This window comes from Acomys minous (genome assembly GCF_964271855.1).
Source record: "Acomys minous genome assembly, chromosome: 10".
Taxonomy (NCBI): Eukaryota; Metazoa; Chordata; class Mammalia; order Rodentia; family Muridae; genus Acomys; species Acomys minous.
Window position 1 is genome coordinate 25,093,360 of NC_140491.1, and position 106,165 is coordinate 25,199,524.

At 43.8% G+C, this 106,165-nt stretch overlaps 2 protein-coding genes and 2 long non-coding RNA genes across 5 annotated transcripts; 2 read left to right on the top strand and 2 right to left on the bottom strand.

The window, feature by feature from the left end:
• Nucleotides 1–13,531: 13,531 nt before the first annotated feature.
• LOC311606897 lies at nt 13,532–17,567 on the top strand. The gene is made up of 3 exons (XR_014782456.1): nt 13,532–13,666; nt 15,176–15,400; nt 16,123–17,567. It is a non-coding gene; the product is annotated as an uncharacterized lncRNA (long non-coding RNA).
• A 5,342-nt stretch (nt 17,568–22,909) lies between these two features.
• On the bottom strand, nt 22,910–46,699 carry LOC311606913 (DNA-(apurinic or apyrimidinic site) endonuclease 2-like). Its single transcript, XM_084798302.1, has 2 exons — nt 44,206–46,699; nt 22,910–23,097 (listed from the first exon to the last, which is right to left on the bottom strand). Exon 1 carries the CDS (start codon nt 46,310–46,312, stop codon nt 44,762–44,764), a length of 1,551 nt encoding a protein of 516 aa, XP_084654428.1. The 5' UTR covers nt 46,313–46,699; the 3' UTR covers nt 22,910–23,097; nt 44,206–44,761.
• Nucleotides 46,700–49,791: 3,092 nt separating this feature from the next.
• CD38 (CD38 molecule) lies at nt 49,792–88,801 on the bottom strand. The gene is made up of 8 exons (XM_084798511.1): nt 88,271–88,801; nt 61,341–61,470; nt 60,229–60,364; nt 58,205–58,290; nt 54,041–54,114; nt 53,440–53,532; nt 53,018–53,104; nt 49,792–51,283 (listed from the first exon to the last, which is right to left on the bottom strand). The coding sequence occupies exons 1-8, from the start codon at nt 88,513–88,515 to the stop codon at nt 51,220–51,222; spliced, it is 915 nt and encodes a 304-aa protein (XP_084654637.1). The 5' UTR covers nt 88,516–88,801; the 3' UTR covers nt 49,792–51,219.
• On the top strand, nt 88,360–94,366 carry LOC311607011. 2 transcript variants are annotated; one of them, XR_014782499.1, is made up of 4 exons: nt 88,382–88,475; nt 90,359–90,436; nt 93,257–93,373; nt 93,821–94,366. It is a non-coding gene; the product is annotated as an uncharacterized lncRNA (long non-coding RNA). The 2 variants fall into 2 exon arrangements; XR_014782498.1 differs by lacking the exon at nt 90,359–90,436 and having other exon boundaries at nt 88,360–88,475.
• The last annotated feature ends 11,799 nt before the right edge of the window (nt 94,367–106,165 follow it).

The window sequence follows — 106,165 nt, forward strand, 5'->3', positions numbered from 1 at the left end:
GACCTGGACAGTTGGATCTAGGCCACCCAGGGCAAGTTTTCATACTGTTCTTGGAAATGTGTGTGATAACACAGACTTCAAGCCTGTCTTCTGGCCCACCGGCATAGTGTGCTCCAGGCAGGGCCCGCCACAAGGTGTGTCTTCCACAAATATTGGCTGAGTGAATGAGAGAAGAGAGCACAGCAAGGACAAAGATAGACTTCAACGTGAAAGAAACCTGGACTTGAGTTTCTGACGGTGCCAGCCAAGCCAGGTCACCCCGTCCCACGTCCCCATCCATAAAATGAGTACAAGGGATGCATCTGATAATGATAAATGATGAATATTAAGCGCCCTAGTGATGCTCACACGGATTCTCATTAAGAAAGAGCTTGCTGTGGGTGAGCACGTAGCTGAGAGAAGGGCCGTTCTAGGAAAACGGAGCTCAGGGACCGCTTGCCTCTGAGTGCAGTCTGGCTGGCCTGAGTCACTGATGAGTATTCTGGACCTCACGCTCCTCAGCAGTCCCCCAACACCTGCCAGGGACAGAATCACTGTCCCTGTCTAGGAGCAAGTGGTGACGAATCTGGCTTATGAAGGCAACCTTTGAGACGTCTATCTGTGCCTTCCTGTCCACAGTCTATCAGTCCTTCCTCCTCCTCCTAAGCCAGAGTGGACAGTCTGAGCTGACGGCACCCCAAGCTCATCTCTTCAGGGATCCATTGCTTTCTCTGTTGTCTGCACTCAGGCAACGTTCGCACTTCTAACTCCAGCCGGACCCTGCCCTTGTCCTGCTCATGGTGACATGACCTTCCAAAGTCTGGTCGGAACTCTTCAAGGTCATATTTGATCCTTCTTAAACTTCATATTCAATTCACCTTCATGTTCTGTCCTCTCTACCGTCACGCTATGCCTCACGATCTGAGCCGCGCCCTGTGCCAGCACAGCCTTGTCAAACCCCAGCCTCTTTCATGTGGATTACTGCAATAGTGTCCTGATGGGTCTCCATGCTTTCAGTGTTATCTCTTGCAGTTCACTTTAGCATCATGGGGGAAATGAATCCTTCCCATTTTGTCATATAACTTTTTTTTTTTTTTTTTTTGGCTAAAATCCTTTTAATGGCTCCTTGTCTCATTCAGAATAAACACCAAAAATATACTCCTGTTACTTTCCAAAGCTATGTGACCTGGCTTCCCTCACTGGTCACTGGTTGCCAGCATCACTCCCTGTGAACTCCGCAGTTACCCTGCTCCGTGCTGCTCCTGACACTCATCCAGCATGTGGGCATCTTCTAGCCACTGCACCAGGATAGATCTTTCACCTTTTTCAGATCTCAGCTCAAAAGCCACCTTAGTTCCCAACCCTCCTCTGATTTTTCTCATCCCAGTCACCACTATAGGGCTTGAATTAAAGTAACGGGTTGGCAAAGGGCAATGGTGGTCCTAGCTGGCAGAAGCATCAGCGGAGAGTCAGGGGCTGTATGGCAGAGAGATGCTTGCCTTAAATCAAAGGGAACGGGACTATTTTCTCAGAAGGAAGGAGACAGAAGATTCTGGTCCTCATTCAAAGGTTGTGCCAGATCTTCCTAGCAGGCTAGGGGCTCCATCAAGTACTTGGCACTTATCCCTCAGGTCAGTCACAAAGACTGAGTAGGGCAAGAACGGCCATGGAGTAGGAGGAGTGGCAGGCAGTGGTTTGGCCTCCAACAACAAAGGTATGAATTCAGATGCTGGCTCAGCTGCGTACCAGCCTCACGAACCCTGGACACATTCCTTAACATCCTCAAGACTCGGCTTTATTCCCTCAGCTAGCACGACTGAGTGTTTGAACACATGTAGGTAGGTTTACTGGTGAAGACAAACATAGTGAAAACATCCAGAGTACTCGGGAGGCAGAGGCAGGCGGATCGCTGTGAGTTCGAGGCCAGCCTGGACTACAAAGCGAGTCTAGGACAGCCAAGACTACACAGAGAAACCCTGTCTCGAAAAACCAAAAAAAAAAAAAAAAAACATCCAGAGTTCATGGGCCTAGCTCCCTAGAGACACTGGGAAAGGAGCCTGCTACAGCTACTCTGTGTTGCGTAGAGCAGTAGCTTCGCTCTATAAAGCAACAGCCTTGGAATGAGTGGCACCATTTTGAGTGCAAGTACCAAGAAAGCATGACTCTGCACATTATTTTACACACCTAAGCACCCATCGTTGGCCAGCACACTCAGAAACCCATGTGGAGAAATGATTTGTATCATGCCAGTAAAGCTGATGCTTGTGAATAATAAACCGATCACATCAGAGACATGGGAGAAGAAAAGGAAGGGGCATATGAGTCACATTGGATGGAATCTCCTCCCTTGGGGCTATAAAAGAAAAAGCACCCGTGACTGAGATGCGTGAGTTGTACTGACCCATTACCCCGTTACTTGTCACGAGCTTCATCCAGAAACATATGCCCAGCGCAGGACCTCTGTCTCTGTCCTCAGATTCCACCTTGAGGGCAATTCCTCCTGCCATGACACTTGCCCCACTTCAAACTGACACTGTCAATGGCCAGCCACTGAGACATACATGGGCCACTCTGGATCTTGAGCAGCTTTGTACCTAGGCTTGGGAAGGCTTTTTTTTTTTTATCTGTATCAGCTCTCTGTAGTCAATTAATCGTTTCTTAGCCATTCTGCAACCTGAAGTGTGTAAGCTTATATAAAGTAAAATGTAGCTGACAATTAAGAATAGTAATTCAGGTTGAAATGAAAGAACCTGTGATTGCCAATGTCTCTCAAGCAAAACCAAAATGCTTGACAAATGGCTGCCAATGAAACCTGGCATACCTTGTCAATTTCTAGTTAATAGATTTTGACATCATAGGAAAACACGGGGCCATCCATCTATGTTTCTGACACAGCACACACAAGACAATTACCCTGGCCCCATAATAAAGCCAAAGCTGAGAAAAACAGGAAACTCCCCACTGTCACAGTTTATTAAGTACCAGAGCGGAAGGGAAATCCAGGCTTTGCAGTCTTAAAGGCCTTGCTTGTTGCTGACCACCATGGCACCGGCAGAAAGCTTAGGGCTGGGAGCATAGCTGCTGTGCAAGCATGCATAGTCATTGGCTTTGACCTCAAGTACCACTGAAGAAGAAAAAGTAGAAGATGGCTATGAAGAAAGAGAAGGAAGAGGGAGAAAAATGGCCAGAAATGAGGGGGCAAAGAAGGAGGGAAGGATGGTGAAGAAAAAGGAGGAGGCAGGGGAGGAGGAAAACTCCAACATAGCTTGGTAATTGGGGTGCAAACAAAGTTAAGGTAACAGGATCCAATCAGAAAGGAACATTAGGTGTCTGAGCATAGGTGAGCAGCAAGCAAAGTCAGAGAAGGCTTCTTTGGAGAGGGAATTGTTGATCCAAGACTTTTAGAATAAGGCTGGGGGAAACCAAGCCAGGCAGGGTTTTAGAGAGAACTTAGCTGTGGGAAAATAAAAAACGAGCTCGAGTTTCATTTCCAATACTGATGTTTATGCCTCACCCCCTCCAGCCTCATCTATATAAGAGGTGGCGCATTAAGGTCTAATGGTCCTAAATGGAGAGGTGACTATGATACAGACACCCCCATTTGTCCTGCTTTCAGGCTGGGCATTTGTGAAGCAGCTGAAAGGACTCAGGATGCCTCTGCTGTGAACCGTGGGTGAGCAGGGACTGAGCCTGTCCAGATTCCCACTCTCTTCTTTGGGACTTAGCACCCACCTGGCTCCTGGCAGCTGTTTGTTAAATGTCAGAGATTACAGCAGGGTTTCTCAACCTGGGTGCTGCTCACTGTTGGAGTTGATAACACTTTGTGCTGAGCGACTGTGCAGTTGGGAACCATGTTCCTAAGCCCTGGACTCCAGGGCCCTAGAGCCACCTTTTCCTCTGTTGCCACAGCCAAAATTACCTCCAGAAGTTGCTAAACATCCCTAAAGGGCAGGTTCATCCCCCGCCACCCACGCTGAGAACAATTGGACCATGGGTTAACGACAGCACTTCTCAGGTCTCTTAGGCTACCCGTGTTCTCCTGGGAGGGAAGAAAGCAGACATGATTCTGCAAACCAGTCATGGACTATGGGATGCTGTGAAAGTGCACTGGGGAGAATGAGATGGGAAGCAGCCGTCAGCCATTTGCAAAGGCATGTTTAGCCCATCATCTGTTGGCAATAACACTTATCAAACCTTAGTGAGTTGAAGTGATGGAGCGTATACTGGCTCACGGGTCTAGTCTAAGGTTCAGGGGTCATGGGGTTTTGGTAGAGTCTTCAGGTAATGCAGAAGGGTGGAAAATTCAACTAAATGGGCTTTTATAGCAAGCCCCGCTATAAATTAACCTATCAACCACTGATAAATTAATCACGGAAAGTAGACTATCTAGACAAGAGACTAGAGTCCTAATCACCTCTAACAGGTCCTAACTGATCTGATGGCCTACTATCTCAAAGTAGGATTCAATTTCAACATGAGCTTGGGAGAAGACAACCCGTTTTCAAACTACGGTGTGCTCTAAATACAGGCTGATGGTGTCAACCAAAGTCAAGGAAGATGATTTCAACTAAAATCTGACAGATTCAGACAGGTACTACCTCTAAAGCTGACTGCCATGTACTCTGTGACACCATAGCAGCTCTTCAGGTATAACCTACCATCAGAACCGGTTACAAAATCAAGCACAATGTCCCCTTCCTTCACTGGGACCAGCAAGGCAGGGTATGCTCTACTCACTGAAGGGTGCCCGGATCACATTGGTATCCCCCAAGCCAGAAGATGCCACCTCCTTCTGCACCTACTTTCTATATTGTGAGAGGTCTGAGATGGCTCATTCTAGAAATGGGCATGGTGGTTGTTCTTTGACAAGTACTAGCTTGCTGGGAGGCTGGGGGTAAGTGGCCAGAGCTAGCACAGGCACCAGTGAGAAGAGCCCAGGAGGCTGAGGATTAGCCTGGGCAAAGGCTTGAAGAAGAGCCACAGGGCTCCTACACAGACCCCCTAAGACAGATTCTCAAGCTTTCTATTGCTGAGACCCTTTAGTAGAGTTCCTCACGTTGTGGTGAACCCCAACAATAATTTTCTGTTGCTACTTCATAACTGTAATTTTACTATTGTTATGCATAATAATGAAATATACTTGTTTGCTGATGGCTTAGGTGACCCCTGGGAAAGGCTCATTTGGTGCACAGGGGGGTCATGACCCACAGGTTGAGAAACACTTCTCTAAGCCGACACAGTAGAGTGCTGCTGAATATATTGCCTGAAGATTGAATGGGAGGCATGAGGCAGTGGCTAGGCCAAAGAAAACACCATTTGTCATCAAATGGGTGAGTCCTGACTAGAAACATGTGTACCACATGGAGAACTGGGGTGTAGTTAGAGTCAATGCTGTTAACAAAGATGTGGGCAGAACAAATGAAAAGCCAACAGCAGTTAAGGACACACTTGAACCAACAGCGATTGTCCCAAGAGCCATCAATTCCTCTATGCCAAAAGAGGCAGAAGAATTCACCAGGGAATCAGTCATCACAGCCTGTATGGTCAGGGTGAAGTAAGGAAACAGAGGGTTACTGGTTGGAAACAGTAAAGAGTGAAGACAAAAGGAGATAGAGTCTGCTCACCTCTGAGATGAGCTGATGGGAGTCATAGACCAAAAAGAAAGAAACAAGAGTATCCTTTGACTTTATGTTTAGAGAAGGTGACTGATGAGTTTTGTTTGGGAAACACTGAGTTTAGGCTGTTTATGGAATATCAAGCTGCAGATGCCCAGCAGACACTCAGGCTTGCGTACAACTAATTGGGTTGAGTAAATGGATGGGTGGAGTGCTCTGAAATCAGACAGAAGAGATGCAGTTTTTGGCAAAGATTCTGCAACTTCCATGACATAGCCAAGGTTGCACACAGGAATCCACCCAACCAGAGATGTTAGAGAGATAATGGGCCGCACTGAGGAAAGCAACATCTCAATTGTTATCCCATCCCTTGTATCCTCTTATTTCTCCCTCCCTCCCATTTTCCCCTTACCCCCCCCCCACATGACTGTGACTGAGGGAGATTTCCTCCCCCTGTATATGCTCTTGGATATCAAGTCTCTTCTTGGTAACCTGCTATCCTTCCTCTGAGTGCCGCCAGGCCTCCCCATGCAGGAGACATGGTCAAATAAGGGGCACCAGAGTTTGTGTGAGAGTCAGACCCCACTCTCCACTCAGCTGTGGAGAATAGCGGAGGAGGTCCTTGTTCTGTTGGATCAAGAGCTTGGAGGACTCTTGTCTCCAGTGCTCACCTGGCAGTGGGGATATCTGGGAATTGTAGTGGGCTGGCTTAATAAAGAAGTCAATTTGTGGCAGTTGATAAGAAGCTTCTAGCACACAAGGAGAAATATGGTAGTTTACGGAAGGAAGTAAAGATGACTGGAAAGGACAAAGAGCTGGTGTCTCTTCAGAGAATAACACAGAGGAGCAATGTGCAGTCACTCTTTGGGTCCCAGCTCCCCATTCCTCACGGGCAGGGGAAAACCTGCACAGCCTAATCTGAAAGACGAAGAGTGCATTAAATTACTCTCTGTCATGTGCTACACATTGCTTGAGGCCCTTGACGAGTATCCATGAGCAGTGACCGTTCTCTTAAGAATGTGTTGTGTGTGGAGTAAATAAAGCAGGATGTGTTGGCTCCTCGGTGATCTGCATAGCATCTTGAATTTACGGTAACTGTGAGGAGGACAATGGTGGTCCTTGCATGTGGGAAGCAAAAAGTGCTCATGGAGAAGAAGTGTAGTGAGCATTGAATGGCTTGTTCACCGAGCTCTGAGCTTCCTGAAGCAAGCCGAGAACCATGCCTTCCTAACTCGCCTCTCTGACCTCCTAGCATAGTGTATGACACATACATATTGGTCATCAGTAACACATCACTTTTATTAACTATTTCCAATTAATTTATGCATCACCAATGTTTGCATTTTCGGCTATGCATGTCATGGACTCGGGATCACAATGACAACCATAGAGAATGCTAGGCCCCAGGTAGAAGGCAAAGATTATGGGAGAGAGCAAGAAAGCCAGGCAGGGTCTGTGTAAGACACAGCGTGGCTTACTTTACTAAATGAGGCTTGGTTCCTCACATGTAGGGGGAAGGAATTAGATAGAGTAATATGAAGGGCCAGTCCCTAGGGCCACTTCCAGGCACTGGGCCAAGCTGAAGGAGAGGGGTGCTGGAAGCCGAGCGTGGGCTGGAGAGCACTTTTAGTTGTTTGTTTAGTGGAATTAGAGAGAAGCCAGGCACTCTCCTGGGCGTCTTGCTGATGCAGTGCCCTGTGCCAGCAGAGGCTGGGGACAGGGGAGAAGACCACAAATACGGAATGAGGCTGTGTGGGGGAAAATGGGATTTTTGGCTGGGGTTTGATGAGGAAGAACAACAGTACAGAGGGATTTGTTGTTGGAAAGAGTAGCAAGAGCTCAGAGGGGTGTGTGTGTGTGTGTGTGTGTGTGTGTGTGTGTGTGTGTTTAACCTTTACTCAGAGGACAAAGAGGAGAGGAGAGCTAAACTCTGGGGGATAAATGAGGTCGCCTAGCTGAATGCCCCCCCAACCCCTTGCCCCCCACCCCTCTACCCCACCCCCCACCCCCCACTCCCTATGCAATTGTCCAGCCTTCCTATCCTAGCTCATTTTATTCTTCCCAGGGGCTTGAAAGAGCTTTTGAAGTTGTCCTTTGGGTCTTGTGGTGGTTCGGATAAAAATGACTTCCACAGACCCACAGAGAGTGACACTAACCAGAGGTGTGGCCTTGATGGAGGAAGTGTGTCACTGGGCGTAGGCTTTGGGCCTTCTAAAGCTTAAACCAGGCCCAGTGGCGCACGCCCTCTTCCTGCTGCCTTCTTCAGCATTATCCCTGCCTGCACGCCCCCATCTTCCTGCCAAGATGACAGTGGACTAAACCTCTGAACTGTAAAGTAGCCCCAGCGAAATGTTTTCCTTTGTACGAGTTGCCATGGTCATCGTGTCTCTTCGCAGCAGTAGAAACCCCGACAAAGAAAGCTCTTGGACCTTCCTGGAGAGGCCCAGAGGGACTTTCTCGGTGATAGGATCGTTTTCAGGAGCTCAGGAGATCGAAAGCCCATGCTACGGTCTCTGAGCAGCGTGGGCAAGAATTAGCCCTCTCTGCCTTCTTCCTTTGTCTGCGTTATGGGGCCATCACGGTATCTATTTTGTAATGGGAACAGTAGCTCCTACTACCTGGCTGTCTCAGATCAGTGCAGGTGGGAGGGGGAGTCCTCCGTGAGGGTCTCTCGACACAGGACCCCATGTGGTGGAGAGTTTTACCCATGAAAAGAAAAGACGTCTTATTCATGGCAACCCAGGTATTATTTTTGATGTTTTCACCCAGTGGCGTGCCCATTTCCAGTTCATTGGCCAGCGGCTACATCCAAGCATCTGGATGCTCTGAAACGGAAGTTTAAAGGACCATCATGAGTTCCTGAAATTGTGCCACGCAGAGCGCTTTGCCAGAGCTTTTCATATATCTTAGCGTTCGCGTTCCCTGCCATCTCTTTTTCTTTTTCTTTCTTTCTTTTTTTTTTTTTTTAACCTTCAGTGCCCCCAGTAAGGTTTCGAACCTCTCAGTGCTAAGTTAGATTTGATTCTAAGATACAGGGAGCCCTGCGAGATTAGAAAATAGAAGGCCGTGGTCAGGTCAGGCAGTGAATGCTATAATCAAAGTGACCCTGGAGATCGGCAACTATTATGACAGGTGGGGTGCATCTGTGATGGAGGAATGTACAAAGATGGGAGCCCGGTGCAGCCTAGCGTTCATACTAGATGGATGGGAAGCAAAGGTAAATTTACACGCACACGTTATGCACACGGGAGTCAGTACCTGAGCTTCCACTTTGTGTTCTGCGGGGTTCTAGGAATTAGCGGGTCTGAGACAGACAGAAGGAAGCTTACTGCTGAGTCACCTCATCCTGTTGTGGAGACAGATGCAAACCAAGGGGATCCGGCCTCCTGCCATCTGTCCTCACTGGGCGGCCAGCAAACACAGCAGTCAGCCCAGAGTTTCCAGGTGCGGTTCCGCCAGAAGTCTTTCCCATTCTGTAATGGCCAGAGGCTGCAGATACCAGAAAGAGCATCTGCGTTTCTCTTATCTATTATACCCTAAAGGAGTACCCGCTTTGCAGGGACCACACTAAGGATGCGGGTGAAACGTCATGGCTCCTGGCCACCTGGAGTGAGAGCTACACTGACCCTCCCCCCTTGCCCTTCCTCCAGCCACTATAGCTTTGGTAATTCCAATACAGTGAAGCCCAAAGGTAGCCCTCTCCAGGGGCTCCCCATACTGTACAGGAGCTCGCCCCCTCCCCCTTAAGCTTCCTATGATTAAAATATTTCTACGGCTCAGCCTTAGCGATCCATGAGTTCCATTTCTTGAGTTCACGAGGCAAGAATGGCAAAGCCTGTGGCTTGCTGCAGCTTTGGTCTCCATGAAGTTCCTAGGATCCTATCTCCCACCTGCTTTCTAGAGCGTTCATAGGGCTCCTGATCTGTTGTTGACCTCACCAAACCGAAGTAATTACTATATATACATTTTGTGTGTGTGTGTGTGTGTGTGTGTGTGTGTGTGTGTGTGTGTGTGTGTTTGCACACGGAAGGCAGAGGCTGGCCAATGGATGTCTTCTTCTATTGCCTGCCACATTCTTTTCTGAGACTCTCCCTGAACCTGCCACTAGCTAACCAGATGGGCCGGATTGGCTGGCCAGCAAGCCCTAGGAATCCTGCTACAGCCACACGGAGCTATTGTGTGGGTGTCAGGGATCAGAACTCAGGTTCTCAGCCATGTATGGCAAGCACGTATGGCTGATGGAGGCATCTTCTCAGGCCCCTACGCCACCATTGTAAACACCCACCTTGGGCAGCATCTCCACGCGGGTGGCTTAGCTGTCGCAGATGGGGGTGGGGGGAGGTCTCTGAGTCCCCTCAGTCTTTAGGTGTTTGAAACTACTGCTTCTGTGGGATTAACTGCATCAAAGTAAAGAGGTGAGTCAGAGCTAGCTTTAGGAGAATTTCCCATGCGCCCGAACTTGTGGTGCTTAGTCAGATTCCAACACTCGAGTAAGCTCCTTCCATAAAACCCATAGCTCTCTCTTCTTTCCTTCTTTTCTTTTCCTTCCTCTATGTTCCCTCTCTCCTTTCTTTCATTCTTCCTTTTTCTTTCTTTCTTTTCTTGTACTGAGGTTTGTATCTAGAGCTTGGCCCATGCTAGACAAATACCCAACAAATGAGCTATATTTTTCCCCTCCAGCTTCCTGAAAGAAATATGTCTATGACACAGGGCCAGGGACACACACAAAAAAAATCTAACCTATGAAAACTGGACCATTTTGAAAAGATATTTGCATATAGGTTACACATATATATGAAGTTAATGCCACAGTGCAACTGCCCCTCCTCAGGGCCACCTGAACAGAAAAAATGCAATAGCCCACAAGATTCTGATTTGCTTCAAAGATTAGATCATTTCGTTTTATTGTTTCTTTTTTTTAAGAGCTAATTAAGCTGGGCCTGTAAATCACCTGGTCAGGAGACTGCCTCTCAGAAAGCCTGATTCACCTAAAGCTATGCTAAAGAGGTGGGAAAAGTAATTATCCCCGTAATGAAATAACATACTCGCCCTTCCCAGAAGCCCTTCCTTCAGTGTAGCTAATTACAGCCCTTCTCTCTCCCAGCAGCGCTGTTAAGCCTGTGCATTTTTTTTTTTTTGAGTCCTTGCTTGGAAAGCATAACTTTTCTTTTTTCTTCTATCTTTTTTCCTTCAAACACTGGCGCAAAGCCTGAGCATGCTTTTTTGGACACTCTAGGATTTCCCACTTGTTCTCTGAAGCCGTCTCGCCTTCCGCCACCCCCGTGGGGATGTTTGCCAGTCTCCACTGCTGGGTCTGACTCTCTTCTGGGACCCTAGGTCCAAAGGCACAGCCTTCTTTCTCCTGTATCTCCCTGCTCCAGAGAGCTGCTGTGAGTCGCAGCTGCCTGCTCTGTTCTTATTTCAACTCTAATAAAATAGCCCTCAAACTTCCTTCTAAGTCCATTTCTAAATGAAACTAACAGCCCCGAAAGTGAACCCCAGATTCTCCAGTAATAGAGGGAGCTGCTTCCTATGTAGCCTTCTTTGTCTCTGTAGCAGATCTGTGTAGCAGCCTTCAGCCTGTCTTTCCTCTTGTAGACCGCCAGTCCCAACACTGGGGGCTCTCCTGCACACTTACCCAAGTCCTGTCCAAACCCATTCACTGTGTACTCGTGGCTACTTTAAAAAAAAAAATCTTTTTCAAAAGATTTATTTATGTATTTATTTATACAGTGCTCTGCTTTCATGTATGCCTGCATACCAGAAGAGGGCATTAGATCACAGTATAGATGGTTGTGAGCCACCATGTGGTTGCTGGGAATTGAACTCAGGATCTCTGGAAGAGTAGTCAGTGCTCTTAACCTCAAAGCCATGTCTCCAGCCCACTCCTGGCTGCTTTTAAGATTAGGAATATCAACATTAATAGCAGACCCATCCTTGAGAGGTTAGACCTGGGGGTGGGGGGCTGGGGGAGGGTCACACAAATTGAACAAAGTAGTGACATGTTACAAACTGTGCGGTTTGAGGTACTCCCAAAAGGTATCTGGGGCAAAAATGAGCAGCAACCTTTGTGGGTACAACCTGTAGGCCTCACAAGCATACCCTGGTGGACAGAGGCTGTCTCAGGTGGCTTAGGGCAAGGCTCTGGGCTTGTATTGCCTCTGAAACAAATAACCACAAACCTAGTGGCTACAAAGAGTTCATCTGCAGTATCGCACGGGTCAGAGGCCACACATGTCCCAATAGGCTAAATTCAAAGCATCTCTAAGGCAGGATTCCTTTTAGGAGGCTCCCAGAGAGTCTTTGATCTAGCCTGTTCTTCCTTTTGAAACCTGGTGGTACTCGCCTTTTATCCCAGCATAGGCAGGCAGATGTCTGTGAGTTTGAGGCAGATCAAGTTCCAGGATAGCCAAGGCCTTACAGAGAAACCCTGTCTTGAAATACAAACAAACAGAAAGAAAGGGGGTTTAAAAAAAAGAGAGAGAGAGAGAGAGGAAAGAGAGAAGAAAGCTGGCTGTCCTTGCTGCTGGCTCTGGTCCTTTTCCCATCATCACAGCCAGCACCATCACTTCCCTTTGCCCATTTCTCCTTTGTCATATTGTCATCTGATCACAACTAGGAAATAGTCAATGGCTTCTCATGGATAAACGTGACTGGGCTGCACTCACTTTATAGTGCAAGACACTCTTTTCCATGTCAAGACATTTGAACTTAATTTTATCTACATCTCTTTGCCATTTAAATAAGCATATTCACAGGCTCCAAGGATAAAGATGTGGACCTCTTGGGGTTGGTATTATTCTGTTACCACAGGTCCAGGACACTCCTGCTCTGTGGTCCCTTGTGGACCACAATTACTATCTCTACTAACAATTATTAACAATTCCTAACTTTGGATATATCAGTTTGTGGGTAGTAACAACTTTCTGATTATATTGTAGGGAAGCGTGTCAGTTAGTTTTTGTCAACTAGACACAAAGTGGAGTTACCTGGCATGAGACAACCTCAACCGAGGAATTTTCTCATCAGATAGCCTGGAGACATGTATGAGTGACTGACTGTCTCGAAGGCTAACTGATACAGGAGGCACCAGCCCATGTTAGGCAGTGCCATGCCTAGACAGATGGGCCTGAGCTGTATGAGAAAATTAGTTAACTAGCCAGAGGATACAAGCCAGAAAGCAGTGTTCCTCCATGGTCTCTACTTCAATTCCTGCCTCCAGGTTCCTGTCTTAAGTTCCTGCTGTGATTTTCTCCCATGAAGGATTATGTCCTGGGAATTGTAAGGTTAAAAAAAAAACCCTCTCCTTCCCTCAGTTGTTTTTGGTCAGTGCTGTATCATACTAAGCAAGAAACAAACTTGGAAAGGAAGCAAATTGGTATAAGAAAAACAAAAATATTTTAAGTGGTTTTATTTTGTTTGTTTTAGGGCAGTGAATCTCAACCTGTGGGTCATGACTCCTTTGATATCCTACATATCAGATATTTACCAAATTACAGCTATGAAGTAGCAATGAAATAATTTTATGGCTGGAGGTCACCACACCACGAGAAACTGTATTAAAGGGTCACAGCGTTATGAAGGTTGAAAACCACTGTTTGAGAGGGTAGCCTATGCTCTACTCTTTGGCATCTAGAACCTATACCACTTTTACCATAAGCCATGGACAGAGAGTAGAAATATCTGGCAGAAAAAGAAGTGGAAATGAAAAGACTAAGACAAAGAGAGCGAAACTCTCTAGAAGGCCACTGTCTTCTCTAACATCTGGGAACTGCTGAGACCTCTTTAGGGTTCTTGAGGTTAATAGGTGTTAGCATAATTGCCTCCAGGTTGCTTAGCAACCTCTGACATCGTCACAGCTGGCTACTAGGTGTGCCATGGGCCCAGGATATAAATGAGGCTGAGCTGCCACCTTGTCTCTAACTCTTGCACTTGTCTCCTGCACTTTCTCTAATGACCCCTCCCTCCTCTCTGTCTCTCTACCCTCATGGCTCACTCAGGTCTTAACTCCTCTCCCCTACCTTTCTACGCAAATACATCCGACGCGTGCCATCTCATTTTTAATGATAACAGTAAGTTATCTCCGCTGATGAAATAAGCCATTCTAAGCCAGATTATAAGTATAAAAAGGGCACTGAGGCTCTTGGGAGAGTTCAGCGGCCTCATGGGGCTAGACCAGAGGAAGTTGCAGCCAGACTGTGATGGGGAGTGGTATTTAAGGATTGCAGGAAAATGACATATCTGTCACCTGCTGGACTTGGGGAGCTGGTGGCTCCAGGTGAGGGGGTTGGGGCAGTCTTCCGGAATGCTGAGAATGTGGAGGTTTTCTTCTGAAAGGGCAGGGTTGGGAAGTGAGATTTACTGATCATATTAGTGGTGGGTGCCTGGAGATGCCAGCTGAACAGAGATTCTAACAACTGTCTTATGTGAGAATAGTACTGTTAGGATTCTGCCCTTGTCTATCTAAGATGTCATTGCCTGCCTGCCGCTGGGCATGGCCCTGCCCAGGAGGATTATAAAAGGACAAACCCACCTCTCTCTCTCTCTCTCTCTCTCTCTCTCTCTCTCTCTCTCTCTCTCTTCCTACTTCTCCCTTTTCCTCTCTTGCCTCTTGCTTGCTCTCTGTTTTTCTCTGGGCTACCCCTCTCACTTCCTTTCCCCATGCTCATATAATAAACCTCTTGATATCATATCTGTTGCATGGTACATATTTCATATCTCATTGGTATTTCAATTATACCCCTCATTCATTCCCTCTGCTGGTTCAGACAGTGGCTATGATGAGGTTGGGCTTAACCCGAGAGTTTTATGTTTAATATAAGAAAATGATAAGAAGATACCAGGCAGCAAGATATTATATTATATGAGGTTGATTATAAGAGCATAGGGAGAGAAGGCAAGGGGAGGAGGGGTACCCCAGAGAGAGAGAGAGAGACAGAGACAGAAGAAGAGAGAAGAGATAGTAAGAGTAAGAGAGAGAGAGAGAGAGAGAGAAAGAGAGAGAGAGAGAGAGAGAGAGAGAGAGAGAGAGAGAGAGAGAGAGAGAGAGAGAGAAAGTAGGTAAGAGAGGCAGGGGCGAGGTAGGCCTGTCCTTTTATATACTGGGCAGGACCACACTCCATGGCAGGTAGGCAATGACATTACAGGTAGGCACACCGAAGCAGAATTCCAACAGAGAGCCTCTGAGTCTCCCAACCCTGGCTGTCTCTGTATTCCAGGGGATTACAGATGAGCAACAAGCTGAGTTTATATTACTTAAGGGGGTGGGGAACAGAGTTGAGGGTAGTGGTGATTCTGTTCCTGTCCAGGTAAATGGAGGCAGCATGAGGGGAAGGCTGATACACTAGGAATTAACACTAAACCTTACTTCGTAGGGGTGTGGAATCCGGCTGCTGCAACTTTTATGGGCCTGCTGTATACACAGTGCCTGGCGAGCACTGACGAGTACATAGCATAGTCGAGTGCATAGCATAGTCGTACAGAGTGGAGTCCGGGAACACTCTTTGAAGGTTGCCTTGCACTCTTTCACAGGAAACCTTTGTCACTCTTTCTAACTTCACTTTCTCCACCCCTCCCCGCAGGCTACTCAGTCACTCACTTGGCAGCAGCTGGATCTGAGTTATTCACCGGCTTGCCTAATCACACCTGGGAGAAAGGAGCCTGTTGCACGATCCTGCTGCACAGTGGCGCCCGCAGGCTAACCTGCCCTGCCCTGCCCTGCCCTTTGCCTCCGCCCCAACGGCCGACGACCGCCTGATATCGCCCCATGTGCACAGGGCCAATCAGCTCCGAAGCGGCCTCAGCAGGTGCCTGGCGGTTGCCTCTGAAGGGAGATGGGCGGGACCGATCATTCCTCCCCCGCCCCCCCCCCCGCCGACCCGCCCCCCCCACCTCCCCCCCGCAGCCCTAACTCTGGGAACTTGCACCCCAGCTCTGCCAAGATTTCTCCTAGTTGATTCAGGGGCCCCTGTGCCCTGGAAAGGCTGCTGCCTAAATTCCTAAGAGAAGTAGGGGAGAGAGACTTTCTGTTTTTTGTTTGTTTGGTTGGTTTTTTTTTTTTCATTGTTTTTAAGGGGGGAAGGGGATTGGCCTTATTATACAATTAATAAAATTAATTGTATTAGTTTGCCTCTTAAGGAGTTACAAAGACTAAACGTGGGAGGTATTTGGAGGGGCTAGGAGACAGGCCTGAAGGAGAGTTTAGAAGTACAGTGGGAGGAGTGGGGGACAGCACCCTCTTCCTCATTACACTGTGAACTTCCTCAGAGGCCGGCTGCTTGTGCGACGCTGACACACTCTAGGAGCACCTGTGAGGGCCTCTGTTATACTATGTTAATTCGTTAAGGTCCAAGGAGCCTTTGAAAAATGGCAGGCCCCCTGTCAGACCCCGCTGAGATACAAACTCTTTGGAAGTCTCTGCTTTGCTCCCAAGCTGCAAATGAGGAGGGTGGCTTACTTAAAACAATCGGTAACTTGACAACCAGGAAAGTGAAGCTGCAGCCTTTTCTTCTCTCTTAATCCCTAACAGATCAAGTGACAACTGAGAGTCAGAAATGGACATACCAGTTTCCTGAGCCCAGGGTGTTGGAACAGGATGAGAGAAAATTCCCTTCTCAGTGGTGACTGCCTAGCCCAGTAGCATCTTTAAACATTGACTAATTGGTTATTAGTATTGTTGTGTGTATATGAGAGTTTTGTGTGGCTGCATGTGCCACAGTGGGCATAGATGGGGGTGGGTTCCTGGAATTGAACTCAGGTACCAGGCTTAAATGGCAAGCACCTTTATCCACCGAGCCATCTTATTACCCCCCAAGTAGCATCTTCTTATTAATTTCTCAACAGAATTCAGTGTCCAGTGCTATATAGCCTTACAGTCCATATAATGAAATAGGACTCTTGATTGTATGCGATCCCCTGTAGCTGGCTAATTGCTTTAGAATTGCTACCTCCACCTTCGAAAAATTGACACTCCCACTTTATCTTTTGTACCTCACAAGGCTCCTAAAATTTGGAGTTCAGCTCATGGTAGAACTTATCCCATGTCCACTGATGGAGACTGGGCATGTCCATCTGATGGGAACTGCAGATCCAGAGTCACAGGACCAACACATCTTTAGGTCAAAAGGTCTTTTAACTGATGAGACACTGGAGTCCCAGGAAGGGAAGGAACTTGTCCAAAGTCTTTTAGGGGTTAGAGAGACTGAGCCAGAATTCAGGAGCTTTGAGTTTTTAGATTAGTGCTCTTTCACCTGCACTTATAAAGCTTGAGTCCCTGGAAACGGCACCTCCCAAACCAGAGTCCAAATCTAGACTCTAATCTCCTAAGAGTGGCCTCAGGGTATTTGAGCATAGACTGTCTAGTCTGTTGGTGGTAGAGCATTTGCCACAACCTTTTAGCAGAAAAACTTAGAAACATCCTATCAAACCTTTAATTTTTTTTAAAATGTGTATAGGTGCTTTGCTTACATGTACATCTGTGTGCCATGCATACCTGGTTTCCCCAGAGGTCAGAAAATGACATCGGATCGCCCAGGAGTTACAGATAATTGTGAGCTGACATGTAGGTGCTGGGAATCCAACCCAGACCCTTAAGAAAAGCAGCCACTGTTCTTAACCAGTGGACCAGCTCTCCAGCACTCCCCTATTAAATTTTTTCTTTTATTGAAAGTATATTTTTTCCCATACAGTATATTGTGACTGTGGTTCCCCTCCCTTTATTCCTCCAATTTCTGCCACATCTCCTGTCCCACCTGGAACCTCATCCTTTCTGTCCCTCCTTAGTAAACAAACAGGCATCTAAGAAAAAATGATAAAATAAAGTACCCAAGTACATTGGAACAGGACAAAATGACTAAACAAGAAAAAGAGCCAAAGAAAAGGCTTAAGAAATGCATATAGACATGGAGACACCCACATTTGCACATACAAGAAGCTCACAAGAACCCAAAACTGGAAGCCATAATACATCCGCAAAGGACCTGTAAGGTGGGGGGGGGGGGGGAATCCTGATTTAACATTAGCAAAGACAAAGAACCTCCAAAGAATGCAATTGAGTCTATTTTTCTTTTGACCATCTACTGCTGGGCATGAGGCCTACTGTTAGGAGTGGTCTGTTTCCCAAGTGAGATTCCATTGGAGAAAATTAGTATTTCATTTGCAAGTGTTTATCAATTATAAATAGCTACTAGGTTAGAAACGGGGACACGTGACCACTTCTTTCAGCTCTAGAACTGCAGGTCAGTCAAACTTTTAAACCCTAGAAAATCTTTTTCTAGATATCTGCCTTGAAATAGATTCAGCCATAAGAGAAACATCTATACATAACTGGTGATGATACAATGTTTGTGACAGAAAAATCTGGAAACAACTTCAAATAGCATCTATTAGTGAAGCAATGAGTTAGTCTCATCCATCTGCCCAGGCCTTGTAAGTGTGAAAAGCAATACCTTATGTGCAATACAGGCGGCCTTATGTGCAAGCAAGAAATCAGGTCCAAGGGATGAAGTGAAAACACAACAGTGTGTACAACAAAACATTCTCATTTGCCTAAAACTTAGTGAATATCTTTTCTTCTTCTTCTTCTTCTTCTTCTTCTTCTTCTTCTTCTTCTTCTTCTTCTTCTTCTTCTTCTTCTTCTTCTTCTTCTTCTGGAGGAAGGTGTAGTTCAAGACAGGTTTTTTTTGTGTAGCCCTGACCATTCTGGAACTTGCTCTGTAGACCAGGCTGGCCTTGAACTCAGAAATCCAGCTGCCTTTGCCTCCTAAGTGTTGGAATTAAAGGGGTGCCCCAGCACTACCCAGTGAGTTTGTTTTCATAAATACGTTTGTATACTCCTAGCAGGGAACATAGGAGACTGATAACAGCCACTGTTGACAAAGAGATAAACTGGGAAAGGTAGCTTATCTTTCTTTATGCTATACACATTGGTGTTTCAATCTTTTGTTCATGTATTATCTTTTTTATTAAACATTAATAAGATATATTCATATCATTCAAATGCCAAATATTGGCAGGAGCTCAGCTGTTCCTTAATACTTGGAAAAGAATAGTAGCTTGACCTCACCAATGGAGGAAATCTGTCAGCAGCCTGCTCTTAGGGAACTCATCCATGTAACCGCCATCAGCATGTTCATGCTTGTCGGTGACCGATGACAAATTAAAAAGTGACTCTACCACTTTGATGTCCCCGAGACGCCAGACCACAAAGAGAATCAAGATAAGAGCTGTTGTCTTTGCTCTGGTTCCTTCAGGGCCAGGCCCTGAGCTTGTACAAGAGTGAATCACCAACTTTTGAATAAAACAAGAAGATTGTATTGGTAACATTTTTTTTCCCAACACATTATTTGGTAAAAAAAAAAAAAAAAAAAAAACAGCTTAAGGAAGAAGAAATGATTTATTTGGGATACACAGTTTCATGGGGTTCAATACAAGGTATTGTAGTGGAGGCTCTTCACTCTGTAGTAGAAGGGAGGAGAGGAGAGAGAGAGAGAGAGAGAGAGAGAGAGAGAGAGAGAGAGAGAGAGAGGACAACACACATCCAAGGACCCAGAGGGTCCAACAGAATTTCATTGCCTTTGCTAGGATTCTGCTTCAGTCTGCCTACCTGTTATGTCATTGCCTACCTGCCATGGGGCGTGGCCCTGCCGAGTGTATAAAAGGACCTCAGCCCTCTCTCTCTTACCCTCTCTTATACCTCATCTTTCTCTCTGTGGTACCCCTCCACACTTTCCTTTTCTCCCCATGTTCATTTGATAAACCTCATATATCTTATTATCTTATAAAAGATATATAAAAGCCTTAAATTCTTTGCCTGTGATAAAACACTCTGACAAAAATCACCTTCATGGAGACATGGTTTCTTTTGGCTCCCAGTTCAAGGTGTGGTCCAGCCAGGTGGAGAAGTCAAGGCAACGGGATCCTGAAAGAACTGGTCACACCGCATCTATCATGAAGCAGAGAGGGATGGATGCTTGCTTGCTAGTGCAAGCATCTGTGCTATGTGTCAGCAGCTGCTTCAGAGCTGCTTCACAGCTTCTTCATGGAGATGCCAGGGTCTTCCTCATTCCCAAGTGTGTGTCATGTTCATAGAGTCACAGGACTCTGACATAGAAAGATGAGTCAGATGTCCCACTGGAGGTCTGTTGTTCTATAAGTGATGCTTGGATTATGGGAATGTCCCTGTTTAAGAAACAGAGACGGAAATACCAAGCAATCAAACTTCGTATTGAATGTGTTTGAACATGACACACATAGCTGACAGGTTATCAAACCTCTGCCCACCAGGAAATTTCATACTGACTCATCTGCTCGTATAAATTTCCCCATATTCCACAGAATAACTTTGATGATTAGAGGAAGTTGGGTTGGACTGGGCTTGATTGTACATACCTGCAATCCCAACACTTGGGAAATGGAGACAGGAGGCTCAGAAGTACAAAATCATCCTTGCCTGCAGGGTGTGTTTGAGACCAGCCTAAACTATAAAGGACCATGCCTCAAACAACAACAGAAAGTTGCTTTTACTTATGCTCAAGTCAGCTGTAACAACTTTTCAATGTTGACAAGTAATTGAATGAAGAACTTGTCATTTTACTCTTCAAAGCCAATCTTGTACTTGAGCCAGATGAGCCAAAGATGACAGTGGATGTTGTCAACATCTCAACATCATTATCTCCATCCTAATCCTCAATAAAAAACAAAAACAAAAACAAAACAAAACAAAAAAACCCTTTCAGTCAATCTCTGTTGATGTTTTGGGTTTGTTGGTTTGTTTGTTTTTTCAAATTTCCTAAACATCCTGTGTCAATGCATTGATTTTTTTTCATTTATCCTTCATTCATTTAGCATTTACTGTTCATCTGTGATGTCAACTGCACACATCCCTTCTAACCTCAGAGAACTGGTGGATACTGATAAGCAGGTGGACCATCTCAGCACACAACAGAGCACTACATCATGACAGAGGAAGAATCAGCAGGAGGAGGAGGGCTGGACAGGAATAGCAGGTGCTCATTGTCACCCAGAAAAGAACCTGAAGAGTGGAGGGTGATGGGAGAAAAGTGAACACTTGTAGCCCTTTCTGACAGCAGTACCAACGATAAGAACCATCTCACTCAAAGTCAGAGGGAAGTCACAGTTTAGCACCTCTGTTCTCACTACCGCAGTGACGCATAGATGGGAAAGGTAAGCATTCACCATTCTGTCTGCACTAGAACATTAGGGCGCATTCCTTCTGTTGTATCCACACCCACGCTATCTCCATTCCTCCATATCCTCCTCTGCCCCAGGGAAGCAGCATTCTTCCGTCTACTTCTACAATGTGTGTGTGTGTGTGTGTGTGTGTGTGTGTGTGTGTGTGTGACTGCACAGAGCCAAAGAGGACATCAGGTGTCCTTCTATATCACCCAAACCCTTGAGACAAGGTCTCTCGCTGAACCTAGAACTAGACCCAGGGATCCTTCTGCCTCTGTCCCCCACAGTGCTGGGGTTATAGGTGTATACACAGCCGTGCCAGGCTTCTTATTGGATTCTAATATCCCAACGGAGCTAACTCCCAACCCTGAAACTTTACCTTTTAAATAAGAATTTAACAGGGAATGTGCAGGTTTAACAGATTTTCTTCTCGTATCTCTTTTGGATGGGCGTTCATGGGCCAATGAAGTGACCTTCCATTCACAGGGATAATTATGAAGTGATGACAAATCCCTTCAGAAAGCCTGAGGAACATTTCCAAGAGTTTCCAGGATGCCTTTGCTCAGCCATGTTGACATTTTCCTCAGCTGCATTTGGTTGTGTGTCCTATTGGACCTTTACTTTGCCCCAGCCCATCACTTAGAGTGCCCTACCCCCCACTTCTATGATGACTTTAGAAGTCTCTGGACCTTGGTAATGTATATAAAAAAAATGAGGGCCGGGTCTTCATTCTGAAGGTTTGTGCAATGCAAAGTTGAAAAGCCATGGCTAGTGAGAGCCTCGGGCTATATCAATTTATGCCAGAAAAAAAGGAGGAAGTGGGCCCATGAGGAAGAAGCTTGAGTTGGAGTTCCCTCCCAACCCACCCATTCTGTTGGGGAGTCTACAGGCTGATGGACCAATCAGAGCTTTGGTGTTGTGGAGAGTTTGGTTGCGATACCAACATCTTGAGGTATCTTTAGTATCCCTAGTGGTCATACATCATCAACTTCTATGTCTGGCCTGGCATCCTTTTGACTCTCAGGTGAAACCTTTAAATGGCATCCTTAGCATGGATGGTGTAAGCCTGATCTGGAGGGACCCAGTCTTACCAATAGCCTGGCAATCAGAGGCATTCTCTTGAAAAAAGGCATGCATGTGTTTGAGAGGACTCAGAATCCATAACCCACACACATACCCTTACATAACACTGCCTCAATAAGGACCCACACCCCTTCCAAACACTGCTCCATTCATGACTTAGCTTTGACACAAGGTCAGAGGGAAGAAGGTATATTCAAATCATAACAGGAGAAAAGGGAAAGGATTGGGTGGAGGAGGCAGGGGATTGCTTGTCTATCTCTTATAAAGAGTTTCCCTTCTCATAAAAAATAGAGTCCATCCATCACTCCTAAACTTAGAGTAGAACACATTGGGACCCTGAACAAAAGCATAAGGTCTATGGATAGAAGAGTGACAGACAGGGTGTAGACAGCCAAGAGTATCTGCCAAGGAGAAGCCCACCCTCACACTCCATCTGCAGCCCCAGTGGACTCCGATGCCTGGAGCTCTTCACATCTCTGGTGTACTTTCTCTGCCAGCCTTCCATGTGTGCCATTTAGGATGCACCTTGAGAACTAAAGGCACCATTTCCATGTATTTTTGTGCATTCAGGACCTTTAGCATAGTCCCCTAATGGCAGAAGATTGCAGCAGCAACTGAGTACTTTAAACAGCAACAAGTCTGACATAGCAGAACTTTTTGTGTATGTCACAGACCAATTTTTCTTTTTGTCTTTTTTTAAATGGTTGAAGGATCTAAACCGGTTCTTGAACTCTGATCAAATTAAAAAAAAAAAAAAGCAGGGTTTAAATAATTCTCACGTAGAATCCACCAGAAATGATGTGAGTTCAAGTCAGGCTGGAGGGGGTGGGGCTGAAGAAATGGCTCAGAGGTTAACAACCTTTCTGTTGGCTACTCTTCCAGAGGTCCTGAGTTCAATTCCCAGCAACTACATGGTGGTTTATAGCTATCTATAGTGAGATCTGGTGCCCTCCTCTGTCATGCATAACAAATAAATGAATGAATAAATCTTTTTTTTTTTTTAAGTCAGACTGGGCCTGGGGGTGGTAGTGCATGCCTTTAATTACAGCATTTGGGAGGCAGAGGCAGGCAGTCTCAGTGAGTTCAATGCCAGTCTGGTCCACAAAAATAGTTCCAGGACAGCCAGATGATAGCCAGGCAGATAGATGACAAAGCCAGACTGGGTACTTATTCCTTAAACCTGGGACTTTCCAGTGATTGTTTTTCTGCATTGAGAACCATCTTCATCCTAGGAAAGGAAAGTATAATTGATATGTGGTTAGTTTTATCACATTGAAAGAGTGTGGCAGACACACCAGCATGAACAGCAAGGCTGACATCACAAGAAGAAATAGTCATTAGCTCTTCTACTCATTGGCTGATAGGATGCTAGGTGAATCCTTGAAGCAAATTTGCATGTCGGTAAAAGACATACTAGTAAGACTGTCTTTGCCTACTTTTCAGGAATGTCCAGGGTCAAAGTACTGTGGAGGATCAGAATCAAGTCCTATACTTCTGTTTCTGAGACCAAAAGCAAGATACTCAAACTCATGATGCCTTTAGTTGTCTCCAGGTGAGAAATACTGAACACATTTTCCTTATAAATTCTCTGTGGAGGTTAATTGAGTTTATACAATGATAGTTTTGAAGCAGTGTGGATAGGAAGTTTGCCCTGCAGTATTTGCAGTTATTAGCACAAGCACATGCCACTGTGTGTTTGACAAGTACTGCTACGCAGTGGCTCGTTGTTGCTGTTAGTGAAGTTAACCCACAATAAACAGTGTCTTTTCTTTTCATGTACCACGGTGTCCCTCAGTGTGCCTGTAGTGCCCTGGTGTTCCAGGCAGTTAAGAGCAGTGATTGAATGAGCATTGAGATCTGATGTAGGAAAGATTTTGAGATCTGAACTGCAGTGTGGGTGAACAGTCCTCATCGAACAAGAGGATAATTAGTAATACAAGAACAGATAATTATACCAGGAGGCTTATTTAGATTATACAACTGACCTGCTTGCATTGTTCTGTGAACAAGTAGTTTCCCTTATCACCTGCATGGTCTTGCTAAAGTCCAAATTCTTCCTGGCTATTATATACTTTAAAAATTTTTATAGAGAGAATCTTCTTCTTTTTTTTTTTTTTTTTTTTTTTGAGAGAATCTTCATTTTTAAAACTACAAATAAGTTTACTTGGGGGGGAGAGGAGGAGCTGCTGAGGAGAACCCTCAGTCACTAATGTTATTGCTGCAAACGCATGAGGTCTTGACTTTAGCACCTGTTTAAAAATTAGCTGGTTGTAGTGGTGTGTATCAGTAATCTCAGCATAGGAGAGGCAGGGAGGATCCCTGGGGCTTGTGGCTGTTTAGTCTAGCTGGCTCCCGGGAGCTTTGGGCTCATTGAAGACCTTGTTCTAAACAGACAAGTCAACAAATAAGATAGAGAGTAATTGATTTTTGGCCTACACACACACACACACACACACACACGGATGTGCACCTGCACATATGTGCACACATCTATCAGTGCACAACTCAAAAATAAGTTTACTTTAAAAGAAAATCCTTCTTTATTCACTTGTCCCTGGTGATAATGAGAAAATGATACCATTGGTATGAGAAAAGTTTCATAATATCTTCCAAAGTTATAGTGACATCTAGCCTTTAATCCAGAAATCCCACTCCTTAAAAATCACATATAGGGTATGTGCACTATAGATAAGAATGCCTTGTGCATAAAAAAATTTGTTATGGACTTGTCAGAAAATAAATGAAACCATCCTGAATGACTGGCAACGAGAACTGTTTGTGCATGGCATGCAGAAGCAAAAAGGTCTAGTGTTACACTCATCAAAAATTAATGAGGCTTGTCTCTGTCTTGATATGCTCACCTCTACGTAGTAAGTTACTTCCCCACACCCCAATCAGCCTTTCATGTCTGAGAGTCCCCAACCTACTGACAAATCAAAAATGTATAGACATTTTTCTAATTAGTCCCTTGATACTCAATATGACAACAATTGGTATTTTATTAGGTTATTACAAGTAATGTAGGGTAGAACCATAGTATATAGAAAGGTGAATGTGCATCCTATATAAACACTGGAGTTTTAAATAAGGGAGTTGAGTTGAACATGTATGTATGTTGGTGTCCATGCATTGACTGGAACCAAGGAGGGATGACTACATGTGTGTATCTGTGTGTGTCTGTGCGCATATCTATGTATCCCTTGCATACATCTGTAAAAGGTGTGTATATGTACATACATAGGCTTTGTGGCATACTCTGGATTCTTCATATATGATATATATTTACCTATAGGTATAGGAGGGAAGAAGATGAAACAGGGCAGATTAGAAACAAGTCTTTTTTATATTTGTCTTCCTAAATAGTTTGGCTTTGGAGTTCTAAAGCGAAGAAAAAAAGAAAAGAAAAATTCTAAGTCTTAAAACAAAGTGAACTTAAAAATTGAAAGGACACTCTATACCACTATTATGAATGGAAATATCAGTCTCCATAATTAGAAGGCAACTGTCTTAGTTTGTCTTCCATTGCCATGATAAAATGCCCTGACAAAAGCAGCTCAAAGGAGAAAGGGTTTATTCTGACTCATAGCTCAAAGATGCAGTCCATTGTGGCAGGGGAGTCAAGGCAGCACAAGCTTGAAGCAGCTGCTCACATCACCTTTACAGTCAGGAAGAGAGAGCAATGAATATACGCTGCGACTCAGCTCCAGGATGCAATTCTATAAACTCATTTGAAGGATTTCCCCATGAGGAGAGAGAGCAAACAGAAAACCCTGCCCACAGATGAATATCTAGAAAGGTATTGTCCTAGGTTTAGCTTCCCAAGCTTTCAAATGATGCTTCCGTGTTGATTCAAGGGACCAATTGGTGGATGGACTTTAGCATCATTCATGTGATGCTGGGTTTATGGGTATGTGGAATGCATGAGTTAAACCATCATGGAGACCGCCATTAAGATTCAAAGCCAATAGGCCAGGCAATACAAAGCAGGGTCAGAATCTCTGCAGACAGCTCCCGAGTCTATAATGGCAAGAGATCTGTCAGGATGAAGACGACATTGTAATGGAGGTTCCGGGGTAGTGGAAAATATTAGGAATGTGGAACATCTGCTAACGGACCCCATGAGAATTGAATACATATAGCCCGATAGACAGGCCATGCGAGCTAGAAATAGCAAGAACTTAGAGGCCAGAGTGCCAAGGCCCATTGGGGCTCATAACATATGTCACAGCAGACCCCAGATGGTGAGCATGGTGCTACAGAATTTGGTGTTCACCATTCTAGGCTTTTTTTTTTTAACTTAGTCTAATCTTTCTTGGCTATTTTCCTCTCTCTCCCTTTTGGGATAGAAATATTTACTTTTTAGTATTGTGTATTGGATAAGGATGAGAATTTAAAAAAAAATTTTACAGGGTCTTACAACTAAGAATCCTTTAATCTCAGAGGAGATTTTGAAGTTGAGCTTTTAAACAATGCTAGAACAGGTGAGCATGGAAAGCAATGGGTCTAAGCTGGAGGAGTAGGAAATTAGACTCGAGAGATGCTGTGGTATTGACACCCACTGTAAGACTCTCAGCTTTTAGTTTCCAACTTACAAAAAATTATCAATGGCTGAAGAAGTGAGAGTACTTCTTTTTTTTTCTTTTTAAAAATTAATTTATTCTTGTTACATCTTAATGGTTATCCCATCCCTTGTATCCTCCCATTCTTCCCTCCCTCCCATTTAGCCTGATGTGCTTACTAAATATTATATGCATGGGTTGAATTTCCATAGGGTACTCTGCAAAATAAGCAAATTAAAAACAAGGAAAAATACTTAGAATGTGCTTAAAAGACACGAAATCCTCAAAGAATTAATAAAAACATTACAAGGAAAAAAAAGAACATTGGCATGTGTGTATATATATATATTTATAATTTTTTTTGTACCTGTGAGGCTATGTCATGCTCTTTCATTTCTCTGGATGTTTGTTTCCTTCTCCATGAAATCCCATTATTCAATCACAGTTTATTTCACTCTTATTGGTCGAATAGTGCCTGAATGGCACTGGTCCCATTATCCCCAAGGGAGATGGGGGCAGAGCACAGGAAGTCACACCCTAACATTAGAAGCCTGTGCCAGTCTACAGAAAACTATACTGTTCAGCCTTTCATTCTTAAAGGCAGGTAAATCCAGATGCTATAAAATGAATGAGAGCAATAAATGTGTCCTTGGTAACAAGTGTTGCAAGGTAAACTGGTTTCTTGCCAAAAAAAAAAAAAAAAAAAAGTGTTCCAAGAGCAAAAACAAACCGTCAACAGAAGCAGCAGCCCTGACGATGGGGCGCACCCTGCCTTCACTCAGTTCTTTCTTGATTTGGGGGACAGGGGGAAGGGGAGGAATGGGTGGCCCTTTGTCTTCTGCCTCAATGAGTAAAGTGAAAGCTCAATTCTGTTGGTTGAAAAAGACCTTGAGGTTCTCGAAGCGGGGAGGTCAGGTTCCTCCCACCTTCTGTGTTCTCCGCTCTCTGGAACTTCAGTGCTGTACTTTGCCCAATGTTCATTTCCTCTCCATCTGGGGCCTCTTTAGACTTCAAGTCTTTCTGTTCAGAAAAATGTTTTTCCTCCTTTATCTGTGTTTTCTTCCTCCTCATTTTCTGGAAGTGTTACTGTTTTCTTGAAGCCTTGCTGCTTTGATCCTGTCATTTCCTTCTCTGCCTCGCTTCCCATGCCTTCTCTTCCTAACTTACCTAAGGATCCTTTACTCCTTCCACTGAACTTTTATACTTTTATAATATTGTCTTTACTTCCAACTCCATATTTTGTCTAACTGTGTTTTCTTTCTACAGTCAGCTGTGGTCGTGCTTTTCCCATTATTGTGGCCAAACACACAACAAAAGCACCTCAAAAAAGAAAAAGTTTACTTTGACTAACAACTGGATGCACCATCCATCTTGGTGTCAGCAGTGAGAGGTGGTTGGCCGTATTCTGTCCACAGGCAGAGAATGGAATGCTGGGGGCTCAGCGCTCCTTCTAATTCAATCTTACACCCCAGTCCGAAGAATGGTGCTGTACCCTTTTCCAATAGGTCTTCTTGCCTCAAGTCAATCTCAAAACCTTCTCACAGACATGTTTTGTCTCTGACAAGTTGACAGTATTAGCCATCACCACCGTATATTGTTATTGTTTTGTTTTTCTATATTTAAATATATCAGCTTTTTGCTTAAGTTTTCATCTTTTGTTGATTGTCCTCCAGATATTTTTCTTCCGGTCTGGGTGTCTACATTTTACTCTATGGAGTTTCCTCACATGTTTACTGTCATCTCTGTTTATCTTGTTTACCCATCAGGATGGCTAGCTCCGAATATAGTCCTAAGCAAACTTTATGCCTTCAACAGCTTTAAATTTACTATTCATATTTACTCATGGGACACACCCACAAGCTGGTAAAGGGTTTTTGTTTGTTGTTTGTTTTGTTTTGTTTCATTTTGGTTTGATTTGGTTTGGTTTGGTTTTGCAGTATCTTCACTCGAGGGCACAAGATGCTTCGTGTTCCATGCCATCTTATGCTTTTATGCTCTAAAAGACAGGAGAAAGAGTTCACACTGGTCTTCGGTGCCTCTTTCTTTGAGTGACAAAACTTGCATCCGGTTAGCTATGGTCAGGCCATTTTGGGAAATTCTCCTGGTCTGGTTGAACCGTGACAATTTTGAAAACTAAACTAAATTGAATTCCAAGACTATAGTAATTCGTTTGGAGATTCTTGCCTTCCTAGCTCTAGCAGCTGAGGAGAGATTTCTACTGGTCCCCTAACATTCTGTTAGTGAACACTCACTGGTTACAGCTAGCAAATCCAACTGCCAAAGAAAACTTTCCAATCTCCTACCCATCTCACTTCCTATAGAAAATTGCAAGGGGGGAAAAAAAAAGACTACTCCGTCCCATAGGGCTGAGTTCTCCCCCAGAGTGCGTGACAGGCTGTTATCTGTCATTGGCATTCATGTCTATCCTTAAAAAGGACACCCCAGGGATGGCAATGGCAGCCATCTCAGGAAGTGCACAAAAAGCAGAGAGAGTGAACTGGAAGTGAGGTGAGGTTATAAGTTCTCAAAGCCTACACCCAGTGTTGTACTTCCTCCATCAAGGCTCTACATCCTATGTTCCGTAGCTTTCCAGAACAGTGCTGTCAATGGAAGATCAAATTTTCAATACAGGAGCCTATGGAAGCTGGTCCTCATTCAAACACCAGGGAGGGAGGGGTAACTTCAAGGAGCCACTATGAGGATTTCAGCTGATTCTTGTGAAGACTTAAGAAGCTGTTCTTCTTCCTCTTTGAGCAACGGGCAGTGCACCATGCTGCTAGAACACTGTAACAAAGTACCACAGAGTGGGTGCTTAAAACAACAATAATTGTCTTCTTTTTTTTTTTTTTTAAGATTTATTTATTTATTATGTATACAGTGTTCTGCCTGCATGTACACCTTCAGGCCAGAAGAGGGCATCATATCACATTACATTATACATGGCTGTGAGCCACCATGTGGTCGCTGGGGATTGAACTCAGGACCTTTGGAAGAGCATGCAGTGCTCTTACCCACTGAGCCATCTCTCCAGCCCTAATTGTCTTCTTATAATACTGAAATATAAAAACCCACATTTGTGGTGAGTAGGGTCGACATTCAGTTTTTGTTCTGTTTGGTGTTGTGTTGCTTTGTTTGAGGTCTCCCTCCTGGGGCTTATAGCTGGAAGTCGTCTCCCTGGGTTTTTACCTCATCTTCACACACATCTATGGCCTGATTGCTTCCTTCTTCTGAGGAAACCAGGCACATTGCATGAGTGGCATCCATGTGGCACCACTTTAATCGAAGCACCTCTTTAAAGATGGAGATGTTAGAGTCTCCCTTCCTTAAGGGTTCACATACTTCAGGCTGCTCTTGTCCTTTGTGATCTTCTAGCCGCTAGCCGCTGTGGGCTCAGATGACAGGCCATGCCCAGTTATTCAGCGCTGGGCATCAAACCTGGGACTTTGCACATGTAATACATTTGACATACGTCCCCAGCCCCAGGATTATTGACTGTAGGCGGCTCTCTTGATCTGCAGCTCCACTGTAAACACCAAGGCACTCTCTGTTATGAGACATGACGGAAGGGCTGAAGACATCAACCTCTGTCCATGTGAAAAGGACTGGGAGGTGTGTAAGATGATGTGTCCCAAGGTCTTGAAACCGAGTTTTACTCATGCACATCTATGAACTTGGATGAGAGCACTGACTGGCATTTAAAAAAAAAATCAAGCAGAAGATTGTGTGTAGTGTGACCCTAGTTTTGTAAGAATGATTTTTTTTTTAATCCCATAGAAAAATAGTAATAAATACCAACAATGGGGTACCTTTACAGTTTTATTTTCATTATACATTTCTGGATTTTTCATGATTGGAAGCTAGTTTATAAAGAGGAAAAACATTTTATTTTTTTCTTATTCTAAAATAAAACATATAAACTATGGTCATTGAGTAGAGACACTATGAATGCCTTTTGTACACTGGGTCTCTCCCGGATTTCCAGGGTTTTCCCCTGTGAGTTTCATTTGTTTCTTTCTTTGTTTTTAATAAGAGGCTCCGTTATTCCAAGAAATAGCTCCCAGGTTGGAAATAGCCAAGGAAGATAGGCAGGTGAAGAATAAACTGTCATCCTACAGTTAGTACTACAGGTTGGAAATCTACCAAAGGTGCACTCAGCTTTGTGCTGTGAGGACCACAGTCCTGAAGCACAAACAGCCTTTGGGATTCTAAACATGCAGAGAACCAGCAAGGGAATGCCTGTCATCCTCACTGTGCTGCGAGGGCAGCTGTATCCTGTTGTTAAGTGACCACTCACAGTGTTTAGCTTCGAGGCAATAAGCAAGGGAAAGTGGAAACTCTCGCTAAAGAGACTGACTAGTACGTTCTCATACATGATTGTTTAAGTACTAAACTGGAAGTGAAATTAAGGAATAGAGATCTAAATGTGCGTAATAGATGTAAGGGTAACTAGGAGCAACCAGAATTTTCTGCAGATTTTCCAGCTTTGGGTACTGTTGTCTTGGAGGTTTCCTAATTGGTGGTGGGTACTGTCTCAAGATGAATATTTAAGCTCCTAATGAAGAGAGAGGGAAGGAGGGAGGTCCTGGTGCAATTGGGGCCAAAGGAGAGACCTCTCAACACAAACCCAGAGAAGCTCCCTGCCTTCTCAATCATGTATTCCAATGTTAGCAAACCAAAAAGCTGTTCTTACATCTCCTCACTCAACTGGACACCATTTAAACTGAACAGATGTCACTGGATACACCAAGACAAAATCCATATATAAAGACAACAATTTTTGTTTTTGAGACAAGGTTTCTCTGTGTAGCCCTGGCTGTCCTGGAGCTCACTCTGTAGACCAGGCTGGTGCTGGGATTAAATGTGTGTGCCATCCTTTCCTGGCTAAAGACAACAATGGTAAATGAACACTCAGTGTTCCTTAGGACCAAGGAAGCCTGCATCAGTAGGACTTAAAAGTGCTCATCCTTCCCAATACTGATCATATGAAGGAAGGCTCTCACTTTGGCCTGTTTAAAGTATAAACAACTCTCTGTTTTACTACAAAGTGATTGTAGGGCCCTGAAGTTGACCTTTACTTTGTGTCAATAATGCTGTGAGACCCCAAGAAGATTTTTAGTTCTGAGAATCTTATCAGGACCCAGAGTTTTAGCCATTGAAGGCAGCGTGCTTCTTCCTTCAGCATCATGCCTTGTTCTTATGTTTGTCAGGGACCACGTGAATCATACATCTGGGGATTGGAGTCGGGACTCCATGCTTTTTCAACTGTCCCCACCCCCAACTCTTAGTTTTTGGATATCCTTTGTGAATATATTTTTCTAAGTTGTTTCGTGCCTGCCTTGCAGAAGGAAAGAAAAATGATCCCTATTGGACTCAGATCTCCTAAAAGTCTATTCCCTGGGGAATCTCACCTAAAAACTCAATTGTTTAAAGTCATGAAAAACTTGTGTGGGTTCTGCTTTAAGACAAGAACCCCAGTTTGGCTTGTAATTTTGAGGTGCATGTTATAAAGCAGGTTACAAAACAGTTTGCATGCTCTGAATTGTAGCTAAGGGGATATTTATAAAAAATAGAAACTCAGGGCCCTGGAGAGGTGGCTCAGGGCTAAAGAGCACATGATGCTATTCAAAGGACCTGAGCTTGTTCTGCACTCATTGGGAAGCTCACAACTGCCTGGAACTCCAGCTCCCCGGGGTTCAAAACCTCTGGGTTCCATGAGCACCAGCACTCATAAACACATATGCACATATAGACACACATACCAACACATATTAAAAGCAAGTACATATATATATATACATATATATTCATAACTGCCTAAGGACAAAATAAATAAACTGGTTTTTTTGGAGGGGTTCCTACGTTTTCCCAGGCGTTGGATTAGTCATCACACCCAAACCCCAAAAGTGATGAGGAGAGATGTCTCACTCTGCCCATGCCTCTTTTTAGAAACCTTGCCAAATTCTATTTTGTATTTTAGGGGTAAAGTTATGAGAATGGCCCTAGAGATCAATCTCACATAAGTAGATCCAGCCACCACGTCTCACTAGACATATTTTGCTGTTATTGTAGGACATGTGCCCTGAATGATCTCTAAGTTCCAAAAAGGGCGAGGACCCATAAAAACAAGACATCATCGCAGCACAGGTGGAAGAGCAAGCTTGGGGTGTTCCTGGGTTTGGAATATACAGGCTTGTCAGTAACTCTCTGGGAAACAGCCTGTTATTTGTAACGCATCATTTGCATGCGGAGGCTGGGAAAACCAGATGTGGCTGCTTCCCATCAACCTCAGGCTAACGGCAGAGGGAACAGGTGTTGCTCAGCCTAGGTCTTTTACAAGGATGCCGTAGACAGCAAAAAGGTGTAGCCTGGGCTTGGCAGCTTGTGACCAGTCTTCGAATATTCTGACATATTTTCTTAGACCAATCTGAAAACCGACATGCAAAAATTATAACCGCCTATTCTACTTTGCTCCTTGTCCATTCAAATATACATTTGCTCTGGTCTTTAGAGAGAGAAAAATGATGGAAATTGTCAACCTAAGGCTAAACAGACAGGGTGCTATTGCATTTTCCAATGTGTACTTGTTTTGTCCTTTTTTGTTGTTGTTGTTGTTGTTGTTGTTGTTGTTGTTGTTGTTGTTGCTGTTGGCATGAGAAAGTAGATTTTACTGTATCTGTCTTGCAAACCTAATGAACAGTCTTGACAGAAGTTCATTAGCTTTTCTAGAAGCTTTTTAGTTGATAATGAGTTTCTGTCCAGCCAAGGGAAGGCCAAGATAGTGTGGATGCCTTCCACATGATGAGACAAGACTAGTTATTCTGAGTCCATGCCATGCCATGCCATGCCATGTCCTGGATGGCACTATCTGCTCTAATGGAACCTGGTATAACTATGGAGGGAAATCAGAACTGAGAAGCCCAGAGGGCTGACTGACTCTCTGTTACACAGTTTTTCTGACCTTTCTCAATCTTGAGATTAAAAACCCTAGCAAGGGTTCTGGAAATTAATAGTGCTCATTATGCTCAAGGCTGCTGCAGTTTCCCATAAGGAGCTGCACATGGTGATTGTCCTGTGAGGGAGCGTGGCTATTGTGCCCGGGGTTGCATCATTAGATAGAGGTGGGAACAAGACCGGGGGCTAAGTGTGTCAGTCCTTTGATAGTGCACATGGGGGGGGGGCTCTTTTTGGGGTCTAGTGTGGCTTCTTCTTTTGTGGAGTTTGCATTTATTGATTCTTCTTCTATCCTATAAGCCCTTGCAGAAAAAACAAAAAAACCTTTCCATATTTGCTGGTCAACAATCCATTGAATTCATGGGTTGACAATGATCAAAATCTTCACACAGGAAGGACCCAAGAACTCATCCTGCCTCTCTCCTTCATTAGATTAAAATTTAAGCCCTAGAGAAGTGAAGTGACTTGCCCAAAGCCACACAGCAGGCTTTCCCACCAATCTCAAAGCCAGTTGACCTCAATGACAACTCAGAGTCCCCCGTGTTCTTATTGTGAAGTGAAGATGGGTTGTTTCCCATTGTGACAGTATGGCTGACTGGGAACTGGCCTCACTGTTGTTTTATCCTGAGACCACCATAACTCTTATCAACAGCCCAGGAAAACATGAAAATTCCAAAGTGGAAGCACAGTTTCTCCTGAGTGCACATCACTTTTACACCATTGTGAAGCCAAAGGACCCATAAATTGAACCATCTTAAGCTGGGATTACCTGCAGAGCATTGACCTGTCCCACAAAGGGCTACATCAACCCCAACTCCCCCAATGGCTGTCTTTGGAGTAGGTGTTGAATGCAGAGTGACTGCCTGTATAGGAGATGGAGAGGTTGCCCTTTTTCTCTTCAAGCTTGGAGGAATTTCCTACATTCTCATAGGCCCCCAGAATCATGTGGGAGATATGAGCAACCTAGTCAGTAGCTGAAAACAAACAAGGAAAGGATTATGGGATGACTGTACCCTCACTGCCTGTGGTGGTTTGAATGAGAAATGCCCTCTATAAGCTCATGTATTTGGATACTTTGTCCCCAGTTGGTGGAGCTCTGGGGGAAGGTTATGAAAGGTTATGGAGTCTTTAATAAGTGGAACTTGGCCAGAGGATATATGCCACTAGGAATGGGCTTTGAGGTTGTATAGCTTGGCCTGACTTTCTAGAGTCTCTGCTTCCTGTGTGCACTTCAGATGTGATCTCTGTGCCACCTAACTCCCAGACCAGCTTCATGTCTCTGCTTCGGTCCCTTCTCCATGATGGACTTTATCTCTATGGAGTTGTAAGCCAAATAAATCCTGTGCTCCCCAGTGTTCCTTTTGGCAAGAGAGTTTTTGTCACTGCAACAGAATGAAACGTGAACACTGTCACATTCTAATGTCCTGCCCCCCAGGGTTTAACTAGGTTGGCCTTGAGGGGAACTTAATAGTGAGATGAGGCGAAGTAATAAAGAGATTATCAAAAAGCCTTATCATGACCTGCTTTGTCAGTAACCCCATATAAGTGTGCTCATTCACCTGTTTGTATATCCACGATTACTTATTGGGGGGGGGGGTATGTTGTGTGCCAGAAAGGCAGAAACCAGTGCTGACTTTAACAATGCAGTAGTTACTGCCCACCGAGAGTTTGTATGCGGCCAGCACTCCGCTGATTATTTTCATTTCATCATCTCACTGGTCCTTGCAATGGCTGTGTGGCTGGACTCTCTGATTAGTACCATTTCACAGCAAAAGATCCTGAGCTGTGCAGAGGTCATTGCCCACATCTACTTAAGAGGAGTAGCTAGTATTTCAAACCAGATGGTCGAGGTCAAGACTTTGCCTGCCCATAAGGAGATCACAGTCTAATGGAAGGTACAGATGTGAAGGAAGACACACTGTTTTCATGTAGCCAGTCCTAACAAAGACATTCAGCACGTGTTGAATACCGGTTATGAAAGGGGTCGACAGTGTTCTAGATTTTAAGAATTCAGAATCCAGGGGACCAGAGGCCATACCCCCACCCCACCCTACCCATGGGGCTCCATGACCAGTTCTTTACTTGTTTCTGCATCTGAGTCATTACCAACTAGACTCAGTGCTGCTTGATGCCACGCACTACTAAATCCATAGCCCTACGACTTATGTTTGCATGTGTGATGTACCCAGAATATAAAAAGATGAAATGTAAGCAGAGTTTAAAATACTCCAGATGTAGACATACAATTCCCTATACCAAGACTCTGATGTTCTGGAGGGAGCAAGTCTGATGCTGCAGTCTGGGGAAACAGAATTAGCTCGTGGAGTGCTTGATGTTAGTCCACATGAGAGCCTTGGCTTCTGTATCCTAGAATCTAACACAAATGTCATCCATACTCTTTTTGTTTGTTCACTACCATGTACATGCGCACGTGTGCATGCATGCGCACACATGTATGTGTGCGCATGCATACAAAGGCCAGAGGTCAATATCAGGTGTCTTTTTTCTATTGATTTCCACCTTATTTTTTGAGGTACAGTCTTGTACTTGGCTAGATTGGCTGGCAGCAAGCCCTAGGAATCTTTGTCTCTGCCTCCCTGGTTCTGGGATTGTAGGCATTTGCTACCATTCCTGGATTTTTACCTGGCTGAAGACCAAACGTCTTCGTGTTTGTCTAGCAAACACTTTATCGACCGACCCATCTCCTCCCCAGAACCTCATCAACAGCAAAATTGATTTATAAAATGATACATTTTCAAAGATATGTTTTTGAACTGTGCTAATTCCATCTCTGGTCCTTGCTGGTCTTACCATGAATCACTCAAGTCCACACACCTTCAGTTTTCTCATGTAATCTACACCCTTGAGCCTTGACAAGAATGAGATGGTTGTGTTTGATGGTGGGTTATAGTTTGGTGTCCATCTGGTTGGGTCATAATGCCCATGTAAATGGTCAAACATTATCTTGGATGCTCTGAGAACGTGTTTTTGTAGCTGACATCTTCTACATAAATCGGTGTACATTGAGTAAAGCAGATCCCTACCGAGTCTCTCTCATCGTCTACATGTCGTTTGGGTCCTCCTGTGGCTTTTGTTCCTTTCAACCCACAATGCAGTTGATTTAGCCACTGGATGCTCTCACTGGCATACTCCCTTGACTGTGGTTTAATTCATTGTCACTCACTAGAACCGAAGGGCTAGACAGCAGGCTAGTGTTTGGCAGATCACCAACGACTCTTTCCAAGATGTCTGTGAAGGAATAAAGGCGAAGTGAAAGAATGCATGAATGAAGGGCAGAGGGGTCTCAGAAGCCATATGATCCATTCACTGATTAGAGAGATAGAGAGATACATAGATGGTAGATGATAGATAGAAGAGACAGACAGAAGGTCTGACAGAAGATATATATATATATATCTTATCCACCAATTCATGAACACTTGCTGAGAGACCAATTTAGACCACTTGTCTAGACCTTAACAGTTTCATCACAAATGGACAGCCCCTCCTGAATGAAAAAAAGAAATAAAAAGAAAAGGACATGACTGCTCCTAGGTATAGCAGAGGAGAAAGTTTATGACAGATATGTGGGAAAACATGGGCAGAGGCAGACGCATCTGGGAGAGCCCAGAGTGCTCCTGACCCTGAAACGTGTAGGAGAGGGAAAGGGAGACAGGGAAGCCAAGTACAGCAGGCAGGTCAAAGGGTCAAAGGGAGCAAAAAGAACAAAAGAGAGTAGGCAACCAAGATGTCTGAATTATATTGGGAAGAGCCTCCGGGAGGAAGTTCAGGGTAGAGGCCAGGGTATGCCAGCCATGCCCTGTAACAGGTAGGGATTGAAGAATGAACAATCTGGACTCCAGGTCTATTTTGATCATGTAATAGGCACCTCAGCCGCTTGTCCCAGCTTTGAAACTTAACACCTCCCTCATGGGCCTTATCTGCTATTCAGAATGTAGTTTAATGAGTTGCTTTACTGATTCATCCCATAAATGTTTACTGAGCACCTAGTACACGCTAGAGCTTATGTACGAATTAGAAGTAGAGAACAGAACAAAACAAACAGAAGCCCCTGTCTTCTTAGAACTTACATTCTAATTAGAGGAGACAGAAAATGACCACGGACTTACATAAATAACATACCACATGGCCAGCCCTAAGTGCAACAGGAAGCATCGTGCAGATTAAGAAGTCTTAGACTTCAAACCCAAAGCCACTGGGTTCCGCCCTATGCTAGCTCTAATGTTCCCATCACGCAACAGTTTTTTTCTGTACCATAGTGGCCTCCCCTGTGACACGCTGATGTTAGTCACAAGGCCTACCCCACAGCAATTTTTTGTGAGAACTATGTAAAGTATTTGAGAAGTGCTCAGAATGGTACCCAGTTATTCATTATTAGGCGTGGTCAATAAATAACAGCCCCTGCCCCCCCCCCACACACACACAAAACCAAATTCAAAGTCAGAGTTTGCCTTTCCACTCTGTTCTCACGCCCAAGCCCACATGGCTAATTCAACTGCTCAGAACCACTCAGGTCTTTTCAGGTTTTCACCTTAGTTGCTTTTGTTGAAGAGTCATTATGAGTTTTCAGTGAATAAATGTAGTAAAATGCAGAGCACGTGGGAAACAGGCTAACTGGCCTTCCATGTTGATCTCAATAATTTCAGCACACCAGGAGACTTCCTCAGCAGACTGAGCTCCCAAGTCTTGGCTCTCCCATGAGCCGGGTCAGCACCTTTTATGACTCAGAAAATGGAAAGTCAGTTTCCTCCATCACATTGGGACTTGGCTTGGCTTCTCTTGGCTTTCTTGAAAATCAAGTGACACCTGTGTTGTAATTCGAAGCAGGAGTTTTCTGAAAATGACTGGGCATCAGTATCCCATCTCGCGAGTCTCTCTGATGTGACACTGCATACGTTAAGAACTAGACCATAGACAACTGTCCCGCACCCAGCACAAGGTTCATTCATATGCACAACTAGATGCCAGGCCTCAGGTTGGGCAACATCTTAAACTAGCAAGGCTCTGAATTTTCTTTGATTAAATTTTTAAAAAAAGGGAGACTTTGGATTATACATACCTGAGGGGCAGTGACTCCGACCTCACTGAGTGATGGACCCGAACAGTTCCTGGGAGTATGGCCTTTCTGGGTACCAGAAGGTCTATAATAGATGTGAATTTCAGCACAAGCTCTTCACCAACCCCAGGCACAGTTGGCACATGTGATCCTCACAACAGAGATGGCAGCTTCGGAGAATCCAGGTGACACACCCAGATTCCCATCAGTTAATGGGAAATTGACACCAACCTCTGCCTTCAAGTTAGATAACTCGCTGTTCCACTTGACTGAACGTGCTCCCTAAATATGGGACCATCAGTGCTAAGATACAACAGTCATGAGAAATTGGCACAAGTTGGTGACCCTGTCTGTGTTCAGTCCAATGCTTTCTATCAGATAGCTCAAGTTGTGGCATATGTGGGCTGCTGCTCTAAGATAGTCTGGTCATTGAAACAGCCCCTCCTACTGTTTGAAATGTGAGAAAGTCAAATAGTTAAAATGGCCTTTGTGTGCCCTTTCTCAGCCTTTTCCTTCACAACAACCTGAAGCCCCATGTCACAATGACATCCAACAGGTGAAGGACCTGCACTTATTTTGCACTTCTAGTCACTACCCTGAGGAAAGGTACTTATTCCTCTTGAAGCCGCTGAGGAGGAGGACAAATGGATTGTCACTGAGATTCCTTGAGTGGGTGCAAACAATCACATGATGGCCCTCTGCTTACCACAGGGCACATGACTTCTATTCTGATTAGCTGGTTATGGTAAAGTGAGAGCACTCTTTTCATGCCTGAGAATTTTCATCGACTAAAGACATCCATAATGGTTACTCAACTGGAGACATCCATGTACGTTATGGATTTGATTTTGTGATCTGAGTGAGAAACAATCTTTCAGTTGCACATGACACTATTACAGTGGCAAGATGACAACCCAGCTTTCTTTTGGGGGAGACGGTTAATAGCTCTGGCTGCCATATGGACCAGCTCTGAGACTTGCCATCTTGACCAGGCTGGTCTCAAAGTCACAGAGATCTTCCTGCCTCTGCCTTCCAAGTGCTGGGACCAAAGGTGTGTACCATCCACACATGGCTTAACCTGACTTTCTTTTGGCCGGTTTGTATACTGCAGTGGTGGTCACTATTGCAAGCTGGGTATAAACCTGAACTACTGGGTGGATAAAACCCGTAGCGTATTGGATGAGAAATCACAGAGCAATTTGATGTAGTCTATGCCCCGGCTGATTTGATACTTAAAGGGCCTAAATTATGGTCAGATTGTTCATAACACTGGGAAGGCAGAACACAAAACTTGAAACCACAGTGCAGTTGAGTGGAAGAACTGGACACCTATATTGACACCAACATCTTGTGTCCTGCTGAACACCGTGGGAACATTGCCAAATATTCCACATCTGTGGTCATTGGGAGTAGAGAGGCTTGCAGGAGACTGCTGTGTGGGGCATCTGTTTTAGTTTAGAAATCATCACTGCTGCCATCTGGAGCATGAGCCCATCAAAAAACAGTTTCTTTTGGATTTATTCCTTGGTTTGGGAAGGGATCTCATGTAACACAGGCTAGCCTTAAATGTATAGCCAAAGATAACCTAGAGCTAGCTCCTGCTTACACTTTCTGACTTTGACTTTTTTTTCCCCTTTCTTTGAGAGGATTGCTGTTTTGTGTGTTTATTTGTTTTGTTTTTTAAGACAGGGTTTCTCTGTGCAGCTTTGACTTTCTTGGACTCACTTTGGAGACCAGGCTGGCCTCAAACTCATAGATCTGCCTGCAAGATTGCTGTTTACTTGAGAGCAAAAATGTTTTAAAAAAATAAAAAAATAAAAAAGCAGTCCGACTCTCTTAAGAAATGTTAAGACAGAAGATACATTAGCTTATTAATCGGTGTATCAGTTTGTGTACAATCACAAACGCCTAGATAGAAGTCACTGGACACTGTTATTATACTCATAGTATTCAGTTTTCTTATGGCAGCATCTAAGGGCTTTACCACATCCTATAGACTGTGCTTTCTGGAATCACTGTACTAGCATTTCTCCAACAGAAGTAACTGTTAGATTTTTTTTTAGTTTTTAGTTTTCTGCAGATACCAAGGCTTCTTCTGAGCATCCTTTACCATTCCTTTATCTACAAATATACACATTCCAAAAACCTCTACACACATTCCATTATTCAATGCAAGATCCTTAAAGATGACATCAAAATAATAAAGATAACAACTGTGGTTTTTGAATAAACACACACACACAAAAGCTACATGTTGGCAGGGCGGTGACAGTCACTTAGAAGACTTGTTCAGCCCCCAGAGAGATGCCCCCTTAAATTGCCCTCCCTGGTGCATATCACATCTATGCTGTCCTGGTGGCTCTGCTGACCAGAAGGGACTTGGTAACAGTTTTTGCCTAGCTGTAAAGTTTGTGATTTAGAATGCACACTTTCTCACATAGCTGGTGGTTAGTGCCTTTGGAGTCTTCCTTTGGAGTCTTTCTTGTGTAACAATCTTAGGAAGCAGCTCCCACATTAATATCTGCATTTACAAATACATTCTCATGTGTGCATTCTCTGATTTAGTCCCACCTCTATTTTCCTTCCACATAATTTGTTCTGAGAATGTATTTCTAAATCATTTTTTTGTTGTTGTTGTACATGGAATTTTATATTCAATTAAAAAGATAGACTATTTTAAACCATAAAGATCTCAGGTGTCATTCCAGAGAGTATATGTCCCATTTTAAAAGAACACAATTAACACAATTGTATTGATCCTTCAGGTAATTTAAAAATGCCTGGGTGACTCCTTTGTGAGGATGGCTTGTAGGGTATACCTTGCCTCATAAGCACAGGGACTGAGAGCAAGAATCCTGAGGTCAGAGTCCTCCAGCGGAAGTCATTCATGATGATACCTCTATTTATCATCTATGTATCTGCTTGTCTATCTATCTATCTATCTATCTATCTATCTGTCTGTCTGTCTATCCATCTATCTATCTATTTTTGTGCTAAGAATCAAACTGGGGCCTTGAATATGCTAGGGAAACATTTATTAATTCTTCTGGGGCTTTTATTGTTGTTATTTGGGGCTTTGTCTTTGTTTCTGTTTTGAAACCCATTCTTCTACATTGTCCAGGATGGTCTCTAATTCATGTATTTAATCGTATATTGACTACTGTTCCCTCTGCTAGTCCCTGTATGAACCAAGTGCATATACCTGGATAGTAATAATAATGGTGCTAAAGGGCATTTGTGTGTATTTACTGAGTAGTCAACGAGCCTGTCAACCTAGCTGTTATGTCACCCATTCCTGTCCCTGTCACCCATTCTCACTGCTGTCTCAGACAATGACATGTTTATCTAATTGAAAACAAAGCCATTCTTTAGCCTCCTCTGTGGCTGGGTGGAATCACATGAGCTTTAGTGAGTGGTATCAGTAGAAGTGTTCCATGAAACTTTCTAGAAGCTCCCTTAAGAGACAAGGCAGAGTTACCCTTTGGTTCTCTGTCCCCCTTCCCCTTCCTTCCTGCTACTTGGATCACAGATGTCATTCTTGGAAAGCCATTCTGGTCCATGAAAACAGAGGACAACCTTGTAGTAGTGCAATAATAGGCAGCTGGGTTTCGGAGGATCCTACCTGCCCAAATCACTGGCCTCAGGGCTTTTTAATAACATAAGAGAGACATCAATGTTTTTCAGTATTAGTCAATGATTATAAGTTTTACATTAGTTACCCTGTCTTTATCATCTCTTATTCTGACCCCAGAATCCATTCAAGGTCGGTGTCGTACAATTTTATAGAGGATGAAGAAAGCTTTCATGCTGTGGTGTAGAAGCATTGGACTCCTCAAACTAACACCGATGCACCCTGCACAAAGCTCTCTGCTGCCCCCTGGTGCCTCTCTTCTCACTCTTACTCTTACTTTCCACACTGCAAGACAACAAAGAACAAGCTCTTGGAAATACTTATCAAAGCAGCCATTTTACAATTCTTATGGCCCAAAATGTGCAACATGCACTGCTTAATGAAGCCAGAGACCAGAGAAACTAAGCACATTGGCCAAGGTCACATAATATAGGTGGGATGGAACCCAAACTTGATCTTACTTGACCAATGAGTTTTACAGACAAGAGGGTCAGGCTGAGAACATTGCATGCTGGGAACGATAGCAGGAGTGAGCATTGAGGAAGTGAGACAATAGGTCAGGAAGCATTAAATTTGGTGTGAAAGTGAGCTGCAAAGAAATGGCGGATCACAGGCTTCTCTCAGTTGCCATCATTGGTCTTAGTCACCCTTCTTGATGGTCAAGAAAAGGGTAGGAAGATTTCTGTCAAGGTGAGCTAACAACCTGACCTCTGCTATTGTCAGAGTGGTCAGCTGTGGTCAGGAGAGTAGGGACAGGATTGACAATATGAAGGCAGTCTGTGGAACTCCTCATTGTCTTGAGGAAAGGAAACAACATCTCAAATTCTTAGACATGGAGCCAAAGGGGGTTCCATCTTTGTCTTTGTCAAAGGATTTGGAAGGGAATCTCACTTGAGATGGAGCCAACTCTAAAGAAAATGTTCTCAGACTGTCACTGGATCTTTCTGCCTTGGGTGGAAAAGTATTAACCAATTAACCAATTAGGATGACTCAAAGCTAGTGAAACATTGTAATTAGTTCTTGTGTTAGGCAAGAGAGCCAGTTCTTCATTTTACTGTTACCATGCCCTGGGGTCCCAGGGTGTCAAGGTCTCAGCTTCTAACCCAAGCTTGCTTGTCAAGGGATTTTTCTCCAGAGCAAATACAATGCCAACATCCTTCTAAAAACCAGCATTAATAAAGTTTCACATGTGTCCAGAAGCTTTATAAGAATTTACATATTTCTTTTCTTCCTGCAGCATGCCCCCAAACAATGCAACAGGTAAATTTTTTAGTTTCCATTCCTTTGCTGTGATAAAATACTCTAACCTAAAACAACTTAGTGGAAAGAAAGGTTTACTTCGCAACTCCAGGTTATAATCCATTAATGAGGGAAGTCAAGGCAGAAGCTCAAGGCAGTAACCTGAAGGCTGGCTCGCTTGTTATTCCATACAGCATTACCTTCAACTAAGAAACTCATAGGCAAAAAAAAAAAAAAAAAAAAAAAAGCGTGAAAGAGCCACAGAAGGCACTGCTTGCTAGTTCATAGATAGGGTTATGCTAGTTGGCGTTTTATGCAGTTCATGACCACCTACCAAGGGAATGGTGCTGCCCACAGTGGGGTAGGCCCTCCCACGTCAATTATTGATCAAGATAGTCCCCACAAATATACCCACACACAGGCCAATCTGATCTAGGTAGCTCAAGTAAGGCTCTCCATTCTCTTATATAATGATAGGCAGTGTCAAGTTGACAGAGCTGACCATGACAGTGGCTATCAATGTGACTCCCATTTTAAAAAGAGGGAGTCAGAGCCTACACTAAACAGTTATCTATATCAGGTCTTCACATCAGAGAGTCTATGTAAAGACTTTGAGATTGAAACAGCAAGCAAGCAAGCATCAGGGCCCACATCACCTTCCCTCCACTTCTATTAATTCTGTTCCCAGAAATAGTCTTTGACTCTTTTAGAATTGAAGAATAGGCCAGTGTCTAGAGAGCAAGCAAAGACTCTTTTACTTCACCTATCAGTGGAGTAACTAGAGATGTTACTTTTTGCCTGGGTGCCTCCCAACTCTGTTTCTTGCTCTTCTGGAGAACCCATAAAAATCTAAATAGCATTTAGAAAATGTATAGTTACCCAAAGTCGAGTTCTGCTGTTGCAGTGAGGTGACTGATGGCTACACTGTGTGGAGAGCCAGGTGCACTAATTGGTAGTCTTCTCTCCTCTGTAGGTCTGCTCTTTGAGTCAAACTTTTAAGTGCTAGCTTACATTGTGTCACTTAGCAAGAACTACACATTTTGTTCTATCATTGTATCATCTGTAGAGGAGTATAGGTGAATTTTCTTCACAGAGAACAGATACATCATTGCAGGATTCTCAAACTGAAGACTTTTTTTTTTTTTAACACTGAAACAAAGACACAGACTTTGCTTATGAACAAATAACACTGCCCATTATGGGCATTCAGGAATTTAAAATTACAACTTCCTGGGCAGCTTGTTCCTGTGTGGACAAAGAGGAAGAAAGGGGGGTGTGTGAGAGGAGGAAAGTCTCAGAGGGAAGCTGGGAAAGGAGAAGAGAGAGCAGATGAAGAAAGGGGGCCTCAGGAGAAAAGGCAACTTCAAAAGCAGGGACCCTGCCTCAGACCCTGTGCGGGAGTGACCAGGCCAGACAGCCCTAGGCCTCAGTTGGTTCAGCTGGGCCTACTCCAGAGAAAGAAATTGCAGCTTGAGGAGGGGTCATTGGGAGGACCTCGCGGCCTGGCACACGTGTAGAAATGGCGACCTAGGTTGGGTCCTGGTTTCTTCACAATCCGCATCACACACGGCTCCTTGTGGCCTCTGCAGAGGGGCATGGGTGAGGGTCCGCTCAGCACAGACTTCCAGAATACGGTCTGTACCTCCTTCTTGTCTTTGACCTCAGAAACCTTGGCCTGCTCATCTACCGTTGTGGTTGTCACATCCTCCCCCAGAGTCTTCGGGGTTGGAAGTGTGGCTGGTGGAGGCGGTCTAGGTAGTCCCACATCAGGAGAAGTTTGGGACAGGCTAGCAGAAGGCTGAAAGTAACTCAGCAGGGTTTTCTGGTGTCTTCTGAAAACATTCTTTTGAGGCCTAGATGAGGGCCTAAGGCCTTGGGCTTTTTGTTGTTTCTGGGCCTGGACTTGATTGCTGAGTTGCGGCACTGGCTGCCCCGACATGGGTTCTTGTTCGTGAGGCACTAGGAAGCCAAGAATCTTGAGCTGGGTACCTGCAAACTCAGGGAAGAAACGGGTGCACAGAGCTGGGCACTGTTTTGCTGGAACACAGGACACATTCAAGACAGCTCCCACAGGACAGTGGTCAGAGCCCATCACCTCAGGGAGCAGGAAGGCAGCTTGGAAGCTGTCTATAATTAGAGTCCTATTTCCTAGTATGTAGTCAAGTCGGGTACCATAGTTGAGACTGCGGGCACCACTGATCACTGACCAGCAGGTGAAGGCCCTCTCCTGGTTTGGATAGAAATAGCGGTAGCTATCCATAAAAGGCCCGACATGGGACCCAGCCTGGTACTCCGGGTTACTGAGCAAGCCATCCATCCACTTACGTCCCGGGTCTTCTTCAAAACACTGCAGACTACCAGCATCCCAGTGGTCAATGGGACGGTGGGCTGTATTCAGGTCCCCCAGGATGATCACATGGCTGCCGGCTGCCAGGAGAGCTTCTGCTCGGATCTGCAGCAGGCGATAGAAATGCATCTTAAAGGTCAGCCGCTCAGGCTTGCCAGCATCCGCCCGGGGGCAGTACACATTGATCAGAGTCAAGGGTTTCTCTTTCTCTTCCCACGTGCAGATCTTGTGCTGGGTAAGGAGAGCCCGACCCTCACTATCTAGAGCCCGGAGCTGCTCTTGGGTGAACTCACTCATGTTTCCATAGCAACCGATATCCCCATGCCCGGTGGCAAACTGACCACTCAGGCCTTCTTCAGCAGCCACTGGGATAACACTGTCCTTACAGAAAGTGGCTACACCAGAATAGCCGCTCCGGTTGCGGCTGAAGCTGAAATACGAGTTATAGCCCTCAACAACAGCCAAGGGCTCTGTCAGCACATCTCTGGTTACTTTGGTCTCCTGGAGGCAGACAATATCAGCATCCAGCTCGTTCAAAATGTGTCGCAAGGCCATGGGACAGTTGCTGGGTACCTGGCACCCCAGACCTTGCAGGGGCCTCCGGATTCCATTGATGTTCCAGCTTACCACACGCAACATCTTTGGTAAACTGTACTGTTTCACAAAGAATGTTTAGGCATAAGCAAATTGTTACCCGGAAGTTAACTAGCTCCTACCTTCCTCAAGCTTTCGCGCAGGCGCTCTCGTCTCTCAAACCACATAGGCCCTTCAAGTTCAGTTCTCCTTGGTGGGAGACGAGCTATGGTGGAAACCGAAAGAGCAGTGCAGACCTCGAAGAGGAAGGAAAGGTGGGCCATGCATAGTTGGAACTCCGACACTCAGGAGTCTGAGGTAGGGGATTGCAATGAGTTTAAGACCTACTTGGCTAAAGAGCAAGTTCATGTCCAAAAACTAGGGAGGAGTGAGTGATGAGAAAGGCATCTATGTCCTTTTCTTCTGCGGGCACACTGGCCGGGACGTCAAAGATCCTTATTACCTTTCTTCTCTATTTAAAAGTCCCCTTGCACGCCTTTAATCCCAGCACTCGGGAGGCAGAGGCAGGCGGATTGCTGTGAGTTCGAGGCCAGCCTGGACTACAAAGTGAGTCCAGGATGGCCAAGGCTACACAGAGAAACCCTGTCTCGAAAAACCAAAAAAAAAAAAGTCCCCTTGATGTATCAAGTTTAGTCACACATGGATTTCCAAAGACTATTACTAAAACCAAAACAGTCATCTTCCTAACATTAACAGTCAACCTAGTAGAGTCTTCCCAAGATGCGCAAGTTAAAAACATGCGCATTTATTTTCAGATAAAGCGAGCCACTGGGGCTTGTGCTGTCTTTTGTATCTCAGAGCACACAAGCTTGAGTTGGGTTGTTGTAAGGCAATGAAGGAACAACACGGAAAGTAACCTGAGACAAAACCAAAGGGAAAAAAATATGCATTCCTCCAAAATATCTGGTAGTTTTTCTTGTACATTGCCAGATACACATACACACACACATACACACACACACACACACACACACACACACATACACACACTTTCACTCATTCAGCCTACCATTTCAGAACTCTCTTTTAACCTACGCATCAAATATTGTAAAGTCAAAAGTCATCACAACAGGAAGAGGGTGAACCTAAGGAAACTAGAAGAGGGACGTAGGGTCAGCTGATTTCAACACCCTTTGAGCAGCTGGAATGGAAGACACAGTAGATGTGGCAAGAGAAGCTCATGAAGCTAAAAGCAAAATGAAGTTTGGAAAGAGGAAATAGGAGCTCTATGAGCAAACAGTAATCCAGGAGTCCCGTAAGAAGAGGACACGGGCTGTCTATGGTGCATGTTGGCTATCAAGTCCTTAGGGCTGGAGCTGGCTGCAGAGTTAATGGTGGAGATGCTCAAAGTCAGAGCTATAGGAAGAAAGGGTTCAGGGTAGTGTGTTATGGCAATACAGCAGTGGTTCTCAGCCTGTAGGTCATGACCTTTTGGTGGGGTCAAATATTAGATATCCTGCATATCAGATATTTACATTACGATTCGTAACAGTAGGAAAACCGCAGTTATGAAGTAGCAACAAAATAATTTTATGGTTGGGGGGGTCACTACAACATGAGGAACTGTATTAAAGGGTCACAGGATTAGGAAGGTTGAGAGGCAGTGTGAGAAAGGAATGGGGGAGCAAAGAAAGAACATTTAGCACCCCCAGCCACCTCTGTGACTCCTGAGGGCCCTCTTCAGGATCATGTGAAAACTCTGTGCTTTGTCTCCTGTGAGATCGCCACTGACTCAGTGCTTGACCTCAGAGGAGTCTTCTTGGGTGTGTCTTACAAGTTGTCTGCTTCAACTTGGAAGGGGATGTGAAGATCCAGTAGTATCTCACACAGCAGCCACTTCCAAAGTGTGCTCCTAAGCAATGACAGTAGTAAATCCCAGGTCCAGTAACCAACCTTCAAAGTGAGGCAGGAAGAGTCTCATGTGAAGGCCCAGGTTGCAGGCTGGACTGGCAAGGATCTGGGTCAGAGGCCATTCTTTAGGGGGAGCTAGTTGAAAGCTGGGACAAATCTGAATTCCTGTCAGAATTCAGTTCTGTCAGTTCAAGACTTAAATTCCCAAGAAGGAGGCGAAGGTAGTCCAGGTGTCAGTGAAGAATCCCCAGGTTAACCACTGTGTGGCCACTGTAGCTATAGCCACTAGCCACGGGGACTCTTAAAGAACTGCATCTTCAGAGGGAGACAGAGAGGGACAGGTGTGATAGATATTCTTGGTTGTCAATTTGAATTCATCTGGAATTAACTAAAACCTTAAGGGCTGGAATGTGTAAACAGTTTTTTTTTAATTAAATCATTTGAAGTTAGAAGATACACTGTAATCTGGATCTTTGAGGCAGGAAGATGTTGTTTTTAAACAAAATCCCAAATGTTTAATTTTACCAATAAAGACTCGGGAGCCAGATGCTGAGGTGAAAGCCTACTAGCTCAGAGAGTCAGAGAAAGCACCCAGCTGACCTTCCTATTCAGCGAACATCCTGGGAGGAAAGCAGCCCTTTCTCCTTCTCCATGCTGCCTTAAATACCCTTCAACTCAATGTCCCTGCCTGTGTTTTCTTATGTTCACTCCCTGTCAACTGTTTGCTTCCTATGCCTCTTGACCTTTACTTGGCTTTATTTAGCTCTTGTTTACAGAAAGCTTTTGGGTTAAAGCTGTGTACTAGGGCAAGCCAAAGTAATAATCACTTGTTTACAATAAACAGAAAGCTCTTGGGTTAAAGGTGTATGCTAGGGCTGAGCCACACCACAGTAAGAAACAGGTTTTTCCACTTCACAATCTTGGGTTTCCCAGTGCAGTCAAATATTCTGCAACAGGAAGATTCACCTTTAATCTGGGTACTCCTTCTGTTGAAGCCTGCTCTCTCTCTCTCTCTCTCTCTCTCTCCCTCTCCCTCTGTGTGTGTGTGTGTGTATGTGTATGTGAGTGTGCACACACATGCACATGCATGTGTGCACATGTCCACAGGTGCATATGTTGCACATGCATGAGAAGGCTACAGAACAAACTCAGCTATCATTCCTTAGATACCTTCCATCTTGATTTTTGAGAGTCTTTCTCTGGTACCTGTGCTTACCAATTGGGTTGGGGGTGGGGAAAGAAGTGGTAAACCTGTCTCTGAGGTTCCAATGGTGCACCACCCACTTACTTTTGTTTTTTAATTGTCCGGGAGGGGTTTGTTGAGACACCATCTTTCAGTGTGACCCTGGCTGTCCTGGAATTTACAAAGTAGACCAGGCTGGCTTCAGACTAACAGACATTCACCTGCTTCTGCCTCCAAAGTACTGATAATTTTTTTAAACGTGGTTTTTTGGGCACTGAAGTCAAGCCCTTATTCATACAAAGCAAGCATTGAGTGGACTGAACCATCTCCCAGACCCCAACATCATATTGTAAGGGAGCAAGGTCACATCTTTCTGTGGTTTCTAACAAGTTTGGAGAATAGATTGCTCAATATCACAGAATGATGTCAAAATATAAACACAGAAGTACCTGGCTCTAACATTTATGGTATTGTCAATAAACCAAGCAAATTGTTTGAAACTGTCTCAATTTAGTTTATTAATATCCACTTAGCACACTTTAAAAATAATAAACCTAAAAATTCTTCAGATGTTGAAAAGTAAAAAACACATTTCTAAATAACAATGAAACCGGAAACCATTTTAAACTGAACAGTAACCAGTGGAGGCATTCAGAAACTCAGCTCTAGAGTGACAGCAGGGCTCAGAGGAGACTTGTAGTACTAAAATACATGTGTAAGAAAAGAAAACAAAAACTGAATGAAGATATTCAAGAAAGCTAGAAGAAATTTCTGTACTTCTAAAAATAAAGACAAAAGCTCAATTAGAAAAAAATAAGTGAGGAAAGCTAGATGGAGCTTTGAAAATAAAACAAAACAAAACAACACAATTGCTAATTGCTAGCAATACTGATCTAAGAAAAGGATAGAAAACATATATTGCCGATGTTAGCAACAAATATATTTTAACTACCTATAAAAGGCACCAAGAATGAGGAGGGAGAGAAAGGGAGCAGTTAATTAGTTTTGAAACCATCTATAAAAATCACATTTCAGATTCTATTACATTCAGTTTGATACAGTAGCATTTGCTGGTGGATAACACAGGCCACTATCAATTTGGCAGTAAAGGCCTAGAAAAGAAGTGGACTTGGCCAGAACTGTGTTAACTCCAGTCATAACCACAATGCTAAGAATGTGACTTTAGGACAACCAAAAGCCTGTCTAAGCTCCAGGTGAAGTTCCTCATTACATTCATGTTAAAAAAAAAACAAAAACAAACAAAAAACAAAAACCAACCAAAAATAGTAGCCAAACTTATTAGGGATATGTTGAACAGATTAAATAGTAAAGCACCGGATTTGTGAGTGTTTCCCAGAGAGCACCTTCCCCATAGTGACCCCTGACCTCAGGTTTATCATTTGAATATTTGTAGAAAGAGTGCAAAAGCATTTTAAAAAATGAGATTATGCACTTTGATAAACTTGAAGTTTTGTTTTCTTTGTCCACTCTAACAGGGGAGATTTGGTTGACCATTTTTCAATAAAAGTGATGTTACCAGCTGTGCTGAAGATTCAGCTCAATGGTATAAAGGCTTATCTCGGGCTTGATTCTCAGCCTAATTAAAAGAGAAAAAGAGGATGTTAACAATATCTAAACAATATAAAAGCACCACATGAGAAAGTTAAAGTAAAAAAGTCAACATAAAAGTTTAACTCTGCATTATGGACTAATTTCTCTTGATGAGTAGTTCTAGTAAGAATTAAGCTGATAGTGTGATTTTTGTCATCATTTGTCAGGAAGCTCTTCCATCTCTGCTGACGTTGACGTTGTAGTAGAGGCCTCGCTCTGACATCTTCAGCTTTCTACCAGAGTCTTTCATCTTGATGAAAGGCGGATGGTCATGAGACGGCTACAAGGGCTCTACGATCCAAACCATTCAGATAATAGCTCTACATGATGGATGATCAGGATTCTGCACACACTGAACAAACCTGACAGGCCTGTGGTAGAGAAGCAAGAAAGGGAATCAGGGACAGGCTGAGGACTGGCAAGATGGGTCACAGGGTTAAGGGACTCACTGCCATACCCAGTGACCTGAGACTTTGATCCCCCAGAGTTCATGTGGTGGAACAAAGCATTGACTCCGACAAGTCCACTGATGTCCACATAAAAGCTATAGGATGTGCACACATGTGTATATGCATACACATACAGTGAGTAAATAAATATAAACAACAAAAAAATTAAGAGGAAATAGATGGAATGATGCAACTCATCAATAAAAGAACACCCTCCTTGGCAACCAAAAAGAAAAAGAAAAAAAAAAAAAAAAGATCACTGAGCATTCACACAGATGTCTGCATTCAGTGACAACTGAGAAAGGCCTAACTCAGGAGAAAATGACTTGGAAGTGTGCCCTAACTTACTTGCAGTTCACATCTAAGTCCATAGCAATCAATATCAAGGAGGGTGTATGATGGTAACATCTGGAGGTAAAAATAAACATCTGGCTCAAACGTGTCACACGTATGTGACAGCTGACGGTCATAAGATGGCACATGTGGCAGCTGGGACCAGACCCCCCCCACACACAGTTTCTTCATGAGGATTCTGCTTCCCTCAGATCAGAAGCTTCCTGATGAATGTTGGGTGAAAGCATGAGAGCACAGAATTCAGGGACCTGCCTCAAGTGGTCCAGATGCCCCTGTCAGAGGATCATGCCTCCTCGACACGAAGCAAGCTTCAGGTAAGTGTCTAACTGGTAAATGTAAAAGGCTGTCACTTTCATAAGTGTGAGCTGACAGAACCACAGAGTCTATGTCCCTCAACCTTCTCCTAGTGTGTCAGGACTTTTTTTCCATGCAAAGCATCTCTGAATGGCTTAGCCTAGCCAGCTGTCTATAGTTTCCTCTAGAGCTGATCTTTTCTTCTGTTTCTGCATTTAACTGCAGCATGGTGATAGATTTCCCCCCCCCCCAAAGAACAGACAGCTGATTGATGGGGAGTTTTGGCCATCCGGAAATGAGCCGTCCATCTTTTAAGTCTGTTCTCCTGCTTTAGAGATGTGGTAGGTGATGTCAGCTTGGACATGCTTCAGGAAGCCTTTTCTCTCTGCTTTAGTCTTGGTGGAAGTTATTCCTCAGAGGAAAAGCTCCAAAGGAGCTTCTTTGTAGAGGTAGACGTCCCTACCTGATCACTGGCCACCGTCAGTTAAAAAACAGTGAGGGAGTCCCCATTTTTAAAGTTAAAGGTTAAGTCTAAGGACAATATACCTGCCATAGGTTAATGGTTAAAAAAAAAAATTTTTTTTTAAGAATTTACATTGGTTTTGGCTTTAATTTAGGAAAGAAAACCCTTGGTAGATTGCCATGTGGAAATTTACCAAATATTAGGCATTTACATTTGAATCTAACTAAGGAGATTTCACATGTGAATTTATAGGCAGTCACAGGATTTTAAAGCTGGGGAGAAAAGTGTTGGCCAAAGACATTTCTGTTCTGCTGAATCCCAGAAAGACGTAAGACGGGCGGAAGCATGTCCCCTCAGGGATCAGGCAGTTTCTGGACAAGCCACTGCTTAGGGCTGCCAGCGAAGGAGGACCTGGATGGAGGACCAGCAGCCAGCTTTAAGCCATCGGCCAGGGAAACAAGCTAGGTTTGACGGCAGGACACCTGTGAGAGCACCGCCAAGCCCTCTCAGCTCACACAGCTGCTTTGTTCGTGAGCAGCAATTACCTGTAGTTATCCTGGCAGGCAAACGTAATATTCCTTCTGTCCATAATCAACTTCAGCTCATTTATGGAGGAGGCTGAGCATGAGTTACTAGAGAAGGAGGAAAATAGTCAAATAATCAGTTCTTTCAAACACTCTCCGAGTCTCTTACTTCCTCTGCATAACTGCTCCAGGGAAGAGCACTGAATAGCTATCAGAAAAGCAGAAATCCACCTTCTCCGTGCTTCTCAGGCCAGCAAGAGAGAAGGGGTGAAGCAGTCAGGCAGTCACTATCCTTTATGGAGATGGAATTAAGAGACCATATTAGTGCAGGGTAAGCCCCATTTATTCACTGAGCCAGTCTGTTCCCAGTGCATTCTCCTGGCCTTGGATTCCATCTCACACTGATTTATGGACTACCACTCCACTACAAAGTAGTGACGTACCTGGAACCTGCTTCAAAGCTGTGCATCATCCAGACCTGTAGTTTATGAACCTTATTCGGATCCAAATTATAGACTTCCACACTTCCGAAGGTGCTAAAACAGAAGAGATAAATGACGTCATTGACGCCAAGGCAAAGTGCGGGATGCCCATTCATACTGTCACAATCCAGCCAATTGGAAACCATTGAGTAGAGCCTATGTTGTCTACCACCTCTCATCGTTTAACATGGTGTGTGTGTGTGTGTGTGTGTGTGTGTGTGTGTGTGTGTATGTGTGTATGTGTGTGTGTATGTGTGTGTGTGTATGTGTGTGTGTGTGTGTGTATGTGTGTGTGTGTATGTGTGTGTGTATGTGTGTGTGTGTATGTGTGTGTATGTGTGTGTGTATGTGTGTGTGTGTATGTGTGTGTGTATGTGTGTGTGTGTGTATGTGTGTGTGTGTGTATGTGTGTGTGTATGTGTGTGTGTGTGTGTGTGTGTATCAGCATCAAAGTAGAGTTAAAAACTCTTATCTTGAAAATCTGGTAACTAAGAGTCATGTTGAATATATAGTATATATAACCAACCCGTACACACAGGATACAAAGAAAGGAAATGAGTACCTGTTTTTGTAAAATGGCTCAGGGAGCGACCCGTTGAGCATCACGTGGACCACACCACAGGCAGCTTCTGCAAACTGGAAAAAGAAGTCCATCAGCTGGACCATGGCAGCGCACATCTTTAATCCTAGCACTCATGAGGCAGAGGCAGGTGGATCTCTGTGATTTGAGGCCAGCCTGGTCTACAGAAGAAGTTCTGGCACAGCCAAAGCTACACAGAGCAATCCTGAAAAACCAAAACTGAAAAAGGAAAAGGTTCACTATTATCTCCCAGCAATTCCATCGGAAAGAGTACTTAGCAGTAGCTAGAGAGGGAGACTAGCCTCCGAAGTTCTAGCACAAGAGCAGTGAATCTCTCCAATAGTCTCCGCCACTGGAAGAATTTGCTTTGCATGAGTTCTTGATGCAGCCATGGCTGTCTGTAAATGGCACACAGGCATTGGAAGGCTGGAGTGGGAGACAGAGTATCTCCAGAGGTAGGAAATCAACGCACTCACCTGGTGTCTTGCAATGTAGATGCTGCATCTTATTTAGCAGAAGCAAGGTGAGCAACTTAGGGGTAAGGGAAAAGGAACACTCTGGAAAAGGAAACTCAGGTAAGAGCCTGTGTCCCCGAGGTTCTAAAAAGGCACAAAGAGGCAAGGGGGTTGCTTGAATGAATGAACATGGTTGAGCCATGAGTTTTGTTTCTTCACGCAACCAACGTTCAGCTGGAAAATGTGCTGAGCCCTGGAAGAACCACGTGAAAAGGTGCTGTCCAGATTCCTCTGGTGACAAACCCAGACCTGGGACTTCAGTGGCCTTCCACGACACCTGATCACATTACCTAAGGACATTGCATTGCGAGGGTGAGTTGAACATCTTTACCCATCAGTATGAAGAGCTCTGTGAGAAAGGAGAATTTGGCTTCCCATGTGCTTCTAGCACCTTCAGGGCTAGTACAAGACACAGAGTAGGTTTTGCTCAGTAAAACTGTGAGAGGGAAAATGGCAGAAAAAGAAAGTTGCTCTGTACTAGAGATTATAAAAGAGCAATGAAGTGCCATACAGGGGACAGAACCCATGTCTCAAGGAGTAGGAGAATCCACGAGGTGAATTTGTGACTGGAAGGGGCCCCTGTTTTAGGAGAACAGTAGTACTTGTGAGGAAAAATGCAGTGGATATTGAAAAGTCAGTTCATGGAAGGCCATGTGCTTTGCTAGGACTTTGGACATTATTCCACAGGTGACTTGAATACCACTGAAAGATTTGAGGCTGAATCCTGAAATCCAGTTGTGCTTGTGTAACCACAGAGGGAGATGAGCAGAGGGACAGAGCCCTAATCTTACGATTATCATTAAGTACTGAGTCAGGACAGTACTGGGCCGGACACAAGGTAAACATTGGCTAGTTGGCCTCAAGGTCACGAGGTCATCTGGGGATTCAAACCTGTAGAACCGTCCTTAGTGTCAAAGAGAGGGATGGATAAGCCTGTGTGCTTTCATCAAAGAAACTCCGGCAATGATCAAGGTGCAGATGCCACAGTGTCTCAAATCACCACTGAGCTCTTAGTACCAAAGGCTGAGATGGGAGTACAAGAAAGTATTTATATAAAGCATGGCCTGCTGTAGAAGGTTCTAGAGATGACGTGGCTGTAAAACACATCCCAGAGTGATAACACAAATGAAAAACATCCTCTGAAAAAACAAGCAAATGAAAATCAACAGTGTCTTTGTATTTTCAAAACATGCAGGAAGTCTTCAACAAACATTTGTTGAAAGGGTGAGTTTAATTACATAACAAGATAATGGTATTTTATTTAAATGCAGCAATAACTATTTATAATATGTATATACTGACCTTCATTTGATGGAGATGAAATGAGGAGCCTATGATTAGATTGTTTAAGAAAATTGTTCATTAAAATATGTCCCCTAAGAACAAGGCCCTCTGAATCAACTAAGCAAGGCTCATATGAACCCACAGGGTTTACATGGATCAGTACCAGGTCCTCTGTGTATATATTATGGCTTTCAGTTTAGTGTTTTGATGAGACTCCTGAGTGTGTGAACAAGGAGGTCTCTGGTTCTTGTGCCTGTTCTTGGGATGCTTTTCCTTCTGTTGGGTTGCCTTGTCCAGCCTCAATGCGATGGTTTTCACTTCATCTTATTTTATTTTATTTTGAAATGTTTGGTTGTTATCTCTTAGACATCTGTTTGTTTTTTGTTTTTTTTTTGTTTTCTAATGAGAGACAGAAGGGAATGGGTCTGGATGGGAGGGGAGGTAGGGAGGAACTGGAAGGAGTAGAGGGAGCGGAAACTATAATCAAGACATATGGAATAAGGAAAGGATCTATTTTCAATAAAAGGGGGAAATGAAAAAAATAACTAACTGAACTACTTACTGCTACTAAAGAGCGATATCCTCTCACTTCCGGTTAATTCTCCATCTCAGTACACTCCCAAGTCCCCTTAGGGTAGGAATTTAGTTGATAGTAGAAGTTAAAGAAGAGCAAACATGAATTCAGGCAAGTGTTCTACCACTCATCTGATTTCCAGCCCTTAACCTGCCATTCAAAAGACATAACCAGTAGGCAGACAGCATGCAGAACACAGGCTATTGCTCTAAGATGAGACTGGCCTACACTAGGATCTCATCTCTGTTACTTACCAGCCAATGTTCTTAGGTTAGTCTCTTTTAAGACTATTTTATTAGTCCTTAAATACTCTTTTTACTATGAGTTTTTACCATATTCATCACTTGCCCAACTCCTCCCTCATCTTCCTCCCCACCAACCAACATCATATCCTCTTCTTTCCTACCCATCAAGTCCAACTTCTATTGGCTTGATAGTCACGTGTGGCCTGCCCCCAGAGCATGCTTGGCCTACCCTGGCAACACTCACAGAAAACTGACTCTTCTCTCAACAGTTATCAGTTGCCAGGTGTTCCCTTGCTAGTGGAGACTTTGTGCCCACCTCACCTCTTCATGCTGAGAGTTGGTTCAAATGTTGTGCATGCTATCATGACTGCTATGAGCTCATATGTGCAACTACCCCGCTCTGTGCACAGGGCACTGTTGCCTTTACTCATTCACTGCCTCTGTTTCTTACAGTCTCTCTGTCCCTTCTTCTGTATTGACTCCCAAGTTCCATAAGCTAAAAGCTAAAGTCAAGTATAAGGGCTCTGCACCCATGAATGGAATCAGTACTCTTGCACAGGGGCTCTGAGAAGTTCTTTGGGCATCTTTTGTCTTCTAACATGTGTGGACACAGGAGTTTGCCTCTGAGAAGCACAGATCATGTCTCATTAGACATCAGATCTGCTATGACCTTGACCTGGCTGAGGTCCTTTGTAAATTAGACAACCTTAGCTTTTTTTTTTTTTTGATGTTGTTGTTGTTGTTGTTGTTAAAGCAGTGCAAATGGACAGAGATGTATTACTGACAAATCCAAGTCTCCATCTGCCACACTTCCTCACATGTGTGTTTAATTCAAATTTAAAATCAATATGTTTAGACTCCTTTGCCCCTACACCCCATTTTCTTTCTTGATTCTTTTCTTTCTTTTTCCCTGTGGTCTACCTACAAAGAAATTTTTTTCTTGCACAGACACAACTAATGAAAAAAAAAAAAAGAAAATATGCTGACTGAAGATAGATGTAAATGTGGGTGAGACCACTCATGTTTCTCAACCCAGATTCTCCATCTGGGATCAGTGAGCGCCTTCCATGCTTGCTTATACCCTCATTCAGCCACCTGCAATGTGGCCGTGATATTGATGGTTTTTCATATGATTGTTGGGAGGGTAGAGTTTCCTCTTGCAAAAGGCTGGACACATATTAAGTGGTCTATAAGTGCAGATTATTAAGACTGTTCCAGAAATTGAATCAATACCTGGGTCCCAGGACTAAGCCAAGCCTAGCATTCTGGTAGACACTGCCAGTGAATGCTATCTACTCATTAGGTATATGGATTCTTCTCCTGGGTTCCTAAAGCCTTCATAGGTGCTCTGAGGTTGTGTGGGAAAGTCCTGTGGCATGTATCTCTGAGGTTTTGCTTTCAGCAAAGGTTTCCACAACTTCATACCTGAAAGGATCTATGACTTCCCCAAAACTGTCAAAAATCAACCAATCATTGACCAGACAGCATCTTTAGTCAAAACTCTAGAATTTAAATGTTTGGGACTTACCTTTTTGGAAATCACATCCCAGAACACAGACATAGAGTTGTTGGGACAGTTTTCACTCCAATGTGGGCAAGAGTCATAGTTCATGTCTAAAACACATAGTTTATAGAAAATAGTTAAAGTAGGGGGAAAAGCGTATCTTTGGGCTTCATTCTTGGCTGTCGAGTCTCACAGTGGGAGCATTTTCCAACAGCACCTGTGCCAAGACAGAGGCTGGAGGATGGACACATCTCAACTCAATTTAACTAAGTGTCCCCTGAATTCCTTCCAATTCCTTACCTCCCCTTCCAGATCCCAGACGGGAACACTATGATGGGTTTTGACTCACCATTCTGGGAAATGGCGACAAAGTCCACCGTAAAGACACTAGCCCCCATCACCCCCACCCCCACCCCCCGGAGTCCGGGAACACTTAGAGAGAAGGCCTGGCTGTTTCTGGAAGAAGACAATTTCCCCAGACAGTCCTCTGATTCCTGGCAGTTCCCTCTTGTGGAGAATTTCCTTCTCAACCTCCATAAGTTTGAGGGCTCAAATGGTCTCAAGCTTTCCATAGCCAACATAACAAAACAGGCTCAGCCCTTGGTATAGAGTGTGGATACATGTATTCTATGACTCTGTGCTCAAGGTTATCTGAGGTTATATATATGTATATATACTTTTACAATATATGTATATATAAAAACATTTTCTGGGGGTCAGGTTCTGTAGACAGAGGGTTAAATCAGGCGAGAGTCCTGCCTCATGTGGCATGTAATGCAATGAAGTCAAATCATCACAGAAAGAGTAACTTGGGGTGTGCAATATAACCAGAAAAAGAAATCAGGTTGAAATTAGCTTTGAAGAAGAATCATTGTCTTCAGACAGACTCTAAAGAGAAGGGCACCTTATGCCGATGGTGTGTGCAGAAGCAAAGAGCCGTGTTGAGCTTTGATCAGAAAAGGGAACGGAGGAGGAAATGGTGGAAGATGAGACATCTCAGACACAGGCCAGGCCAGACCAGGAATTTGGACCACTAGCCTAAGGGCAATAGAGAAACTGTTAGGTTTTAGAGAGAGATAGGCAGAATCACATTTTCACTGTAAGAAAAACTATGCAGTGTCAGATGGAGACTGACCTAGAGGAGGGATCAGTAAAACATTATAGCATTCCCAGCAGGAAGGAGAGGGTGTTAGTGTGCTGGACTAAGGCATCACCTTAAGATGCCCATGTTAAATTTCTCACATATAATAATCTTTTTTTATATCTCACATATAATGTCTTTTTATATCCAAACATTACACTGTACACCTCAAAACATTTTTTAAAACGTGACTGAGAGTTATGTTCAAGAACACATAATGTAGAATGAAATAATTTATAAAGGTTATGGGGGAGGGGGGTCATTCTTTGCCCCCCCCCCAAAGAAAAAGAGGAAGAGAAAGAGGAAATGGAAAGGGAAGCGGGAGAATAGGAAAGTGGGAGATATGGGGAAAAGTGAGTACACAAAGGAGGTAGCGAGGGAGAATGAGGGAGAAACTGGGTTTGGGGGTGTCTTACCTCAGCAGCACTGTAAAGTAGCACTGTGCTTTGACACACTGGCATCACCAATGATCACAATAAACTTAATTCTCTACTGCGCTGTGTTGAGTTGATGGCCCCTCTAAGGGGAGCTGGGACCACGAGGGCGTCCGCCCTTCATGAATGGATTAATGACTTTCTCAGGAGATTGGGTTGTTTTCCTCTAGACTGCATTAGATCTAATGGGACTGGATTGGCTATCACAAAACTGAGCTTCCTTGGCTGTCCTGCTTCCCCCCTTCTTACCTCCACATGTACACCCACTCTTCAGAGGTCAAGAACAACCCAAAACCCTGAAGGTGATGTTTCAAGACGACAGTAGTTGCTGTTTTGTAAGAGCCTGACCTGTCATCGAGGGCACTGATGGCATTAGGGTACGTGCCTATTGACCTTTCAAGTTCCCTTGCCCAGCTCGAAGCTCCAATCCCATTCACCCTGAACCATCCATCCCTGATGGTTCAGATCCTTACCAGAAGTACTGGGGTCTCCACACCATGTGAGGTCATCAGCAATGTAGCCCAGCAGCGTGTCCTCCAGGGTGAACATCTTCCCCTGGGCCCTGGTATACTGATGGGCCAGGTCTTTAGATTTGCTCCAAAAGAGACTCTGAGAAAGAATAAACACACATTTCAGTAGGTCGAAAAATAAATATAAGAGCTGGAGATGTGGGTCAACAGGAGAGTGAGTGCTAACACATGCCAGGCTCTGGGTTCCATCCCCAGCACTATAGTAAACAAAAATAAACAAACTGCCTTTTGTATATAAAAGAAAGTAGAAACTATCAGAGAAGATCGCTCGTACTGAAGATAGGTATGTCAGCTTGGTTATTTCTACCATCTACCTGCTCTTTCCAGAGTACTGCACTCGGTACTCTGGCAGAGGAGCCACAGAAACCTCCAGCTCACTAACAGTGGCATGAAAGGGAATAGTTATGAGTGGGTTTGAAGGCTACACTTAGTTTCAGACACATGAAGTTTCCTCAAGCCCAGTCTCTGGAAGAGCTGTTTTCTTGTGTGTTCAAAGGATCAGACACCAGGCTTCTTTGACTCCAAGCCTTGACCTACTTACGTTTCAGCTGCTCGTGTTTTAAAGAGTAAGGTGGTTTCTTTTCACTGAAACTCACCAAGCCTGAGCTTCCCTGCTGGGGAAATGAGGACTCAGATACTGGTTTGCCTGCTCCATGGGATGGTTCTGAAGAGCTAAGTTGTAAAGAACAAAATCACTCTTCAAACGAAGCAACTTGGCCTTGTGTAATCAGGCACTCATTTGCTACTATCAGAAGCCAGGGCAAAGTCCCACAATTACACTAAGTGTGCTTTACTTTTGTTTGTGTGGGATGGGGTTCATGATTGAGTCTCTTTCTTCTCTGTCCCCATCTCTCTACCTTCCTTCCCCACATGTTCTAAACCATGATGAAACACTAGTTCTCCAAAGCCCACTTCTACCAATACAATCTCACCAACCATACCAAATGATGCCAATGTCAAAGGCTTCTGTCTCTCCACCTCCTAACTTTGGTCCTGGGACCTCTGCCCTCTGGCTTCTAGTCTAAATTTGAAAAGGAGTAAGATGCCCTCATTACCGTATTACATGGTATAGTCTGAGTGACCAGTTTCACTAGTGGCTCATAGTCTTCTCTTGTGATGTTGCAAGGATTCTTGGAAACAAATGCTCTTTTGAAGGTACTCAGTATCTTCTTGCAGTCTTGATCTCTACAAAATGAAACATGGAAAAGAGATTTTTACAAATACTATTGAAGAGTCTGGAGAGATGGTTCACCGGTGAAGGGTGTGCCCGCAGGGTGGCTCACAACTGTGTGTTCAGTTCCAGAGGACCTAATGCCTTCATGTGGCCTCTATAGACACTGCACACACATGGTGGATGAACATACATACAGGCAAAACAACTCTACATATCAAATAAAAAGTAATCTTAGGGACTGAAGAGATGGCTCTGCAGTTAAAAGCACTGGCTGCTCTTCCAGAGAACCTGGGTTCAATTCCTAGCACCCACACAGCAGCTCACAACTGTCTACAACTCCACTTCTGGGGGATCTGACACCTCACACAGATACACATGCAGGCAAAACACCAATGCACATAAAATACAAGTGAGTACATTAAAAATTAAAAAAAAAGAAAGACATTTTAAAAAATCTTTTAAAAATATTTTATTTATTTATTCATATTACATCTCAATTGTTAGCCCATCCCTTGTATCCTCCCATTCCTCCCTCCCTCTCATTTTCCCCTTACTCCCCTCCCCTATGTCTGTGACTGAGGGGAACCTCCTCCCCCTGTATATGCTCATAGGGTATCAACTCTCTTCTTGGTAGGCTGCTATCCTTCCTCTGAGTGCCACCAGGCCTCCCCATCCAGGGGACGTGGTCAAAAATGGGGCACCAGAGTTCGTGTGAAAGTCAGTCCCCACTCCTTACTTAAAGAAGCGCTCAGCATCATTAGTCATCAGAGAAATGCAAATCAAAATTTTAAAAATCTTTATAAAATATTTTTGGAGCATAGATAGCAACAACAAGTACCCTTCTGGGAATCGTATACTCAGTGGCAGTCAGTCCTAGACAGCATCCTGTCTGATGTGTACAACATTCCTATGACATGGAAATCATCTGAGGTTGAGGCTTGGTGAGATTAAAGTGACCCAAGTGCCCAATAATATTAAGAAGAAGACAGGAAGAAAACCAGTGTTTTCTTTTTCATTCTATATCTTGTATAAAAGCACTTAAGGTTTCTTAGAGCCTTCATAAAAGGCAAGTTTTCAAAATAGCTGGTAGAGAGGATGGAATGTTCCCAACACAGAGATGTCATGAATATGTGAGGTGACAGAGTTGCCAATCACTCTAATCTGATTATATACATTGTATACAGGGACTTAAATACCACATTGTGGCCATAAATATGTCCAATTACTATGTGTCGATTTACACTTTAAATAAGTAGTATCGTTGCAGTTGGACTTGTCACTGTACAGCAGGGATCAGCAGGCCGTGCATTCACACCACCCCAGCAGCTCTGCCCCTGGGTATGTTTGAGAATCAATAGATACAAACAAAAATGTAAAAGGTTCAATAGAGTTTCTTTTCAAGGTCTAGACAGAATAGTTTAAGTTCATCACCTTTGAAAACTATGCCAGGAAATCATTAGTGACCTCTCTTTGCATTCCCTTTACATACATAAAAAGAAAAAGTTATGACATCATGTACTTTACTGTCAATCGAAATTTATGGGGCACCATCACAGGCAATTTTCAAAATAGACATTTGGCAGAGCCTTTACTTTCAGGGTTTAATGTTTTAATTCCAGTAATTAATGCAGTGGCCTTCTCAAGAACTCTCTGTTCTAAGCTCCAACTGTCATAAAAAGCTCCTCTGCTTTTTTTCTTTGTAGCTTCTGCAGGACTTCAGGCAGAATAAGATGGAGAGCTAGAACAGTTTTCTACTTCAAAAAGGGCCTGGTAGGAAAAAGAAGCCATCCAGGGCTGAGAACCTACCACACATCAGACTTTTTCATCAACAGACTTTTATTTAAGCACCAAAACTCACATCCCTCATAAATTATTTTTATGTTTCTCTTGGATCTTAGGTTCTAGTTCAAGAAGTAGTAAAGATTCAAGAAATCCCAGGGTAGAACTTGAGGCGGGTCCTCGGTCAGTAGCGGAGACGGGAGCATTGCTGTTGACCCTGACTTGGCAGAAGTTGGTTCTATGTGGACAAGTTTGTGATTCGAAAAGAAAAACAAAAACATCATCTTGCATACATTAAATACTGGTTGGTTTGGTTTTTTAATCTCTCATTTAAAAATTTTTTTTTCACTTGTAGCAAAATAAACATAATGCTAGGATTCAAGTTTTAGGGACAAGCTCCTACAGTAACACACTTTGAAATTGTCCTTTTACAACTAAAAACTTTTTTTTTCTTTATAGAAAGTTGATCGTGCCCAGAGGTGTTACTGGCTGCCATCTTTATGAGTCAATCTGGGCACGCCCCAAAACGCTCCTGCCTACCACTGCTATCCTGCAAACGTATGCTTCACAGTCTTGAGCTGAGCATGCCCTTAAAAACTGTGCTCCAGCTTTTCTTCTTGAGCCTGCTGTTTGCAGTGAGTCTTTCTGCAGTCTTATCTCTCATTTCTCAGCTAAGCTTGCCTTTAGTTTGCACTCTTCTAGATGCAAACTTCACTTTGGTTATAATAACAAAATGTATGAGTGTCTTGAATGACAGACACATAACACTATTGTAGTAACAGTACTGGGTCGTTTTGGTTTGGTTTTGTAGTACGGGGAATTAAACTCACAGTATCATGAGTGCTGGGCAAATGCTCTACCACCTTCTAGTTCCATCTTGACTGTTTTTAACTGTACAGATAAGTACAGCCATGATGTTTTGCAAACCATTAGCATTAACACCCCACCCTTCCTCTGCCCATTCCCTGGCTACCACAATCCTTTCTGTTTCCTTCATTTTGACTATGCTAGGTATCTCACAAAACTGGAACCTTCACACGTGGTTCATTTTGCTTCGCATGATGTTCTCAGGATATTTATGCCATATCACTTCTTAACTAGAGTTACTACTGCTGTGATGAGGTTATCCCACGAACAAAGCAGCTTATAAAAAGAAAGCTTTTAGTTGGGGACTTGCTTAGAGTTTCAGAGGGTGAGTCCATGACCACCGTGGCAGGGAGGGCGGTGTCAGGTGGGCAGGCATGGTGCTGGAGCAGTAGCTAAGAAGTTACATCCTTATCTGCAAGCAGCAGGCAGAAAGAAACAGAGCAAGAGCAGGTTCTGGCATGGGCTTTTGAAACCTTGAAGCCCACTCCCACTGGCACATCTCCAATAGGGCAACATTTCCTATATTCCTAAATAATTCAACTGAGAATCAAGCATTCAAATATTTGAGTCTATGGGGATTGTTCCCATTCAAACCACCACATAGTATTATTAAATTTCCTTCCCTTTGAAGGCTAAGTAATATTCCACTGTAAAATGACCTCAGTTTGTCTGCTCATCACTCGATGGACATACAGATTGTTTCTTCTATACATTATTTTGATCCACATTTCCTGGGAGACTGCCGTAAGTCCCACAGGATATCCAGGATGCTGTCAAGATAAACATTTTTGTCCTTGGGGCACTTGAACATAGAAAAGAAAAACAGTACACAGTATTGGAATAAATATCTTTGGTCCTGACCTGAATGTTGTCTCTCACTACTGGGTCTTTTTTCCATCATCCATCATCTTTTTACATCCGTTATCCAGTTAAGGACTGTGTAATCGGGTAATACTGAGCACAGGTGTCCCTTCCTCATCCTGAAGCCCAAGGATGTGAAATCTGTGGTAAGGAAGGAGGCCTGCAGACCCATTGCAACGAACTTTTTCACCAACTTTAAAATAAGTCCTTGTTAAGAAGTGCACAAACCACACAGGGATGCCAGGACCAGACTTTGCCAGGCAGGTCAAGGAGATTGACAATGAAAAAAAATCTCAGAAATGAAAAGCAGATGGCTTGCCACACTTAGCTCCCTGGGCTCCCTTCTCTTCCTCAGATACACTCTTTTTAGACCAGAATAGAAGGAAGGTCATATGGATCTTTGAGTTGCTGGAAGAAAGTGGATTTTCATTGTTTCAGAGTTCTTGACTTTGTGCTATTTTTCTGGGAGTTATACCTCACTGGTGATATACTCAAGGGCATCCTACTAAGGGCCGGAAGAAATAAGGTTGTGTTCTGGCTGCTAGGGTCATTCCTGCTCCCCAGCAGCTAGATGATAAGGAGATTGGTCCAGTTCCCTTGTTTCTTTCTTTCACTTGGGAACACCCATCCCCAGAGTGAGACAACTGGCAGCAGGTTGGTTGCCTCAGTTCAGTCTCCCCTGGACCAGAAATGTACAGGTTGTTTGCGGAGGAGATGTTGGGGAATGAAGGAGTAAAGGCTCTGACTTCAGAGAGCTCAAACAACATGACCTCATACCTAAACCACACCTTAAGTTTCTTCAGTTCCACACAACACCAACATCAGATAAAGCAATGGTGGATTATTTTCTCTCTTTGGTCTTTTGAGACAGGCTTTCTCTGTGTAGTCTTGTCTCTCATGTGCTTGCTTTGTAGACCAGGCTGGCCTCGAACTCACAAGGATCCACCTGCCTCTGCAATGGTAGATTTTTAATTTGAATACAGACAAAAAGAAATCACAAACGTGAAGTGATTGCTGCATCTTAACTTGTACAAACCTTGGCCTTTGTCATGTTTCCAGCCCGGTAGAGAGAATTTTATCAAGATTTCGTATCAGAGAATCAGACTCATCCTGTTGACCCTCTGACATTGTACAGGTAAATCCAGCCTCCTTGAATCTTTCCTGAAACTCTTAAAGCCATGCCAAAGCCCCCAAGTTCCCTGGAAACCACACCCTGCCCCAGGAATCCCTGCTGAGTGCTTTTCTTCTTACGGAGAACAACAAACCCCACCCACACAACTATAGACTGCTCCCAGTGGTCCTGGGTTAAGGTCTGGAGTAGTGGTTCTCAGCCTTCCTAATGCTTTATGTAGACGCCCCCACCATAAAATTATTTTGTTACTACTTAATAATTGTAAGTCTGCTATTGTTATGAATGGTAATGTAAACACCTGATGCAGGATATCTGAAATACAACCCCTGTGAAAGGGTCATTTGACCCCCAAAGGGATCTCCACCCACAACCCCAGGTTGTTGGTTGATTCCAGGTGGCCAAAGATGGAAAGTGGCAATAAAGGAAAAGAGTGACAGTCGTGACTATGCCATATGTTCTCTGTGATCTAAAATGCTGCCCGACATGCCAGTGACTCACGCTTACATCAAAATCTCACACCAGCCAGTGAGAAGGACTCCATGTCTCTTACTTAGAAGAGACCAGAGCTCAGAGCAGCTTAGCTCCTATCTGAGGTCAGTTAGCCAGTGCCAGAACCGGCTTGCAGGCCAGGTCTTGCTCTTTTTGCTAGACAATGCTGCCCCCCACAGGAAAATCAAAGGTATGCACCTACATTTCAAATAGAGTGGCCTCTAGAAGAAAAGAAAATAACGGTTCCTAGGTCATAGGAAACATTCAAGATTAGAACTGGACAGTCATTTCTAGATTCTAAAATAGCATGAGCAGGTTAGAAAAGGTAAAAGAAAAGTCTTGTGCTGAGGGGAAAATATATATACATATATTTATATATATACCCATATACATACATGTATATATATTTGATTGCTAAACCTACTTGTTATTGTTGCAATTTATTTTTCTCTCATATATTACATCCTGACCACACTTTCCCTTTCCTCCTATCCTTCTAGTTCCTCCTCCATGCCTCTTCCACTCACCCACTCCCTCCTCCTTCATCCCTGCAGGCCTCCCAGGGATATCAACCAAGCATGACATGCATATCATGTTGCAATACGACTAGGCACCTCCCCTCATATTAAGGCCAGGCAAGACAACCACGTAAGAGGAAAAGGGTCCCAAAAGTAGACAAAAGAGTCAGAGACAGCCCCTGCTCCCACTGCTAGGAGTCCCACAAGAAGACCAGGCTACACAACCAGAACTCTACTCAGAGGGCCTAGGTCAGACCTAGGCCAGCTCCTGATTGTTGATTCAGTCTCTGTGAGCTCCTATGGGCCCAGATTAGTAGATTCTTTAGGGTTTCTTGTGGTGTCCTTTACCTCCTCTGGTTCCTACAACCTTCCTTTCCCACAGAATTTCCTGAGCTCTGCCTAATGTTTGGCTATGGATCTCTGTATCTATTTCCATCAGCTGTTGGATGAAGCCTCTTTGATGACAGTTATGCTAGGCTCCTGTCTATTGAGTATTGTAGAATATCTGGCTTTTCTTCTGGTCATGTTTGGTTCTATCGTAGGCGTCTGAGCCATCCAGCCTCTGGTTCCTAACCCTCTAAGCAGCGCAGGAATGGGCTCTCTCTTGTGACATAGGTCTCATTGGTTGGCTACTCCCCCAATTTCTCCAGCACCTTTACTCCAGCACATCTCGTAGGCAGGACACTTGTATGTCGAAAGTTCTGAGGCTGGATTGGTGTCTCAATTCCTCTACTGGAAGTTTTGACTGGTTCGAGATGGTTGGCTCAGGTTCCATAGCCTCATTACTGGGAGTCTTAGCTAGGGTTTACCATTCTAGATTCCTGGGAGTTTCCATTGCATTAGATTTCTACCTTACCTCCCAAATGCCCCCCCCCCCATTTCAGTTGTCTCTCCCAGTACTCTCTCCCTCCATCTTCCCTTGACCCGATTCTTCCAGTCCCCATCTCTACCAACCCCCAATCCACCCACAATATCTATTCTATTTCCCCTTTCCAGGAAGACTCATATGTCCCCTCATGTGGCCTCCTTGTTACATAGCCTCTCTGGGTCTGCAGATTGTAGCATGATTATTCTTTACTTTGCAGCTATGTATTCACTTCGCTTATAAGTGAATACATACTGCGTTTGTCTTTCTGGGCCTTTAAACCCGGTTTTTATATAGAAAAGCCTGCACTGGGTATCAGAACACTTCTGTCACTACTGTAAATATATACCACACTCATAATAACTACATTTCTACCTTTGTAGTGTGCCATTCCTGTGGGAGGCTTTCACACTCTAAAACCCCTTCCTTCCGCTTGGTTCTTGGGGGTGGGTTAGGGATGCACATTCTTTGAACTTTGCAGCTAGTTGATCCTCCAGGTCTTTGCACAAAGAAAACAAGCAAGCCCACGGACTCTTGAATCTGAGGCCACTGCAGCCTGTATCTAAAGTAAAGACTGCCACCTTGTGGGAGAACCCAGTGATCGCTGAGACGTGTGGAAGCAACGAGGATTTTCTAAACAGGCTCTTGAAATGAGAAAACTCTTGAGGTTGAGGGTGTTTCTAGAAACGGCAAAAATCACAAATCTGGAAAATGCTTAGTTGAAATCTGCAGTGTGCTAGGTGCGGAGGGTAAACTGGAAAACCGGACAAAGCCTATGAAAGTCATCGAGCATGCCAGAAAGTTACAAGTTCTGTGTGAAAATAGGGAGAAATGAGTAGGAGTGTTGGGGGAGGGGTAGTGTTCAATGTTATAGATGGTGGGGACATTGGGTGACATTGAGCAAAGAACTGAAAGGAGACAAAGCCTCAGAGCACTAACATCCACAGGAATAACGCTCTGGGTAAAAGGCCCTAGTATCTGCTGCGTTCAAAGAAACCATTTGGCTGGAGCAAAGCAAACAAGAAGGAACTGATGGAAACAGGAAGAAAGGCAAACTTGACCTTTGCCGGGGAATTCTATCTGTGGTGGAGTTAGAAGAAAATTTGTGCACAGGAAGTAGGAGATATCATTTAAATTCAAAAAGAGACTCCGCCCTCTTTGCAGGCTGTAGTCTGGAAGAAAGTTCGGGTGCAAGCAGGTAGATCAGTGCTCCTGACTTTGCACTGTGGTCAAGATGGGAAAATGTGCATGGCAGTGCACATCTTTAATTCCAGCACTTGGGAGGCAGAGGCAAGCTGATCTCTGAGTCCAAGGCCTGGTCTACAGAGGAATTTCCAGGCAGCCAGGGCTACAAAAAGAAACTGTCTTAAAAAACAAAAATCAAAGAAAAAGAAAAGAAAAAAAAATAAGATGGGGAAAAAGTGATAGATTCTGAGCTCACTGTGGATTTCATGTGGACCAAGTATATGGGTTAGACAAATTATACAGTCAGTAACTAGAAGGCTCGAGGCTGAGACACTGGAAGGATGGGGACACCTGGAAGAGAGATTCCAGCAGAAGTTGCCTCCACCATGGGTTTGGCTGGGAATAGTTGGGGCTTGAGATGCCTATAAGACATCCAAAGGAAGTCATAGAATAGAAAACTGGGCTTGTGACAGGGACAAAGAAGAGATGGTGATGAACTCAATAGGACTGAGCTTCAAGGCTCATCAACATGAAGACGCTGGAAAATGAGACACGGATATCATCAAAAAGCAGAATGAAGGGTTGCGACAAAGGCCCAGTGAACACAATATGTGCGGCTCGGGGGAGTGCTCCAGAGTAACAGAGCCCCTGATATGCCAAGGAAGAAGAAGAAGAAGAAGAAGAAGAAGAAGAAGAAGAAGAAGAAGAAGAAGAAGAAGAAGAAGAAGAAGAAGAAGAAGAAGAAGGAGACTGACCCAAGACCATTTGAAGTATTGGTCAGGAAGTTGTGCCAAGAACTGCATGGTTTCTACATGTGATGGCAGGGGTAGAGAGCATCTATTTTTCTCCCATTAATGTCAAATATATTATTTTGAGAATGTATACTCTACTTCACTTAAGTAGAGTATAGATATGTCATGAGGAAAGCAGTGGGTCCAAGCCCATCTTCCACATCCTCATGTTCCCTGCCCATTCCAAAGCTTAGTACATTTTCTCTTAGGATACTAGCCAAGCTTCCTTACCAGTTTGCTTGGAAATTTTCCTGAAAGTGTACATCAGAATGAAGCATCAAAATGTTTAGCTTAGCAATCCTGTGACAGCCGTTTGTAATCTCTTCAAATTCCTGTATTCTCCAAAACCTATTCCCAATGTCACACATGCATATTTATAGAATATACCTATTCTTACTACATCAGTACAGTATAACTTTACCTGTTCTATGTGGAAGAGACTCCATCCTGAGAAAGGAGACCATAAACAACGCTTTTCCCTTTTTTCTCCTTCCTCTTGTTTTTTGAGGCAGGATCTCATGTAGCCCAGGCTAGCCTTGAATTCATCAGGTAGCTGAGGATGATCTTGAACTTCTGATTCTCCTGCCTCAACCTCCCACATGCTGGGATTATACCACATCAAGTTTTATGAGGTGCTAAAGATGAAACTCAGGGCTCAGTGCATATTAGAAAGTAGTCTGCCAGCAGAGTTACATCCCAGAGCATAGCCTTGCTCTTCCTATAGCACCACCTTAGGAATGAGCTTTTGGCAGGAGATAGGCAATGTCTTCTGTGATTAGGATCCTAATGACTTTATCACTTTTTTCTGGGCCCTGCCTCCTAAAGGCTTTCCCACCTCTTACATCATGATGCTGAGGGCTAAGCTTTGAGCACAAGCAAGGCCTTGGGCAATGTACTCAAATTATATCTATCCCTTCTAAAACATTATTATTCAAAACTATAGCCATACTTTTGAAACTATTTTCAGCACCATATATATTTAGAGCAGTTTTGTGGTTTCACAAAAAGTTAAACACTCATCTGCCATTTGGGCCAGCTCTTTATTTCTGCATAGTTGCCCCCTCCCCCAGGAGATGAAAGACTAGAAAGAAAGAGCCTGGCTCTTACTGAGATGCTAAGCTGACCCTAGGGTCACTTCACTTCTGGATACACACATACATACATACATATATACCTACATACATACACACATACATACATACATACATACATACATACATACACACATACATACATACATACATATATGTACATATGTGTATACACACACACACACACACACATATATATATATATGTATATACACACATACACACCTTACCCCAGTATCTCTGAATGTATACTTATTTGGAAATAAGACCTTTGCAGAATACACACACACACACACACACACACACACACACACACACACGTATATGCAAGCTGAGTACATTTAGTGTGGCTTGAGATGAAATTATTTCATGGCTGATCACTTTGTGCTGGATAATCAGTTAAAGAGCTCACTCAAGGGAGAGGGGAATTCACCCAAAGAGACCATCAATTGGAGGGGGGTGTTACCACAGGGTTGGAAGGAGGCAAGGAAAGAAAGAAAGTGATGCAATTATATTTAAATTTTTAAAAACTTTAATACAAATTTAAACTGCTAGAAAACATCTTTGGAGATGATCCATTTTATATGAAGTCCTGAGGCTCTTTGATATCCCATATGACTGGGCTCATATAAAAAAGGAGAATTTGGGGCTGGGGAGATGCTCAGAGTAAAGTAAATGCTGTGCCAACATAGGAGCCTGACGTCAGACCCTTAGCATTAGTGTAAAAGTTAGGCATAGCTGCATATGAGAAGCAGAGACAAGGGTGCCCAGTCCTTGGTGACAAGTCCCAGGTTCAGTGAGAGACCTTGTCTCATAATAAAATGGAGAGCAATGGAAGAAGATACCCAGCCTTGCTCTCTGGCCTATGTATGCACACGTGAATATGAACAGATACAGAGAGAGAGACAGAGACACAGAGAGAGAGAGAGACAGAAAGACAGAGAGAGACAGAGTCAGAGAGAGACAGAGAGAGACAGAGTCAGAGAGAGACAGAGACAGAGAGACAGACAGAGTCAGAGAGAGACAGAGAGACAGAGTCAGAGAGAGACAGAGACAGAGAGACAGAGAGATAGAGTCAGAGAGAGACAGAGACAGAGAGACAGAGAGACAGAGAGAGACAGAGAGACAGAGAAAGGGAGGCAGAGAGAGACAGAGTCAGAGAGAGACAGAGACAGAGAGACAGAGAGACAGAGTCAGAGAGAGACAGAGACAGAGAGACAGAGAGACAGAGACAGGGAGGCAGAGACAGAGAGACAGAGTCAGAGAGACAGAGACAGAGAGAGACAGAGAGACAGAGTCAGAGAGAGACAGAGACAGAGAGACAGAGAGACAGAGAGACAGAGACAGAGAGACAGAGTCAGAGAGACAGAGTCAGAGAGAGACAGAGAGAGAGAGAGAGAGAGAGAGAGAGAGAGACAGAGAGAGAGAGGAGGAGGAGAAAGAGGAAGAAGAGAGGAGGAGGGAGAGAGAGGAAAAGTTGGATATAAAGACAAACATGCCTGTACAGAGAGAATGCAATAGGAAGACTGTGAGGAAACTCCTCCCACCCAGGAAGGATGTGTAACAATTCTACACTGCTCGGAGAAAGTCACAAAACAGAGTCCCTCACAGCCTGCAGGAGCTGCCCCTGCCGGGACCCATTTTTCACTTCAAGAAATAGAGACTGTCAGGTAGTACATTCCTATTTCGAAGCCACATGTTTAGAAAGCACCTTTCTAGCAAACTAAAGAGCCAGTGAAAGTAACCGTAGCACATTTTATGCCTCATATTTGTGCATAGACAAAGGCCATCAAAATTGTAAAATATCCTTCACTGGGTAAAAAAAACCTGTTAATTCCACAGAATGAAAGTGTGCAATGAACACAAATGAAGATCAGGCTAGAGCTGATACTTTTTCTCACTGTATGGGTGATCATCAAGCTGTGGACACCTGGCAGAGTCAGGGGGTGAGGAAACGGGTGAGGAAACGGAAACGCCTGTGTCAACTGTCCTGAGGAGACAAATTGGGCTTTTTTTTTTTCTTCAAAAAATTTATATATTTTAACTTAGCAAATTTACTCCTAGGGTTGTATCTTACACACACACACACACACACACACACACACACACACACACACACACACACTTTATCCTAGCATTGCTTAGGAAATATTGCAAAAAATAAAATAAAAACACTGAAAATGCCCTGAATGTAAATCTATAGTACAGAAAATTCATCTAGTGTGACTCTGTCAGCTGTGAAAATGAGACCTAGCTGTGCGCATCCTCAAGAACACTGTTAAGTGTGGAGGAAGCAGGAAGTGAGACATGGAGAGACGACATGTTGAAAACAAGAGTGTATGCTGCCTTGTGCTCGGAACATTTCTAGAAGACTATGTGCTGCCCCACCCCACCGCACCCCACCCCACCCCACCCCACCCGCTGCTGCTGCTGGTTCATCCTGATGCTACATTTGCTGTTGCCTTTGCTATTGCTGGTGTTTTGGTTTGCTGGACTGCTGGATATTCTGATGAAAAAGACTAGACTTGCCCCCAGGGAACCCAACATCCCTAATCAGCAGGAAGTAGCCTACAGAGGTCTATACCTCCTTTCCCCTCTAACTTTCTTTCTCTCTTGCCTAGTGTGTGTGTGTGGGGGGGTGTTGGAAGGATTTAGGGTGGAGTAAGGGGGAGAAGGGAGGTTGAGGTAGAAGAACCCAAATAAAATAGATGTTTTTAAAAAACAACAACAAAAATACGCCTAAAGCTGCAAAAGAAACAAATGGCAGAGTTAGTCTGCAGGAAAAAGGGGAAAAGAAATTGAAGGAGGTATTTTTGTAACTATTCATCTATAACTGCCCACTTCTTTAAAAACAAAAAGAAAGCGAAGACATAATGTGGCATTTTTTCTATTGTTTTATTGAACAAAAAGGTATGTTCCTAACATTCCATGGACATCTCAGTGTGCCTTAAATATTCATGATTTAACTTTCCTAACTTTAAGACATTGGCGAAAGACACTGGCTGAGATTTATGAATTGGAGATTGAAATGAATCTTTTGGTGCATGGAGAACGAGAAAAAGTTGACTTGGCAAATGCAAAACGCACAGTTTGTAACTGTGAATTGATCTGCTCGGACCTCAAGATTGCAGAATGCCTTTGAAAAAAGTATTACAGCAAGAAAGTAGTCCCCAAAATAGAATCCTCTGTCTTTACTAAGTCGCAGCCTCCCTTCCTGGCTTTATTTATTTATTTATTTATTTATTTATTTATTTATTTATTTTCCCTTCCTGGCTTTAAATCTCTACCAACTGTGTGCTTTCTGCCTCTGTCCTTGAAGGACTTCCAAGGAGATTTCATCACTGACAATTTAGATACCTGGACAGATCATTCAATTTACTCTCAGGAACCAAGCTGTTCAATTTTACTGTGAATTTCACCCAATGAAGTGACAAAGACAACAATGCCTTCATAATATTTGTTTGATAGTCATAATGAGAAAGAGGGGGGGCAGTTGAACAGAGAGTACAATGAGGAATCTGGGTAACAGCCATGGAAGTGTACACCTGGAGTGACGTTCTTTCTTCAGGCTGGGTTAGACCAACCATTGCAATAGATTCCAGGATCACCGTGCAGTTTGGCTTTTGTTGACACAAGCCACACATGCCTGGGAGAGGGGGGCTGAGCTGAAGGGTTGTCTGTCTGTGTTAGACTGGTCCCATGGGCACATCAGTGGGGTTGTTTTCGTCACTGCTGATTGATGTGAGAGGATCCAGATCACCGTGAGCAGTGTCAGCCAGGGCAGGCAAGCCTGGGCTGCATAGGAAAGATAGAAGAGCAAGGCACAGAGAGCAAGCCAGGAAGCAGCATCCCTCAATGGTTCTGACGTAGTTCCTGCCTTGATAGCCTACTATGAGTCCCTGCCTCCTGGAAAATCAAACATTCCCTTTTTCTCACTAAGTTGTTTTTTTTTCCCCCCCGCCCTGGTGTTCATCGTAGCAACAGAAAGCACACTAGGACAATAGTACATGTAGATTAACTGTCTCGCATGTGCATATACCACGTCTGACACATTATGGTGAGAAGGAAAACAACACCATAGCAATTAAAAAAAAATTTTTTTGTTACAAACTATTTTAGCTGCATTGTTAAAACTACTTAATGATGGAGCTATCTGTTTAAGCAGTGTAAGTTTTAAATAGTGCTGCTGCCCCTATTTAGGATTCTAACCAGGGGGATTAACTAGTTTCATATTCTTCATCTTGTATTTTAAAACTTTAAGCATGTGTTTTGTAGTGGGAACGCTTCCTTTTCATTGTTAGAAAAAAAAGTTAGTCCTTAAAGGTGATAAATATGCTAGTGTCCTGTTTGGTTGACTCTTCGTATTTGACCTCAGTTATCGCCTTCCTGTCTCTTCAAAGTGTGTATTATTGGTAAAATTATTTCCTTATTTCAACCCATGTCAGTGGACGAATATGACCACCTTCCCCTTTCTGGCCGTTTGTAACACATGTGCACAGGAAACCGATTCTTCATCTTTCACTCTGCTTCCTGTTCTGTTTTGTGTTCTCAACCTCTTAAACCTATTCCTGTCACCACTTCTTTGAGAAACTCATTTTCTCCATCTTCTTACCTGATTGATTCCTAACTTGTTTCTCAAAGAACAGGCATCAGAGCCGATCAACTCTGGAATCATTTTTGCCACTGATTTGGTGAAATAAACCCATTCCTCTCCAAGTTGCTTTGGGCTGTTGTTTTTATCCCAGCAACAGAAAGCAAACTACAGCAATCATATATTTCTTTCTCTCAGCTGGATATACCTTAAATTGTAAAAGACATTGTCTTCACCAACCCTCTGGAGTTCGGGCAAGAACTTTTGTCTCCATCTATTTGGATGTGTATTGACCTTTTTGTAAATATTCTTATGATTCCTATTACTAGTTATATAATTAAATTGTACATAAGTAAGTTAGGTAAAGGAAAAATTAAAAACTACTTTTTCTATGAAAATTAAGTGATTATTTTGGTAAATAATGATTGTGTGTGAGTCTTTTGGGGGAAAAAAGTGCTGCATTTGATATTGAGATTCTAATAGTAATGATGATAGGACTTTATGGATCTCTGGAGGCATTCTTCACTTGATTTCTCAGCCTACTAGAAAGGCTCTGCCTCTCCAACAACCTCCCAGTTTCTTCCACTTTGTGTCTCAGCTGTTACCCATTTTTGTCCTTCCCAGAAAAATTCAGATGAAAGATGTATAGTGACAAATGTTGTAGAGAGTGGTCAGACTCTGGGTACATTTGGGATGTGGTGGGGTGCGAGGGAGAGCTGACAAGACTCATGCTCAGGCTGTTCCCAAACCCCCCTTATAATCCAGGCTTTCCTTGAGCAGCGCTCCTGCTTTTTAATGATGAGATGAACTCACGCACCCACACCAGCCTAGACATATTTTGATAGTCGAACCCACTTGATTTAGCATGTGATTGGATATGAAACGGGAAAGAGAAAAGAAGAGAAAAGTGATACAAGATCTTTGAGTTCAGCTACGGGAAAAGAAGTTTCTACTTCAAATAATGAAAGGATGGAGTGAAACAAATCGAGAAAGACACCAGGGATTTGGATTTGTACAAATAAGTTTTGTAAGGCTCGCTGCCATCCAAGTGGAGATTTTTCAGTAGGCAGTTGGGTTATGTCAGTCTTGGGGTAGCAAAGTTTTAGGTGAAGCTTTAAATTTGGAAGCAAATGGTTGTGTCGAGAGATTAAGGAGAGAAAATGTTTCAAAGGGAGGGTGTGAAATCAACTCTTTCTGGTGATTCTGATTAGTCAAGTGAGATGAAGGCAGGAAACTAATAGCAGATTCATGAATCTGACACGGTAAGTATTAGGTAAATAGTAATGACCCTGGAATGGGTTAAAGAAAATTTAACTTCAGAGCCCCTAGATGGCTTTCTTCATTGTGGCTTTGTCTTGCTACTGTCTATTCTCAGTGAGACAGCCAGCATGAACTTTAATTAAGCAGCAACCTGCCAGTACATCGTATTTTCAAACACATCACTAGTGGCATGAATCCTATCTCTGAAGGTCAAAAGGGACCTTAAAGAGAGCTTATGTCACTTAGAATATAGTGTGCTGACAATAACAATGCCATAAACATAAAATAAATATATAATAATTGCATATCACATATCCAGAGATAAAGGAAAAACATAATTAATTATATTGTTACTAGGGGCTAAGATTTCCAATATAAGATAAATTAGATATAAACATAAATTTAAGGTTATTAAGGCCCTGCACTTTTACTCTGGATTGAGATTATAAATGTGAACTCACAACGTGTCTATCTCTCCTTTAAAAAACGATGTCTTCTGGTGGCCAGGGAGATGACTCCGCAGGTAAGATCATGTGCTGCTTTTCTAGGGGACTTGAGTTTGATTTCCATCACCATGTTAGGCAGCTCACAACTGCCTGTAACACCAGGTTCAGGGGAATCTGACACTATTTTCTGGCCTCCAAGGGCACTGGACTCACATGCACAAGCATACACATGTATATACATACTTTCAAAAATAACATATTAAAAATACTATCCTTGAGAATTACCCACTAAAGTCCAGAGAAATCATGCCATCTTGCAGTGAGTGGTGATGACACAATCTCTGGACTTTTATTTCTGCTAACAGTGGTCAGGGTCCTGGGAATAATAAACAATCCCATCTTGAGGGCGGGACACACAGTAAGTTTGGGGCACTGAGGACTGAGGGTTAGTTCTTGCCCTGAGAACATGCTCTCCTGCCTTGTGCATGAGAAGTTCCAGCTCTGTGGTCCTGGAAGTCAAGCCTTATACCAGCAGCCAGCCTGACCTGCTGGATTTTCATCCCAGATTGAGTGTCACATCATTGGCTTTGAGGCCTCAGACTTGGGTCTGAGCGCGGTCTGCTGGCATCCTTAGGTCACCAGCCTTCAAAGGCCTGCTGTGAGACTCCCCAGTCATCATAATCACATGAGCCAGTTCTGCTAGTAAATCCCCCTCCTGGTCTGCCCCGCCACATCTTTTATTGCCTCTGTTTCTATGAAGAACCCTGACTAATACATTTGCCACCTGACTGATAAAAAGAAACGATCAAGCATTTAACAGCCTTTTCTTTATAAACTCTCTCTCTCAGGACATCCAGTGGAGAAAGACCCTCCCCCAGTTAAAAGAATTAAGTACATTGCAACAGACTCTCTCAGTTGGAAAATAGTGATTTGCTAATCCCTGTGGAGCTGGTCAGTCTTGGCCTCTTTTCTAGCCTCTAATGGGTTGAAGGATCATCAGATGCTATCAAACTAACGGGATGAAAAGTCATTGTGAAACTTGAGAACAGATAACCCAAGCACACAACACCCAGCTCTAATACCCTTCAAACTGTGGGACGATGAGACATTATGGGCTTTTTGATGTGATGCTGGAAGGGAAGCTCCCTCTGCTTCCCAAGTCTAGACGCCCAAGTCTAACCAACTCTAACCTGGATGTCAGTTTATAGGCAATCCTGCTCCTAGAAGAGCATGTTAAACAGCAGCACAGAGGCCAGTGGGACTGTGCAACTCATCAAAACACTAGCTGTACAAGCCTGACCAACCCAGTTTGGTCACATGAAGGCGGAGGGGGAGAGCTGATCTCCCAAACATGCACCATGACACATGCAAGTGTGCACTCACAGGCATAATGCACACACATTCAGTGATACTGGATCAAATCAAAGCGTAAAAATAAACACCACCACAAGAGTGTGAGTATCAAAAAATAAAATAAAACAAAAAAAAAAAAAAAAAAAGAGTGTGAGTATCCAAACCCAGAGAATGGAAAAATCCTGAGCCAGATGGTCATTCTGTTCCACACACTAATAGCTATCTGTAAATGGAAGGGAAACAGTAGTAAGTTCATGAAAATGTATCTTAATCTTTATAGTGTAAAATAAGACTCTACAGTAGGACAAATCAAAAGTATGTCTTTAAGGAAATCCTTGAAGAATAGACTCAGGCTGGATATTACTAAACTGTCATGTTCCAGGAAAGGTGTCCTTGCTTTACTCCCATAACTGAAAAATTGTTTTGTTTCACGTCTGCCACTGCCTGCGAAAATATAAGTTCCTGACGTTAAAAATAATTCAGTGGTTTTCGTTCACAGTTAGCAGCTAGAAGGATCTGCCAGAGTTCAGAAATACAGTCGGCCCCCTGCACATGTGGCTGCCACATCTGTGAATCAAAACCACTGCAGGCTGGAAACAGTCAAAATACGTTGCCTCCGTACGTGAAATATACACACTTTCCCTCTTGCTATCAATCTCTGAGCTACATGACATGGTAACAACTTCTGCAGCATTTATGTTGTATTAGCTATTTTAAGAAATCCAGAGAAGATTAAAATATGAGTGACAAAGTAAAGATTTATATGCAGATATTTCAGGATTTTATAGACGAACATTAGTACACAGATTTTGGTAGCCTGCTGGGAGGCCTGGGCTTCCTAAGACCAGCTCCTCATAAGTACAGAGGAATGACAAAATTCATGTACAAATCTGTTACAAAATACTTAAAACTTTGAAGAAAGGCCAAATTAACCCCAAAGGATAAGCAGCATTTCTTTGCAGTGTCATATTAGGGTGTTGCCATAGCTTAGATATGGCCTCTCGCTGGATCCCAAAGGTTTCTATGTTGGCAGCTTTGTCCGCTATGTGGCAGTGTTGGGGTTGTAACTCCCACTTAATAGAAGGAGCTTACATCATGGATCATCGCTCTCAGAATAAATCACTCCCGTTCAGAAGGTGGGAATTAGTTCTTGTGAGTAAGTGATCTTCTCTACAGTCTCACCATCGCGGTACCACCTGCCATGCTATGATTGATGTGGCCAGAAGGTCCTCACCAGAGCCCAGAGCTGCAACACCAGACTCTTGAACTTCTGAGATTGTGAGCTAAGCTTATCTTTCCTCCATCTATTTTCTGACATCCTGTACTTTACTATACTAACAGCAACGGACTGAGACAGGTACTGTTGGGAAGATTTACTCAAAAAAACAATTACCCAGTAGAGCATGTGAAGTTGTAGCTCCAACCTTTTAAGTTAGAGTGTAATTTGTCATTCTTGTCTATTAGAGATATAAGTAATTTCTGCGCAATAACAGGATAATCACAAAGTTTCTGTTTCATAATGCCTTCTAGAACGTTAGCTTTTTGTCTGCCTTTATCAGTTTTATGTCTATCTTATCTACGTCTAATATTTGTTTAAATTATGAGCAAACACAAAGAGCCTCGAATGTTCTTTGAAGTGAATTTATCATTTTACTGACTCCCTCATAAATGACTATTTAACGCCAGCTCTCTCTGTCTCCAAGTCCTCTTCTAGGTAAATTTCCCCTGGTCACTTTCAAGCCTGTCACACATGAATAAATGTGTGTAGATTTATGTGCTGTGAAAGTCACACCCTTATCTTATAGAAACTTAGAGTCTGAAAAAAATGTTTTTAACTTGTGATGAAGCTGGCCACCCGCTGTTGAATCTGGTAGTTGTTATAGACATTTTCCTGGTGAATCAGTTTTCTGTCCCCGTTATGAAATGCCTGATATAATCTTATGTAAAAGGGATGGATTTATTTTGGTTCACTGGTATGGCCGTTCCATCGAAGATCAGGAAGTCTTTAGCCTCTGTGCCAATTTTCTGCTTTTGTCAAGACAAACAAAATGCTGAGACTATCGAAGTGGAACTCCTAGCGAAGTAAAATACACAGACTTGGCCTCCTAGAAAACCCAGGCAATTTGAAGAGGAAGAAGCAAAGGACAATGCTTAAAAGTTGTAACATGAAAACAAAGGAATCAGAAAAGCCAGCCAATGAGAGAAAGAAGTGAAGCAGAAAAGCAGAGGAGACTGTTTTCTGACTTTTGCTGTTCACATTTGTGTCTAGCCATCTTGATATTGGCATAAGTGTGTTCAGCTCAAAAGGCTTTAACAGAAAAGACCAAAATATGAAGAGCAGCATATGAAGTAGCTGGAGGTGGTGAGGGGAATTAGAACCCCGTCTCTCTGGGTCTCAGCGTCTCCTGTGACTGGGAGGAAAAGATCTTCCATATATACCTGCCTGCTTATATCCCTATACGCTTGTTTGGACCTTCAGTATCTGCAGCTGGCATCTGTAGCTGGCATCCCTATCATCTTTGGTGGAAGCTGATCTTCACCAAGATGGAAGAGTCATGGGACTTAAGTCATACCAATGAGGTCTCTCTCTAGAGACCTTTGTTGCTCCGTGTGCTGGATCTACACCGCACCCTCTGACTCTCTCCTACCTCTGTACATACTCTGACTCCTGACAGTCATGCTTTCCCACATAGCCAAGAGATAGCTTCAGTGCTGACATCTTGTGCACATTTCAGTGAATCTTGGACATGTGCTCCCCACATGTCTAGGGCCATCTTAGTCAGAAGATGGCTCCTCAGTGCAGCCTTCAAGACAAAGGAAGCAAAGGAGATTGTTCAGGTGTATTCTACCTTAATGTCCCTGGTTCAACTTAGAAGGCTGAGTTGCATCTTCAAGGACATGCTTTGATATCTTCTTCTCATAGGGCAGGGAGTGTGTGCTCAGCACACATGAGAGTCCAGGTTCAAACCAATTACTCTCTTGTCACGGAGAACAAATAACTGACACTGTGTATTGGTTTTCTTTTGAAAATGCTTAACAAAAGCCACTTTAAAAGGGAGAGCTTTCTTGGTGCTCACAGTTTGAGTCACGGTTTATGATGGTGGCAGATACACCAGAGAGAGAGAGGGGGGCTGGTCATGGCATTGTCTCCACAGTAGAGAGCATGGTGAGATTAATCTGGCTGTCTCTGCTTTAATTCAGTCCCAAACAAAAGCTCTTGGAATGATGCTGCCCACACTTACGCTGGGTCTTCTACTACAGTGAACCCAACATGAAAACGCTCTCACAGACATGCCAAGAGTCCATCTCCTAGGTGATTTTAGACCCTGTCAGGTTGACAATCAATATACACCACCATGGTTTACATACAAGGACTTAAAGAGGGCATGAAGGCATGAGTGGTTTAATCTGTGACTCTGACCAAGAAGTAGAGAAAGAGGAAGGGAAATTCCAATACAGGGCTGGTTTTTCCCTCCCCCACCTTTTTGTCCAGCCCAGGATCCCAGCTCAAAGGATGGTGCTTCACTCCCCAGCCACATGTTTGAAATGGATCTTCCTTTTTAGCTAAAGCTCTCTGAAAATTCTGTGGGGGGGGGTGGGAAGAGGAGTATATAAATAAATAAAATAAAAATCTAAAGGTGTGTCTCACTTAGGCTATAAATAAATAAGTAAACCTTAACCCAATCAAGTTAATAATGGGAATTAGCCCTGACACCAAGCACAGAAAGGAAAAAAAAAAAAAGGTTGGTAGAGGACTTTTGTGAGGATAAGAAAAAAAAACTTTTTTTTAAAGAACAGGAGGAAAAGGAGCAGGTAAGAAAGATAAAAATCATAAAACCCAAATGTTGAGGAGATGGATCCATTGGTAAAGCACTGACCTTGCAAGCATAAGGACCTGTGGTCTAGTTCTAGAACTGTGAAAAATCCAAGTGTGGTGGCATGCAAGTCAGTGACCACTTGTGGTGGCATGCAGGTCAATGATAAGGAGGCAGAGACAAGCCCGAGAGGCTCACTGGCCAGCTGATCTAGGTTATTTAGCAAGGTTGTGGTGGTTTGGATGAGAATGACTCCCATAGAACCATATGCTTGAATCCTTGGTCCCCAGTTGGTCGAACTATTTAGTAAGGATCAGGAAGAGTAGCCTTGTTGGAGGAGGTGTGTAATTGGGAGTTGCCTTTGAGTTTGGGGGAAAAAAAACCCAAAACCAACTTGTTCTGTTAGCAGTGTGTCTTTTTTCTCGCTGCCTCATAGTTGTGCCCCAAGATGTGAACCCTCAACAACTACTTCTGCTCCACGCCTGTCTTTGCACTGCCATGTTACACACTACAATGATCATAGATTCTAACTCTCCAAACCTGTGAGCCCTGTGGATGCTTGAAGGCAAATGGGTCGCTTAATCTCCAGTTGATGACATCTTTGGGAAAGATTAGGAGGTATAGCCTTGTTGGAGGTGTGGCTTTGTTGAAGAAAGTGTGTCACTGGGAGAGGGCTTTGAGGTTTCAAAATCCCATGCCAACCTCCCAACTGGGACCCATGGACCAGGATTAAAAAAAACTCCCAACTGTTACTCCAGCACCATGCCTGTATGCTTCCCACCATGATGATCAGGAACTAGACCTCTGAAACCGTAAGCAAGCCTTCAGTGAAATGCCCTCACTCCTAACAGTTGCCTCATGGCGTCTCTTTACTGCAATAGAACAGTGACAAAGACAAGTCCCAAATTAAATGCTTTCTTGTATAAGTTGCCTTGGCCACAGAAATTGCATTCTCACTTTCCCCTCCCACAAAAAAAAAATCATAAACCTTTAGAGAAGCTATCCACCCTCCCTCCAAACATCTATATGACCTAAACACAAACTGATAGAGTTAAGTATGGTGATACTAGAGAGGTATATTTACTTATGCTTTGTTTATATTATTTGTAATACACCAGCTCATATGGCATTTGTGTGGTCCAACTAAATATTTGCAACTTATTATAGTTAAAGCATTGATCTGAGTTCTCAAAGTATACAACTGGATAATAATTCCTAAACCACATGAGTCACATGGTAGACCCTTTGTCACTATAAATCTAGTTATGGGAGATTGTAAAGGGCAACAGCAGAGGTAACAGAACAATCATAACAAAAGGCTAGAAGGAGCAGAAACAAGGGTGTGCCCATACAAATTGTGAAAAGCTGAAGGTACCACAAAAATGTGTTCTGTCCACCCATTGAAAAGTAGAGTTTCGGGGCTGGAGAGATGGCTCAGTGGTTAAGAGCACCGCCTGCTCTTAAGCCAAAGGTCCTAAGTTCAATTCCCAGCAACCACATGGTGGCTCACAACCATCTATAATGTAACCTGGTGCCCTCTTCTGGCCTGCAGGCAAACAAGCAGACAATACTGTATACATAATAATAAATCTTTAAAAAGAAAAGTAGAGTTTCTTTCTCCTACCCTAGAGTCTGAGTTGGCCTTGACTTGGTGACCGGTGGAGGTGAAGAAGTGCCAGTTATGATCCTAAAGCTTGAGGAGGACCCAGCTGACTGTTGTGTTAGGATGTAGAAACCCTGAGACTAATAGGAACCTGGTCTAATAGGAAAGGACCATATGGAGAGGACCATGCAAAGACAACAAAAAGAGAAAGAGTGGTCCAGCTTCCCTCCTGAACCAAGATGTCAGTCATGAAGACACTTTGAATGATGCCTAGGATGATGGCTGACCCAAATGACATGAAGTGAAAGAGTCCTCCAGAGGATCCCTGCCTACTCACAGAAGCATGACATTTAAATGATCCTTAATGTACATCACTGAATTGGGGAATGGTAGTTTACTATAGAGACTGGTACCTGGCTATAAGATTCTGCATTTAAAAAAAGAAATCTTGAAACAGATAAGTCATTGGAAGTGTCATTGCCATGAGACCATGATACACAGATATTTGCTCCAACATATCTGCCGGCTGCTGTGAAGGTGTTCTATGACATGAAAAACATTAAATCATAGACCTGCTAGGAAGGACTTCATCAACCATAATTGTGAGTGGGCCACATCTTATCAGGCCTTAAGAAAAAGATTAAAGTTCCAAGAGGAAAGGGAATCCTGCCAGACTTCCTTCAGACTAAAACTCTAGCACTGGCAGTTCTAGATTCTTCCAACCTGCTGGCTTAGGCTCCAGGTGTTTTAGATTGCCAGCCTCCATGACTGCATGGGCCAGTTCCACCCCCACTATCTCCATTTGTCTGGAGACACTGTGACATCAGTCCTGACACTGGATGTCAGGCAGAAGAAGAAAGGTCTCAAGGAACAACTGTTCATGTCGACTTGATGGGCACACAGGAAGTGGTTGTTGAAGGCTGGAAGAAAGGCAACTCCTTGCAGAAGTGATGTAACATGTTGTAACTCTGTAAGCTGCAAAAGTGAAGATACATAACACCCTCTAGGAAGCCAAGGCTTTGGTCCAGAAGTCTTAGAGTAGAATCTGAGAGTTCAGTCACTTTTTTTTTAAAGATGGGCAATATAAAGTGCAGGCACAGGAAGGAAAGAATTCTTGATTCTTAGTGCAGATTAGAAAGTAAAGCCAACCCCAATTAAATATTTCCCTTCACTAGAGTTGCTGTGGTCATAGTGTCTCTTCACAGCAATAGAATCCTAACTAAGACATGTACAATCTCCCATTTTTACCCAGAAATTCCATCACCGGGAGTCAATCACACAGAACACTGCAGTATACACATTAAGGCATATGCTGAAGATGTCCACTGCAGACAGAAAGCTGTACACGAATTGAAACCCCTGTACCACCAGTAGCCCGATCACTACCTGGAACATAGTAGGGGTTTAAAATATTTATATGATGAGTGAATGGGATTGAAAATTAGAAAATGGGCCAGCAAGATGGCTCACTATATAAAGGTGATTGCTGCCGAGTCTGAAGACCTGCCTTTGATTCCCAGGACCTACATAGTAGAAGAAAAAAGTGACGCCCACAAGTTGCTCTCTGAGTTCCACACATGCCCTGTGGCACATGCTCCCACCCATCCCACATGTAATTAAAAATTAACAAATTAAGATTTTTGTCAACTGGAAATGGTTACATCTACCCTGTAAAGAATGAGGTATATTTGGAGACACCAATAGGAAAGACTCCCTCCCCCCCCCCCAAGTGTTTGGTTAAAAAGATTAGAAGCAATGTTACTTTCAGCATTAGAGAACTGAATTAAGGGACTAAGATCTAATACAGGAACAATTGTACTTAATCTATATTTATTATTGTGGAGAGGGCGGTATCTGCAACACTATATTTGCATAGCAGTAACATTTCCACCATTTACCTTGACAAGATTATTCCTCTCAGTTCCTCCTCATTTCTCTAGGCACTGGGTGCTGTCATTAATGTGCCCATTTTACACTGGGTGAACACACCGCAGCACAGGTACACTGAGGACCTAGTCCAGGGCTGTACTGCAACAGAGCCTAGTTTCAAACTCAAGTGGCCTGGCTTCAGAATTCACCTTCTTAAACCATGGGCAGATAAAGTGCCATGTGATCAAGTTGTTGACTCGTGATGGTGATAATTATTATTTCTCTTCCATTTCTAAGGTCTCTACATGTGGCCTATAGAGTTGACACCCATCCCACCTACAAAGCGTGAGTAGGCAGTTAGCTTAGTGGCTAGGAGTTCAATTTCTACAATCACACGTGCAGTTTACTCAAACTTCCTGACCCAATTTTCTCAACTTATCTGTAAAATGGAGAAATCAATAGTAACTGTTGCTGTGTGTTTGTCTTCTGTCCTGTTCTATTCTGTTCCATTCCTTCTTTTACTTATGCTGGGGATGAACCCAGGGTACTCTGTAAGCCAGGAGAGAGCTCTACCACTGAGCTGCATCTCAGCTCTGACATGGTCTTTAAAGGACTATGTGATTGGTTAAAGTGCCTGACGCGTGATAAGTATCTTTCACTAATATATTCATATAAAATGTGTGTGTGTGTGTGTGTGTGTGTGTGTGTGTGTGTGTGTGTGTGTGTGTGTCTGTATCTGTGTTGTGAGATGTCTGACAAGATGCTCATGACAGTACATATAGGTTAGGCCAATGACATGGACCAGTAGGTAGGGATGTTTGCTTCCAAACCTAATGGCCTGAGTTTGATTCCCAGAATCTATCTACTGGAGGCAAAGAATTGATTCCATGACCTCTACATGCATGTACGCTGTGACACATGCATCCACACTCAGAATAAATACTATAATTTTAATTAATTAATCCTGTTATTTTCAAACTATGATTCGACATGCACAAACAATACCTGCCAGATGCATATACATACACATGAGTGGCTGGGTTGGACAAGTAGTCAACATCTCCACACCACAGGGTTCGCACTAAGCTCACTTCATGCTAATTCCATGCAGCCACTTTGCTAGGCACAGTGAATTTAATCAAAATGATTGAACAACCAATATCATTTTTTTTTAAATCTGTAAACAAGATATTAATCGGGAGTGGTGGTTCTACCTGAACATTTTCAAGTAAGTCTACGACCCAAACCAGAGCATGTGACTACGTGGGAAGTTTGGGCATCTGAAGACAGAAGGTGAAGATGGGCTCGAGGCATGCCTACCCAGCCTGTCCTACTCTCTGTTTGACTTCAGAAATCAGTTCTACACTAAAACAATACCCAGGAATGAATAGCCATGCCACAAGCTCCTTCCTCTGGGGCAGGTAGTGCATGGAAGGGAGTGTGAGAGCTGACTGTACACTCTGATAAAGATGTTCCCAAGGGTCTGCACGGGTTCACCAAGCTGACTCAGCTTATCTGATGAGTGATGTTTCAGTTCCCATAATCTGTCTTGTTTTGTTTTATTAAAGATCAAGTGCAAAAAAGAATCAGGAAGCTGTTTGGGTGCAGTGTTTGTTTGCTTTGTGTTTGCTTTGTAACCCAAGCTTGTCCTGGAATTTTCAACTTAGCTGTGCTGCCCTGGCTAACCTTGAACACACAGCAATCCTCTTGTACCACAGGCATGAATGACCGCTCCAGGATGTTGTTTTATAAAGATAAATAAAACTCAAGGCAGACATTTGCCCTTTCTGACTCCCTCGACTTCCACAGCGTGCTCAGCCAGCCACTTAGTCAAATGTCACCTGTGACCATAACTTTCTGAGCAGGGACGGTAGGCTGATCGAAACCACAAGCCAAATGACAATGTGAAGTTCCTGGGCCTACGAAAGTTTTCTGTCCCTGCAGCGGGGCTGTAGCCAAAGGTGGCCCCAAAGGCCCATCTCAGGACCGGCTATAGGAGGCAAGCACCTTTGCAGAGCTCAGCAAGAGTCAGGCCCCCATAGCAGGCACTGATCACTCAGAAGTGATGGTGCTTGCTTGGTAGCTTGCACAGGGGACCTCCCGCTCACCGGAATCCTACTCAGCACTGCCCTTTGGCTCTCAGCTGATCCGCAACACAAGATTCTTTGTTTGGGACAATCTGGACACTGCACCTCCTCCCCCCTCACGCGCCGTGAGAACTCCAGCTGGGTCACAGCCTGCCTCCCGGGCCCCCGCGCAGCACTGTGCCTGGCATGTGCCTCAGATGCCAACTCACCTCATCTCAGGCCGGAGGATTTGCGTGTACACGAGGCAGCGTCCCAGGAAGATTTCAGGGAAGTGGTTCGTGGTTGGCTTCCCCTTCCACACAAGGAGTGAGCGCGGCCAGAGAAAAAAAACCAGGAGGCTCACTATCAAGGTGAACAGGATCAGGAGACCTACTCCGAGACAGATCTGGACGGTCCTAGAAAGGCGGCAGCCAGGTCTGTCCTCAGACACCGGGCTAAACTCATAGTTGGCCATGGGGCTCCTTGGAGAGCAGCCCCGGCTAGGCAGGAAGAGCGCACAGTGCTGGCTGGGTAGGAGCCTGCCCCTCCTCCTTTCTTTCACTTGCCTTTTATCAGCTTCCTTTCCCACCCCCTACCCCTGCTTCAAAGTTCAATGGAGTGACTGGGCTAATAAGGCTTTAAGGATGTTAACAGGCACTCGAGCTGCTAACTTCCAGACTCCTAAGCAGAAGATGTTCAAGAGCCTCCCTCTCTCCAAGAGAAGCCAGCATGCTAGCCTCTGCACGGGCACAGACAACAGCTTGGGGATATTCCTGGCCAGACATTTCTGTCACCTGTACACCTGACACTTTCCCATTACATATTCTCTCTTCTCCCCCCCCCTTCCTCCCTCCCTCCCTCTCTCTCTCTTTCTCTTGTCCTTTCTCCCTCTCTCTCCTTTTCTCTCTCTCCTCTCCTTTCCCTCTCTCCTCCTTCTCCTCTCCCCCTCTCTCCCCATCTCCCCTCTCCCTCTCTCTCCCCTCTCTTTCTCTCTCTCCCTCCATCTCCCTCTCTTCCTTCTCTCTCTCTGTTCACTCAATGCCTGACAACGACAATGAATGTCCTACCTTTACTTCTAAGCTTTGATAAAATCCTGCTCGGATATCTTGAAAGTCCCAGGTTCATTTGGCCTCTCCTTTCTGGAGGTTCAGGCCCAGTTCAAACCCAGCCCTTGGTTAACCCAGGCTGTTAAAGTGCTGTTAACTCGTCTCTCTGAACCAGATAGATACGAAGCAGCTACTCACATTAATCGTATCACAGATTGTTTTGATTAGATATTCCCTAGGTGTTTAGGACAAGCCTTAAGACATAATAACTGATTACAGTAACTCCAAGTTATTACTGCTTGCTCTAGGGAGCTTCCAACTTGATACGATTTTACAATTGATAAGATGTTTGCCACCTGCCCTGGCCGGCGGGGTCTTCAAACGGAACCTCGGAGGGGGATACAAGGCTGAAAAAGAGACAGGACCGGGAGACATGAAGAAATGGGGGGCAAGTCTGGATTCTGATCAAACCTCGTTTGTTGAAATTTTTCACAGAGTTTTTATAGGGTCTCAGAAAGGCAAGGGCAGGCTGCTATGGAAACCTAATGACAGCTATTCTGCTCTCTAGCCCAGTAGTAAAAACTTTAAGATAAGGGAGTAAACTTTGAGAGAATGTAGCTGATAAGCAAGTGGATTCCTAGGAGCTAATGAGGATGCTCTGCTATACCTCTCAGTAGTAAAAACTTCAAGGATAGGGAGGTAAGTTCTGAGGAATGCAGCTGCAGAGATAAGGTAAATAAGCAGTTTCTGAGAGGTGTGGCCTCGGGCTGACCCTCAGCTTGCTACTTGCCAAACAGAGGTGTAGAAAATGGAACCTACAGGCAAGGTGGAATTGCCTATGTTTTAGGCCAAGAGCCACTAAGGGTGGCCCCTTACAGCCACCCATCTCATGTCCAAGTAGGAAGCCCAGAATACAGGGCCTCTTCCTGCCTCCCCTTCCCAAGAGGACATGTATTACTTAAACAGAGACTTGCCACATCATAGCTCATAGCACAGGGCGTGCATGGGACAGTCATGTTCCAGGCAGAGGGAATACAAGGTGCAAACGCTGAAGCAGGAACAACCCTTGTCCTGTTTTAAGTGGCACAAAGGCAGCCATGCAGCTAGACTAGAGAATGGAGAGAGGATAGTTTCTAGGGCAACGGGAGAGCCGATCTCTGCAGCTCTGTAGGAGGACTTTTTTTTTTTAGACTGGGCATTTCGCTTACAGGTTTTTCTTATTCATTTCCTGTGCCCCTCCCCCCCTCTCTCTACCATGTGTGTCCAACTCAGGTCATCAGGCTTGACAACAGAGGACTGGACAGGTTGGGCCATTTCACCAGCATGGGTTTCAGCTTTAAGTCACTCAAGGTCAGTGAGTTGCCTGGCGTGACAAGTGAAAGACTCAGCCTGGCTTTGTAGAACAAAGGTGGAAACATAAGGACCGGGTCTGACTTTAACCTGCAAATTAGTAACAAGTGGTAAATTTAAAGAAGATCACGCCCTAGGAAAGGTTCTGAAGTAGAAGCAACAGGATTTGTTGAGCAGGATGTGGGTTTGCAAGAATGGGAGGAATCAATGATAACACCGATATTTTTGAGACATGATCAAAGGAAGGGACCCTATTGCCTGGTATAGTAACAAGAACACTAGAATGGGGTGGGTTTAGTTTGGGGTGCAGAGGTGTAAGTGGAGAATTTTGTTCAGATGAAGTAAGGTTGGAATCCCAAACAAGAGACACCGAGTTAGGTACAAGTATGTGAGCCAGCGTTGGAGACCAATTTCAGCACACAGTTTGTAAAGAGGATGGTAAGATCACAAAGAGACCATGTAATAGTCAAGGGAGAAGTTTCAAGATCTCGTAGAGCATTCTTGAAAGCAGGGAGTCAGAAAAGCGTGGGAATCCCAGAAAAAGGAACTTGGAACGGTGACTCCTGACCAAGAAAGAAGAGAAGCCCAGAAGTTCATGACAAAAGGAACTTTAAAAAATAGACATACTACCTCTGGTGTGTGTGTGTGTGTGTGTGTGTGTGTGTGCATGAATACACAAGTGCACAAGCATATGCATGTGTGTGCATTCCGGTTCCTATGTGTGGTGTTCATACAGGCCAACATAGGGCATCAGGTCCCCCAGAGTTGAAGTTGTAAATGGTTGTGAGCTGCCTGATGTGGATGCCAGGACCACACTCCAGTCTTCTGCAAGAGCACAAACACTCTTAAATGCTGACTCTTCTTTCCATGGCCAAGAGGGAGCACTTTTAGGAAATGTGGGCACAGCCCAACAGAATAGGTTCAAGCGAACGTGTCAATGGTCTATCAGTAAGTTAGAGTGCACTTGTGTTGAAAGGGGAGGGACGGTTTGTTTGGTTGGTTTCAGTTTTGGTTTCTTAATGTCAAAGAGAATTGAGAAGTAAGGTCACAATTGGGAAATGGCAGGCATTATAACTTGGATATGTAAAAATCCCCTATACGTTTATGATTTGAACTCTTGGTACTCAGGCAGGGGCGCTAGTTTGGAAAGTTATATAAATTTTGGAGGCGAGGCTAAGAGGGATGAATTGGGTCACTGGTTAAAGGTCTTGGTGCTGGGTTGTCCCTGTCAACTTACTATCCAGTTCTTTACCTCTTGGTTGATCATGAAGTGAACGGCTCTCCTATGCCACATAATATTCTACCCAAGAGCACGAAGCCAAGAGACCGTGAACCAAATTCTCTAAAACTTGAACCAAAGTCATTTTTTTCCCCTTCTTCAGTTGTCCAGTTGGATAGTTTCTCACAATAATGAGAAAGTAAGTAACACCCTGGGAGTCAGGAAAGAGAATCCAGTTCTGGGATTAGATTTCTAGCAGGAACTTTTGCAAGCTGACAAGCCGACTCAGCAGCACAACAATGCTTGACAAAAGCTCGTGAGGGGGAGAAGAATCTGAGGCACCGTGGGGATGTGAGTGGGAGCTCTGGCTCCTCACAAAAAAAAAAAAAAAAAAAAGAGGTGAGGAATATGGCTCAGGATTTGATGATAACAGCAAAAGAACATTCTTTCCTGATTGCTTCTCCCATGAAGTAATAAAGAAAGCCCCTGTGGGGACAGTGTAGAGCACTGGAGGAGACTAACCAGGCTGGGGCGTAGTCAAAAATTCAAAGAAAGGCCAGTTAGTGAACCAGTGTTTACCCGAACACACCCACTGTTTAGACAAAAATCAGAAAAGGACAAAGCTCGCTCAGCAGCCTGCTAGAGCTGCCACAGCAGAGCACCACACACTGGATGGCTCAAGCAAAAAAAAAAAAAAATGTATTGTCTTGAAGTCCTAGAAGCTGGAAACTCAAGGGCAAGCTTTCTGCATGGTTGGTTCTTTTTGAGGCCTCTCCACTTACTTGGCTTTCAGACTGCCCTTTCCTTTGTGCCTTTACTAGCTGAGGAGGGCTCTCTGTAAGTCTGTGACCTAATTTCCAGTTTGTATGAAGATGTCAAGGATGGATTTGAGCCCTTCCTCAATAATCTCGCTTTAATTACGTCTACACAGGTAATTGGGCTACCTCCAAATACAGTTACCTTTTGAGACGCTGGCCTGAGACCTAAGAATTGTGGGTGTCAGTCATCATGAAGTCCTGTGGGTCTTGACAGCGGGTAAACACTGAGCTGAAATCTGAGCAAGGATAGCATTCAACTAATGGATGCTCCTAAGCTCTACAGAAACTGAAGTGAGCACAAAAGGAAGATGAGAAACAGTGAAAAGACACAAGCTGTTACTGCCGTGATGCTGATGGGACAGCAAGATTACTAGAGCAGGGGACATTTATGCTTCCGTGATTTCATAGGTCAAACTCAACATTAAGTTCCTCCTCCAACTTGTGTTCTTCCTGATCTTCTTTACTTAAGTGATGAGCATCAAAATCCTTGACACACACCCGCTCCATCTGGGATCTTTCAAGGCGTCCCTCTCCCTCACCCCACATATCCCAGGGAGCTTGGTCTCTGCTGCCTGCAAATGATTCACTAGATACTATGGCCTTCAACTCATCTCTGACTTAGTCCAGTCTCTTTCTCTCCTCAGACTGGCTTTCAACTCCTCCTGCAAATCCAGCCTTCCCAGTCTCCATCCATTCTCTGCAACCTGGGAGGTGGTCCAGATGTCACATTTTTTTTAAAGATGTAATTTCTCCCAACATAACTTTGTCTTTCTCACTTCCCAGCTTGCTCCAGATGTTTCCCACAGCATGTGGGCCCCTCTCGGCTTCTCCTTCTCCCATAGTCACCTTGGTCTCCAACCTCCATGGTCCCTCAGTGCTCTTGGTCTTCTCTGTCCCCAGGTAATGCAAACTTTCTTCTGCCTTTGACCTTCATATATATACTGCTGAGCCTTCAGGTCTCAGCCTCAGCATACACTTTCCAAGAAGCCTTCCCAAATGGAAGCAGGAGTATGAGATGTTTTGGTGGTTGCTGTAACAAACTAGCTGACAAAGCAACTTCAGAAAAGGAGGGGTTGATGTGTGCTTATGGTTTGAAAGCCTTGTCCACCGTGGCAGAGAGGATATGGAGGTAGTCGAGGCAGCTAGTCCCTTTGTATCTTCAGTGAGGAAGCATAGAACAACGGGAGCTAGCGCTCAGTTAACATTCTTTTTATTTAGACTAGGATCCCAAGCCCTAGAATGGTGCTATCCATATTTGCTGGGTCTTGCTACCACCACAATGGTGGATCTTGCTACCTCAATTAGCCCAATCAAGAAAACAAACATGCCCAGTGTCATGTCTCCTAGGTGCTTCTAGCATTCACATTAACCTCCACAGCAGGTCTTCAGGTTGGACACTCTCCTGGCTGACCAACACAGAAGCCAGAGGACCTCCTGAGCCAAGACAGATCTCAGAGGCTTGGAAGATATGAACTGCCCAGCCACCAAATAAGACTTTGAAGAGTTTCTTCGAGGCTTCCAGTATTTGCTAAGGGTGTGGTTGGAAACAATTGTGTGTTTTTTATTTTCCTCTTTATGTCTTAGAATTCAACTTGAAGTCCTTAAATGCTTGTTAAACAAATGAATGCACAGCTCCCCCAGTTCACTCCCAGTACTTAGTTTTTCTGAGAGGTGGATAGTACCACATTCACCTCTAAACCATAATGTGAAAATCGAACGGGAAATGCTGCTCTTTCTTTGCCTAAGGTTTGCTTCCCTTATGCTGGGTCCTGTTGTGCTCTCCCACTTTGTCACCCCCTTTGCCTCTAAGTGCAAAGTTCAAAAACAGTTACTATGTAACAAGCCTTTATGTCTTTCTTCCTTATAAAATAAAACTATACCTTCCCTCCACAACACTTTGGTTTGTTTGATTTGTTTGTTTTGTTTTTTTCAAGACAGGGTTTCTCTCTTTGTAGGCCTGGCTGTCCTGGACTCATTTTGTAGACCAAGATGGCTCGAACTCACAGAGATCCACCTGCCTCTGCCTCCCAAGTGCCAGGCTCCCCGACAACACTTTAAAAAGAGTATTGTTATTTTCTTCAAAGACATTATTTATTTTTGTTTATATGTATGTGTGTGTGGGCCTACTTGTGTTTATGTGCACCAGGTATGTTCAGGAACCTGTGGAAGTCAGAAGAGAGCATCAGATTGCTGGGATCTGGAGTTATAAGAGGTTGGGAGCCACCCAAGGTAGGGTCTGGTGGGCGAACTGAGATTCTCTCAAGCATGTTCTCTCTAGCCCTGTGTGTTTGCTTTTCACAATAAATATAATAGATGAAAATATGGTAGATGTTAAAACTGATTTTTTTCCTTTTCCCTGGCCTCCTATGTTAATAAACAAATAAGACAATATTTATACATACATAAACATATACATATGCATACATACATATAGACAAAGTTCATTGTGTCATAAATACATAGCATGCCATGTCCTATTAGTTACCTGGATTTCTTCCCATTGACAGCATTCAATAAGCTGACTCCTGAACCAACATTTTTTAAATGGCCTCTGGTTTGCTTAACTTGAGCCATATTCATGGGCACTTAAGTGGTCTACACCTCTGTTACAACATTAAAAACTACAGAATACATCCTTCTGCTCACATAATTTTCTATGTCCAATTGCATGCATTCTCCAAAAAATAGACTTCCTGGGGTCAAAGGTAAAAAGTATAAATATTCTTTGGAAAGATATTGCCAACCATAAAAGATTATACCAAGTGGCACGTACACTGGGTAAGAGCGTGGGTTTCCCAGCATTCACATGAGTAAACCTGCCATTTTCACTTTCCTTATTTCTTGTCATTAATCGTCAGTGACTTAAGGAAACTTTGGCTTTTAGTTCCTCCTTCTGTTAAAATATAACAAACACAGGATAAAATGAATCGAAAATGCAGCCTGTAACCCTGGACTTCTAGGAAGTCGCTTGGTTTGTGGACTCTCTCTGTTTGCATTTTATTTTTCTAAAAGATGCCCAGCAATAGTGTCTGACATTAAAACATACTTGAAAAATAAAACTACACCTGTATCCATTCTGCCCGCCTCTTCCGACTACAACATACTGCTATGATATGACTGGGGCCTGCTTCTCTATGTCTTTTTACCTAAAAAACAAAAACAAAAACAGCGGTTGCTATGTTAACGCCTGATGAAACTGAGGTGGGGACTGATGGGAGCCAATCTACACACCTGGAACGGACACAGTGCTGTTATTATGGACTTAATTTGGACATAGTTAACATACAGAGATTTAAAACATAGTGTGGGATAGTACCCATTCATTCATTTGGCATGTACTAAGGACCTACCACATGCAAGGCGCTATGCTAGGCCCTGAGAACACAGAAATAAAGGGGCCTTCACTCAGTGGAAAGCACAGGCCCTGTGGTCAGGTAGGAGGGCTTGGCCTTTCCAGAAGATTGTAAATCTTCTCTGAAGCACACCTTCCTCTTCTGTACGACTTAATTAGAAGACTCCAAGGATTTCATAGAGTGAGCTTAGATGGTGTGGCAGCTGTGTGGCTGCCAAGAGGGGTGCCAGGGAATCTGGGCAGCTTTAAGGGGGCAGAGAGAAGACAGGGTACTGCCTCAGGCTGTGAATAGCAAGCAAGGTAAGTCGACAGGTGAGGTGAGTATCAGAACACAGCCTCAGGCAATAGAGTAGATCTGAGGCTGCCTTGGTAGAAGGCAGAAAGGCTACTCTTGCAGGCTGTACACAAATCCCCCTAACATTTTGATTATCTTTCTGTTGTTTATCAGTTTGCTTTGTTTGTTTGTTGCAGATTCAAAGGTAGTTATGAAGCCTGAGGACCATGAAGTCCGCTATGAGATTGTGTCTCCTAGAAATGACAGGGAAGGGAATACTCATGATACTGGCACAATATTGCTGCCTAAAGAAGACCACAACAATGACAGCACCGATAGACATGACATTGTGGACCAAGAAAACCTCATGGGGCTCTACCCTTAGACAGAGAACTACAGGCAACTGACAGTTGAGAGAAGAAGGACTAGTTTTCCCCCTGGAAGGAACTCCAGCCCTGGCTATACAGTACAAACTGGTCAGCCTGGAATCATATACATACAAGAAACACTAAACCAACTCAGCAGGTTGTATGTTTATGTGTGTGTGTGTGTGTGTGTGTGTAAAACAATAATAGTAATAATAATAAAGAGGTCATGAATTTGGGATGGAGTGGAATGGTGGTTTGAGTGGTTGGAGGGAGGAAATGGAGGAAATAATATAATTATATTTTAATTAAAATTAAAAATGGGGCTGGAGAGGTGGCTCGGTGGTTAAGAGCATTGTCTGCTCTTCCAGAGGACCCACGTTCGATTCCCATTACCCACATGGCAGCTCACAACTGTCTGGAACTCCAGTTCCAGGGGCTCTGTCACCCTCACACAAATACACATGCAGGCAAAACACCAATGTGCATAAACATAGAGAGATGTTTAAAAAATGTCTATCTTCCCAAAGTTATAAAATGAAAAAGTAGGTGGCACTCAGAGGAAGGATAGCAGGTTCCAAGAAGAGACTTGATACCCTATAAGCATATACAGGGGGAGGAAATCCCCCTCAGTCACAGTCATAGGGAAGGGGAATAAGGGGAAAATGGGAGGGAGGGAAGAATGGGAGGATACAAGGGAGGGGATAACCATTGAGATGTAACAAGAATAAATTAATAAAAAAATTTTTTTAAATGAAAAAGTAGTTATGATATAGTAGTCCTTAATTGTACATATTTCTGAATGTGTGTACACATATGGTGCCTACTGGGCATGTCTTTTCTCTGCAACACAAGAACCCAGTCCGCTCCTGGGTAGCTTCTAGAACACGAGTGCCCGATGCAATGCCTTCACCTTCCAGCCTTGCTGTAAAAACATATACAGGTAAAGAAGTTGTGCCTTTTGGGTGAAGTCTCCAGCAGTGGGTGGAGCCTCTCCTTAGTCTTCCCACTCGCAGGTGTCCTCCTCTAGGACAGGACCATCACGAGTACACTGTGCCCCAGGTCCCAAGACAAGGCCCAGCATGTGGCTGGCACCTGGGCAAGGCCTGTAGAAGGAAGCCCTCTCTCACTGCCTGGCTCACAACACTGGGCTAAGCATCAGCCTGTGAATCCAAGTTCTTCCTCAAATTCTCCAGCCGAAGTACACAGAAATGACAGGATCCTGCTCATCTGCTGAGACTAAAGCAAAGTGATGGAGAGAGAGAGCAGAGGGCTACAGCCAACTGTATAATTTCCTTAGTTTTCTCTTTCCCCAATGATTGCTAGCAACTTAGAGTGCTGAGCACCTTGTGACTAATAATGCCATCTCAGAAACGTTTTTCAAGTGGCATGTTATAGACAAGCTGAGTGTGTCCTTGAAGAGGATTTATGGTCCAGAGTGAACACATCTGGGGACATTCTTGGGTTGTGGCACCTGACAGCTGTAGGGAGCATTTTGTGACCTGGGAAAGCTCAGGGTTTATCTGTTTGTCTCTTCAGTACATTTTGTGCATCCTTGACTCTGGAGGACCCTCAAGAAATGCTGAGCTTCACAAACAATAGGAAAGCCTCCTTACTTACGTTATCAGACCATGATCTGAGCTTCTTTTTCTAGTTGATTCAAAAAACCACATGTTTCTCCTCCCACACCCTGTAGCTGAGCAAGATCTAACCTCCTGGTCCCCATTTTCAGCCTAGATTTTCTGTAGAACAGGAGTCAACAGGGCTTGACACAGTGCCTCGAGGTATTTCCAATTTGCTAGAGCCTCCTGCTTTGCCTTACAGGCTACCTGTTTATTTGGCATGAGTGAAGCTCGCGGTATATGAAAGCCAGTGTAGCCACTTCCTGGGCAGGCACTAACCTCAACCTACGTAATTTGGTCACATTTCAATTCCTCCTTCTCTCCACATCCTCTCCCTAGGTCTTTGCTCTCCTGGACCTTCAGATGACCCCCTCAGATGGCAAGTTGTATAAGTCTTCCCTTATGGGTGGCACGTCCTTGCCATTTGTTTTCCTGCCCACCTTATGTTCTCTGAATTCTGTAAAAGATGAACTTATTCTATGTATTTGGGTGTTTTCCCTGGATATATGTGTTTGCATTGCCTGAGGAGTCCAGAATACAGTGTCACATGCCATGGAGCTAGAGTTACAGACAGCTGTGAGCTACCATGTGGGTGCTGGAAATTGAGCCAGGTCCTCTGGAAGAGTGAATGCTTTTAACCATTGAGCCATCTCTCCAACCCTCATCCCTGAATTTCTGGCAGTTTCCACACTTCCGCCAGACTGTGGCTGGACACCAAAGCAGTGTCTGTTTCAGCTATGTTCTCAGGGACTAGAAAGTCACAGGGATCCATTAACAAATATCACGCTTCATTGCAATGTTTTTTTCTTCTATTTCCTTATTTATCCACCTATTCATCAAACATTTATCAAGTACTTATTCTACCTTCTGAGCTGTTTTAAATACCGGGTATTCCAAAACAAAAAATATTTAGTCCTGTAGTCTAATGAAGGCAGACATGCAATAGACACACTCAATAAGCAATCCATAACACAGGCAAAGCAGTGATGAGAGCCAGAAGACTGACTGAACAGGTGATGGAATATGGAATTGGGAGATTGCTATGGGCCGAGAGAACTAAGGAGGGTCTTGCGGGGAAGGTTATGACCTGAAGAAGATGAAGTTGCCACATAGCACAGACATACAGAGCAGGCGGAAGGTCTTACTTAAGGCAGAAGTAAGCCAGATGTGCTCAAGGAACAGCAAAGGGCACCTGCAGGACCCTGGTGGAAAGAATGGGAGTTAAGAATGAGGATGCTGCCGCCTGTGTGTTGGCATGGGGGGCGGGGGGGGGGGGGGGGCAAGCAGACACATATATAAAGGAGTGACATCTACCGGTTTAGATTTTATTAGAATCCTTGCAGGAAAGCAACACAAATAGGGCCTGAAGCAGAAATGTTTAAGAGTCTGTGGTGTCTGGATCCAGACAAGAGATGATGGTGTCTTGCACTGGATTTGCTTTGGCAGATCCGATTAATTCTGGGTGTGCCTACAAGGTCTGGCTGCTGGACTAGACCGTAGTGTCAAAGACAACCATGGTTCAGGCTTGAGCAGCACAGAAGATGGAGATGATGTGAGCAGCTGGGAGGATAAAGATGTCGCTTGCTGAACTGAGAAAGGCTGAGGAAGGAAGAGTCGTTTGGTGCTCAGGTTTGCGAAGCCCTATACTTCCACAAGTAAAAATGTTGAGAGCGCAAACGCCATGCCGGGCTTTACAAATATCAACTTATTCCGTTCTATAACAAATTCAAAACACAGGCAGTACCTGTGACCGGGCTGAGAGAACAACTATAATGAGAGAAAGACTGACTTAATAGTAACTGGTAGAGCACAGGACTGGTATTTAAACCTATAGGACGAACACAGGTTGCCTTCCCCTCCTCAGTATGCCAGCTGATGGCTGAGCACACACCCCACTGTAGCAGTTAAAATCCTAGCGTTGCCTTTGACTCCGCTTCTGAGCCTATTGCAGGGTCAATGACGAGAGTGTGCTCTAAATCTGAGCAACTCCTACAGCCTGACCTTGTAAGTGGAACCCCAAGTGGGCTGTGGATTGGGTCAGAGAAGAGTCCCTGGTAGAAAATCAGTTTATGGACACTAGAAAAGGGTGCATTGACACTGAATGTCATAAACAGCAGGCTGGCTGATTTAGTCAAATATAGCCCCCTCATTGCACATGCGCAAAGTTTATACCATCAGCCCTTCTGTACATCACTGCCAATTCACCCAGAACACCAGCCAATGTGTGGCCCTTTTTTTCTCAACAGATTCTTTTACAAGTTGTTTACTTCAGCTAGGCAGTGTTGGGGTCACTCCTTCTTTAATCCCAGCACTTGGGAGGCAGAGGCAGGAGGCGCTCTATGAGTTCGAGGCCAGCCTGGTCTCCAAAGAGAGTCTAAGACAGCCAAAACTACACAGAGAAACCCTGTCTCGAAAAACAAAAAACAACAACAACAATTTTTTTTAAGTTGTTTACTTCATTTGTGAGGATATTTGTGCTTTCCATTCTTACATTCCAAAGGCTGGAGGTCAAACATCTTAGCCAGAGAATTCTGGAATAGCTGAAGGACACTGAATAATGCTCGTTTAGCCCAGGATCGTTCAACGCAAATTAAAAAGAAAAGCAAACAAGAAGCAAAAGCCAAGAAAAAGCCCCAAGTGGAACCCATTTGAAGACTCTGACCCTAAATAGCACTCACTGGCTTTTAAACTTTTATTCACTTCAACAGTGAACTTCCTTCTTATGGCAGGCTTTATAGTCACAGCAAAACTGAGTGGGGAAAAAGGATTCTTACATGGTCCCTCATCGCTCCACTCGTGCCCCCCCACCCGCGCACCCCCACCCACGCACCCCCACCCGCACACCCCCACCCATGCCCACGTTCACTCCTGCCATGTACCCACCCTGCTAGGTTGATTAATATTCATTATCAATTTAACTGAAATGAGAATTACCTAAGAGACATGGCTCTGGTTGTATCGGTGAAAGAGTTGCCAGAAAGATTTAGTGGAGGAGGAAAGACACGCCCTGAGTGTAGGTGGCACTGTCCATGGTCTGCATGGCGTCTGGAATTGGATAAAAAGGGAACAGGAACAGGAATGGCCGCCTTCTTCCCTCCTTGATTGACCAGATCTTCTCAAACCCTGAGCCAAAGCAAACCTCCCTCGCTCTAGCTGCTTTTGTCAGGCATTTCATCAAAGAGAAGTCACTAAACCTCGAGCGACCCCCTATGTTGATGGGAGGTCATGAATAATTATAATCATGCCAACCTGTTGTTTATACTCAGGTGCAGTCCTGTCACCCTGCATACTATGGGTGTATGTATGCACAGAGCTGTAGAAATGGGTACCTACTATTTTACACTCCCTCTAACCACGCTGCTCCCCCTAGCATCAGGTAACCATTGCTTTTCTGGATACTTTTCTTTTTTCTGATACATTGTAGTTGGAATTGTACAAACGGTTGCCTTATTTGATCTCCTCCATGTGTCTGAATGTTTTGCCTTAACATGCATGTCTATGTACCACTCGCATGCCTAATACTTTGCTGAGGCCAGAAGAGGGATCAGATTCCATAGTAACTGGAGTTAGGGTGAATTGGAAGCCACCGCCATGTGGGTGCTAGGACTCCATCCCATCCTCAGGAAAAGCAGTCAGTACTCACTGCTGAGCCATCTCTCCAGCCCCAATAGTTTGCCTTTTTAGATAGGCTGCTTTCACACAGCAATGTATACTTTGGCCTTCTATGACTGAAAATGCAGTCTTTCTTGACTCTGAGTAGTATTCCATTGTTTGGACATACCACAGCTTTTGTTTTGTTTTATTTAATTTTTATAAGACAGCCCTGGCTGTCCTGGAACTCACTTTGTAGAGCAAGCTGACCTTAGACTCACAGGGATCTGCCTTCCTCTGCCTCCAGAGTGCTGGGATTAAAGGCATGTACCACCACACCCAGCTGCACACCCCAGCTTACTTTTTCATTCATCTACTGAAGGACATGTTGGGGGGTTTTTTCCCAGGACTAAAATTTTACCAACCTAATAAATTATAAAAGCCTGCTTATTTTATTAAGTAATTAGTAGTCTAAATAAAATGCAAACATACAGTAGATAGATAGATGATAGATAGATAGATAGATAGATAGATAGACTGACAGACAGATAAATGACAGACATATAGATAGATTTATAAAAGCTTTAAGGCACAGTAACTGGGAAGGTATCTCTAAGCTATTTTGTTATTTCCTAGCTACACATCGCAAGTTACTTGCCATAATAGCTCCTGCCTGGGCTGCTTCTGTTCCATCAGGCCAGCCTTCATGGCCACGTGCTCATGGTCCTTGCTGCCCCATGATGACTTTCCTCTCTCTGGCTTCCTCTCCTCCTTCCTGCTACATCTTCTGCTTTAGCAATTTTACTAACCAATCAACTTAAAATTACGTAGAGCGAGGTTTATACAACAAAGACAGGTGTACATCAGGATGTGTCCATCTGGGCAGCAACCAGGTCTTGTGGGCCATCAAAGATGCATCTTCCTACATAAGAACAGACTCTGTAGATAATTTTTCCAGGTTGTAATAACATTGTTGGATTCATACATAACTGAAAAAAATGAAGAAAAATTATATAGCTTCCATCACTCAGAAATAAATAAAAGTAATGTTAGTATTTTGGTGTAATACATATAATTACTCAAATTTGAGGTTCTAGGACTCTAAGATATCCTTATAAATGACTTACTTTCTCTCTTAGTGTCCTTCATAAGTAGAATTTTTCATTGTAAATGGTCCATGGTTGTTATCTATTTAATCACCATTTGTTTTCACATATTGTCAATCTTTTGCTGCACTGTAGTTACATCTGAAATATAACTTGCAGCAACTGACCCCTTATACTTTTCTTACAATAATTTTCTGGAATTTTAATCAGAAATTATTTTGTTGTTAGAAGAAAAGGGTTAAAGCTTAAAAGGAACTAGAAATTTTTAAATGTTCAAAACATTTACTTACCAGAAATTATACACAAAAAAAGGACATAGTTTGACTGTTTAATACACGTTATTTACAAGAGCATAAAGGATATAAGGCCTGGAGGTACGGCTCAGTGTCACAGCACTTGCCTGCCAAGTCTGAGTTTGATCCCCAGCACTGAACAAAGAAATGATCAAAAATCTAAGCATCAAGGCCGACAATGGTGGCACACGCCTTTAATCCCAGCACTCAAGAGGCAATGGCAGGAGGATTTCTGTGAGTTTGAGGCCAGTCTGGTCTACAGAGCTAGTTTCAGGATAGCCAGGACTACATAAAGAAACCATGTCTCCAAAATCCAAAGAAGAATTAAAAAAAAAAAAAGAGGAGGAGGAAGAAGAAGAAGCCTAAGTCGGGGATCAAGGATGTAGCACAATTGATAGAGTGTCCCCCATCATGCATAAAGCCCTGGGTTTGACTCCCAGTATCACTTAAAACTAAATATGGTGGTGCACATCTGTAATTTCAACACGCAGGAGATGTAGATAGGAAGATCTGGAGTTCAAGGTTATCCTCAACCACACAGTAAGTTTGAGGCTAGCTTAGACTACTTAAGAACTTGTCTGGAAACACGGAAGAAGAACACAGAAATGTTATTTCTTTACTTTCAAATATTCATTTACTACATATGCTTTGCCATACAGCAACGTAATACATTTCTTTTCCAAAATAATTGGAAAGCAACACCCTCGATCCCTGCTGCCTTGTTCACAGTTGTCAAGAAGCACAAATGAGGTGGAGGTCGGTGAACGAATGAGTAGAGAAACTGAAGTACATGTATACAGTGGAAACTTATTCAGCCACAAAAAAGGAAACCCTGCTGTTTTTACCAACATGAGGGAACACAGAGGACACTATGTAAGTAAGATAAGCTGGGTAGACACTTTATGTTCTCGCTTACATGGATCATCTAAAAATCACTGAAGTCAGAGAGGCAGAGAATGGGACAGGGGCTATCGGGAGCTAAGGGGGATGGGGAAGTTGGGAAATATTGGCCAAAGGGAGCCAACTTTGACTTATGATATAAATGAACACGGGTGCCGATAGATTCACTAATGATTTGATTGTGATCATCACTTCACAGTGAGTGCTGAATCAGCAGTTTGCACCCCTTGAGTCTACCCAATCTTTGTCTGGTAAGTATTTTATAATAGAATAAACTTTTAAAAATAGATAGGCAGTGGTGGGGCTGCAGCTTAGTGATTTTTTTTTTTTTTTGCTTACCTAGTATATGCCAGGCCTTGGGTCTAGTGCCCACAAGCACAAGAAAATGGAAAGATACACATTACAAGAAACAGAGTAAGAACCACCATAAATAAAGGACCTCAAGACAATTCATGCTTTTTTTTTTAATTGTGTGTTTATGAAGAGAGAAATAGAAGGAAGCTTATATACATATATGCACATATATAAAAGCATAGATTAAGTTCTTAGCTTGATTTATAGCTTAATGTTAGAGCGCTAGCTTAGCACGTAGGGGCACTGGTTCAAATTTCCAGCACCACACATGTGTGAATTCACCCCAACACATGCACATACACATTATTAGAACTTCCTGAAGGATGAGCTTTTTTTTCTTCTTTTGAAGATAGAGGGATCTTGTTCATCCAAAGTCATGATGTGAAAAACAGTCGGAGGTGCTCTAAGAATAATTACAAGCCTGGAAGGCAGAGGAGAAGGGAGGTGTGGGGCATTAGTAAGTTAGTAAAGTACTATGGGCTGAGACCAAGATAGCTTTCATACTCTTGGATGTATGTTAAGGCCTTCCTTCGGGTACCATCATGAGACCGTAAGCATCCTCTTCTATCTTCACAACCCAACCAACCCAGAAGAAACACATGTTTCTAAGGGATCACCCTCACTTCCTGAAGCCTCTACACATCCTGCAACTCTTATCTGTGCTGATGCAGGCTCAAGACCACTAGCTAAGGCCACTGCTTCCTCCAGATACCCTTTTTTGAAAGCTGTTCTTAACTCTTGTGCAATGGACATTTATCAGCTGCCCTCATACTTGCCGTTGGAAATTGCACAAACATGTCCCTGTACCTGGCCTTTTTATTGCAGAGATCCCATGAGCTCAAGAGCTTGAATTAAGGGCTGGAGAGATGGCTCAGAGGTTAATAGCACTGGCTGCTCTTCTGAAGGTCCCGAGTTCAATTCCCAGCACCCACATGGTGGCTTACAACCACCTGTAATGAGATCGGTGCCTTCTTGTGGTAGGTAGGCACGCGTGGGCAGAATACTGTATAAATAATAAATAAATCTTTTTTTTTTTAAAAAAGAGCTTGAATTAAATCACCACAAGCCTAGAGCAGTGGAACTGGTTGGCGTCTGACCTTGAGCCCAGAGGAGAACATTGAAGACGGTGATGTAAAGGTGTAAACCCTTCACACTGTGGGCTCTTTGGATGGACTATAAATTAAATGAACACAATCAGATTAACAAGGGGAAAACTACATTTAGTTATACAGGAGATCTGGAAGTCTCAGAAAAACATGTAACTTGAAGAAAGAGCAAATGATTAACATGTTTGCAGCATTCTGGCAGTGGTGGCGCACTCCTTTAGTCCCAGCACTTGGGCGGCAGAGGCAGGCCAATTTCTGTGAGTTGGAGGCCGGCTTGCTCTACAGAGCTAGTTCCAGGACAGCCAAGGCTACAAGGAGATACCCTGTCTCAAAACACCAGAAAACCAAAAGCAAAAAGAAAAGAAAAGCTTATGCAACATATCCTCCTTACAGAACAGGGTGGGGCTTGAAGCTTCCAGGGAAGTGTGTAGTTACCCAAGATGTGGAAGGGGTGGGGAGGAAGTGTGCCTGCCTTACAAACAAATCTCCCAGAAAAAAAAAAGTTAATCTGTGTACTGTCCTCCACTTGACACAGAAAGTTTAGCCTTGTACATTTCCTTTAGAGATAGGTGTGTGTTTACAAAAGGAAAGCTTGTCAGAGCTAATGAGGCATCTGCAATTTCTCACAATGACCAGTGCCAACTGTTCCAAGTATATTTTATGTTTTATGGAGACATTTTGGTCTCCAATGTGGAAAAGCAATGTACAAAGGTTTATGTTAAATTCCTT

Coding starts and splice junctions, on each gene's coding strand:
- LOC311606913 (XM_084798302.1), bottom strand. CDS start 46,312: ATGTTGCGTGTGGTAAGCTGGAACATCAATGGAATCCGGAGGCCCCTG.
- CD38 (XM_084798511.1), bottom strand. CDS start 88,515: ATGGCCAACTATGAGTTTAGCCCGGTGTCTGAGGACAGACCTGGCTGC. Junction 61,471..88,270: donor ATCCTCCGGCCTGAGATGAG/GTGAGTTGGCAT, acceptor TTCATTTTGTAG/AGATCAAGACTGCAAGAAGA. Junction 60,365..61,340: donor AGACTATACCATGTAATACG/GTAATGAGGGCA, acceptor ATTCTTTCTCAG/AGTCTCTTTTGGAGCAAATC.